The 144,179-nt window shown below is 41.2% G+C and overlaps 1 protein-coding gene, 1 long non-coding RNA gene and 1 other non-coding gene across 3 annotated transcripts; 2 read left to right on the forward strand and 1 right to left on the reverse strand.

The window, feature by feature from the left end:
• Window positions 1-42,000: 42,000 nt before the first annotated feature.
• acaa2 (acetyl-CoA acyltransferase 2) lies at window positions 42,001-102,103 on the reverse strand. The gene is made up of 10 exons (XM_069923883.1): window positions 101,998-102,103; window positions 89,110-89,276; window positions 84,985-85,113; window positions 71,910-72,026; window positions 60,841-60,988; window positions 57,346-57,521; window positions 54,197-54,326; window positions 49,718-49,788; window positions 48,776-48,930; window positions 42,001-44,064 (listed from the first exon to the last, which is right to left on the reverse strand). The coding sequence occupies exons 1-10, from the start codon at window positions 102,011-102,013 to the stop codon at window positions 43,980-43,982; spliced, it is 1,194 nt and encodes a 397-aa protein (XP_069779984.1). The 5' UTR covers window positions 102,014-102,103; the 3' UTR covers window positions 42,001-43,979.
• Window positions 96,495-102,217, forward strand: LOC138757105 (uncharacterized). The gene is made up of 3 exons (XR_011353347.1): window positions 96,495-96,615; window positions 98,388-98,454; window positions 101,508-102,217. It is a non-coding gene; the product is annotated as an uncharacterized lncRNA (long non-coding RNA).
• A 954-nt stretch (window positions 102,218-103,171) lies between these two features.
• Window positions 103,172-103,260, forward strand: LOC138759730 (small Cajal body-specific RNA 18). The gene has a single exon (XR_011355058.1). It is a non-coding gene; the product is annotated as a small Cajal body-specific RNA 18 (non-coding RNA).
• Window positions 103,261-144,179: the final 40,919 nt, after the last annotated feature.

Genomic DNA, 144,179 nt, shown 5'->3' on the forward strand with positions numbered 1-144,179 from the left:
GTGAAGGGTTTAAATAGAGTGGAATTTGTTAGGAATGTTCAAAAAGGGACCTGACACAATATGTAGATGTGCAAACTAGAGGAGAGGCTATACTTGACCTGGTTCTAGGAAATGAACAGGATCAGGTGTCAGATGTCCCAATGGGCGAACAGTTCAGAGAAAGTGATAACAACCCTCTCTACCATTACACTGGAGGAGGGCAGTAATAGACCATTTGAGATATCAGTTTATTGGGCAAAATATGATGCTATTAGGCAGGAGGTTGGGAGCACAAATTGGAAGCAGATGTACTCAGGGAGAAGTATGGCAGAAATGTGGCAAATGTTCAGAGAACATTTGCATAGGAGTCCATTGTTCCATTGTATGTTCCACTGAGGCAGGGAAAGGATAGTAAATTGAAAGAACCATGCTGCTCAAGTGATGTGAAAAATCTAGTTCAGAAGAAAAGAAACATTTACAAAAGATTTAAGAAGATGGGAACTGATAGAGCTCTAGAAAATTACAAGATTTGATGGAAAAAAACTTTAAAAAGGACTTAGGAAGGGTAGATGGGGCCATAAGGCCTTGAAGAGAAGAATTAAGAAAAACCCCAAGGCATTCTACAAGTACGTGCAGAACAAGAAGATGAGGCATGTGAGGGGTGAAAAGAGGAAATGAGTACATGGAATCAGAGAAGGTAACTGAGGTCCTAAATTAATACTTTGTTTCAGTATTCACCAGAAAAAAGGACGTTGGCAATTGTGATGATGACTTGGGGTGAACTGATGTGCAAGAGCATGTCAGAGCTTTTGAAATACTTATTTAACTTCAAGTCGCCAGGTCCAGAAGAGATTTACCCAAGGCTTATGTGGGGGGAGATGGCTGAGCCACTGGCGATAATCTTTGAATTGTCACTGGGGACAGGGGAAGGATTGGAGGGGTTCAAATGTTGCTCCCCTGTTCAAGAAAGGGAGTAGTGATAACCCAAGAAATTATAGTCCAGTGTTGAGCAAGCTGTTGGAGAAGATCCTGAGAGGATTTACAAGCATTTAGAGAGGCATAATCTGATTAGGGATAATCACCATGGTGTCATTAGGGGAATGTGGTATCTCATGAGCCTGATAGAATTCTTTGAGGATGTTACAAAGAAAACTGATGAAGGTAGAGCCGTGGATGTTGAGTATATGGATTTCATCAAGATGTTTCCTGGATCTTATGAGGATGGGCTAAGTGAACTAGGTCCTTTCTCCTTGGAATGACAGAGTATGAGGGGTGCCCTGATAAAGGCGTACAAGATGGTGAGAGGCATTGGTAATGTGGACACCCAGAGGCTTTTTCCGAAGGCAGAAATGACTAACATCAGGGGATATAGTTTTAAGGTGTTTGGTGATAAGTACACGGGGGATGTAAGAGCTGTTTTGGCCACAGAGACTGATGGGTGGATAGAATATGCTGCCAGCAATGGTAAAGATTCTATTATTGTCACGTAATATTACATTTAGAATGTAACATATATGAAATTCTTTGACTTTTGTCTACTGTAAGGCAGACAGAGAATTGCCATTTTGTCCAGCGCCCCTCACAGAAATCTACAGCACCTGGTGTTCCTAAGTGGTCTCCCCTCCAATTCTGATCACCCATTATGGGTATCAATGGATCTGAATTCCCACCCCAAGATTTTTCTAATTCAGCACTTCTGGGCTCTTCAATTCTATTCTCAATTAAGTTAATAGATAATCTAATTATTAAATGTTCTACAAGGATTTGGACACAATTTAGAAAACATTTTGTATTTCATAATTTTTCTCTCTCAAATCCTATAGTATTCAATCACTTTTTTCAACCTTCTTTACTTGATATTTTTCAGAGATGGTATAGAGAGGGTATTCAAAGCTTTAAGGATCTGTTTATCTCAATTCTTTAGATATATGCAAGTCCAGCATTTTCTTGAATCACAAGTTTCTAATTTTCAAATTTTGTAGATGATTTTTTTTTAGTTTAATGCCTCTTGAGCACATGAATTAAATGTGACCTATTTCCGATGTGGATTGGGACACAATTCTTAAGTTTAATAGTTCTTCATTATGTGCTCGACATTGTCTACTACAATGCAAAGTAGTATATAGAGCCCATTTGTCTAAGGCTAAATTGTCTTGCTTTTATTCTGATATACCTCCCAGGTGTCACAGGTGTAAGAGTGAAGAAGCATCATTAATTCATATGGTCTGGACTTGTCCTAGTCTAAAAATAATACTGGAGAGAGGTTTTCCATACTCAAAAATTTTAAAAATAGATTTAACACCAAACCTTTTGGTGGCCCTCTTCGGTGCAATGGGAGGGTATAATAGGATATTTTAAGAGACTATTAGAGAGGTACAGAGAAAAGTGGATGTTTATACAGTAGGGAAATTCTAGGGGGTTTGCAGAGTCAGTTATGATGTCAGCACAACACTGTGGGTTGAAAGGCCTGTACTGTGTTGTAAATTTCTATAGTGTGTGTGTGTGTGTGTGTGTGTGTGTGTGTGTGTGTGTGTGTGTGTGTGTGTGTGTGTGTGTGTGTGTGTGTGTGTGTGTGTGTGATCTCATTAATGCAACCTCACCCAACCCACCTGCACTATGGCAGTTTACATTTCCATAAATCTTCACTCTTGGTATGTGCCATCGGCATGAATCACCAATTAACTGAACTTTGAATAACAGTTATCGACAGAAAAGCTAAATACGGAAATTATCTAGACACTTTGAGTCTAATTTATGATTGCACTTGGCTCCAGACTGACTGTGTTGCTCATTTCATTGCTAAGGCAAGATTTCACTCAGCTCTAACCAAGGATCAGCCTGCTTAACTTAGGCAGAAGCAATTTTTTTCATTGCAGTCACAGACAAGAAATTTCTGCATGTAATCAAACTGTCAAATTATGGATGAACTGTGTGTTGTTAAGGTAGGAGTGAGAGAATGTCTCAATACCTTGATGAGAAAAAGTCAACCCAGATTTCAGTGACTCTCTGGAGTGACCTTTTGGTTGAGATTTCTGTTCTCTCCATGGTGCAGTGCCCTCATTACTGTGGTCCACTTCAGTCTTCAAGCCGTCCGACATTTCTGCACTTGTGTGGTTTTCAGAAGTCTATTATCTTAATATATTATTGCAGGACTTCTCCAGACAGTGTCTGGCTCCTAATCAGGTTCAGCTGGTTCATCAATGGGGGTGCTCGTGGATGATGCACAATGTTCAGTTCCATATAACCATATAACCATATAACCACTTACAGCACAGAACAGGCCAGTTTAGCCCTACTAGTCCATGGCGTAACAAATCTCCACCCTCCTAGTCCCACTGACCAGCACCCGGTCAATACCCCTCCAGTCCTCTCCTCTCCATGTAACTATCCAGTCTTTCCTTAAATGTAACCAATGATCCCGCTTCAACCATGTCTTCTGGAAGCTCATTCCACATCCCCACCACCCTTTGCGTAAAGAAATTTCCCCTCATGTTCCCCTTATAATTCTCCCCCTTCAACCTTAAACCATGCCCTCTAGTTTGAATCTCCCCATTCATAATTGAAAAAGCCTATCCACATTTACTCTGTCTGTCCCTTTTAAAATCTTAAACACCTCTATCAAGTCCCCCCTCAATCTTCTACGCTCCAGAGAAAAAAGCCCTAGTCTGCACAACCTTTCCCTGTAACTCAAACCTTGAAATCCTGTCAACATTCTCGTGAACCTTCTCTGCACTCTCTCTCTATTTTGTTTATATCTTTCCTATAATTTGGTGACCAAAACTGTACACAGTACTCCAAAATTGGTCTCACCAATGCCTTGTACAATTTCATCATAGCCTCCCTACTCTTGAATTCAATACTCCGATTTATGAAGGCCAACATTCCAAATGCCTTCTTCACCACACCATCTACCTGAGTATCAGCCTTGAGGGTACTATTTACCATCACTCCTAAATCCCTTTGTTGTTCTGCACATCTCAATAGCCTACCAATTAATGCATATGACCTATTTAGATTTGCCTTTCCAAAATGTAACACCTCACATTTATCTGTATTAAATTCCATCAGCCAATTCTCAGCCCACACCTCCAGCCTTCCTAAATCACCTCTCTACAGTAATCTTCCTCACTGTCCACAACACCACCAATCTTTGTATCATCCGCAAACTTGCTTACACAACTCTCCACCCCTACCTCCAGATCGTTAATATATGTAACAAACAATAGTGGACCCAGGACCGATCTCTGAGGAACTCCACTAGTCACCGGCCTCCAATTGGACAATTTTCTACCACTACTCTCTGACACCTCCCATCCAACCATTTCTGAATCCATTTCACTACCTCCTTATTTATACCTTATGCCTCCACCTTTTTTCCTAACCTCTTGTGGGGAACTTTGTCAAAAGCTTTACTAAAGTCGAAATAGACAACATCTACAGCTTTCCCTTCATCAACCTTTTTTGTAACCCCCTTGAAAAATTCAATCAGATTTGTCAAGCATGATCTACCCCTGACAAAACCATGCTGATTACTCCCTATCAATCCCTGTACCTCCAAATATTTGTAAATACTATCCCTCAGAACACGTTCCATCAACTTGCCCACCACAGACGTCAGACTCACGGGCCTATAATTCCCAGGTTTACATTTGGACCCTTTCTTAAACAGCGGAACCACATGAGCCACCCTCCAATCCTTTGGCACTACCCCCGTGGCCATTGACATCCTAACTATCTCTGTTAATGGCCCCACTATCTGTCCACAAGCCTCCCTGAGTGTCCTTGGGAATATTTTGTCCGGTCCCGGAGATTTATCCACCTTTATCTTTTTCAACACAGCCATCACTACCTCCTCAGTTATCCTTATATGCTTCATGACCTCCCCACTATTTTTCTTTACTTCAACTGGTTCAATATTTTTTTCCCTACTGAATACCGAGGCAAAGAAATCATTCAAAATTTCCCCCATTTCCTCTGACTTCTCACTCAGCCTACCCTCGCTATCTACAAGGGGTCCAATTTTATCTCTCACTAATCTTTTACTTTTAATGTACCTATAGAAACCCTTTGGATTTATTTTTACTCTGTCTGCCAAAGCCTCTTCGTGCCTTTTTTTGGCCTTTCTAATTTCTTTCTTAAGATTGCTTCTACACTCCTTGTAGCCTCCTTCAACTTCTCAGCTCCCTGCTCTTTATACCTCTTGTACACCTCCCTTTTTCTCCTAACCAAATTCCGTTCACATTTCTTCAGCAAATGAACCAGAAAGACTAAGGAAACTTTAAGCATGGGCCTGTCAGTGAGAAGTAACATTTGCACCACAAAGGTGCTGGGCAGTGACTGTGGTGAATCTCTGCCAAGCTGCCTGTCTCCCCTCTGGCGAGCCTTGCTGATCTAACATTGGCTGTGCATTATCTCTACTGTTAAGGACACTCCTCTTGGATATAACTGTATATGCATCTATTGTCCTTCATTATTGTACCATGAGTTTCTGCTAAAAAAAGCCATGATTATTGTTTGACTTTGTCTACTTTGTCTTTGTCTACTTCATCAACTGGCACTTCAGTGACCTTCAACAACAGATAGTGTGACTATTTAACTTTGAAATGTGTTGCTATCACTGAGTCCCACATCATCAATATCCTCGGGCATCATATTGACCAGGAACTCAATTTGTCTAGTCATATAAATGCCATGGCTACATGAGCTGGTCAGAGACTGGATACCTTGATGTAAGTGATTCACCTTCTTACTCTTTAAATGTATACCACCATCTACAAGATGCAGCTCTGCATTTTTGGCTTCATGAGGATAGCACCAACAACACTTGACTGCCAACCTATCCCACCACACAAAACATACATTCCCTTTGCAACAATCAGACAGTGGCTGTTGGATGTGCCATCAACAACATGTATTGAGTGACATGACCAGTCTACTATGACAGCACCTTCCTAATATGTGACCTCTACTTGCAAGGAGAGGGGTACAGGCACGTGGAACAGCATCACCCACAAGTTCATGTTCAAGTTTCCCACTTTCATGTCCTGAAAATAAATCACCCCCAGGCTTCCAACATCACCAGATCTATAACCTAGAGCTCCTGACCCCACAGCATTGAAGAAGTAGTAACCCAATAGACACACAAGAGACTACAGATGCTGGAATCTGGAAGAACTGGTCGGATTGAGTAGCAAATGTGGGAGAGAAAGATAAGTCAATATTTTGGGATGGAAATTGTCCATAATTTGAAAGACTGAGAGTTCAGAGGAGAAATAGGGTGTCTAATGTAGACAGGGTCTCCACGCTGCACTAGTCCGCTCCCCTCTTTGTTTTCCTCATGCTCCTAGACCTGCTGATACTCTTCAGCAGATTTTTTCTTGCATTGTGAATGTACCTGAACAAGTAGGACTGCAGTGAGCAGCCCACCAACCTTTCAAAGGCAATTAGGGATGGTGTGATAGTACAGATCTATCACCAATGTATATAGTGTATATAGTTACAGTATCTAGACTGTGCTGACAGCGATTGGCTGAGAGCTAAGCCACGCCTACTGTCTGGGCTTTAAAGGGTTGTGTCCTAGCCAGGTCGGATCATTCCGGACTGGTCGGCCACCTGGCGATGAGCTCCTGTCTTTTGCTAATAAAAGCCTTGGTTTGGATCAACAAGTCTTTGATTCTTTTGACGAGCTCTACAATTTTATTAGTAAAAAGAATTTTTTTTGAAAGGGATGGAGCTTTTAACTCGGCCAGAAAAACTTGATATCGACCCACAGTCAGCTACAGCCTTCAAAGCCTTTAAGTTCTGGCTGCTGAACTTTGAAAACTTCCTGAGATTCATTGAAGTGGAGGAGGATAACCAGCTTCTAACAGCATTGCTGTCTATGGTGTCCTTGAGAGTCTACGAGAACATCCAGGATGAGACCACTTACACCACAACCATAAAGGTACTGAAAGAACTGTATGATCAACCGGTGAACAGAGTTCATGCCCGGCTCGTGCTTGCATCAAGGAAGCAACAGCCCGGCGAGTCCAGCAGGGCATATTTACAAGTATTAAAGGCATTGGGCAAGGACTGTAACTGTGTGGACAAAACTGCTGCCGGGATCACAAACGATCTCGTCCGGGATGCCTATGTGGCCGGACTCCGATCGAACGAAGTGAGGCTGCGCTTGCTCGAGCAAGGGGTAGAAAAACTAGAGGACGTGGCCCGGATTGCAATCACAATGGAGGATGCAGCCTTAAAGTCCAACGGGTTCTCTAGGGACTGGACCCCTCGTTCTGATGTGAGTAGAGTGCCCTTCTACCCTACCACCCCCCGAGATACTGACGGCCTGTCGGCTGCTGCTACACTGCCCCCTGCGAACCCAAAATGTTATTTCTGCGCGAGGGACAAGCACAGCAGGTCCCAGTGCCCAGCAAGAAAAGCCAGGTGCCAGAAGTGCCTTAAAAAAGGCCACTTTGCTGCAGTCTGTAGGTCTAAAATGGCCGCCGGCAAACACAGTGCCTCGTGTGAAGCCCAATCGCTACTATCCCATTCAAACTCTTCTTCCCCAGAGCTTTCGTCCAATGAGAGTGAGGGCTCCCCTGCACGGCAACGCCTGACGTCACTGAGACGCCGAACCTGGAAGGGGCAGCCCACCCTCGCAACCATGGTGTTGGCCCGCCTCTTGCCCCTGTGCGGAACACTCGACCCGGCCTCAGTCCCGACTGCCGCCGCCACAGCCAACCCCGGGGCCGACGCCACCGCTGCTGCTGACGCCACCACAGCCACCCCCGGGGCCGACACTACTGCTGCTGCCACCCGCTCCCCGTCTGCCGCTGCCTACACCGCCGCCGATGCGGCCACCATGACCGACTGGGGACCCGCCGCGGCCAACCAGGTACTCACCCTAGCATCCATCGCTGACGACCGCCAGGGCCCGACCGCCGTGACCGACGACCTACCCACCGCCAACCGTGAGCAACTACAAACCCCACTACTTACCTTTCATCCGCCGACGCCGCCACAACAGCACTTCCAGGAGGTCCTCCAACCTGCTCCTCCAGCGTTGACTACGTCTATTACGTCATCCCGTTGCGTGACGTCATCACGCGGAACTCCCCTGTCAACTGCTTCAATAACACTAAACCAGCAATGCTCTCATCCCCTCACCAGAGCAATGGAACTGATTAAAGTGTATGGACACTACACCAATTGCTTATTTGACTCTGGGTCAACTGACAGTTTTATCCAGCCAGATCTGGCCCTCCTTTGGGGACTTGACATTATCCCCACTACCCAGAGGATCTCATTAGCAACGAGGTCGCATTCGACCGGAATAAAAGGGTATTGCGTCGCCACGCTGGAAGTACAGGGCGTAACGGTCACCCACTTCAAATTATTCGTCCTTCCCCAATTGTGCGCCCCAGTGTTGCTGGGATTAGACTTTTAGTGTCAGTCACTTTGGGGGACCCCACGCCCCCCTCTCGGTCTGCCATCGCCCCACCCCTGAAGCACCCGAGCAACCCGCTCCCATGCCCCAGGGCCAATCCTGCGGCTTTTCCACACTCCGGATTGCCCCGCCAGCACTCTTCGCAAACCTCACCCTGGCTGGAAGCCTGTGCCCACCAAAAGTCGGCAATATAGTTACGAAAACAGGCAATTCATTAGGAGTGAGGTGCATAGATTGCTGGATGAGGGCATCATTGAACCCAGTTCAAGTCCCTGGAGAGCCCAGGTGGTGGTTGTCAAGAACGGGGAAAAACTACGAATGGTGGTCGACTATAGCCAGACCATTAACCGCTTCACGCTCCTGGATGCGTACCCCCTGCCACGCATCACAGATGTGGTGAACCAGATCAACCAATACCACATATTCTCCACCATTGACCTATGTTCGGCCTACCACCAGCTCCCGGTCCGCTGGGAGGACCGACCATTCACGGCCTTTGAAGCGAATGGGCGGCTATATCAATTTCTCAGGGTACCATTCGGGGTCACGAATGGTGTCGCTGTCTTCCAGCGGGAAATGGACCAGATGGTGGACCAGAACGTCCTAACCGCTACCTTCCCGTATCTGGACAATATCACCATCTGCGGCCACGACACGCAGGACCACGACACCAACCTAGACAAATTTCTTCAAACTGCCCGTCGGCTGAACCTGACTTACAATTTGGACAAGTGTGTCTTCCAGACCACACGACTCTCAATTCTAGGTTGCGTGGTGGAGAACGGTATACTCATGCCAGATCCTGACCGCATGCGTCCCCTAATGGACTTTCCCCACCCCCCCCATACCCAGAAAGTGCTCAAACGCTGCCTGGGCCTTTTCTCGTATTACGCCCAATGGGTTCCACACTACGCCGACAAGGTGCGTCCTCTTATCAACACCACCTGCTTTCCCCTCTCGACCGAAGCCAGAGCGGCTTTCGATCAAATCAAATCCGACATCGCCGCTGCGACGCTGCACGCGATCGATGTGTCTATCCCATTTCAAGTCGACAGCGATGCATCCAACTTCGCCCTGGCAGCCACCTTGAACCAGGCTGGTCGGCCTGTAGCCTTCTTCTCCAGAACCCTCCAGGGTCCAGAGAGTAGACACTCCTCGATCGAGAAGGAGGCCAAGGCCATAGTTGAAGCGGTGCGTCGTTGGAGACATTACCTCACTGGGAGGCGCTTTACACTGTTAACTGATCAATGCGCGGTCTCCTTCATGTTTAGCAACACCCAGCGTGGTAAGATAAAAAACAACAAAATCACCAGATGGAGAATCGAACTCTCCTCCTTTAACCATGACATCCTGTACCGGCCTGGTAAGCTCAACGACCCGCCTGACACGCTCTCCAGGGGGACGTGCGCCAGCATACAGATGGACAGACTACAGAAACTCCATGAGGCGCTCTGTCATCCAGGGGTCACTAGGTTTGCCCACTTTGTGAAGGCGCGCAACCTACCCTACACAGTTGAGGAGATCCGCTCCATGACCCGAGCCTGTTCGGTGTGCGCTGAATGCAAGCCCCACTTCTTCTGTCCGGATAACTCCCATGTTATCAAAGCCACCCGCCCCTTCGAGCGTCTTAGCGTAGACTTTAAGGGGCCCCTACCGTCGACCAACCGTAATAACTGCATCCTTACGGCCATCGACGAGTACTCCCACTTCCCGTTCGCTGTGCCCTGCCCAGACACCACTGCCACCTCAGTGATACAGGCCCTTCACAGTATTTTCGCCATTTTCGGGTACCCCAATTTCATCCACAGTGATAGGAGGTCCTCATTCATGAGCGCAGAGCTGCAACAGTACCTTCTAGAGTGTGGTATCGCTTCAAGCAGGACCATGAGCTATAACCCACGCGGTAATGGCCAGGTCGAGAGGGAGAATGCTACCATATGGAGAACGGTTACACTGGCTCTCCGGTCTAAAGGTCTCCCCACCTCTCACTGGCAGGAGGTTCTCACTAGTGCCTTACACTCCATCCGCTCCCTCCTATGTACCGCCACAAATGCCACTCCCCACGAAAGGATGTTCCTTTTCCCAAGGAAATCCGAATCAGGAACCACTGTACCGGCATGGCTCACCGTCCCTGGCCCCGTCCTTTTACGACGCCACGTCCGGCACTCAAAGAACGACCCCTTGGTCGACCGAGTGACTCTATTCCACGTGAACCCATATTACGCCTACGTTGAGTTCCCAGACGGGCGGGAGGACACTGTTTCGGTGCGGGACCTAGCTCAGGACGCGGTAGACCCAGCAAACCCCCCAACCCAACCTTCCCCAACTCTTTATTCCACAGGCCCCGTGCCGCAACAGAAGGACCAACAGCACCCCAATGACCCGGGCCACCCTGCCGACAACACGACTGGGGAATTGAGCGAAGGAGCGGTTGCACCTGTCGAGCCCACTGGCGACACCACCCCAGCGACCCCAATCCCGGCACCACGGCGGTCACGCCAGATGGTCAGGCCCCCTGACCGCTACAGTCCTTAACCTACCCCTTCCTTTCATTCTCTCCCTCATTTTTTTTTACAGGGTCAGTTCTCCAAGAAGGGGTGAATGTGATAGTACAGATCTATCACCAATGTATATAGTGTATATAGTTACAGTATCTAGACTGTGCTTACAGCGATTGGCTGAGAGCTAAGCCACGCCTACTGTCTGGACCTTAAAGGGTTGTGTCCCTAGCCAGGTCGGATCATTCCAGACTGGTCGGCCACCTGTGGAGAGCTCCTGTCTTTTGCTAATAAAAGCCTTGGTTTGGATCAACAAGTCTTTGATTCTTTCGACGAGCTCTACAGATGGGCAATAAATATTGGTTCTGTGAGGGATGGGCAGATACTGAAAAATAAATATATTTAGAATTTTAAAAATCATGGCAAGATGACAGGATGGGCACAAATGGACTGTATTAGAAAGCATAGGAAATATGGTAAAGCTGATGCAATGTTTAATATACACAAAGACATGTTCTTCAAGGCTAACAATATAGCATAGGTTATGGCTACAATGTTGATCCATACTATTGGTTAGGGAAGCCTCCAACATTCATGTGATACCAACACATTTACTAACTCTACAGAGAGCTATAGATGTTATAAATGTTGTTGCAGATGAAAGACTCATTCCAACTCAGCATTGATTGTAAACTACAAGTTTGGAACATAACCCAGTGCCAGAAGATGCAAACAGGGATAACATTGTCAGTCTGAAGGACTTAATAAGGCATGTTTGTGGGCAGAGTGCTGAAGAACAGATTAGTGTGCAGGTGAAATGAAAATACTTATCAAACTCTTTAAAATTTGAGACTCTTCTTTTAGAAAAGCCACTGAGATTCCAGAATTTGATTGAAATGGTACCATCAAAGATATTCTGATGGAGATTGGAGTTTATGGAGCAAAACGACAGAGGTAGTATTGACAACAGCAGCCGTGTCCTCTTTCCCGGATCATGTGGCCGTTAGAGGAAGTTTTGGCAGGAAACCAGCTAACCACAGAAACCCAAGAGATAGGGAAAGTGCAGATCACACAATTGTACAAAAGGGTAGGCCCTATAGGGAAATCATGCAGTGGTTTTCTACCCACTGTTGTAAATAGTGTAAAGTTGGACATCTGTTATAGGCTTCTGGAAGTGAACAGGAAAGTGCTGATGCAGAGAACTGTGCTCCACCCATTGATGAATTGCAAAGAAATGTGCCTATTGATGACATTCAGAGCTGCTCTGAAATGATGTTAACCATGATAGTGAGCAATGTTGGAAGCTTCAAATAGCATTAAAACGAGCAAAAGAAGTGCCTGAGTGGGTTCAAAATGTAACCAGAAAAGGGAGATATTTTTAAGGGAATTGAGGTACTGAGAAAAGTACTGCAGAGTCGTGTGAGGGCAGAGCAGATAACAGTAATGGGAGAACAGATTCCATTTAAATAGCACAAGGTCAACATCATTTTACTAATGTTTTGCTCAATATTCTGAATGCAGCAAGGAAGAATCTGTCCTTGAATCTTGTGGTGCATTTCAAACTCATATCACTTCTGACTAGTGGTGCACCTCAGGGATCAGGGTTGGGACATTGTTGTTTGTCATCTATATCAATGATCTAGATGATAATGTGGTAAAGTGGAGCAGCAAACTTGCAGATGACACTAAAAATGGAGGTGTTGTGGACAGCAAAGAATGTTTTTAGAGCTTGCAGAGGGATCTGGACCAGCTGGAAAAATGGGTTGAAAAATAGCAGGTGGAATTTAATGCAGACAAATGTGAAGTGTTGCATTTTGGAAGGACAAACCTAGAAAGAACATACACAATAAATGGTAGTCCATGGAGGAGTATGGTAGACCAGAGGGATCTGGGAATACCAATACATAATTCCCTGAAAGTGACATCACAGGTAATGAGAGCTTTTTGGCATATTTGCCTTCATAAATCAAAGTATTGAGTATAAGAGTTGGGATGTTATATTAAAGTTGTATTAGACATTGGTGAGGCCAAATTTGGAGTATTTTGTGCAATTTTGGTCACCTAATTACAGGAAGGATATCAATAAGATGGAACGAGTGCAGAGAGGATTTACTAGGATGTTGCCCGGACTTTTGGAACTTTGTTACAGGGAAAGGTTAAACAGATTAGGACTTTATTCCCTGAAGTGTAGAAGAATGAAGGGGGATTTGATAGATGTATTTAAAATTATGAAGGGGATAGACAAAGTTAACATAGGTGGGTTTTTTCCATTGGGTGTAGGTGAGGTACAAACCAGAAGACGTGAGTTAAGAGTGAAAGGGGAAAAATTTAGGGGGAACACGAGGAGGAACTTCTTCATACAGCGAGTATGGAATGAGCTGCCAGCTGAAATGGTGAATGCAGCCTCAATTTTAACATTTTAGAAGATTTTGGACAGGTATATGAATGGGAGAGGTATGGAGGGTTATGGAGTGGGTGAAGGTCAGTGAGATGAGGCAGAAAAATGGTTTGACAAACAGGCTGAAGGTGCCTGTTTCTGTGTTGTAATCTTCTATGGTTCTATGCCTGATAGAATGGGGGTGGGGGGAGGGGGGGCAGAGAGTGTGATTTAGGAGACGGGTCTTTAAATATGTTGGCTGTTTTCCTGAGGCAATGGAAAGTGCAGACACACTTGATTGAGGTGAGGTTCATTTGCATGATGATCTCAATTCCAGTCATAACTTTCAGCAATTTTTTGCAGTCTTGAACAGAGCATTTCCCATTTTAAACTGGACAGCTACTCTCTGTGGTGTATTGCTAAAAAATTGGTAAGAGCCATTGTGGAAATGTCAATTTTTCTTGTATCTAATGAAACAAAGGTGTTGCTATGCTTTCTTGGCTTTAGCTTCAATGTAGTTGGATCAGAACATATTATTGGTGATAATTACACCTAAAGACTTAAAGCTCCTTAGTACTGATGATACAGAGAGTACCAAGTGCTCCACTCTGTTTCTTGAAATCAATAAACAGCTCTTTTCATTTTGTTAATATTGAGGGAGAGGTTGTTATTCAGACACGATACCTCTAGACTCTCTATCTCCTTCCTCTATTCTGTCTCTTTGCTGTTTGAGACCCAGCCTATGATGGTGGATTCACTGCGCACTTACAGATGGAGAGAGGGCAGTGTTTGACTGCACAATCATGCAACCCTGTGGCATACCAGTGTTAAGTACTGTTGTGGAGGAAGTGTTGTCACCAATCAAGTCTGCAGGTAGGGAGGTGAGAACACATTGGTAGAGGGAGTTGCTGAGACCTAGGTCCAGGGGTTTGGAGACGAGTTTGATTGCAACTGTAGTGTTGAGGACAACGGTATGGTCAATAAATAGGAGTCTGACATAGATGTTCTTGTTATTCAGGTGTCCCAGGGTTGAGTGAAGGGCCAGGGAGATGGCATCTGCTGTGGACTTGTGGCAATAGTAAGCAAATTGATGAAGATTGAGGTTGTTTAGGAGGCTGGACTTAACATGAGCAATAAACAGCCTTCCTAAGTAGCTCAGTATATCAAAGCCGTGACAATGTTCAGAGATCTGAGAACTATCACCTGCGAAAAAGGACTGATGTCCTAGGAGTCCCAACCCAGATGGATAGGAAGCCAACACAGAGGAAAAACATCAGAAATAATTGGGAACAATATTCTGGGAGGTACAATCAGTATAATCAAGGCAACCAATGGGACCCAAGAGTAAGAGTGCAAACCATGCAATGTCCATTGGCTACTAAGGCAAAACCACTTCCCTATATGTACAGCCTTGTGAGATTTCTTGCAAAATATTTGCACTTTTGTTGCAGTTGAATCAAAGACCAACTGCCTATAATAAAAAATTGTGTTTGTTTGATGACCCACACATCTGATTAAATGAGAGACAGTAATATTTTGCTATAAAGACCAGTTTAGGAGGACTCACAATGCCCTACAGTATAAGTACAGGTCAGGCTTGCAATTTGATATCTTTATGACTTAGAACTGTGAACATTTAAGAGTCTGGAAGAAAGCTGTATAAATGTTTGCTCAGTGAAGTCAGCAATAAATTTAGATTGTGATGTCTTCTTCAGTGCAGAGCACCCAAACTGAGCTTCAATGAACTCAATAAATTTCCTGGGAAGCACTTGTTTTTAAAGTCTTGAAACTGTTGACTTTTAATCCATTAATGTCTGCAATACCAAGGATTAATTTATATTAAATAATTAGAGTGGTTTGAAAGTTTACCTTGTAAACTGCTGTGGAACAAAAGTTTGCAGTTTAATTTGGCAGTTTACAGTAATTTCCAAAACCAGAGAAGTATGGACACGTTAAAAACCTCTGAAATAACCCCAGAAGCAGCAGCAGTTGGCTGACACACAGGCTGGCTGTAAGGAGTTGAATGAAGTGTCATGTGGCTGTGTCAGTGGTCTCATTGCATTTAAAAAGTTGTGATTTTTGGAAGTGCATGTTCTGCACTGGAAATTGGTTGTCATGTCTGACGATGTGTCAAGAGAAGACCGTCGAGAACAGAACTCTACAGCTATCACAGCTGCACACCTTAGACTGCAGAGTTTACAACAGCCTCTTGAGGAATCTGAACAAAATGCCAAATCAATCTTTAGATCATCAAAGAGAAATATTTTCATTTATGTAGCACCTTAGGTGGCCTTAAGTTTATAGCTAACTACGTATTTTTAAGGCACAGACACAGCAGTGTATTTCAACACAGTCTGTAATAATGACCAGGCAGTGTGCTTTGCAATGTTAGTTGAGGGAGTGACATGGTCAAAGCTCCTCAGGAGAACTTCCCTGCTCTCTACTACAAAATAGCACTATGGAATTTTCAACACTTTTCCTCAGAGACTTTATGAGGCATTGGTTTAAATATCTTGTCTGAAAGGCTGCTGCATTCCTTCTAGATTTATTGTAATCAGCCAAGTATTTTGCTCAAATCCATACAATTTGATTTCTCAGTTATCCTTGGATTCACAGACCACTGAGCATTGCCCAAACCAAGAAAAAAAATGTGGATAAAGCAAATAGAGACTATTAGGTAACCCTAACCTTGGAAAATAAATATGAAAATGCAGATGAAGAATAGAATTCTCCTTGCCCTCGATTTCTCCTCACCATATTTAAGAATTATCACTACCTATATTAAGATTCCAACACCGAACACATCTTCCCCTCTTCTTTCAGTATTCTGAAGGAACCTATCTATTTGTATCTCCCTGATTTGTTCATCCATCTCCATCAACTACTCCACCTCTCATGGCACTTCTCCATGCAGCCACAGGATCTGCAACATATCCTTATACAGTAAAACTTCATTAGAACGCGGTAGTTAGGGTCCAAGATTTCATACCGCGTTACAGCGGAGTCGCGGAACAGATGCATATATGTCAGGATTCAGGAAGCAGGACTGTGACTCAAACCCTATAATAACACCTTTAATACCTTTAAACTCCACATATTAACATACACATCTTGTAAATGAGTCATAAAAGTCCATTTTTGAATTTGTGGCTGTTAGCCACTGATAACCTGGCATCAATGTTTAGGGTCCACAGACACCCGCGCTATAAGCGATTCCGCGGATTAATGAATCGCATTCTAATGAGGTTTCACTGTACTTCAGCGCTTCCTGCAATCCACTGATGCAAACACAGTCTTTCAAATTAGTGCATTGCATCCAAACCTCAAGTTGTGGTTTTCTCTACATTGCAGAAACCAAAAGTGCATTGGGTGACTCCTTTCGGAACAGAACTGTTCAGTTAGCAAGTGTGGTGTAGAGATTTCAGACACCTATCAATTTCTTCATTACACTTCACTGACCTCACTGTCTTTAGCCTCCTACCTATAAGTCCAAGGAATAGCATCAGTTCTATTCATACATATTGCTGCACTCTATATTGACTTTAACTATTTCAGAAATCCAGCCATTCCTCTCCTGAACAAGTATGATTATAGCTCTGTAACATCAGTTTTTCTCTCTCAATGAATGCTGTCTTATCTGCAGGGGATGTCCCACATTCTCTTGTACTTCATTATTCTAGCATATCCAGAGTTCTACATCTCATACCGTTCCAGTACTCTTTTTTTTTAATCTCTCCGCCTGCTTTTATTCATCTGTCTCGATTTACACCCCTTCATCTTCCTTCTTCCTCTCTGGAACTTAAAATGGTTGATTTTTTTTTCCAGTTTTTGCATTGTGACAAGAGTATTTCGAGGTGCCTTGGGAGGAATTGCTGGAGCGGCAAGCTGGACAGGACAGTTTTGCTCTCAGAGAGGGAGGATGTGAAAACAGAGAGAAAGGAGACAGAGATCAGTTCCAGAAGGACAAAGCTGGCAAACTTTGGATGGCTGCCTGGTCAAAGGAGAAGATTGGCAGTCTAAAAGGTGACCTGAAAGAAAGAGGATCATCTGGAGAACCCTGAAGGGGGCCAGTTTTGTCAGCAAGATTGATTGAGAAAGAATCAGTTGTGGCTGTCCTGGAAAAGGAATCTCTCTCTGAAAACCATCAAGAACCCTCCTGAGTGGTAACCATGTGCCTGTTCAACACCAAAGCCTGGTGAACTTTGTCAATGCTAACTTCTGTGCACAGTACAAGAATTGCCTGCAAACAGTGAGATTGGACTGTGATCTAAAGAACTTTTCTAATCTTAAATATACATTACACAAACCTGTGCTTAGTATTAGAGGGGGGATTAAGTAGGTTAGGTAGGTTAAGTAAGTAGGTTAAGTAATAAGTTAAAGTTTAATTTTGTTTTCTTGTTCAAATATAATTAAAAACTACTTTTATTTAAATAACCCTGTGTTGTGGTGCATATCTATTGCTGTTGGTTTTGGGGGTCCTCTGGACTCCGTAACAGCATTAACACTATTTTTCTCTCTACCAATGTTGGCCGGCCTGTTAATTCAATTTGCATAATCAAAGGGTCTCCCTCTGATCCACGACAGAAGGAAGTCACTGGCTTTCAGGTTTTGGAGGCTGGATGGAACAGAATCGGCATGAGTGGAGCATCTCCTGCAGTCACAAGACTAGGTGTCAAGGGGTCGATAGGTGGGAAGGGAGGAGTAGATGTTGAGGGAGTCACGGAAGGAGCGGTTCCTGTGCAAGGCAGCAAGATGAGGAGAGGGGAATATATGACTGGTGGAGGTATCATGTAGTAGGTGATGGAAATGGCAGAGGAGGATATGTTGGACATGGAGGCTGGTGGCATGGTGGGTGAGTGCAAGGGGAATCCTGTGCTTGTTGAGAGCGGGGACGGAGGGAACTGGGGCAGATATCTGGGTAATGGAGGATATATGGGTGAAGGCCGAGTTGATGGTGGTAGAGGGAAAGCCATGTTGTTTGAAAAAGGAAGACATCTTTGATGATCTAGCATGGAAGTCCTCATCTTGGGAATTGATGCAATGAAAATGGAGAAATTGAGAGAATGAATGGAATCCTTATAAGATGAGAAGATGTAGTCAATTCCCCATCCCATTTCTTGCTGGGATGGTCTCATGCACTGAGACCACCAGAGGACCAACAGCTCACCTTCCATCTGGGCACCCTCCAACCAAATGGCATTAACATTAACTTCTTGGTTTCTGTTACTGCCCCCCCCCCCCATCTTCATCCCCCTTTCTCCAACCTTTCCTCTAATTCTCTCTCTCTCTCTCTCTCTCTCTCTCTCTCTCTCTCTCTCTCTCTCTCTCTCTTTCTCTCTCTCTCTCTCTCTCTCTCTCTCACTTTCTCTCTCTCTCTCTCTCTCTCTCTCTCTATCTCTCTCTCTCTGTCTCCTTTCACAGAACCAAAATCAATTCTCACCTTATCATATCCAGTTAACATCTTTTGTCTGTTGGTCTGGACTTCTCCCCCTTTCTCTCTCCAGTCTTGATTCAGACACCTGCCTTCTTTTTGCTTATGCCTTGAAGAAGGGGACAGGCTCAAAACTTCACTAATATATCTTTACCTCCTATGGACGCTGCAAGACTGGCTGAGTTCCTCCAACATTTACTGTGTGTTTTTACATGAATATGAAGGGGTTGGAAAGATATCTATCAAATACAAGCAGCAGAGTTTTAGTTTGATTTGGCATCATGTTTGGCATAGACATTGTGGGTTGAAGGGTCTGCTTCTGTGCTGGACTGTTCGATGTCCTATGTTAGTAAGTTCTCAATGCAGAGCTTCTGACCTGCTCTTGTAATTACAGTATTTATGAAGCTGGTCTGAGTTTCAAGTCTGTTGTGACTCCTCAGTGTTGACGGTGGGTTATTTGGCAATGGTAATGCCATTGAAGGGAAAGGCTCACTCTCTTGGAGTTCATTGTAGCACGGGGCCTTTGTGGTGCCACTCACTAATTAGCCTGAAACTTGTTAGAGTTTGCTAAAGACCGGAGTGGACTGCTTTATTTGCTGAGGAGGTGCAGAATAGATTTGAAGATTGTACAATCAGCAGTGAATTGACTAGGATGGAAGAAAACTCATTGAAAAAGCAACTAGGATGGTTGGGCTTAGGACAATTCCCCGAGGAAGTTATTAATTGATTTCAGGTTTCAGATACATATGTGACATCACATACAACCCTGAGATTCTTTTTTCCTGTAGGCAAGCAAGAATTATGACTAATTAGTAGTGCAAAAAAATACTATTCAAATCATAAACATGTTAACAAAGAACTGCAAACAGACAATGAATACAAACAAACTGACTGTGCAGCACCGAGAGAATAAAAAATGTCAATAACGAGCTCAAGTCAGAATCCTTAAATGAGTCTCTGATTGAGTTTGTCATTGGATGGTGGAGGGGTAGCAGCTGTTCCTGAACCTGGTGGTGCGACTCTTCTGGTATCTGTACCCCTTTCTCGGTGGCAGCAGTGAGAACAGAGCATGTGCTAGGTGGTGTGGTCTTTGATGATTGGTCACCGACTTAACGAAGTAGGATGGGTAACAGGCTCCTGCTTGTGGAAATGGTGCTGAAGAGGAGATGGTGGATAGCTTTATATTTTTAGGCATAAATATCACCAACAACCTGTCTTTCCCAATTGTGCCCAAGGAATGCACCAAAACCTTTATTTCCTCAGAAGAGTATGGAAATACTGACTTTTATAGATGCACCTTAGAACATATTCTGTCTGGATACAAAGCAACTTGATATGGGAACTGTTCATCCCAAAAACGCAAGAAATTGCCAAGAGTTGTGAATGCAGCTTTGGCCATCAGGTAAACCAGCTTCCTCTCAATTAACTCCATCTTCACCTCCTGCTACCTTGGAAAAGCAGCCAACACTTTAAACCATGCACCACATCAAGTTCAAGTTTATTATTATCTGACTGTACATAGGCAACCAATCAAAACAGCTTTACTCCAGGCTACGGTGCACACTCATATGCACCCAATGCACAGCACAAAATAATACATGCAAATATAATTTTAAATAAATATATGTAAATATTTGGAATTATTTACTCAATCACACTCTCTTCTCCCTACTCCTGTCAAAAGAAATATGCACCTGAGACCATGCACCACCAGATTCAAGGACACTTTCTTTCCTGCTGTATCAAACCTCTCATTAATAAAGATGCGTGGTACTGTTTGTCCATGCTTTTCTCTTTACCATAAAGCCTTGTGCTTTTGTTTTATTTTAACATTATTCCATGTTCTTTGTTTCTGTTCTACTTGTATTATGTTTAGGTTGATGGCCTGGACAGCTCACATGACAAAGTGCAGTAGGATCCCTATTATCTGGAATGCAATCAAATGGAAATTCAAACAACTGACACAAAGGAAAAATTGAGGAAAGAAATAAATAAATGCATTTCAAATAAATAAGACTGAGTGGATGGACCCCACGGTGGAGCACTGAGACTTTGTTCGACATGCACAGGTGTGCCCCGCTAAACTATCAATCCCTCTCTAAAGTTAGTAAGGCAGGTTCAGTCACTAGGGATTAATAGAGAAATAGTAAGATGGGTCCAGAGGTGGCTGGAGGAGAGACAGCAGAGGGTCATGGTGGACAACTGTCTGTCAGGATGGAAGCCTGTGATGAGCGGAGTACCTCAAGTATTGGTGCTAGGTCCCCTGTTGTTCATAATTTATATTAATGATTTGGATGATGGGGTGGTAACAGGGTAAGTAAATACGCAGAAGATACGAAAATAGGGGGAGTGGTGGATAGCGAGGAAGGTTTTCAGGGATTACAGAGGGATTTGGTTTGTATGGAGAGTTGGGCTGAAAGATGGCAGATGGAATTTAATGTAGAGAAGTGTGAGGTGCTTCATTTCAGTAAAAATAATCGAAATAGGACATATGTAGTAAAGGAGAGGACATTGGGGAATGCACAAGTACAAAGAGATCTTGGAGTTATGGTGCAGGGTTCCTTGAAGGTGGATTCTCATGCTGACAGAATAGTTAAGAAGGCATTTGGTATGCTGGCCTTCATAAATCATGGCATAGAGAATAGGAGCTGGGAAGTGATGCTGCGATTGTTTAAGGTGTTGGTGAGGCCAGGTTTGGAGCATTATGTTCAGTTCTGGTCTCCAAATTATAGGAAGGATATAGATAAGGTGGAGAGGGTACAGAGAAGATTTACAAGGATGTTGCCTGGCTTAAAATACCTAGAGTACAGAGAAAGATTGAAGAGGTTAGGACTTTATTCCTTGGAACATAGACAGTTGAGAGGGGATTTGATAGAGGTGTTTAAAATTATGAAGGGAATAGATAGACTAGATGCAAGTAGACTCTTCCCCCTGAGAGCAGGGGAGGTTGAAACAAGAGGACACAAGTTGAGGGTAAGGGGGAAAAATCTTAGGAGAAACATTAGAGGATGCTTCTTCACTCAGAGAGTGGTGGCTGAATGGAATAATCTTCCGGAGGTAATAGTGGAGGCAGAGTCAATTCTTTCATTTAAGAGGAGGCTGGATATATACATGGATAAGAGGGAGTTAGTGGGTTATGGGTGGAGAATAGGCGGGGGGAGCTAGCAGAATTGTATGAGTAAACTGGCATGGACTTGTAGGGCCAAGATGGCCTGTTTCCATGCCATAAACTGTTATATAGTTACATGGTTAATGCATGCACATTCTTTTCGCTGTCACCGCTGCAAGGAGCTGAGTCAGGTTGTCAGCGCGAGGAAGGTTCGCCGAGGGCCTGACCAAGACATTTGTGTAGGAACCGGCTTGATGGAGATAGGTTATGGAGGGGGAGGGGAATATGGCAGCTGGATTGAGACTTTGCTATCAAAGTTCATATTTTAGACGGTATATAAGATGACCCTTGATTTTGAGGCAACATTTTTAAGTTTTGAGGATTGTCCTATACACAGGCATGTATGGTAGGTAAAATATATGCAAGTTTAAAATGGGCACACCTCGCTGTTAGTTCACAAATCCACCACTCGCACACCAAAGAAAGGGGTTCATATTTAATTTCTGTAAGTTACAGGAATTACCTGATTAAAGTGAACTTTACATAATTAAAGACTACAATACTATTATTTTTCAAATTACTTTACAATTTGCACTGTCTTTTGTTTTTTAAACAATGTAATTGTATTTAGTTAGCCATTGGAAGAGTGAGTTTCAGTCAACTAGAAAATTTGCATATCCAGTGATCTCCATAGGTGACAGATAAATCACAAAATTCCGGAGACACCGTCATTGAAGTAAAAACACAAAATGCTGGAGAAGAGTCCTTCATGTAACAAAGGCAAAGATACATAACTAGTGTTTCGGGCTTGAGCCCTTCATCAAAGTATCAGTTGGATACTTCATTTGGGCTGTTTGTTTTTTGTCTTCCAGCAAGAACAGTAATGAAGGCTCAGTTATTGTCCTGCAAGACATTTGTAGAAGGAAAAATCGTTTTTGGCAGCTGACAGACTTGCATGTTCCAAAAGACATTTAGAGCTCAAAATTATTTCATTACGGTGATGTCAATCTCTTGTTTTGAGTATTTTTTTAATTGTAGTTTCAGAGACAGGAAATGTTGTAAAAGGTGAGTTAAGATAACATTATTGCTTTTCCCCAGTTTTGTAGCTAAGTCGTGCTGCAGTTTTCCCCATTCGTCGAGATGATTGCCCCTGAATGAATGTTTCAGCATAAAAACTTCCTCCAGTGATACCAACTGCAAATCAAGCAAAATCTACTCACTGCTTACTGAACCCAGCATGAATTTCTTCAAGGGAGAAATATGTTTGCAAGTTAAACAAGAAAGTTTGCAGATGCTGGGCCGAGTGCAGTACATAAATGTGCTAGAGAAATTCAGCAGGTCACATAGCATCTGTAGGAAGTAAAGGGTAATCAATGATTCAGGCCTGGGAGGTAAAGGACAACATATTTGTTACTCATGACTACGTCTGCAAGAGGTGTACCCAGCTACAGCTCCTGATAAACCGAGCTAGGGAACTGGAGCTGCAGCTGGATGAACTTTGGATCATTCGGGAGGCAGAGGTAGTGATAGAGAGGAGTTTTATGGAGGCAGTCACCCCTAAGAGTTAGGAAGCAGGCAGCTGGGTACCTGTCAGGGGAGGCAAGGGGAAGAGGCAGAAGGAACAGAGTATCCCTGTGGCTGTTCCCATCAATAATAGGTCTACCATTTTGGATTCTGTTGGTGGGGACAATCTACCAGGGACAAGTTGTAGTGGTCAAGTCTCTGGCACTGGGACTGGACCCTCTGCTTAGAAGGGAAGGAGAGAGAAGAGGAGTGCAGTAGTGATATGGGGATTTGATAGTTGGGGTAGAGATAGGAAGTTCTGTGGGAGAGATCGAGTATCTCATATGGTCTTTTACCTCCTTGGTGCCAGGGTCCGAGATATTTTGGATCGAATTCTCCTGATTCTAAGGAGGGACAGTGAGCAGCTGGATGTCGTGGTCCATGTAGGGACCAATGACATGGGTTGAAAGGGTGAGGAGGTCCTGCTAGGGGAGTTTAGGGAGTTAGGTGCAAAGCTGAAGCACAGGACTTCCAGGGTGGTAATCTTAGAGTTATGGGATGGGAGCAGGTTATTGGGACTAGCTGAACAATGGTTGGCACAGGCTAGAAGGGCCAAATGGCCTGTTTTCTGTGCTGTAGCATTCTATAGTTCTATCAAAGTTTAAGCAAAAAAATAGCAGGCACTGAATAAAAAGGTGGGAGGTGGCAGGAAGGGGTAGCGAGGAGAAACATAGACTATAAGAGGTCATAGGTGTTTGGAAGTTGCTTTGGTGAGAGGGGCTGTGCAGGAATTATGTATTTATATGTTGCAGTCTGGTCTAGAACCAGGTGAAAGGGTGGCTTGCTTTTGCCTGTTGAGATGAAGGTAGCCACTGTTTTGAGTTCACTTTCTCTATTAAGGAGAGTGAAGGGGTGGGCATCAGCAGGAGCCCAAATTTGAAATCTACAAAAGCAGCCAGTCTGGAGTCCAAAGTTATATCAGAAAATGGCAGATGTGTGGAATTCATCTGCCACTTTATTGATCCTGGTGCTAAGAAGACACAGATATCAGACTTTGTTCAAATGGCACTTTATCAACATTCTATGAAACATACATAGGCATTCAACTTTCACAGCCACTGAATGCCATATGTAAATAAAAAGGGAGTCTCTTTTGTTATCTGGTAGCATGCACTTTGCACATATGAGTGCCAAATTCTGTGAGAGCTCATATAAAGCATATGTAGCTGATATGACCTCCAAAATGTTTCGATAAACATGAAGAGGGTTTGTGGCAATAACATAGCCCATATTTATATGGATCTGATGCTCATAAATATATAACGTAACATAAATATATAACATCACAATAGTTTCCACACTGTCTCTGTTGAAGGGCACAAACATCATCACAGAGTTCTGGGTTCAAATCCAGCACTGCCTGTAGGGAGTTTGTACCTTCTCCCCATGTCTATCTGGGGTTTCCCTGGGTGCTCTGGTTTCCTCTCACCCCTTCAAAATGTAGGAGGGTTGTAAGTTGATGGGAGTACTTGGGCACGAGCTTGTGCACCTGAAGGGCCTGTTACTGCGCTGCATGTCCAAATTAAAAAATAGAAGGAGAATGATATCTTTCCATTCCTGATCAGTGCATTGAACTTCTGGCAATGATCTACAATCCATTTTCAAAATTACAAATTAAATTTAAATTTAGACACACCATGACTAAATTTCCTTCCGTGAAAATTCAGATTTCTTCCTTTCTTTTGTTCATTCTCTAGAAATAACTTGTTGAGTTCAGCATCACGAAATTATGAGTCTTCTCTTCTCCCTTCTTACATTGAGCTTGACTCTTTTGCCAACTCACTCCAGTGTTGGCTTAGTGAGTTCTTGGAGTCTATTATGTAAATTAGGCATGGAAGCTGATGGCTTGTCACACTGCCCAGCTATCAGAATTTTGGAACCAAAGTGTCTCTTATTTAATTCTTCAGAAAAATTTGCCTTGGAACAAATTTGCAAAAAAAATGTAAACTTACTAATTGCTAACAAATGGCAGCTGCAGCAAGAGTGCATAATTTACATGGCATCTTCTTTCAATTACTTTGTACTTCAAATAACAACATATTGTATTTTAATGTATAAATTAATAATACATAAGGAAAAATGGTGGAACTGTTGGGGCTGCTATAACAGCAGTGATGCCAGAGGTGTGGACTCAGGAGAGTGGGGTGCAGAGACACAATGCACCTCTACAGGCTCTGTTGGTGATGCCAAAAAGTCTTTGCAGGCTGTAAATGGTCTGTTAAAGGAGCTGATGGTGTTTTTTTAAAAATCCTGCAACCATGGAGGTCTGTACCCAAGTGCACCATGAGGAGTTGAGACTCTGGGGGTAGCAGACCGCGGCAGGGCACCAGAAATGGGGAGAACAATCCCCCCCCCAACCCCCCCCCCCATGTCGAGGAAGGGAAGAATGGGAAACAAACCTACAGGAAAGGTGACCATGGCAGTGGACAAGTGAGGGGCTGACTTAAGGTCAAAGAACGCGCGCAGGCTGCTGGCAGTTGCCAACTTTTAGTGGAAGGACTCACACAGGCTGCGGGCTGCTGGAGATTGTCTCATGGGAACAAAATATCAAAACCAGGATGCAAGAGGGTGTTAAGTACAAGAAGAGCTCCCGAAAGGCCTCAGGGCTGAAGGATCCCTGAGTGTTTCTGAGGTTTGGACCTGGAGCTCAAGCTGCCAATGGACTGAACAGGAGTCTGTGCGCCTACATAAGCTTCCATTCTTTTATTGTTTGCCTATAATCAGGCAAGGTTGAAGTATATCATGCGTATTATACTTATTGCTACGTGACAATAAAAGGATCCTTGAACTTGATTGAACCTTGAAAGAGCATGGAACAGAGGCACAAGAGTCAATATTCAGGAACTAATTCCCTTAGAAAGCTACAAAACCAGCAATGCTAAATCTCTTTCCTGTCACAGAGATTACTGTAATGCATGACTTAACCTTCCCTTCAAGGCTGAAAAATACTAGGAATCATGTAGTAAGCCAAATCTCACATACAAACTGCAAATCCAAAGTTCATCTTCTACAGCCTATAAATCTGGATTTCTCCTCCAGAGTAATGGAAGATAAAAGAAGCCATAAATTTTGTCAACCCACAGTAGCTTCACTTTAATTCTGTTAACCTTCAAGACTCCTACTGAATAATATAATTAGGACATGCAATATGCACTTGGCTCATATATTAATGAAAACAATTCAGCGAAGTACGAGGTTATTAATTGATTCCTAATGAGCCGTTTTATGATTTAGGATTGCTGTTTAGCCGTAATTTCAGCATTTCCATTAAAATAAATCCTGAAGGTGCATATCCTCAACATGGGTCACGTCTCCAGAATGGAGGACCATCGCCTTACCAAGATTGTGTTATATGGCGAGCTCTCCACTGGCCACCGTGACAGAGGTGCACCAAAGAAGAGGTACAAGGACTGCTTAAAGAAATCTCTTGGTGCCTGCCACATTGACCACCGCCAGTGGGCTGATATCGCCTCAAACCATGCATCTTGGCGCCTCACAGTTCGGCGGGCAGCAACCTCCTTTGAAGAAGACCGCAGAGCCCACCTCACTGACAAAAGACAAAGGAGGAAAAACCCAACACCCAACCCCAACCAACTAATTTTCCCCTGCAACCGCTGCAACCGTGTCTGCCTGTCCCGCATCGGACTTGTCAGCCCGCAACGAGCCTGCAGCTGATGTCGATTTTGTGAGGATCTTTGAAGAACTGTTCTGATTCTATTGTTACCAACCACCTCTAGTGTTGGATAACAACACAAAATGTATTGGCATTGTACATAGGAAAGCATAGGGTGAAAATTGCTGAACTGCATGCTGTTGTCACTCATGGTTTGTGGATTGTGGAGGGTCATGTGATTTCTCTATTTGGAACCTGGTGGAAGTGTGGGTCATGGAGAGTCATGTGACCTCTCCACCTGGAATGGATGGGAATGGGGAAGGTCATGTGACCTCTCTGTCTGGAACTTAGTCAGAAGTGCAATCACCTGCCTATCAAAGTTGGACTCTGCCCACCCATTAGTGTATGCCTGACCATTGGCCCCTAGGATTGGACCCTCCATCTTATTGTACAGCCATGCATCGATTTGCATCCGGGCTTTGTTCTGGAAGTGAGGACACAAATTGATTGGGTATAAGTCGATCATTATAAGTGAAATATACTGTACAACATAAATATTTACCTAAACTTCTATATTGTACATACACATGCCTAAATACCATAGTTAATAACATATAAACACTGTTTCTTTGGCTTGGCTTCGCGGACGAAGATTTATGGAGGGGGTAAAAGTCCACGTCAGCTGCAGGCTCGTTTGTGGCTGACAAGTCCGATGCGGGACAGGCAGACACGGTTGCAGCGGCTGCAGGGGAAAATTGGTTGGTTGGGGTTGGGTTTTTCCTCCTTTGCCTTTTGTCAGTGAGGTGGGCTCTGCGGTCTTCTTCAAAGGAGGTTGCTGCCCGCCGAACTGTGAGGCGCCAAGATGCACGGTTTGAGGCGATATCAGCCCACTGGCGGTGGTCAATGTGGCAGGCACCAAGAGATTTCTTTAGGCAGTCCTTGTACCTTTTCTTTGGTGCACCTCTGTCTCGGTGGCCAGTGGAGAGCTCACCATAGAACACGATCTTGGGAACACTGTACAGCACCTATAAAATTATACATACCCAGGTAATAAATAGTAATAAGACTGTATGTGTACTGCACTTACCATGACTGATGCTGAAGTGTTGCATGAAGTGAAGAATGTAGGGACTGTACACTGCTCTTCTAATGTACAGTACTGGGTACAGTAATAGCTTCAATAAAACCATTAAAAACGGAAGACTTCACTGAATACTTGCTTTCAATTTTATAGGCTACCTTTTCTTTTGTTTACTTTTCAACTGTACTCCCATTCTCATCATCAAATACCAGTGTCCCTTTACCTAAAGGTCCTGGCTGAGACTCTTCTGTGGGAGGAGATGGTTTATTTAGTTTGCCTCTTTTGTTCATCATAAATTTGCCTATAGCAAGCAATTGATTCACTTATTTTCTTGTCGACTAAAAGATAATATTCTGCATTGGGATTCATGTCTTCTGCCTGTTTCAGTGGCACTGTTAAAGGTCAAAAACATTTCTGTTGACTTTTCACAGTGAATCTCGCAATTTGCTCATTCTATTGTTAATTTCATCGTGCAGCTCCGTGAACAACTTGGGTAATTTTCGGTCGATTCTTCAAGATTGTGGTTACGGTTGAGGGAGACCATCACAAGTCGCACGCTGTAACATTTACAGTTTTACCACTTTTGTATTGCTTTATTACCTTTAGCTTCTCTTACAAATTGATGGCACACCTTTTCTTCTTTGATTCTGCCAGAGACTTGCTCTGGGGGCACGAGCAGCCATGATGTGCTGTATATTTTCAGATAAAATTTAGCCAATGAGAAAGCACACAAACAAGAGACCGAACAGAACATGTTTTGATGCCAGATGCTGGTGTCCCGTATGCTATCGAAACTAGAAAAATGTTATGCAATACAGTGTACTTTTATCGTAGTAAATACATTAACATAATAACACAATAGCAATAAAAAGTACATACATACTGTATATTATAGATTTTAATTACATATATGTACTGTACTATGTGTAAGGTGTATAGTGTGTACCATTATACAGCTGGCACGGCAATCGCTTTATTTTGGCTTTTGAGCTCACATATTGAATGCGTGATACATGGCTTAACGTCTGCTAATGCCCGCTAATGTTGGTTCCAATGTAAATTTTTAAATTGTTATTAAGCCCTTATGTGGACCTCGGACGTATCTGCAATCAGACGTCACTCGATCAGGCGTAAGTCGAGGTTTGGCTGTACTATAAAGTACACCACGTGGAGTAGTTCTTTCTCTTTTGCTCTTCAGTCCTAAGCTGAACCCTGCTCCACTCCAAGTCGCTAACTGTGGATAATGCTGGAGAAGTATTTGAAAAGGAGTGCACTACACAGGGTTTGGGGGTGTTAGACAGCATTGGAGCCATGCCCATGTTAGACGAGGAATGGTGGGTAGCGTATTGTAATCTTTGGTTGTTATAAGTCTGTACTCAGTGGCTAGTATTGGTTGTGTTAAGTCTGAAATGACTGGGTTGTACTGTGCTTACAAGTCTGTACACAGTTGCTAGTATTGGTAATGTTAAGTCTGATGTGACTGATTATACAGTTTTGTTTAAAAGTATGAGTGTGTGTTAGCCCTCTAGCAATCCCCTTACATAGGTTTAAATAAAGATCCTTATATGTTCAGCCTATGTCCAGACTTGTTGCTCTTTGAACCCACTGAACATTTTCCCTTCCCACATAACAACAGGAATACAATATTGCAGCATAAGAACAAGGTCTTTGACCTGTCTTTTCTGTTTCAACCATGATTCCAATTAAGGTCAAATTCAATCTAGTTCAAATTTTATTATCATCTGACAATATACAACCAGACAAAACAATGATTTTCTGGACCATGGAGCACACACATACACAGACAATACATAGCACATAATGTACATGGTTAGTGAAATAGTTCGAGCCACACCTTTACAGGTCCAGCAATCAGAACTGGGGTTTGAATCTCATGCCGTCTGTAAAGAGTTTGTACGTTCTCCCCGTGTTTGCGTGAGTTTTCCATGGGGGATCCAGTGTCCCCCAACCTTCCAAAATATACTGGGAGTTGTAGGTTAATTGGGTATGGTGGGCGGCACAGGCTCGTGGGGCGAAAGGGCCTGTTAATGTGCTGAACGTATAAATTTAAATTTAATATAAAATGTAAATTTTTTTTTAAATATATCATTTTAAATAAATATATTTTATTTCAGGACACTACTCAGTTTCAGGATACTGTTCAGCAATATCACAGCCTGTGGGAAGAAACTATATCCAAGCCTGGCAGTCATGATGTTAATGCACCTGTACCTCCTGCTTGATGGTCGTGGGTCAAAGATGCTGTGTGCTGGAAGAAAAGGGCCTTCCACAATTATTTGAACTCTGTTTAAGCAATGCTCCCAGTAAATGTCAACAGAGGAAAGGTGATCTCGGTAATTTTGATGATCCTCTATATTGACCTGATCCGATGCCTTGCAACTCCCACATCACACAATGAGGCAACCAGACAGGACATTCTCAGTTGTGCTTCTGTAAAAGGTTTTCAAGATGGGAGCCAGTAGCCTTTCTCTCCTTAATATCCTTAAGAAGTATAGGCACTTCTTGACTAATGAGGTGCTCTGGGTCCAGGATAGATCGTCCATTATAAGCACACCAAAAAACATAGCGCTCTCCTCTGTCTCCATGACAGAACCACTGATATGCAGTGGAGAATGGTTGACCTTCATTCTGAATTCCACTAATAATTTCCTTTGCCGTGTTCACGTTGAGACTTATTTTGTTCTTGCATTATTTTATGAGCTGCCCAACCTTCTCGCTGGAAGCCAACTAATCATTTTTGCATCTGAGGCCAACTGGAGCCAAAGAATCATAGGAGGCCCTTTTGGCCCTTCTAGTGTGTGCCTGTTAAGTCTCTGAGTTATGTGGGAAGCTTCTTAAATAACTTAGAGAGCCAAGATTCAAATAACAAAAGAGATTTTGCTTACTGATGTCTTCCACCATCACAGGAAACTGTTCACACACACACACACACACACACACACTATATACATATGCCCCATAGTGGTGTACTACAGTTACTACAGTATTCTTACATGGTTACCAAATAGTTAATGTTATCCTGACTATACAACAGTGCCAAACCATTTTTTTTGCCTAGTCCCATTGACATGCACAAGTCCATAGCCCACCATACTTCTCCCATCCATGTATCTGTCCAAGTTCTTCTTAAATGTTAAAACTGAGCCCACATTCACCACTTCAGCTGGCAGCTCATTCCATACTCCCACCACACTCTGTGTGAAGAAGTTCCCCTTCATGTATCCCCTAAACATTTCCACTTTTACCCTTAACCTATATCCTCTGGCTTGTATCTCACCTACACTCAGAGGAAACATCCTATCTACATTTATTCTGTCTATCCCTCTCATAATTTTAAATACCTCTATCAAATCTCCCCTCATTCTTCTACGTTCCAGGAAATAAAGTCCTAATTTGTTTAATCTTTCCCTGTAACTCAGTTCCTGAAGTTTATGCAGTGTCCTAGTAAATCTTCTCTGCACTCGTTCTATCTTATTGATATCTTTCCTGTAGTTAGATGATTAAAACTGCACCCAATACTCCAAATTTGGCCTCACCAATGTCTTATACAACTTTACCATAACATCCCAATTTCTGTGCTCAATACTTTAATTTATGAATGCCAATATGCCAAAAGCTGTCTTTGTGATGCCACTTTCAGGGAATTATATATTTGAATTGTCAGATCCATCTGTTATACCACTCTCCTCAGTGCCCTACCATTTATCATGAATGTTATTTCTTGGTTTGTCCTTCCAAAATGCAACACCTCACATTTGTCTATATTAAATTCCATCTGCTATTTTTCAGCCCATTTTTCCAGCTGGTCCAGATCCCTCTGCAAGCTTTGAAACCCTTCTTCACTGTCCACAATGCCACGAATTTTAGCATCATCTGCAAGTTTGCTGATCCACTTTTCCACATTATCATCTAGATCATTGATCTAGTTGACAAACAATGGTCCCAGCACCAATCCCCGAGGCACACCACTAGTCACAAGCCCCCAGTCTTACTTCACCATGAATACCTAGCATCTGTACCTTCCTGACTAGCCTCCCATGCGGGTCCTCGTCAAAGGCTTTATTAAAGTCCATGTATACAACATCCACATCCTTTCTTTCATAAACCTCCTTGTAAAACTCTATAAGATTGGTTAAACATGACCTACCATGCATAAAGCTATGTTGACTATCCATAATCAAATCCTGGCTATCAAAATACTTGTATATCCTATCTATTAGAATACCTTCCAGTGATTTATCGACTCCTAATGTCAGGCTCACTGGTCAATAATTTCCAGGGTTACTTTTGGAGCCATTTTTAAACAACGGAACAATTTGAGCTACCCTTTAATCATCCGAGAGCTCCTACAATTTATACACCAACCTCCCTCAAGGTCCAAGCAAATATCTTTGGTGAGAGTGATCACAACTCCCTTAGCTTCAGCATTTTCATAGAAAAGGATAAATTCAGACAAGAGTGCTTAATTGGAGAAGGGCTAATTACAAAGGAATGAGGCAGGAACTAGCAAAAGTGAAATGGAAACAGATGTTCAAGGGAGAAAGTACAGAAGAAATTTAGGGACCACTTATGTTGGGTTTCCCATTGGGACAAGGACACACATGTCCTGTGTACAAAGTGAAGGGATGGAAGTTTAGGGGGGGGAATCAGGGGTAAATATTTTTTATACAGTGAGTTGTGGGTGCCTGGAATGCCTTGCCAGGGATGGTGGTGGAGGCTGAAACATTAGGAGCATGTAGGATTAAGGAGAACCCTAAGGCATGTGAAGAACAGAAAGATGACCAGAATGAAGGTGGGTTTGCTAAAGGATAAAGGAGGCAACGTGCCTGGAGGTGGAGGAGGTTGGGGAGGTCTTAAATGAATACTTTGCTTCAGTATTCACAAGAAAAAAGGGCCTTGATCACAGTGAGGTCAGAATAGAACAGGCTTTTGTGCTGGTCAATGTGGAGATTAAGGGAGAAGAAGTATTGGATTTTCTTAAACACATCAAGATTGATGTCCCTGGGCACAGATGCCATATACCCCAGGTGGCTGTGGGAAATGAGAGAAGAGATAGCTGGGGCAGTAGTTATGATCTTTGAGTCCTCTTTGGCTACAGGGGAGGTGCCAGAGGATTGAAAAATGGCAAATGTAGTCATTTTGTTTAAGAAAGGTAATAGGAAGAATTCTGGGAATTATAGACCAATGAGTTTTACATCAGGGGTGTTCAAACTATTGGAGAGGATTCTTAAGGATAGGATCTATGAATATTTAGAGAAGTCCAGTCTACTTTGTCCCTCACAAGTCTAATTGAAAAATTTCAGGAGGAAACAAACAAAATTGATGAGGGTAGGGTGGTAAATGTGGTTGATATGGATTTTAGTAAGACATTTGACAAAGTCTCATCAAGAAAGTCATGAGACATGGAAACCCTGGAACCTTGGTTGTGTGGATAAAAAATGGCTTGCAGGAAGAAGGCAGAGAATACTAGTGGAAGGAAAGTATTCTGCCTGGAGGTCAGTGACTAGTGGAGTCCCACAAGGATTGGTTCTCAGACCCCTGCTCTTCATGATATTTATAAATGACCTAGTTGAAGAGGAGTAAGGATGGGTCAGTAAGTTTGTGGATGAAATGAAGGAGTTGCGGATGGAGCTGAAGGTTGTTGAAGGTTACAAGAGGATATAGGCAGGATGCAGAGTTGGGTGGAAAAGTGGCAGATGGAGTTCAATCCAGGTAAGTGTAAGACGATGCAGTTTTGAAAGACAAACCAGAATGCTGAGTACAGGGTTAATGGTCAATTACGAAGGAGTGTGGATGATCAGAGGTTCCTTGGAATTCAAATCCATACATTCCTCAAGGTCACTGCACAGGTTGATAGGATAGTAAGAAGGCCTATGGGATTCAGGGCTTCATTAATAAAGTGATTGAGTTCAGGAGTGGAGAGGTCATGTTGCAACTCTACAAATCTCTGGTAGGACCACACTTGGAATATTGTGTTCAGTTCTGGTCATCTCATTATAGGAAGGATGTGGAAGCTATGGAGAGGGTACAGAGGAGATTTACCAGGATGTTACCTGGATTGGAAAACAAGTCTTATGAGGCAAGGCTAGTGAAGCTGGGACTTTTCACTTTGGTGCGATGAAGGATAAGAGGAGACTTAATAGAGGTTTACAAGATTATGAGAGGCATAGATAGGGTGGACAGCCAGCATCTGTTTCCCAGGGCAGGAATAGCAAACACCAGAGGACATGTGTACAAAGTGAAGGGAGGGAAGTTTAGGGGAGACATCAGGGGAAAATATTTTTTATGCAGCGAGTTGTGGGTGCCTGGAATGCCTTGCCAGGGATGGTGGTGGTGGCTGAAACATTAGGAGCATTTAAGAGACTCTTAGACAGGCACATGGATGGAGGAAGCGTAGAGGGTTATGGGGTGGGGAGGGTTTGGTGTTTTTTTAAAGAAATATATGGGTCGGTGCAACATCGAGGGCTGAAGGGCCTGTACAGTGCTGTATTTTTTTCTATGTTCTATCTTGTCAGGCCCTGGGGATTTACCACCCTTATTTGCTGTAAGACAGCAAGCACTTCCTTCTCTTTAATCTGCATTGGTTTCATGGCCTCACCGCTTGTTTTCCCACTTCCCACAGCTCTGTGCCTGTTTCCTGAGTGAATACTGATGAAAGAAAATACATTTAAGATCTCCCCCAGCAATTTTGGTTCCACTCTGATCTCCAAGGGGACCAATTTTGTCCCTTACTATCCTTTTGCTCTTAATATACCTGTAGAAGTTCTTAGGATTTTCCTTCACATTGTCTGCCAAAGCCTCCTCACATCTTCTTTTACCTTTCTGTTTTCTTTCTTGAGGTTTTTCTTGCATTTTTACACTCCTCAAGTACCTAATTTGCTCCATATTACCTATACCTGCTATACATCTTCCAAATCTGATCCCCTGTATCCCATGAGAACCAAGGTTCCCTCTGCCTTCTAACCTTTTCTTTAATCCTGACAGGAATATACAAACTCTGTACTCTCAAAATTACATCCTTGAAGGTCTTTAAAATTCCTGGAGGAACTCAGTAGGTCTTGCAGCATCAATAGGAGGTAATGATATTATTGACATTTTGGGCCTCACCCACAAGGTAGATGATTCTGTTTGAACCAAATCTGGCAGAATAGACATGAGTCAACAGTGTGACCAGTAACTGGCTGAGCACACAGCCCTGCCCTGATGTGTGGCAGTACTCAGTATGATGGGATTTGAGGATTTGCCATCAATCCAGATTGACTGTAGTCTTTTGGTCAAGAAGGCCAGAATATAGTTGCAGAGAGTGGTGTTGAGCCTCAGTGAGGGCAGCTTATCCAGCAGCCTCTGAGGTATAATGATGTGAAAAACCAAGATGAAGACATACAAGGTGGGTCAGATGGAGGGTCAAGGCTATAGCATCATCTATGGATTGGTTTAGATGTCACTGGAAGGTGTGATTTGACTCATTCAAAGCACTTTAGGATCATAAAGTTCAGTGCCATAGGCCAGAGGTCATTTAGTCCAGTTACCGTCATTCTTGGATGATGCTGACTGCCTTGAATCCTGAGGGGCCAGTGTACTTCTGCACTGAGATGTGGAAGATATCTGTTGGGACCTGTCAGATGGACTGCACAGTCCTTCTGCAACTGATATTGTGTTGTTCTTCTGGTTTGTAAGGGCTCACCCTGGATAGGATCCTCCTCACCTCAGCCATGGCTATGCAGGGTACCTGTACTTCAGGGACAGATGAGGCTTTTTTTTGGTGTGACATTGTATTTCTCATCAAAACGGATGTAGGAGGTAGTCAGCCTTTCAGGAAGGGAGGCTGATCAGTCATTGGCATGCATGGTTGACTTATAGTCAATTATGGTTTGCATGCCCTGCCATGTGTGCCTCATGTCGTACAGGTGTCTGTGGATTCTCTATGCAGACCCACGCCTTGCCTTTTTGATACTTCAGGAAAGTTGTGCCCTTGCCGGGTCTTAATGCCGTCGGTCCTGAAGGCAGCAACAGGAGCTCTAAGCAATGCATGGACTTCTGTATCTAGCCATGGTTTCTGATTTGCCCTGTAACATTTGGTCACCAGAACATCCTCACTGCAGCTGCCTGTGTAGCTAGTCACTGAGTTTGTATACTCATCAGTTTGTAGGTGGCCATCTCCCTGAATCTGTTCCAGTCTGTGATTTTAAAGCAGTCCTACAGTGGTGCAGTGGCTTCCCCTGGCCATATTCTGACCTCCCTGTGAACTGATTTTGACTCATTTTATTAGTGGTCTGTAAACAGGGATTAACAGAATGAATAAGTGGACTGAGTATCCATTGTGGGGCAGGAGGCAGCCTGGTAGGCTCCAGGAGTATTTGTGAGGACCAGATCCAAGATTCTGGTTGCAAAGTTGACATGTTGATGGAACTTTGCCAGGCCTCTTTTTAAGTTAATGTGATTGAAGTCACCAGCAACAATGATACAACCATCAGGGTGAGTTGCCAGGGCAGCACAGATGCCCCCTTAACACCCTCTCAGTGCTTCTCCAGCATTTGCAGAAGGAGGAACATAAACTACTGTAATCAGAGTGGCTGTGAATTCCCTGGGAAAATAGAAGGGCCTGCACTGCACCATTAAAAACTCTTTCTCTGGTGAGCAGTGGCCTTCACTAGACAATTATGCCCCAGTCGTAATCCCATCTGCCTGCACGAGTCTATATCCCTTTATTTCCTGACTGCCACGTGTCAATCGAAATGCCTCTTAAATATTGCTATTATATTTACATTTTTAAATTAGACATACACCACTGTAACCGGCCAATTCAGCCCTACGAGCCTGTGCTGTCTAAATTACACCCCATTACCCAATACGTTTTTGAAGGGTGGGAGGAAACTGGAGCCCCCAGAGAAAACCTAAGCAGACATAGGGAGAATGTACAAACTCCTTACAAATGGCACAGGACTCCAACCCAGATTCGGTCCTGATCGTTGGCGCTGCGTTAACTGCTACACAAACTGTGCTGCCCTACTTCTATCACGTCTCCAGAAGCATTCTAGGCACCAATTGCTTTCCACCTCTCACCTTAGATCTGTAATGACACTGATTTACCACAAACAAATAAAGAATACACTCACTTGTTTCAGAGAATTCAAAGGATTCAGCATGCTGTCTAGGGAATAATCAAATTCAAGACTAAAAAAGGACAGCATCATAGGGCAGCTCGTGCAGCTGCTTCCACACAGTTCCAACGTCCCAGGCTTCATTCTGACCTCTGCATTGTGCAATGTGCACGTACTCCTTGTGACTGCATGACTTTCCTCTATGTGCTCCACCTTTGCCTCGACTTGAAGCATTATCTGTTTCTCTATCCAGATATGCTGTGACCTGCTGAGTATCTCCAGCATTTTGTGTGTTTGAACGTAGTGGATCAAAAGGCCTCCTCCCATTCTATAAGCCTCGAGGTTATAACAGCAAATAAGACTTACAAACAAGGACATGAAAAGGAGAGTGAATATGCTGAAGTGTTGCCTGTAAACATTTACATTATGCTCAAGATATTAAAACATCATGCAGTTAAACAGGAAAGCTTGCAGACATTAGGATTGTAGTGCAATACGCAAGAGTGCTGGAGAATTCAGCAGGTCACACAGTGACCAACGTTTTGGTCCTGAGTGCCTCATTGAAGTATGGGTGTTGTAGGTTAATTGTTACTGCCCTGTATGTCTAAATTTAAAAAAAAATAATTTAAATTTTGTCACATTGTAAAATAACAGGCATAAGTTTTAACTGTTTAAACTAGTTAAAATGAACGAGTTAATGCATTTTCAAATTGCAAAGTTAAACCTAATGAATGAGTTAACTAATTGTAATGCAATACCATAGAATTACATTATCAATGGGGTGAGTCCCTTGTATAATTGATGAGAAGAATTTAATAAATCAAATAAACTTTACATTCTTTGCATTCTTATATTGTTGGTAAGCTACAGGTTTAATTGCAATGGCAGGTAAGACAGAAAAAACTTTGTGATATGTCATATGCTCAATTTGTATTTACATTAAAATAAGTGGCAAAGTGGAATTAAACATCAATTTGTTCAGATAAATATCCCCGTCATTTTATATTTGTTTTGGGCTGCTTTCTCAAATGATAATTCCTAGGTTGTGGATGTTCCTGGCAAATTGACAAAGCTGATTGCACTTGAGAAAGGAATGAGCCACCTTCTTCAACTCAGCTTCAGCTGTCAAGCTTGGTAAGGATCTGAGACCGAGGAACTCTTCCTGCTGCCCACTGACCCCTGCTGGTAATTTCTGGTTACAAAAATTGAATGTTGGGTGAAATGTACACTGCAGCCTCAAAGATTTCTAACCATGGGTGATTTTTCATAATTATAGACAAGATAACAGGAGCATCAAAATCAGGACCGCCGGGCTGAGAAATAGCCCCTTGCTGCAGGTTGCATGATTGATGAACAGTATCCTGTAACCGAGGAAATCATCCCAAAATATTTATATATTTATTTTACATGCTAACTTTTTGTATACATGTTGTGAGAGATGAGTAAAACTAATATGAAAATATGAAAGATGAAGAAAACTAGTATGGATATATGTATAATGAATACAGCCAGTATGAATAGGATAAGGATAGGTATTAGAATGTAGGAAGTAAAGTTAGTCTGAATAACATAAGGGTCTTCTAGCCTTTTAGACAGAATTAGCAAGTTCTCCATATAAGTTAGTAAGCCCTGAGAGTCAGGAAGGTGTGAATAAGGACAACGACATGATGGGACACCGACAGGATACCCCCTGGTCCTCCAAGTTCACAGAAACAGCACGTAGGCAGACAGGATTGCCTAATGCCAAACTCATCCAGGAGGCAGAAGAATGTAGGGGGAGGGTACTTCTATACTGAAATAAACTGTATAAAAGTTGGGTGAGCCCCAGTGTATGTGTGTATTCTCAGGGTAAGGGGAAAGCACCCAACTTTGCATTGTTGTATAATAAATGTTCTTTGTTCTCAATTTTTGTCTTGAGCAATTTAACCCTTCTCCATTAATAATGGCGTGAAGCAAGGCTGCGTTCTCGCACCAACCCTCTTTTCAATCTTCTTCAGCATGATGCTGAACCAAGCCATGAAAGACCTCAACAATGAAGACGCTGTTTACATCTGGTACCGCACGGATGGCAGTCTCTTCAATCTGAGGCGCCTGCAAGCTCACACCAAGACACAAGAGCAACTTGTCCGTGAACTACTCTTTGCAGACGATGCCGCTTTAGTTGCCCATTCAGAGCCAGCTCTTCAGCGCTTGACGTCCTGTTTTGCAGAAACTGCCAAAATGTTTGGCCTGGAAGTCAGCCTGAAGAAAACTGAGGTCCTCCATCAGCCAGCTCCCCACCATGAGTACCAGCCCCCCCCCCCCCCCCACATCTCCATCAGGCACACAAAACTCAAAACGGTCAACCAGTTTACCTATCTCAGCTGCACCATTTCATCGGATGCAAGGATCGACAACGAGATAGACAACAGACTCGCCAAGGCAAATAGTGCCTTTGGAAGACTACACAAGAGAGTCTGGAAAAACAACCAACTGAAAAACCTCACAAAGATTAGCGTATACAGAGCCGTTGTCATACCCACACTCCTGTTTGGCTCCGAATCATGGGTCCTCTACCGGCATCTCCTACGGCTCCTAGAACGCTTCCACCAGCGTTGCCTCCGCTCCATCCTTAACATTCATTGGAGCGACTTCATCCCTAACATCGAAGTACTCGAGATGGCAGAGGCCAACAGCATCGAATCCACGCTGATGAAGATCCAACTGCGCTGGGTAGGTCACATCTCCAGAATGGAGGACCATCGCCTTCCCAAGATCGTGTTCTATGGCGAGCTCTCCACTGGCCACCGTGACAGAGGTGCACCAAAGAAGAGGTACAAGGACTGCCTAAAGAAATCTCTTGGTGCCTGCCACATTGACTACCGCCAGTGGGCTGATATTGCCTCAAACCGTGCATCTTGGCACCTCACAGTTCGGCGGGCAGCAACCTCCTTTGAAGAAGACCACAGAGCCCACCTCACTGACAAAGGACAAAGGAGGAAAAACCCAACACCCAACCCCAACCAACCAATTTTCCCCTGCAACCGCTGCAACCGTGTCTGCCTGTCCCGCATCAGACTTGTCAGCCACAAACGAGCATGCAGCTGACGTGGACATTTACCCCTCCATAAATCTTTGTCTGCGAAGCCAAGCCAAAGAGAGAAAAGAGAAAGAGATTATTATATACTGTGTATTATGCCAAGTTTATTGTTATCTGATTGAACAAGTACCAAGGAGATCACTGCTGGAGGTACTCAGTGGATCAGGCAGCATCAATGAGAAATCTCCATCCAGGGCCACAAATAGACCTTCCAGGTGAGGCACAGCTTTACATGCACATCGTCCAACCTAATCTACTGCATTCAATGTGGCCTCCGCTACCTCAGTGAAACCAAATGTACTGATATTCCACGCTCAGTTCATTGTACTAAACCTGAGCTTCCTGTAGCCATTTTAACTCCTCGAAACCGTTCCTACAAATATCTATTTGTTCTCAGGCTCATCCATTGTCAGCATAAGGTCAAACGTAAATATGATTATATTCTTCCTGAACAGCCTTAAATCTAATGGCGTGAACAATGATTTTTCAAATTTTAGGTAATGCTCACATGGCTTCACTGTTCCCATCCCTTCTTACCTTCTGTTTCCTCTCTTCAGCTGTTCCACCACCCCCCCCCCCCCCACCAACCTTTCTTGTGCTTTTCCTCTCCAACTCTCTCACACCTTCTGTCCTGCACCCTTTCATCTCAGGGCCACTCCCCTAGCTCCCTGCCTCCTTTCTATATGTATTTCACCTTTATCTTAATCATCCTAGTATTCGTAAAGGATGCTGACCTGAAAAGCTGACCATTTCTACCCATGGATACTGCCTGACCTGCTGAGTTCCTCCAGTAATTCTTAGTTTGCTCAAGATTCCAGCATCTGCAGGTGCTTTTGTTTCTCGATTAGTGGAGAGTTGCTGAACTTAGATGCTGGGTGAACTCCCCGGCTCTCCTTTCATACAGGAACTTTTACCTTTATCTCTGCTGAGGTATTGGGCTTGACACCTTACCTGCAAGATAGTACTTCAACTTGGAATTGAAGTAACAGCACAGATGTTTTCAGTATCGGATAATTGCTATAAAGTTTTGCTATAAAGTTTTATTACTCATCCCTGAGTAGACAATGAACTGGACTGGAATTGTCTTGGTTTTCATGAACAGGACATACCTAGGTAACTTTCAATATTGTCAGGTAATGGCACTGTTGGTGAACACATGACCTCCCAGGTCAGAGAGGCAAGTTTTTTTTTAACCATGGACTCCATGGAGCAAAAAAAAAAACAGCTTGTTGTAAGCCATGAAGCAGGCTAGGCAGATTGAAATACACAAATGTGCTGGTAAAAATAAGCAGGTCACCACCATCCAAAGAAAGTGAAAGTAATCAACGTTTCAGGCCTGGGCCCTTTGCCAGGTATAAGATTACCCCCTGAAGGAGGAGTCAGGCCCAAAACGCTGGTCTTATATCTTTATTTCCTCTGGATCTTGCGAGACCTGCTGAGTTTCTCCAGCATTCTCGTGTTTGTACTACAATCAAAACTTTTGTGTTTCATTTCATCTGGGACAGAAGGTGATTGTATCCACGTTTGGCCAAAACCAAACTTTTAAAATTGATCAAGGTGTTAGGAAGTATTACCCCCTCAAAAGAAAATCTAACCTTACACATAGCAGCTGCTGAACATCAGTGGCAGGATTCAAAGAATAGATCACCTCTTTGCTGGTAAAGTACACTGTAAGGAGCAAAACATCCAAAAAATTGCAGGACAGAGGATAAAACAATAAAAGTAGCAGTGACATTTTATTCTAATCACGATGCAAGACAAAATCAAAACACAATCACAAGGCAAAAGTGCAACAAAACCTTTAGTAACTTATTTTCTGTTGCAGCTTCTTGAAGAGATCAACTTTTATTAGGCACGGTTCATTTTTGCTTTTAGTAGAAGTCATTCTGATAAATCCTAATATAATTAAAGATTGCATGTAGTTATATTCGCAAGTCTCAGGTGCAAGTAATACATCTCTGATACACAATTTCTGGCACAAAAGAAGCAATGATGTAATTTTTCTTGTGTCTATTAGTTAATATTTTGCTATCAGATGCCCCTGCCCTATTTTGTCTCGAATAGGCCATTTTAAAAGAAAATTCCTCCAATAAACATTAATAGAGTTCAGTAGAACTACCTTCAGTAGGTAGAGATAATTTTAGACAGGATGAAAATACTGTAATTCAGGAGAGATGTAACAAGACTTTTTTTTGGAGATAAATGTAGAGAACAGCATTAATTGTTGTATCTCAATTAGTACAGTAACATGTTAGTTTACATAAAAATTGTGGGATCGATTTAATCATTCACAATTCTAATCCATGGTTTTCTTGCACATCAAAGAACACAGATTGCTCCTCTATATCCATAACTGATATTTTAGAATTAATGGTGCTGTATCATGAACATGCTCCATGTATTTCGAGTATAATGCAATCTCAAATGTTTTAGCCCTTTTGTCTCTCTTTGGATGAAAATTTGTATTTCTTGCCTGAACTGGCATTTGGAAATGATGTGATATCATATGCAAGTGCTTTCTAGGAAACAACTTTGATAAAAACACACAGAAATATAATTAATAAAAGAAAATGTGATTAATTACTGGAGATTTCCATGACCAACTTGCCATAACCCAAATTTGCAATTCTCTTTTGATACTTGTGCTTTCAAAAAGTCTCTCTCAAGACTTAAAGAAAGAGGTGTCACAAGAAATTCTGGGCCTCTGAAAAGAAAATACCACCCTCAAAATAACTGTTTAAAGATATATTTAAGCACGACCTACCCAAAAAACATTTTCTCTGTCTCCCTTACAGTATACAAAAGTTAAAAAATTTCATGTATGTTATATTCTACATGGCAATAATGGACCTTTATCTGATGTGATCATTTTGGGAAAGTTAGAAAAGAAAAAAATATTTTCAATACTAAATAAAATGCTCTATGGATGAGAAGTGAGATATTAATCCAGTTATTATTATTATTAGCAGCTTTCACACCATTTATTGTGCTTTGAAAGAAAACTATGGAGGTTTAGTTATCACAATGTTGGCATCCCTTAGTGGATGATCATGCATTTTAGTTTCAGTGTCAACCTTAGCCAATTCTTGTTGGAAAAGCTGAAACAGCATCCGGTTACAGAGAAGGAACAAGAAGCGAAAGTACTGAACATACAAACACATTCAGTTTTATAATTGTGTATAAAATGTTACCATTTCTTTATTCCAACTGCAGTTAACCTCAAGCATATTTTGCAATCTTTCTCTGAACATGAAATTATATTTATTTCTTAAATTCTTTAAAGATTTAACATCAACATTTCCTGGTAACCTCTGTCTCATGCCTCATCAAATTCTCCCCTTGCTCGTTCCTTTTTTTATTTTTAAGTCTGAGTCCCAGTCTTTTGAATACTTTGGCAAAGTGAAGGATTTCTCTCAATCATCTTAAAATCTTGGCTTTTGCTATCCAACATTCTGTGATCTGGAACCCTATACACATGGCAGATGGAGAAGATATACTTTTCAACATCAAGGGATAAGGGAAATGTTGATTTTAGATCATTGAAAAAACAAAAACATATTTTGCCATGGATATAAGTATGATTAGCAGCTTTTGGTATTCTTGAATCGTGATAGGGTATTGCTCCAAAACAAAGGGGGCCAATGACCACCCAATAAAGTGGTTTTGATCTTGTAGTGGAACATTCTTTGTGCCATTTTACTTCATATTCTCAATCACAAGAGCAATCCCTTGGCCACCTCCGATGCAAGCCGAACCCACTGCATATTTACCTCCCCGCCGTCTGAAAGAACAAAAATAGAATGACACATTCAAAAAAAATCTCATCAACAACTTTTTTCATACTGCACCACTTTTGCCCCTTCAGTCATCCAATTAGATCATGACTTACTTGTAGATTCTCTCTATCTCTACCACCATTGTTTTTAAAAGCCTTTTCCAACAAAACTCATCATCTTCAGTATGGAACTTTTCAACTGACTTATTCTCAACATCTTCACTATCCTTCATATGAAGAAATGCTTTCCGACCAAATATAAAATGGAGAACATAACATTAGAATTACGACAAGGACGAGACCACCTCGTCCTGCATATCTGCTCACCATTCATTAAGATCATGTTAGATCTTTCACCAGCTCCATTATTTTTGCATTATTAACATTTTCCCAAAATCCAGGAATTTTGAATAATTCAAAATGGATGACCTCTCTGTTAGAGAATTTCAAAGTTATATCATCCATGAAAAAATTTCTCTAATTTTGATCAGTATAAATTTTAGTCATAAATTGTGCCCCCTGATCCTGGACACCTCAGTTAGGAACCATCGTTCCTGCATCTGCCTATTGGCCCCTGTAAGAACTTTAAAAGTTTTAATAAAATGGCCTTTCACTCTTTTAAGTTCTACTGTATACTGGTCAATTCTTCTTAACCTCACTTTCGTGAGCAAACCCTATGAATCAGTCTAATAATTTTTCTTGAACTCCCTCGAAAGCAACGATATCTTTTGTGAGAGACCAAAACTGAACTTCAGGAGTGGCCATATCAAGGCATTATAAAAATTCAGTATGAAATATTTATGCTAAACTCATAATAAAGGCATGCATACTATTTACATTTCTAATTGCATCACCTGGAAGGTTGTCTATGTTTTTTTTTCTCAATCTATTACCATTAAAAAAAATTGGCTCTTTTGTTTATTCTTCTTTGGCTTGGCTTCGCGGACGAAGATTTATGGAGGGGGTAAAAAGTCCACGTCAGCTGCAGGCTCGTTTGTGGCTGACAAGTCCGATGCGGGACAGGCAGACACGATTGCAGCGGTTGCAGGGGAAAATTGGTGGGTTGGGGTTGGGTGTTGGGTTTTTCCTCCTTTGCCTTTTGTCAGTGAGGTAGGCTCTGCGGTCTTCTTCAAAGGAGGTTGCTGCCCGCCAAACTGTGAGGCGCCAAGATGCACGGTTTGAGGCGATATCAGCCCACTGGCGGTGGTCAATGTGGCAGGCACCAAGAGATTTCTTTAGGCAGTCCTTGTACTGAATAACCTCATATTTCTTTATATTTTATTCTATCTGCCATGCTCTTAAATGTCATATTTTGACCTGGTAAAAAAAATCCAAATCCTGGCCCACTGCATCCATTAGGTGCTGAAAAGTCTGTACTATGTGTTTTTTTTAAGCCCAAAAAGGCATCCAAAGAAACTCAAATAGGCCAAAGCAGTTTTCTGGATGTCCTCTGACTGCACCGGGGTTTGATGGTGGCTACGTACCAGGTCAACTTTTAAGAAGATGCAGGCTCCATGTAGGTTGGCTGCAAAGTCTTGAATGTGTAATGGGGGTAGCGATCTGACATGGTGGCTTCATTTAGCTGTCTATAGACCCCACATGGCCGCCAACCCCCGGCTGTCTTTGGCAGCATGTGTAGTGGTGAGGCCCAGAGGCTGATGGACCTGCAGACGATCCTGAGCTCTTCCATGAGCCTGAACTCCTCTTTGGCCGGGAGGAGTTTGCCTGGGGGTAGTCTTCTAGCCGTTATACTGGGCAGAATAACAATCAATCTGCATTACACCCTCTTTAAAGATTCCCCATTCCTAACTTCCTCTTCTCCTTTAAAATTCACCAATAAATCATTATTTTGACTATATTTTGTCACTTTCCCCCCATACAGACTTTTGGGGTGCCTTGAGATCTTCTTTTCTGTATTCAAAATTCTGTATACACATGAGCATTTATGTTATAATCACACAATGAGTGTGTACAATTTTAGGGCCCTGGACAGCAATACGATTAGTTTAGTTCAAGAACAAAAGAATTGGAAAAATCATTGTTTACTCTCTTAAAAACATATACAAATGATATATGGGTAACATGATACCGAATCAACATTAAGAACAATATTTTCAGGCAAAATTTTTCATCAGACTAGCATACCCAGACTATGTTTCCAAAATGCATTAATATTCACTCCTTAAATACCCAGACTAAACCTGTAAATTATCTTAATGACTGGTGTCAGGTGCCCCTTTCAATTTTAGAATGTAACTATCCTCAAAATAGTCTTTGAATTTTAAATATTTTCAAAAAATTATATATATTTTCAAAAAAGGGAGTTCTTAACCCGAATTTGGAATTGTGTTCAAGGGATCATTTGCAGAGAAAGTGGTTTACACTGTGATTTGCCTGCTAGCTGAAAGGATCCTCATTCCACTAGGCCAACTTTTTCCATTAAATTTGCTGCCAATCTCATATAATGTGAAAATTTGGGAATAGAAAAGCAGAGAAAATACCTGATAACACTGTTTGTTGTAATTTATGAAAATTAGTTATACTTGAACTACATTGTTTTCCTGAGAGTGTCATAGCTTATAGAGCCTGCACAATCTTGTTCTGAATTATGAATAATTATTTCTTGTAGAACATAGAACCATAGAACATTACAATACAGAAACAGGCCCCTTTTTTTTGCCTAGCCCCACTGACCTGCACCCAATTCACAGACCTCCATACATCTTCCATCCATGTACCTGTCCAAATTCTTCTTAAATGTTAAATTGAGCCCTCATTCACCACTTTAGCTGGACAGCTCATCCCACCACTCTCTGTGTGAAGAAGCTCCCCTTCATGCTCCCCCTAAACTTTTCCCCTTTCACTCTTATCCTATGTCCTCTGGTTTGTATCTCACCTACCCTCAGTGGAAAAAGCCCATCTACATTCACCCTGTCTATCCCCCTCACAATTTTAAATACCTCTATCAAATCTCCCCTCATTCTTCTAAACTCCAGGGAAAAAAAACTCCTAACCTGTTTAACCTTTCCCTATAACTCAGTTCCTGAAGTCCTGGCAACATCCTAGTAAATCTTCTCTGCACTCTTTTCTATCTTATGAACATCTTTCCTGCAGTTAGGTGACCAAAACTGCACACAATGCTCCAAATTTGGCCTCACCAATGTCTTGTACAACTTTACCATAACATCCCAAATCCTGTACTCAATATTTTGATTTATGAAGGCCAATATGCCAAAAGCTCCCTTTACAACCCTATCCACCTGTGATGCCACGTTCAGGGAATTATTCCAAGATCCCTCTGTTCTATCACACTCCTCAGAGCCCTACCAATGACTGTGTATGTCCTGTCTTGTCTGCATTAAATTCCATCTGCCATTTTTCAGCCCATTTTTCCAGCTGGTCCAGATTCCTCTGCAAGCATTGAAAACCCTCTTTTCTCTCCACAATGCCTTCAATCTTAGTGTCTTCTGCAAACTTGCTGATCACCACTTCAGCTGGCAGCTCGTTTCACACTTCCACCACTCTCTGTGTGAAGAAGTTCCCCTTCATGTTCCCTCTAAACTTTTTCCCTTTCACTCTTAACCCATGTACCCTCAGAGGAAAAAGCCCATCTACATTTACCATAAATATTTGAGTACAATGCAAAAAATTTTGAACCGAAATTTGAGCCCAAAGTAAGGGGGGGGGGGGTCACATTATACAAGAAGTTATAATTTAAAAAATTTTTCCTTCCAGGTTTAATGATAAGTAAGATTATCAGCAGCTGCCTACATCGACGGTAGCGTGACTTGGGGGTGAGGGGGGAGAGACGGAAACGTGACTTGGGCGGGCGGGGAGAGAGACAGCAGTGCGACTCAGGCAGGTGGGCAGGTGGGGAGAGAGACAACAGCGTGAATCGGGTGGGTGAGGGGGGGGAAGAGATGGCAGCGCGAATCAGGCGGGCGAGGGGAGGAGAGAGACACCAGCACGAATCGGGAGGGCGAGGGGGGAGAGAGTCACCAGCCACCGTCGGTTGGGCGAGGTGGGAGAGACGCCAGCTGGACTCAGGCAGGTGAGGGGAAAGAGATGCCAGCGCAACTCGGGAGGGCAAGGGGAGGGGAGGTCATATTATTCACAGGGGTAAAATTTCCCCCCCTTTTTCCCCTCAAAAATGGGGAAGGGGTCAGATTATACACAAAATGCATTATACACGCATATTTACGGTACCCTGTCAATACCCCTCATATCATTCAGATCATTGATATAAATAACAAACAACAATGGTTCCAGCAACCATCCGTCAGGCCCACCACTCGTCACAAGCTTCCAGTCTGAGAAGCAATCATCCACCACTACTCTCTGGCTTCTATTGTCCAGCCATTGTCGAATCCAGTTCACTATTTCACCATGAATACCTAGCGTCTGAACCTTCCTGGGTAACCTCTCATGCAGGACTTTGTCAAAGATCTTACTAAAGTTCATGCAGACAATATCCACAGGCTTTCCTTCGTCAACTTTCCTGGTTACCAACTCAAAATAGCACATTTTTTTAATTTCTGAAAATGCACCCCTATGTAGAAGTATCAGAATCCCTCCTTATCACATATCCTGGTCATTGTTCAATGCATTAAAACTTCAATAACTTGTCAGCTAATTTTGAATGTTCATAAATAAAAAAATCATACCTTTAGTTGATTTAGCCAGCAGACAGACAGACACATAGATATGTTTAACATACCTTAGCTCATGAACTAGATGTGCTGTTATCCTGGTTCCTGATGCCCCTAGTGGGTGGCCTAATGCTATAGCACCTCCATTTACATTGGTATTTGCAGGATCCAATTTTAGAACCTTCTGTACAGACAAATACTGAGGAGCAAATGCTTCATTTACCTTTTTGAGAAAAGATACACCATAATCAATGACAACATCAAGTTTATTTATTTTTTGTTAAATTTTATTAACAGCCCAGTAGAAGCCAATTTTGGCCATTTAAACCCATGCTGCCCAATTACACCTCAATTAATCTATAACCCTGTTTGTCTTTTGATGATGGAAGGAAACAGGAGCACCTGGGGGAAACCCACAAAACATTGGGAGAGCATACAAATTCCTTACAACCAGCATTGGATTCGAACCCTGGTCATGGGGCAGTAATAGCATCCCACTAACCGCTATGTTAACCTTAGACCGAAATAAAAGGTCTTGAATAAAGTAAAATGTTATCATTCGCTGTTCATTTATTAAGGCAGTGAATTGCTGTGCCTTGGCCTAAAATTCCCAACCTAGCTCTAACCCCTGATAGAGTCGGAATTACATAATAACAGCAGGACAGAATAACTATAATTTGTCTCAGTCCTCCTTAGTTAAGACAAGGGCAAGTCGATTAGGAAATTTGCGAATGATTCAGTAACTTTTCTTGAAAAGTGGGTTTGTGAATGCTCTGGGACAATAGGACCAATACTCACTGTCGAACACTCCATTCACATTCACTGTTATGGCTTGTGAAGTAGAGTAAAGCAAACCCAAGAAGAAGTTACCACCAACAGGAATGCAAGTAGTCAAAAATAAAGATTTAAAAAAGCAATCAGTGACACGACTAGGTTGTTTCACCCTCAAACCTACTCCAACATTCAGCTAGTTTGTGGGTGATCAAAAAATGCATAATATTTTTACAGACCTCAACCAGATCCATGTCCTTCAAGGATAATCCTGCTTTCTTCAGGACCCCACTGATAGCTGGCACAGGGCCTGTCAGAGATAGATAATAGAGCTAATTAATAAAGGGGGAAGTTTTGGAAGGTCTTGCCTTTTGCCACTAAATTGCCCATTCTTTTTTCAATGACCAATGTAACACTACAGGAAAGAATATTAGACTATCAACCTGTTTTGCCACAGGCTGGAAAAAAAAATTCACATTCACAGATCTCCATATGTAGTTCTCAGTTTTATCTATTCTGCTCACAGAAAGTCATGGTCAAACATGGAAATTTCATAAGAGAATGAAATAAAACTATTTTATCAATGCAATTATACTGTGATAAAAACAATTACTATTTTACATTTGAAATTGACATCTCTTTGTATTTACCATATTCATTATCTTCACTGAGCAATGTGTATCTGTGGAATCAAGCCAAACCACATTCAGTGTTTTACCGTTCCAGGTTTCACAAGAGGCATTCCCCTAGCTATATTCACCATAGCTGAATAGGGGGTTAACACAAAAGGTCCCAAAGATGAAGACAGGCTATACACAGTTCTTGGCCTGACAAAAAATTGCTGGAGGAACTCACAGGTCAGACAGCATCCATGGTTAGAAGTTGTCAGTTATCATTTGAGGTCTGAACCCTTTATCAAGAGGGAAGGGGGTGATATTACATACATAAAAGGGGAAAGAATCTGGGGAGGGGTCCATAGGTAAAAAGGAATAGGACAGAAAGTGAGAGAGGTGAAAAGATGGTGGTGGTAGAAATCATGAAGATGGCAGGGGAGGGGGGGGAGGAGTTAGAGAGAGGGAAAGAAAAAAAATAAGTACAGGAGTAAGTAAAGAGATGGTAACATTGGAAATAGATGGAGTTATAGGTTACCTAAAATTAGAAAAATCAATATTCATCCTGTTAAGTTTAAAGCTATCCAGGAGGAATAGGATGTATTATTCCTCAAGTTTACATTTGATCTCACCAGGACATTGGATGAAGTTGAGGACAGACATGTCATTGTGTGAATGGTTGGGTACAGAAAACTCAAGTTTTGACCCATAAACAGAGCATAGATGTTTGGCAAAGCAATTACCCAATGTGTGTTTAGTCTCACTGATGTAGAGGAACCCACATCAGGTACACTGAATGCAGTACGTTGAATGTTGTGCATGTTAAGCTCTGTCTCACCTGGAAGATCTTTTTGTAGTTCTGGATGGAAGTGAGGGACAAAATGTAGGAGTAAGTTTTGCAATTTCTGCAGTTAAAGCAGGAGGTGCCTCAAGAGGTGGAAAGAAAGAGAAAAGATGAAAAAGATGGATAGAGGTGGAGAGGGAAAGATGTGGCAGGAGCAAAATTGCACTGAAGTTAGTGTAAGTGCCAGATGTTAATGTATCAGATGTGGAGGCTGGTGGAATGGAAAGTAAGGTCGAGTGACTCCTTCCTTGCTTTATTTCGGGGGGGGGGGGAGGGGGCGGGAATCTGAGGTAAGGGCAGATGTATGAGAACTAGAGGAGCTAACAGGAAAGGGCTTTATCAATGACAGAAAGGGAGAATCATTTCTATCCATGGAACTGAAACTTAAGACTGACCATTTTTATCCATGGATGCAGCCCAACCTGCTGAGTTCTTCCAGCATTTATTTTTCTGCTCTACATTCCAGTACCTGCAGCTTTTATGTTTTTCGATAGTCTTTGGCCTGTTCTGAATATAATGCGAAACTCAAACTCATTGAGGGTTTTTACTTTCATCGGTATACCATACCATCCCTTATGAATTTTTTCAAATTCATTTTCAGGATTTGAGTCACTGGCAAGACCGGTGCTTATTGCCCATCCCTGCTGTACCTTTGAGAAGGCAATGGTGACTTGCCTTCTTGAAACACACCAGTTCTTTTGGTGAAGACACACCCGCAGTCTATTGGTAGGGTGTTCCAGAATTTAAACCCAGTGTCAATGAGATTCAAAGCCAACATGATGTGCAAAATGGAGGGAAATATGGTGTTCCCATGTACCAATGGGTCTTTTCTCATGGTACAAGTAGTGGGTTTAGGAGGTGCCATTAGAATAGACTAGGCCAGTAGTTATCAACATTTTTCTTTCCACTCACATACCACATTAAGTGATCCCTTTAGCATTGGTGCTCTGTAAGGGATTGCTTAAGGTGGTATGTGAGTGGAAAATGAAGGCTGAGAATAACTGCTCTAGACCCAATTGTTACTGAAATATTTTGCTTGAGAAAAATTGTCATTGGCCTTTTTCCTTTGGAGTTATGAAACTGTGTACATAACGAGTCAATTAGATATGATTAAAACAGTGGTTTTCAAACTTTTTCTTTCCACCCACATACCACCTTAAGCAATCCCTTACTAATCACAGAGCACCTATGGCATAGGGAATACTTAAGGTGGTACGTGAGTGGAAAGAAAAAGGTTGAGAACCACTGTGATAGACCCATGAAACGTAGAGACGATTTGAAATGTACAGATTGGGCTTCTTAGTATTTATTATTTCAATCAATTTGAAAGATAATTTAGAGGTAGGGTCAGTTCTAGGCAAGCTTCATTTTATAATTTTCTTCCTCTGTATCTTCTCACATCAAATCACAGATCTCCTGGGCAAATGCTTATTATTGACAAGCCGAAGGAATGAATATTTATAGTCCGGTAGTTAATATAGGTAGACTACTCTTTGGCTTGGCTTCGCGGACGAAGATTTATGGAGGGGTATGTCCACGTCTGCTGCAGGCTCGTTGGTGACTGACAAGTCCGATGCGGGACAGGCAGGCACGGTTGCAGTGGTTGCAAGGGAAAATTGGTTGGTTGGGGTTGGGTATTGGGTTTTTCTTCCTTTGTCTTTTGTTAGTGAGGTGGGCTCTGCGTTCTTCTTCAAAGGAGGTTGCTGCCCACCGAACTGTGAGGCGCCAAGATGCACGGTTGGAGGCGATATCAGCCCACTGGCGGTGGTCAATGTGGCAGGCACCAAGAGATTTCTTTAGGCAGTCCTTGTACCTCTTCTTTGGTGCACCTCTGTCTTGGTGGCCAGTGGAGAGCTCACCATATAACACGATCTTGGGAAGGCGATGGTCCTCCATTCTGGAGACGTGACCTACCCAGCGCAGTTGGATCTTCAGCAGCGTGGATTCGATGCTTGCGGACTCTGCCAGCTCGAGTACTTCGATGTTGGTGATGAAGTCATTCCAATGAATGTTGAGGATGGAGCGGAGACAGCGCTGATGGAAGCGTTCTAGGAGCCGTAGGTGATGCCGGTAGAGGACCCATGATTCGGAGCCAAACAGGAGCGTGGGTATGACAATGGCTCTGTACACGCTGATCTTTGTGTGTTTCTTCAGGTGATTGTTTTTCTAGACTCTTTTGCATAGTCTTCCAAAGGCGCTATTTGCCTTGGCGAGTCTGTTGTCTATCTCGTTGTCGATCCTTGCATCAGATGAAATGGTGCAGCCGAGGAGGGTAAACTGGTTGACTGTTTTGAGTTCTGTGTGCCCGATGGAGATGTAGGGTGGCTGGTAGTCATGGTGGGGAACTGGCTGATGGAGGACCTCAGATTTCTTCAGGCCGACTTCCAGGCCAAACATTTTGGCAGTTTCCGCAAAACAGGACGTCATGCGCTGGAGAGCTGGCTCTGAATGGGCAACTAAAGCGGCATCGTCTGCAAAGAGTAGTTCACGGACAAGTTGCTCTTGTGTCTTGGTGTGAGCTTGCAGGCGCCTCAGATTGAAGAGACTGCCATCCGTGCGGTACCAGATGTAAACAGCGTCTTCATTGTTGAGGTCTTTCATGGCTTGTTTCAGCATCATGCTGAAGAAAATAGTAAAGAGGGTTGGTGCGAGGACGCAGCCTTGCTTCACGCCGTTGTCAATGGAGAAGGGTTCGGAGAGCTCATTTCTATATCTGACCCGACCTTGTTGGTTTTCGTGCAGTTGGATATAAAATCACAATCAATAATTCTGAGAATCCATTCACATTTACCCATTCATCCACAACTGACAAGATCAGCTTTTATTGCTGGGCTTTTGAGACAGCATTTAAGAATCAATGACATTTCTTTGGGTCTGGAACTACAGAATATATCAGAACACTACAGGACCTGAGTGAACTACATGGGAATTAGTGTCAATTCCATAGATTCCTGAGCTTCATTACTGAGGCATCACTTTGTTAAAGTAATGATGTGGTGACACAAGTTCAAATCCCATCAATGCAAATGGGGAATTTACATTCAATTAATTAAATTGAAATATTATAATCAACACTCCTAATTGAGTGGAGCAAATAATGCTTGTATTCACATTTTAAGCTTAATATTAAATTAACAGTGTAATATTTAAATCACAAATTGTATTCCTCCTCTACTTAGCAGTCTGGGATACACTTCTTGAAAACTAGTTACCGTAGCAATAGCTAGTTCTTGAAAACTAGTTACCAATGCAATAAGACTCACCAATTCCCATAATGCGTGGGTCACATCCACATGCATGATGAGCCACTATTCTGGCCAATGGTTTCAACTTATGTTTCTGGACTGCCTCTTCACTGGCAATTATCACCGCAGCAGCGCCGTCACATACTCCCTGATGAACACACATCAAAAACATTTGTAGCAATTGCAAATTTAGGTCAAATCTTGTTAGAGCCACTCAATTTTTCTAGTTAACTACTCTTGGTCTGTCTATACCTCTGAGCTTTCACGCTGTTACTTGACTCATATATGCAAAAGAAATCTATGAGTAATGCCCAAAGATTTAATAAATGTATCATCTTGAAGTGGTCATCTGGACTTGAAGCATTTTATTTTGATCCTTGATCACTAGCATATTAACATTTCAACCAGCTTCAGTTTCCCTGGTGAGAGGAGGATATTGTGACAGAGTATTTAGAGGTGGCTTGTGAGGAATTGCTAGACCAGGTGGCACACACACATTTCAAAACACAGAATTTTTGCAGAGTGCTTTTTGCAGAAAGAGCAACCAAGGTGCAGAATACAACTGGCCTGGGAAAGCATGTGATCTTTGCAGGCAAGGGGCAGAACAATTTTGTTCTCAGAGAGGGAGGGTGTGAAACAGAGAGCGAAGGAGTCACAGAAATCAGTTCCAGAAGGACAAGCTGGCAAACTTTGGAAGGCTGCCTGGTCAAAGGAGAAGACTGCCGGTCTGCAAGGTGACCTGAAAGAAAGAGGATCATCTGGAGAACCCTGAAGGGCGTGCGGGGGGGCAGGTTTCGTCAGCAAGACTGCTTGAGAAGGAATCAGTTGCGGATGTCCTGGAAAAGGAATCTCTCTCTGAAAACCAGCAAGAACCCTCCTGAGTGGTAACCATTTGCCTGTTAAACACCAAAGCCTGGTGAATTTTGTTAAGGCTAATTTTTGTGCACAGTACAAGAATTGCCTGCAACCAGTGAGATTTGACTGTGATCCAAAAAACTTTTCTAATCTTAAAAATACATTACACACATCTGCGCTTAGTATTAGAGGGGGGATTAAGTAGGTTAGGTAGGTTAAGTAATAAATTAAAGTATAATTCTGTTCTCTTGTTCAAATATAATTAAAAACTACTTTTGTTTAAGTAACCCTGTATTGTGGTGCATATCTAGTACTGCTGGTTTTGGGGTCCTTTGGGCCCGTAACAATATAAAAAATGTGGGCATGAGAAAAAATACATTCTCAAGCTCATTGAAATGGTTCTGAGGTTGAATAGCCTCATTTAGGGCATTTACAATAAGGAGAAGCAATAGATGAGACAGATTAAACTGAATAAATGGGAAGAACTTCTCCTCAAGTTCAAAAAGAAAGCGAAGATTTCTCATTCACAAAGTAAAAATACAACTGACCAATTTTCAGTAGGTGCATTACTTTGTTTCTTTGACATAGCAAAAATGTCTGAAAGGGCAAGACATAAAGTGACAAAAACAAATAGCCATGCAAGGTCATATTTTAAAATAGACTTAGGACTGAGGCCACTGTTGATTGTCATCCATACTAACAACTTGCATGTCAAGATAGTTTGGTTTATATGTTTGTGGCTGACACCAAAATTGGTGGTATAGTGGAGACTGAAGAAATTATCTCAGCTTATAATCAGTAAAGTGGGTCAAGAAATGCCAGATGGAAAGTCATTTAAACTAAACCAGGATTTGCACAGTAAATGATTGGGGCCTGGAGAGTGTTGTAAAAGAGAGAGACTAAGGGGTACATGTGTATATAGTTCCATGCAAGTGCAATGTTGGTAGACAGAATGACGCAAGAACAAAAAACCCATTGTCGTGCTTGCCTTCATTAAGTGCAGGAGTTGAGATGCCATATTAAATCTGTACAAAACATTGTATGGAGTTCTAGTCACCCAGCCCTAGGAAAGATGGCATTATGTTGAAAAGAGTGCAGAAAAGGTTCATAAGGATGACATTGGACTAGAAGGCTCATGTTCTAAAGAGTGGCGAACAGGTTGAGATCTTTCTCCATGGATTGTTGGAGATTGAGGAGTGATCCTAAGACATATATGAAATTAGAAGGTAAATTGTCAATCTTTTTCTTAGTGTGAAGGAGTCGAAAACTAGAGGGCATTGATTGAAGATAAGAGGAAAAAGATTGAAAAGAGACCTGAAGACAACTTTTTTTTCCCCCCCAATGGATATGTGGAATGAGTTTCCAGAGGAAGATGCAGAGGAAGGTACAGTTACAATTAAAAGACATTTAGACTGGTACATGAATAGGAAAGGTTGAGATAGACATGGGCTTAGGTGGTCACAGATTGAAGGTCACTGGAGATGTAAGACAGCTGAAGTTATTGTCAACCTTGTTCTTAAAAAAAGAGGAAGCAGATCAAGAGGACATTTTCAGAACTGTGGAATCTAGCCATTGAAGGCGCTACTTGGAGCAGCCATTTTCAATGGGGGACAAAGCATATTTAAGGGGTGGGGAGAAACAGGGGAGATAGACTGAAATCATAAAATATTTATGTTTTTTATGTAGTTGACAGGAGAGAAGTATGGAAGAAACCAACTAAATGACTCTTCACAGGGAAGGGGCCACTAAACATTGAGCAGAGTCCTAAGTGGGCCATACATAAAAAGGGTTGAGAATGGCTGGCCTGGAGCAATTCAGATTGGGGAAGCACAAGAGATTACAATTAAGGGAGAAAAGGTGGATAGACAAAATTACACAAGGAAACAGCAAGCCATAATGATATATCAAAGGCTGACAACATTTGTGACTGATGAACAAGGAGGCAACACTGGTTGTTAAGCAACAGTGTGACTAGTGAAAAAGACAGAATAAAATATAATCTGGACTATGGGATTTTAAATAAGATCTAATTCAAGGTGTTTGAAAAGGGGGAAAATCAGCCAGAAGAGAGGAATGTAACAGACAAAAGTTACAAATATAAGGAAGTGAATTCTTCTCAGATGGCAAGATTGGGTTACCCTTGGTAAATGGCCAGGGAGATGGATAGAGTTACTAAATGAGAATATGGGCCTTGGTCAGTGCAATGAATAATAATTACTTAACCTGGAGAAATAAAACTGTCTAAATGTCAAGTACGTCAGCAGACAACCAGCTATATATTATAAATAAGGAAAGTTTTTTGTGGAACATACTGAAGCATTTGCTGCTGTGATAGTGCCTTTTTCCTTGAATACAGTTGGTAGTTTGGCCAACTGTTCTGCAGTGGTCTGTGGTCTAGGATGTTCATCCTCTGCAAAAGATTCTTTTCCTTTCTTGGTTTTCAGATCAATGGGAGCCATCTCTTCTTTGAAGTAACCGGCATCATGAGCTGGATCACACCAACAGCAACAAGAATGGATTACAAAATATTTTCTTTTTCATTATTTTTATTAATTTAATTTAGCAAATGTAACATAGGTAAATAATCATGAATAGAACAATAACAAAACTTGTATAATACTAGTGACATTAATGACAAAACCTATATTGTGGCGGCCAACCCCCGCGAGATTGAGCCGGCACATCGTGTGGTGAGCGCGGTAGTAAACAGCAGCATAACGTACTGTAACATGTCCCTTTATACAGCGAACTGACGCATCTGAAAGCTGGAGCAGTACAAGACCAGCAGCCCTAAAATGGCGCTGGCCAAGCTGCCCAGTTAACAGATCAATAACAGGCTGGGGAAGAAGGGTATTCACATGCAAGAATGCCCAGCCCGCTATTGTTATTCATGCGGCTGATGTCAGCCAATCAAACAAACGGCGGGAACTCCAACTGTATAAAAGGAGCCTTTCCAGCCTCAATAAATCTCAGAGCTTAACCTCCCACACTGCGAGTGTGTGTTTCTTTGTAGCAGTCGGCTACAACTGGTGACCCCAACGGTTTAGGCGGCATCTAAACCCAGCGATGGATAGCAAAGAAGCGATCAGCACAATTGGCCTCAAGCTCCCGACCTTCTGGACAGTTCGAACCAGCGTGCGGTTCGTCCAGGCTGAGGCTCAGTTCGATTCGGGGCATCACATCTGAGTCCACACGGTACTATCACGTGGTCAGTGCCAGAGACTGCAGAGTGGCCAACTTCATCCACAGGCCACCATCGAAAGGCACTTACAGTGCCTTCAAAGAGCTATTAACCGAGACCTTTGGGCTCTCGGGCGAAAGAGAGGGGCACGGCTGCTTCACCTGGATGGACTAGGGGACAGATCCCCGTCAGCACTCATGAATGAGATGCCTTGAAAAAATTTGGTTGAATGAGGATTGTAGAAGCTGCTGCTGCTGGAGAGGTTACGCTCAAAGAAGAGACACATATTGTGCTGGCGGTTCTGCTTTTAAAGGGCTCAGAAGCACATCTCTGATGGTGGCATTATGATCCGCTTCCTGGGATTGGTTGTTTGGAGCTATCTGGGGAGCAGCCAATCAGTGAGCCCCTCTCTTCCCTAGCTTCACCCAATTGGCTGCTGCTGGCCAGCTAATCGGAATGGAGCGCTGCAGCCACATGCTGCTGAATCAGGCCCTGACTTCGAAGAGCGTAGCCTGTCTTGGCCGGCTGTGTAGGCCGCGGGCTCCCAGTGCTGGGTCGTCGCTTTGGGCATGGCGCGTTCAGCGGCCCACTACACGACCCCCCCTAGAATCGGCGCTAGATGAGGCCTTCTGCTTGGGAAGACTGCCCCTTCAGCATGGGAAAGGGACATGGATCAAGTGGTCAGAGTCAAAGAATGCCGGCTTGAGCAAGTCCAGGGTGTCATTTCTCCCCCCCAGTATCCAAAAGAAATGTTGACCCATTGTGCCATATAACTTTGTATGGGCCTTTGTAAGGTCTCTGTAGTGGGGAGGTCTGTGTGCCCAGCGTCTGACAAAAACATATTTACAAGTCTCAAGTTCTTTTAGTATGAATGTTGTCCGGCTTTGGCTGTGTCTGGGCGAGTGTGCCCAAGCAGTCCCACAGGCAGGACAAGGCAGCCGCAGGGAAATCGTGCCCAGTGTCTTTGATGGCCAGGAATTCCTTAACAACCAGTCTAGAATATGGGGGACAGGATATCTGTCCTGCATGGTGGCTTCATTTAGTTGGCAGTAGTTCTCGCATGGTCTCCAACCCCCTGATGCCTTAGGGACTATGTGGAGGGGGGAGGCCCAGGGGCTGTTGGAGCGGCAAACAATGCCGAGTTCCTCCATTTTAAAAAAACTCCTCCTTGGTGAGGTTAAGTTTATCTGGCAGGAGGCAGTGCACTCTGACATGAAGTGAGGATGTAAAGCTCAGTGGAGTAAAAGTGTGGCATCGCGATGGAGGGGGACTTGGCTAGAACCTTGGCAAACTCATTGCTTGGATTTGCCACCGAGTGTAGGTGGGGAGCAGTCAGTTTGGTGCCTTCAGTGCAAGGGTCTGAAAGGTCTTTGCGTGTACTAGCCAGCAACCCCTGACATCGACTAGGAAGGTGTTGGCCTTCAGGAAGTCTGCCCCGAGGGGAGGCTGGTGGACATCTGCTAAGACATATTGCCAAGTTAAGCGGTGGTTGCTGAAATGGAGGGGGATAGAACAGGTGCCATAAGTCTGTATTGAAGAGTTATTAGCAGCCCATAACCTGCACTTTGCCTTCCGGTGGTGTGCGTTGGAGGTGGGGGGGCGGGGGAGGACACTGACCTCAGCCCTGGTGTCGACCAGGAAGTGTTGGCCTGACGCTTTATCCCAGGCATGGAGATGACTGTTGTGTAGGCCAGCCACAGCAGCCACCAACAACAGCTGGCAGTGGCGTTTCCCGGGAACCTGTAGAGTGATTGGCATTGGCGGGCCTCAGCACCCATTGCTGATGGTAGAAGCAATAAGGCTCACTGGAGTTTGCAGGCTTGGAGGAAGACTTGCTAGGCGGTCTGTTGAGCAGCCTCCTGGTAGGCCAATGTTGATGAGATGAGGCCACGTGATCTAATGAAATGCAAACGTCCCTTTTTGCGCCCAGAACAGGTCAGCTCTGGTGGCTACCTTTCTGGGATCCACAAAGTCCTCTTCAGCTATGAGTAGCCTGATGTCCTTGGGTAACCTCTCCAGGAAAATTTGCTCAAATAGAGCACAAGGGATATGGCCATCATTCAAGTCTTCCCTTGTTGTCTGTTGTTGTTTAAATACTGTTACAAGTGATTTGCTGTTGCTTTTTGTCTGTTTTAATAAATGATCGGTTATTCAAAATAGGCCCGGTCCCAACCATTTTGGATAATCGGAGTAGTATTGTATCTTTATCTCATAAAGAAATTTGTGTGACTTGCTGAGTTTCTCCAACATCTTCGCTTAAATTTTTAAAGCTTCCAATTTACATGCTTAATTATTAAAAGAAAAATATAAATATGTATCGAGAACTAGATGAACAGACTCCATGTAATCTACAGATGCTTTTAGATCTTTGTATGCACTCAAGACACTAATGATCAAGTGTTTTATTTAGATTTCACTCATTAGTTTTCACTTTACAAAGCCTGCTGAAAGATGCATTTAACATGGTGGCAAAGACTCTAAAGTATTTTGCGTCAAACTCAATGGTATTTTCAGAGAATTTCTGGTTTAGTTGCAATTTTTAAAAAATTGCATAATCTAACACTTTTTCCTTCCATTGTCTTCAAGGCATGTTCCAAAGTGTACATTCTGAATACTAAATGCTTACCAGCTTTCCATCTCTGCTGCGACTTCAATGCATATGCGTCACATTCATCCCTGGTTATTTCATACTGTTCAGCGAGATTTTCTGCTGTAAGACCCATGGGAGTTTTAATGTGGAAGTCAGTCAGTCCAGCCCATAATGTGTCCTCCATCTGCAGTGAAATTAGTTTAAATTCATTTCATGAAACAGTTCGATTTAAAGCATATCTATGGAGGGAAATAGGTGAACACAATTTTCTGTCCTATAGTCTTTGGAACTTATTGTTGATCACCAGAAAGTTAGTTGTAGGATTAAACACTGAATATCTATCTCAACCATGCCTAAAGATTTTGGAATACTGCTTTCTCCTTCTGAATCAAGACCTTGGATGAAATTTTCCAATCTGATAGCAGTACTGCATTTTTGACCATCTACGAGGCCCAAGCAAGGATATGGTGAAATATTTTCCACAACTTAGTCTGATGAGGCTTGATCGTTACTGGAATAAAACAGCCTGGGGCGTGGCAAGATGGCATACTGGAAAGACGTGTGGTTCCACTTTCCCCCAGTTAGATTTCTAAATACCCGAATAAAAAATTTGTAAAAGTAGTTTAAAATATTATTTACAGACTTTGGAATATTGGAGGATTGCAATGGCTGCAAACATGAAAAAATCAAAAGCTCAATTGCAAAAGAAATTACCTTGCAAAAGTGTTGAAGAACTGAGGCCTACTTACCAAATTGAAGCCACGGATTCGTTGACTGGAGTCCCCAAACCTCAGAGGACTCAGGCTCAGTTGAGTATTACGCCGGCGCCGATCGCGCAATTGCAAGATGGCGCCGGCTCAGTGACGGGCTCGGCCAAGCCTGACTCGCGCCCCCGTGAGTCCAGGGTCGCTGGCAGCTTGGCCTAGCAAAGACAGACCTGCGAGCCCGCAATACTGCCTAGTGGTCGGTGACTTTGCCGGGCATGCGTGGAGCGTTGTGGGTCCGGGAATTACTGGACAGGGTGTGGGCTGTGGTGGAGCCCGAACAGCGGCGGGCTGATGAGGTTGGCAAGCTGTCTACGGGCGTCCAGACCAGCAGCCACACTGGAAGAGACCTATGATGTTAGAGGAGGAAGAAAGATCAACATTACAGGAACTTACGCAGGAAGAAATGGGGACTGAGACCAGAGAAGGTAGGCCTCAAAGGGAGGTGACGGAACCTGGACTGGATTCTGTGTTCACAATTTTGGAAGGGATTGCTCATCAAATGGAAAAATACGTCAATAGATGTCTACTCAGATGACTCAAGGATTTATGGAAGTGAAAACGAAAATGACTACTATATGTGAAGAAATGACTTGTATGAAGCAAGACATTAATGTTGTTAAAAGTGATGTTAGTAGATGTATAAAATCAGTTGCCACTGTACAAGATAATTTTAAAAAGATTGAAGAAGCTCTTTTTGAATGTAAGAACCAAGTGGCGTGTAATAGAGAAAAAATGGAAAAAGTGGAGGATTCGTTCGTGGATTGGGGGATCCAGAAGGAATTATTTTTTAGGAATCGGATTCCTGAGGTGTTGGGCAAGGAATTTTTTTCCAGATGGTCTGGAGTTAGATTGAGCACATAGAGCACTAAGGAAGAAACTGTTTCCAGGCCAACCACCACGAGCAGTTTTGATTCGCTGTTTGAAATACCAGGACAGAGAAATGATACTATGAACGGTGGTGCAGAAAGCACAACAGAATCAGGCTCCAATGATGGTCCAGAATAATAGGGGTTTTTTAATGCAAATTTGAGTCAAGAAATTATTAGAAGGTGCGAGAATTTAATTCAGCTAAAGAAGTATTGTGGCGAAAGGGATATAAATTTGCCTTTCGTTATCCGGCCATGTTGAAAGTTTTTTTTTTAATGGGAACTTTCAATCTCAATTCTTTGAAAATGTTCATGATGATTCATTGCCAGATTTACGAGGAAATGGACGATCGTCATCAATGTCACCTAAGAGGAGGGTAAATGGCAATGAAAATGGGAAGAATGGAAAAAATGGAAAGAATGAAAGCTGAATTGACACAAAGTCTTCTTGATATTGAAGATCCGGAACAATCATTGGGACTGGAAACATTGGGTTGATTATTTTTGTTTCAGTACTTTGTGAAAGCCTGACTGGAGGGGTGGATGACACTGACACCTTCAGTCATCTGCCTCTAGTGGGGTTTACCACACTCAGATTTTTAGGGAGCTACTACTTTTTAGTAGTTTGTTTTGGCGATTGTTAGTTTTTTTCCCCCTTTTTTTGAATATTTACATAAGAGGGGGTTAGAATATTAAGGGAATTAGAGGGGAGCATTATTTTATAGTATTAGATTAAGGTATGTCTAATTTGAATTTTGCAACTTTTAATATTCAGGGTTTGAATAACCCAATTAAGCATAAATGAGATTTGGCTTATATAAGAAAAATGAAAGTTGATATTACTTTTTTGCAAGAAACACATTTGACTGAAAAAGAACATTTGAAATTGAAATTTGACTGAAAAAGAACATTTGAAATTGAAGAGAGAGTGGGTTGGTCATGTATTTTCTTCTTCTTTTAATTCTAAAGCAAAGGGTGTAGTGGTTTTAATTCATAAGAAATTACCATTTGAATTGGAATCATTTGAAGGAAATGCTGGGAGGGTTCTGATGGTTAATTGTAAATTTTTTGCTGAATTGTGGACTTTGTTAAATATTTATGCACCTAATGTAAATGATGAACAGTTTATGTTGGAGGTCTTTTTATTGCTTAATCAGGCCAATAATAATATTTTGGTTGGGGGAGATTTTAATTGTGTTTTGGATCCTTTATTGGATAGATCTCTGAAAAGCATAAGGAAATCAAAGGCGACAACACAAATAGGAGTTTTGATGAAGGATTTGAATCTGGTTGATGTTTGGAGGAGAGTAAACCCTACAGAGAAAGACTTTTCCTTTTATTCCTCTAGACATGATTCCTTTTCTCGCATAGATTTTCTTTTGGTTTCAGCACATCTACAAAGTAGAGTATTACAGGTTGAGTATAAAAGTTGGGTTATATCGGATCATTCTATGTTATTTTTTTCCTGTGTAGGTTCAGAAATAGTACAATCGTCTTACAGATGGAGGTTTAATACCATGCTATTGAAGAAACCAGAGTTTATTACTTTTGTTAAGGAGAAGATTACTTTGTTTTTGGCTGAAAATGTCAATTCAATACATAGTAATTTTGTATTGTGGGATGCTTTGAAAGCATATTTACGAGGGCAAATTATTAGTTATACTACGAAAGTTAAAAAGCAATATGCAGCAGAAAGCTTAATGTTAGAGAAACAAATTGGTGAATTGGAAAAGGAATTTCAGAAAGATGTTACAGAAGATTAAAAAAACTGCTTTAATGAAGTTGAAATTACGTTATACTTTACAAACTTATCAGTATGAGCATCTACTTTATCAATCTAAGCAATGTTATTACGAACTGGGTGAGCGAGCTCATAAGGTATTAGCATGGCAATTAAAAACAGGACAGACATCACAAATTATTAATGCTGTGAAATAGAATTCAATAGTTACCTATAAACCTCAGGAAATTAATGATCAGTTTTATTCATTTTATCAAAAATTATTTACTTCTGAGGGAAAGCAGGACACTGGTTTTTATCGAATCCTATTTATCTAAATTAAATTTACCTGTTTTAGGGGAAGATGAGGTTAAAGAATTGGATGCTCCATTTATGGATTTTGAGATTAAAGAGGCGATACAAGAGATGCCAAATGGAAAGTCGCCAGGAGATGATGGATTTTCTGTTGAATTGTATAAAGTATTTTATGAAGATTTATCCTCTATATTTGGAGATGTGTTGCAGCAAGTAACAGAGGAGCAGTTGTTACCGGAATCTTGTTCAAGTGCTATAATTACTGTGATTCCTAAGAAAGATAGGGACCCATTGAAAGTATCTTTGTATAGACCTATTTCTTTATTAAATGTAGATTATAACATTATAGCGAAGGTGTTAGCGAATAGACTTGCCAAATATTTACCTCAGTTGATACATATAGATCAAACAGGTTTTATTAAAAATAGAAATGCGTCGGATAATATTCTTAGATTGATAACATTAGTCAATGCATTTAGACACACAATGGTGGTTGCGCTGAATGCAGAAAAAGCCTTTGATAAGGTCAAGTGGAACTTTTTGTTTAAAGTGTTAGAGAATTTTAATTTTGGCCCTTATTTTATAGGCTGGATTAAGGCCTTATATACAAATCCAACTGCAAGGGTGGTGACAAATGGTCAAATTTCCTTATCATTTAACTTAACGCGTTCGACTCGACAAGGTTGTCCATTGTCACCAGCCTTATTTGCATTGGCTATTGAACTGTTAGCTCAGACAGAATGATAAGATTAAAGGAATGAAAATTGGGGATGATGAATATAAGATTAATCTATTTGCGGACGATGTGCTGGTATATTTGACAGAACCGGAACAGTCTTTGAAATATTTACAAGATTGTTTGTTAAAATTTGGAGAGCTATCTGGATATAAAGTAAATTGGAATAAGAATGAAATATTACCAGTTGGGGATGGAGATTATTCAGAATATAAAAGTATTATAAAATCGAAGTGGTCAGATAGAATTAAATATTTGGGAGCAGACTACCAGTCTTTATATAAATTGAATTATGTCCCTTTATTAAAAAGGATTAAAATGGATTTGATTAAATGGAAAGATTTGCCGTTAACATTAATTGGTTGAGTGAATTGTGTTAAAATGAATATTTTTCCTCGAATTCAATATTTGTTTCAGTTTATTCCATGTTTACTTTCAAAGGGTTTTTTTTAGGACCTGAATAGGGCAGTGCGGGAGTTTATATGGAAAGGAAAATTAGCCCAAGCAGTTTTACATAAACTTACATGGAAATATGCTTTAGGGGGAATTGCAGTTACCTTACTTTCAAAATTATGATGATGCAGCTCAGTTGAAATTTGTTAATAGATTGATGGATGTGGACAAAGGTGGAAATGGCTTGTATATCTGAAGTTGAGATACATCAGTTTATACTTAAATGGAATGTGGATTTATTGTGGGAATGTAATATGCCGGTATTAAAACATTTGTTAAGGATATGGGTTAAAAGAAACAGGGTTTTAGGATCAAAGGGTAAATTACCAATTCAAACCCCATTATATCATAACCAGCTTATTCCTTTTTCAATGTTTAATAATCATTTAAAGAGATGAAATTCTCAGGGTATAAAGATAATTCAGGACTGTTTTGAAGAAGGCCAATTTCTTTCTTTTATTCAATTGAGGGAGAAATTTGATATATCTGTAAATTCTCTGTTTATGTATTATCAACTGAGCTTTGATAAAAGATAATTATGGTAAAGAGATGAATTTACCCATATTGATGAAATTTGAGTCTTTGATTTCTTCTGTATCTAAGGTTATATTTCAGATATGTACCAATTATTACAGGATAGTCTGGATAAACCGGAATGGGAAAAATCTAGGCTTAAATGGGAAAGTGATTTAACCTATATTTTTTCAGAAGATAATTGGGAGGTTATGTGTTCTGATAGTGAAACTAAAGTGACGAATGTACGTTATGGAATGGTTAATTATAATTTTTTTACATCAGTTATATTTGACTCCAGAGAAATTGAAAAAATATGGACTTAGTAATTCCGATTCTTGTTTTAGATGTGGACTATGTAGTGGAACTTTTTAAACATGCTGTTTGATCTTGTTTTAAAGTACAACCATTTTGGGATGGAATTAGGTTGGTTTTAGAAAGATTATTTACGATTAGATTACCATTAGACCCACAATCTTTTTGTTGGAATATATGGTTTCTTTGAAAGGACTAGGGTTGGATAAATTTTAAATTGAATTTGTATGTCTAGTGTTATCTGTAGCACAAAAATGTGTAGCTTGTACTTGGAAGGATAATGTGGAGGTCAATATAACACGCTGGCATAATGAGTTCAGAAATTGTATTATTATGGAAACAATTACATGTAATCTGCACAATAATTATTTGGTTTTTTTTGTTAAAATGTGGTCTTATTTGGAGTAGATGAACTTAGAAATACTTTGACATTTTCTTTATAATCAAATATTATCTTTATATTTGGCTCCCCTTAAAGGAGGCTGGCTGAAGGGGTAGGAGAGTGGGTGGTTTTTTTTTAATATATACAATTTTTTTTTTCTGTTATGTTTGATTGTAAATTGTCTAAATTATTTTAAATAAAGTTTTTAAAAAAAAGCCCATTTGATATCAAACCCAGTTATTCATCTTCCATGCTATCCACAAAATACCTCAGTTTACTTTGACAATAGGGCAATTAAAATGCCAACCATCAAAGATAACAGCAACAAGACCTCAGGACAACATCTGCTCAAGATTATGTGTCATATTGACTTTGAAATTTCTCATTGCTTCTTGTTGATTAATGGTCAAAATCTTGAAGTTCCTACTTAACACTAAAGTTGGGGCACTAATTACTTTAAAGAGAAGATCCACCAGCTTATAGTCTGGTCTTACAGCACAGAAACAGGTCCAGGTTGTCCATGCCGAATAGTGTGCCCTCTTACTTTACTTTCACTTGCCCATATTAGGCCCATATCTCTCCAAGCCCCTCCCCCTATAAAGTTATCCTTGCATTTTAAAAGGAACCTACAGAATGGACCTGCCTCTACCTCTATCGTAGCTTGTTCCATATACCCACCACACACTTAAAAAAATAAGTATCACCTCTCAAACTCCTACACTCAAAGAAAAACAGGCTCAGTTTTTCCAGTATCTCATGATAACACAACATTCCTGATCCTGGTAACAACTACATAAACCTCTTCTGTACCCTTTCCAACTTATATTCTCCTATAGTTGGATGATCAAAACTACACACAATATTCCATCTTATGCACCATTTCTGATTTCTTAATTTCTGATCATCTCCCTCCCACAGCCTTGAATTTCATTGTTTCCCAACCCTGCCTACCCAGTTTTATCTCCCCCATTGTTTCCTGATGATCCTGCCCCATCAAACTAGTATCATTTTACCATGATTTCATTTTGTCCCCCATGGTCCAGTCACATTTCACAAGTCCTGCATTACTTTACAACTTCCCTGAACTTAACAGCCTCATTTTTTCCATGAACAACCAATTTCTATACACCTCCATCCCCTATACTGAAGGTCTCAAAGCTGTTTCGCCCCTCAGTCATCTCACCGCGCTTTGTCCAAGTCAAAAGGGTGGCCATGGGTAGCAAACAGCATTTTTGTTGGCTATGTGGAGCAGTCCATGCAAGGCAAGGCTCTTCAATTTTTCTACTACATTGATGCTACCTCATGCACCCACGATGAGGTTGTCAACTTCATCCACTTTGCACCCAACTTTCATTCCAACCTGAAATTCACTTGGTCCATCTCTGGCAACTCTCTTTACTTTCTCAATCTCTCTGTCTCCATCTTGGGAGACACTTTCTGCAAACATTTCTACAAACCCACAATACCTCTTCTCATCCTGCCCTCTGTAAGGATTCTATTCCTTTCTCTCTATTCCTCTGCCTCCATTCTCTTTAAAGATTATGGCTTACCCTCTACTTTCATCAACTCAGCCCTTCCCTCATCTCTTTTATTTCCCACAGGGCTTTGGCCCCCTCAACCCTGAGATGCAACAAGATCAGGATGCTTCTTGTCCTCTTCTACCACCCCATCAGCCTCTGCCTCCAACTATCATCCTCCACAATTTCCACCACCTACAACATGATCCCACCACCAGACTACCTTCCACAGGGACCACTTCCTCGTCAACTCAACTGTTCCCTCTAAATGCCCCCTCGGAGCCTACCCTTGTACAGGAAATTCTACATTTGCCTCACACCTCCTCCATCACCTCCATTCCTTCATCTTCCCAGCCTATTTCCTCTCCATGCAGAGAGCTACCCCCTCCCCAGTTTCTCTTCTAAACTCCCACCCATATACACCTCTGACCTCTAGCCTGTGCACTTCCCCCTGCCTATTCCTCTCCATACCTTTTTATTCAGGCACCTGCATGCTTTTTTTCATACCATGATGAAGGCTCAGTCCGAAACATTGGTTATATCCCTTTGCTTCCGATAGGCGCTGTGTGACCTGCTGAGAGTCACCAGCACTTTTCTGTGTTGGACACGATATTCCTAGTGTGGCCTCATGAACATCTTATAACTTCAACATGACTTTCCAAATGCTCTCTTAACTACTCCTTCTACCTGTGCTGTCATCTTTAAAAAGCAATGTACCTGTGCCCCCATGTCCCTCTGCTCCATAACTCTAAAGGTCACTGGCCATTAACAGAATGTCCTAACACTCCTCAGAGTTGAAATATATCTGCCATTCCTTAGCCAGTCCCCCTTTTGATCTGGATCCCATTGCAAATCCAGGTAACCTTCTTCACTGTTCACTGTAGCACACATTTTCACCTTGTAACAACCATCCAAATCCACATCATTTGTACATATTACAATAAGCAAAAGTCCTAGCACCATATTCTGAGGCACTCCTCTAGTCGCAGTTTTCTAGTCTGAAAAACTGCTCTCTACAAACACACTCTGATTCTCATCACCTCCCCAATTGGTTAGCCAGTTGGCCTCTCAACCCATGTGCCCAACCTATCATTGCAACCTACCAAATGCTTTATTAAAATCCATATAAATAACATCAACTCCCTTGTCCTCATCTACCTTCCTTGTCACCCCATTAAAAAATTCCATTAAGTTCATGAGACAAGGTTTCCAATACACAGATGTATGCTAATCTAACATCTCTTCATTAGTGAAGCAGACCTGACCTTGGTTGCTTTTAGTTATCTCCCTCACATCCCACTCCTGCTTATCCTGCACCACAGTGAACATATTCACAAAATATTCATTTAAGATCCTCCTCATCTCCTCTGGGGATTCACATAGTCACCTATCCTGACCCCAAGTGGTCCTATTCTTTCTGTGTGAGGATTTTGTTCTTAATATACACTAAATATTTTTGGATTCTCCCTTGCACTGTCTCCCAAAGCCATCTCAATACCTTTTCTAGCCCTCTTTATTTTTCTCTTCACTATGCTCCTACACTCCTCAAGGAATTGCCTTGAACCTCTCTGCCTATATTTGATATATGCATTCTTCTTCTTTCTGATCTGTACCTCTACATCTCTTGTTAACCTGTGTTTCTTAACCTTGCTGTTCCTGCCTTTTACCCACTGGGAACCTATTCATCCTGGACCTTTCCCTATCACACTTAAATGCTTCTCATTTGGCAATTCTGCTCTTCCTCTCTAAAATTTGCATCTAGTCAAATACTGCCAACTCCTGTCTAACCGTGTCAAAATCAACCTTGCTCCAATTTAGGATTCCAACTAAAACCCTAAATTCTAAGACCAGCGCTATCCTTTCCCATAATTAACTTAAAGCTAAAGTCACTGGTTCCAAAGTGTTCCTCTACAGATACATCAGTTACCTAAACAGCTTCATTCCTTAGTACAAACTCTTTTAGGTTTTTCCAGATCTTACTGCAGATGGTTCTCCTCCATATATTAAACAAAGTTCACCCCACCCATTCCCTAAAATATTGACATCCCCTGTTAATGCTGCCCAAGTTGTAATTACCTGCAACAACAACTCTGGTCTTTTGTCTATAGACATCAGTAATCTCTACATATTTGATCCCCGAGCTCCCAGGGACTGTTTTGCATCCCATAGTATATACCCATCAAAGTAACTATTTATTTTTAATTCCTGATTTCCATCCACATTGCCTCACATGATAATTCTCTGGCTCAATTCTCTCTAAAGATTACTGTGATATCCTTTTTGACTAATATTGCAATCCTCTGCACCTCTCTTCCCTCAGTTCCTATCACATCTGTAAAGACGGTACCCTGGAATATTGAGCTGCCAGTCCTCCTTCAAACATGTCTCAGTTCTGGCTACATTATTCAATTGTTCTTCCCAATCCACACCCTAAACTTTTCTGCCTTTTCTATCATGATTCTTGCATTAAAATAAACAAAATAAAGTTTATTCCTCTTACTATAATGCTTGTCCACCACTATCCTGCTCTGGTAATGCATATCCTTTGCCATCGTCACTATCTTTAGCTTTTTCCAGTCACTCTCTCTCCGGTCTTGGACCCTAGCCCCCGACCAGTCTAGTTTAATGACCCCAGGTAAATCTAGCAAATCTCCTCACCAGAATATTGGTTCCCCTCCAGTTCAGATATAACTCATTTCTCTTGTACAGGTCATCTCTGCCACACAAGAGTTACAAATCTGAAACCCTCCTTTCTGCACCAACTGTTCAGCCACATGTTCATGTGCTCTATCCTCCTATTTCTACCCTCACTGGCACCCGGCCCTGGTAGTAATCAAGAGGTAATCACCCTGGTGGTCCTACTTTTTAAACCTACATCCTAATTCCCCATATTTGTTTTGCAAGATCTCATCTCATTTCTTATCTATGTAATTGGTATCAAAGTGCAACTTCTGGCTGCTTGCCCTCCCCTTTAAGAATGCTGTGGACTTGATCTAAGATGATCTAAGTCCCATGCCCTTCAGAGCATCAAAGTTCGACTGTGCCAGAAGCAGTACGTCATCTCCACTGATACTCAACTAAACTATATACTTGTTACTGAGGACAATGGCCACAGGAGTCCTGACCTATCAGTCTACACCCTTGACCTTTTCCTTCTCCCAGGCATCAAGGATAGATTTGTTATAATAAACATCCTCAAACACAAATAAGAAAAGGGTAAATGTACCTGTAAATATGCTTTGGATTATAAAATAGCCTTTTGGTGATAAAATACATGCACCAAATGATGAGTTTCTATTATTACAACTTTTATGCTTATTGAGAGACTTTTAAGATATCAGATTTCATTTAGACACATTAATTTTGAATTTAAATCCTCCTGTTCCGGAACCTACAGCATTAGGTAAGAAGATTTTAATGATACCAATAATTGTGGAACAACATTTTATTTTTACCCATGCAATAAAGAATAGTTAATCATCAGTTCAACTACCATTAATGATAATTAAAGTACATTTTACCTTGATATCAATTCCGAGCTTTGTGCCAAATCTAATATTTCGGACTGCATAGGGAGCTTGGCTCATATTTTCTGATCCTCCGCAAAGTACAATCTCAGATTCTCTGAGGCAAATTTCCTGCAGCATAATGTTTTATGTTAAACACATACCATTCAGAATTTGAATTAATTTATACAAAAATTATACACAGAGAATTGTTACCATCAAAAATAAAAGTGAATTTGTTAAAAATATCATTTTATTTTATTCTATTACTTAGAGACCTACATCAGGAAAAGGCAGAGATGTAGAGGCTCCACATGGGATGTAATTGGGGAAAAGGGTTTTGAGGTTTTCTACTCTCCACTTCCATAACCCCACAGAACTTCTTTGCATGAAAATAAATCATAAGAATGTGCTATTTGCCATCAGTGCTTCAAAATGCTATCTTAAAATAGTCACTTAAAATAATCTTTGGCATATTTAAGAATGCTAATGTAATCACAAAAAAAAAACACTAGAGTTATCAGATTCTATAAAAACAATAAAATGCCCTGAAACAGTACTTTAGGATTAAGAGACCAGTAGTAAGTCAAATAAGGGGATATTTATGTTGTGAGCAGATTAGACCCAGGATGGTAAATATAAAACATACCTTAAAAAATTAAATTGTAAGTTGCACAGAATTTATAACATGCTAAGTTATTTAATAGTATGATGTCTGTAAAAGGAAGAAAGATAATCAGATGAAGGATCATGAGTTGATGTTGAGCATAGCTCCAGCTAAAAGTTGTTGGGGGTGAAAGGATTGTTTTTATTTTGTATTACGCCACACATTCTCCAATTTGTTTTCACTTCCACTATTTTTTGAACCTGGGAATTTATGATCCCATCTAATTGATTTACAGTACAAGTAATTGCCTGATGACTATTATCAGGTCAGTTTGCTAATGTCAAGGAAACAGTCTTCAGATCAAAGAGATCCTGGGTATGTATATGTATATATCTTACAACTACCCAGCACAGTTTGTTCAATTGTCTTGATTCCAAGTTGATTATTTTATTTTGAAATGAAAAACAATAACTCAGATTCAGCCTGACATTCCACATGGTTCTGTCTATGTGGATGATTCCCCCTGGCATTTCGCTTTCCTTCATATGCCATAAATGTGTGGATTGGTAGATTAAATGGACTCAGTAAATTATTTCTAATATAGTAAAACCCATGCTATACAGCACCTATGGTGATTGGTAGATACCGGATAAGTTAATTTTTCAGTTGCTTGAGATTGTGAGTTGCATGATTGGCGAACTGACCACCGGCGGGGGGAGGAGGGATGTCCATTTTAAACTTGTCTATTTTTTAATCTATTTATATTCCATGATTTTTTTTCCAAACTTCTTGAGGCTCCTGGTTGCTTGAATCCTGGAAAGCAAGGATTTTACTCGGGGTGCTCACCGGAGCACATTCCAACACCTCATGGGTTTGTGATCTCTGAACTCCTTCACATTAAATCCAACTGGAGGATTACGGTATGTTTTTTCAAACTACCTTCTCCCTCATGGTAAACTTGACAAGGACTAGAGTTTTATTGATTATAATTAGCTTTCTTTTTAAACTTAGTTTTCAGTAAACTGTGAAGGTTTTGATTCCACCACTTTTCAGCAAACTCATTACCATGATACTTCTCAATTATGTAGATGAGAGTGGTGTAATTTGATCTGATCTCATTAATAGTGACAGTGGTATATAAAAAAGGTTGTGCAGGATTTCTTTCAAGTTACTTCTGGAAAAATTGACTTCTGAAACAAGGAACCAATGAGTCTCAGGAGTGTGACATTTCTCAAAAAGTGAAACAACTGATGGCAAAAGCACTCCAACACTGTACCCTCGAGCTGGTTCCATGTCGCCCCCGCACTACTTGTAATCATTCCAAATGCTAATTAGGAAACTGCAGCCAATTGCTGGGAGGGCAAATAGTTGTTAATGTGACCGCCCCATAATGTGCTGACAGATGCCACAAGATTGGAGCAAGGAGTTTAGGGAGGTTCGTTGTGGCTTCACCATTCATGATTAGACAGGTAGGGACATTTTATTTGTAATTCTGTAGATTATTTCATGGTACTCAAGTATTTGCAAAGTAGTTAAAGCAATCTCCTTTGAATGAAACTCATGTAGGCGTGTGTTGTGTTGTGTGAGAGCCAAGTTTCTTAGCCCTCACCACACACAGATGAAGTTTTGTTCAATTGATTCTAACTTTTAAGAACCTTGGGACATTTATGGAAATGGCATCATAAGCCCAGTCAATTCTTCCTTGGTGGTTCCTGACAAAGCATCAGGATTGTGGCAGAAGCTGTGATCTCCCAGACCTTTGTTCAAGTACTTCCCGACAAAACTGGGGACTGTACCCCAGAGCAGGCACTTACAGCTAGACTTAGTGGAGTCAAATGGACTCCATGAGGTGGCCCGGTTTGCAGGCAGCTGCCAGGCAAATTAGGGGGTACCAATGCACCATACTCCAGTGCTGGAATGGAAACCAGAACCACGGCGACGACGAAGCTGCCCATAGTCCTCATGGCGAGCACTATGGCATGCACATAGCCATAGTTATGGTGCCTTTTTTTATGCGCTCTCGCTCCCCCCCAACATTAAAACCTGGCTACAACCCTGGGGCTGCTCCAGCACCTCATCGCTCCAGGCGGGCCACCCCTTGCCCACGCTCCCCCCCCTCCCCCACCTGCTTAGCACTATTCTGGTCATACAAGGTATCTGTTTCTTCCATGACTGGTCGCCCACCTTTTGCGTACTACCGTTCGCTCTCAATAAAATATGGCGGCCACCAAGGACAGGTTTCGTGAGACCTCCTTGTCACCATTTTTGTTGAGCTCTGGCACCTAATAATTAGCACTGCACCACTGATTCTACTGCATGTAGGTATGTCATAGAATTTGGGGAATGTTGATGGGAATTTGAGGAGAATAAAGTGGGATTAGCGTAGTTATAGAATAAGTGGTAACTTGATAGCCAACACAGACTTGGTGAACTGAAGGATATGTTTTAGTGCTGTCTTCTTCTTCTTCTTCTTCTTTAGCTTGGTTTCGCGGACGAAGATTTATGGAGGGGTATGTCCACGTCTGCTGCAGGCTCGTTGGTGACTGACAAGTCCGATGCGGGACAGGCAGGCACGGTTGCAGCGGTTGCAAGGGAAAATTGGTTGGTTGGGGTTGGGTGTTGGGTTTTTCCTCCTTTGTCTTTTGTCAGTGAGGTGGGCTCTGCAGTCTTCTTCAAAGGAGGTTGCTGCCCGCCAAACTGTGAGGCGCCAAGATGCACGGTTTGAGGCGATATCAGCCCACTGGCGGTGGTCAATGTGGCAGGTACCAAGAGATTTCTTTAGGCAGTCCTTGTACCTCTTCTTTGGTGCACCTCTGTCACGGTGGCCAGTGGAGAGCTCGCCATAGAACACGATCTTGGGAAGGCGATGGTCCTCCATTCTGGAGACGTGTCCCACCCAGCGCAGTTGGATCTTCATCAGCGTGGATTCGATGCTTGCAGACTCTGCCAGCTCGAGTACTTCGATGTTGGTGATGAAGTCATTCCAATGAATGTTGAGGATGGAGCGGAGACAGCGCTGATGAAAGCGTTCTAGGAGCCGTAGGTGATGCCAGTAGAGGACCCATGATTCGGAGCTGAACAGGAGCGTGGGTATGACAACGGCTCTGTACACGCTGATCTTTGTGTGTTTCTTCAGGTTGTTTTTCCAGACTCTTTTGTGTAGTCTTCCAAAGGTGCTATTTGCCTTGGCGAGTCTGTTGTCTATCTCTTTGTCGATCCTTGCATCAGATAAAATGGTGCAGCCGAGGTAGGTAAATTGGTTGACCATTTTGAGTTCAGTGTGCCCGATGGAGATGTGGGGGTGGGGGGGGGGGCCCGGTGGTCATGGTGGGGAGCTGGCTGATGGAGGACCTCAGTTTTCTTCAGGCTGACTTCCAGGCCAAACATTTTGTTTGTAATGGTGCTATATTACTCTAACAAAAGGCTGAGAGATTTTATAATCTTAAGAGAGATTGTTCCCAGGTTCACCACTTGTGGCACAAAATCATTTTGCAGTCTCTTGTCTAAAGATACATGCATGGCCAACATATTGTATCTGATGACAAAGAAGTTTGACAAGGGCAGGGTGGGACACGGTCTATATGGACTATAGCAAAGCCTTAAGAGTCCATCTATAACTTCTGTTGTCTTGAAAAAGGAGGAAACATGTTACAATATATATCCTATCCCATTCTGTTCATCTCCCATGTACTATCAGATTCAAAGACAGTTTCTTTCCCACCATTATCAGACTCCTAAATGAGCACCAAGATATTAAAATGATGCTGCCTTTGCTCCAAATGATCTCTCCCTCTCTCTCTTTAATTATGCTCTTTTGTAGTGTGTTCTACTACTTATGAACTGTCTACTAGCCTACTTGCAAAACAACTTCCATCAGTATTCCTGGGCATTCGAATTTCCAAACCAAGGCTGTGATGCAACAAGTTAGTAAATTGTCCACATAGAAGTATGTGGACTTCCGGAAACTTGAAAGTATAACCCTCTCCATCAGTTCTGACAGGTGTGTGATCCCTTAGCCTCTCCTTCCAAAATCCAACAATAATCTCTTTGATTTTGCTGATGTTGACAGCAAAATTGTTGTTTGAGCACCACCCAACCAGATTCTGGATCTCCATTCTGTATTCTGATGATGAAGTTAACATCCAAAGAGTTATTTTATATGACAAAATGGAAGTAGTTGTGAATTATTGAGTTTGGATAAGCTGATATGAGTCTGTGCTTGGCTAAAGTAGCTGTAAAATGCTTATAAGAGAATGATGTAATTAAATAGCTGTTTGAAAATGGGAAAGATAACTCCTTTTAAGGGAAACAGCTAGAACCTGGCTTGCACACTTAAGATAAGGGTTGAATTCTGTAAATTCCTTATTGTAACATCTGATAACACTGCTTGGAAAACCATTACCTGCTTGAAGAATGCTGTCTCAGCAACTGAAATACAATTACAATTACACACAGTGAACGGGCATTCAGAGCAAAGCAATATCAAGTAGAATTCTGCTGGGTTCTGCCTTTCCCGTCCTGGACAAAAGTAATAAATGCAGTTCTCTTTAACTAACTTGTTAATTGCATTTTGTTACAAGGAAACAAACTTTAACATTGGTGTAGTCAGCAGGTATCTCGTTGAGACCATCACAGAGGACTGAACAAGTGGCTACAACACTACCGGGACCAGAAGGGGAGAATTCTGAGCTACAAGTCAAACCCCTTGTGACAAACCTCCCATGGAAGATCCCAGGAACATTGTGGTCCCTCAACAGAGATTGATCTAGTTCCCTACTGAGATCCCTTGTATCATTTTGGCCATGGGGTTCGAGTCCCCATTGAGGTAACAAAAGAGGGTTCGAGTCCCTCTTGGTGATTGAATATTAATTAAAAGTAGGAACTTTAATTGGACAGAGAACTGCACAATTTAGTTCTAAAAGGTAAAAGAGGTTGAGAGTCCCCTTTCATTTGTGGTCTGGGTTAGAGTCCCCTTTCATTTGTGGTCTGGGTTAGAGTCCCCTTTCATTTGTGGTCTGGGTTAGAGTCCCCTTTCATTTGTGGTCTGGGTTAGAGTCCCCTTTCAATTGTGGTCTGGGTTAGAGTCCCCTTTCATTTGTGGTCTGGGTTAGAGTCCCCTTTCATTTGTGGTCTGGGTTAGAGTCCCCTTTCATTTGTGGTCTGGGTTAGAGTCCCCTTTCATTTGTGGTCTGGGTTAGAGTCCCCTTTCATTTGTGGTCTGGGTTAGAGTCCCCTTTCATTTGTGGTCTGGGTTAGAGTCCCCTTTCATTTGTGGTCTGGGTTAGAGTCCCCTTTCATTTGTGGTCTGGGTTAGAGTCCCCTTTCATTTGTGGTCTGGGTTAGAGTCCCCCTTCATTTGTGGTCTGGGTTAGAGTCCCCTTTCATTTGTGGTCTGGGTTAGAGTCCCCTTTCATTTGTGGTCTGGGTTAGAGACCCCTTTCATTTGTGGTCTGGGTTAGAGTCCCCTTTCATTTGTGGTCTGGGTTAGAGTCCCCTTTCATTTGTGGTCTGGGTTAGAGTCCCCTTTCATTTGTGGTCTGGGTTAGAGTCCCCTTTCATTTGTGGTCTGGGTTAGAGTCCCCTTTCATTTGTGGTCTGGGTTAGAGTCCCCTTTCATTTGTGGTCTGGGTTAGAGTCCCCTTTCATTTGTGGTCTGGGTTAGAGTCCCCTTTCATTTGTGGTCTGGGTTAGAGTTCCCTTTCATTTGTGGTCTGGGTTAGAGTCCCCTTTCGTAATAGACAGGGTTGGAGTCCCTGTCGGTTCCGTAATAGAGGGGCCAGAGTAAGAGTGGGATTTGAGTCCCTGAAGTAAGAGGTTTGATTGACTAAAAATAGCAGAAACAGAGTAATTCGTGTTGGGGAAAAAACTGCAGCTAAAAAAGTGATAAATTAATAAGAGAAAAAGAAATGAAGAAAATGTGCACAAAAAAGGCAAAAATCTAAAGCAATAAACTGGAGGGAAAAAAAATGCAAGTCATAGAAGGATAGAGACTGTAATCTGCAGTAATTTCAAACCTAAGGAATAGAGGGAGGGCAATGCAATCACTGCAAGATTCATTCTGTTGTATGAAGAACCAGTGCAAATAGTTACCTTGAATATAAGCCCTCCCAAAAGACACTGTAAAGGAATTTTGGAGATTATGTACTGCAGATCAGACATTTAACACTAGACTGTAGTGCTGGACACAGTCGTTAATGACTTTTTTTAATTCAGTATGCACCCCTTTAAGGGCAGCATGAGCTCAGCCACCTCGTGCATTGTGACATCATAATCACGCGCTGGACAGGAGACTTGAGGCAGGGAGAAAACCCTGACAACGCCATCTTCCCATGGCTGCCCCGCCACGTGGCGTTACACCCGGGGCCAGTTCGCCATGAGAGAGTGCGCTGCCACGCAATTCTCCCCCAGAACTGGCTACTTGTCCCGGTGCTTGGGTGGGCGGCCCTGGTGTTTGGGCATGGCCATGATAGGTCTAAGTGCGCCACCTTCAAACAGTCCACGGTGAAAGGTTCGTCTTTAACCCCGATGTCCAAAGTGAAAGTCATGCCGGACCGCTGGAGGACCTTGTATGGACCTTTGTACAGGCGTTGTAAAGGTGCCATATGCAGGACACGCCGAACAAATATGAATTCCGAGTCCAGCTCTTTGAGACGATGCGTCGGCCAGATGCCATGATGCGAGGGAGGCGGGGAGGCTAGTGAGGATAGTTTCTAACGGAGATCTGACAAAAGGTTCACGTGCTCAGACATGACGTTGGGCCATAGAATTCACCAGGCAGCGAGAACAGCGCGCCATAGACCAGTTCCGCAGAAGACCCCTGTAGGTCCTCCTTGGGTGCTGTCCTGATGCCGAGGAGGACCCAGGGCAGTTTGTCTACTCAGCCTTGGCCAATGAGGCGAGCCATGAAGGTAGATTTCATATGACGATGAAACCTCTCCACCAAACCATTTGCTTGCAGGTGGTAGGCTGTGGTGTGGAGGAATTTAACCCGCAGGAGGATCGCCAGCTAAGCCCAGAGTGCAGAGGTGAACTGGGCGCCCCTGTCACTGGTGATATGCGCTGGGACTTCGAACCTAGCGATCCAATGACTGACTAGGTTCTTGGCGCATATCTCTGTGGAAACCTCTTTGAGGTGAATGGCCTCCGGCCCTCTCGTGGTCCAATCATCTATTGTGAGAAGGAAGCGCGCTTCTCTGGACACTGGCAGGGAACCTAAGACGTCAACATGGATATGCTGAAATCTCCACACCGCCAGGTCGAATTGCCGGATTGGGGCCTGCGTATGCTGATGGATCTTGGAGGCCTGGTACCTGGTGCAGTTCCTCGTCATCTCGGCCATTTCCTTTTTGAGCCCGTGTCACACAAACTGCTCTGCCACCATTTCCACCGAAGTCTTCACCAAGGAGTGGGGCGAGGTCATGGACTAAGCTGAAAACCCTCGACCTCCACTGTGGTGGGACTACCAGGCACGGCGAGCCGGTGGAGACGTCGCAGAGCAGCATGTCCGGGCTGTTGGGCAATTGAATGTCCTGAAGCTTGAGGCCAGAGATAGCGGTACAGAGAGCCTGCATCACTGTGTCCAGCTTCTGGGCTTGTGCCAACTGCATGTAGTCAAGGCCAGGGGCGAAAGCGTTGATCGCCAGATGAGAGAGCGCATCCGCCACAATGTTGTCTTTGCCTGCCCTGAACCAGATGTCGATGGTGAACTCCAACATGTAGGAGAGGTGGCGTTGCTGGTGAGCCGACCATGGATCTTTGGCCATCGCAAGTGCCTGTGTGAAGGGCTTGTGGTCCGTGAACACCATGAAGAGCCTGCCCTCCAGAAAGTATTAAAAGTGCCAGATGGCCAGGTACAGTGCCAGGAGCTCCCAGTCAAAAACGCTGTACTTGAGCTCCAGCAGGTGCAGCTGTTTGCTAAAGAAGGACAGCAGGCACCACTGTCCATTGAGCCATTGCTCGAGTACGCCCCCTACCACTGTGGCTGAGGTGTCCACCGAGAGCACCATGTGTGCCTCCGGGCATGGGTGCATCAATAGACTTGCGTTGGCGAGGGCCTCCTTTGTTGTAGCAAAAGCCGTCTCTAACTCCTCCGACCAGGTCAGGACTTTCTCCTTAGTGGCGATCAACGTGAACAGCTGTCGCATGGTGCGGGTGGCGCCGGGGATGAACCGATGATAAAAATTCACCATCCCCACGAACTCCTGCAGGTCCTTGAGGGTGGTTGGCTTGGGGAACCGCTGGACGGCCACGACATTCTCTGGCGCCGGGGCAGCACCTGCTGCCAAGATGATGTGCCCTAGGAACTGCACCGTCTGCTTGCTGAACTGGCACTTGGCCACGTTGATCGCCAAACTTCACCAGTCGGGCAAACAGGGTACGGAAGTGGGCCTTGTGCCCTTCGCGGTTGCGGCTGGTGATAAGGATATCATCCAGGTAGATAAACACAAAGTTCAAGTCCCTACCCACTGCTTCCATGAGGAGCTGAAAGTCTGGGCTGCGCTCTTGAGACTGAAAGGCATACACGGGAATTCAAAGAGGCCAAAGGGGGTGATGATCGCCGTCTTGCCAATGTCCTCGGGGTGGACCGGAATCTGATGATACCCCCGCACCAGATCGACCTTGGAGAAGACTTGTGCGATGTGGAGATTGGCCAAGAAGTCTTGAATGTGTGGAATGGGGTACCTGTCCGGTGTGGTCACGTCATTCAAATGCCGGTAACTGCCATGGGGTCTCCAGCCCATGGAGGATTTGGGAACCATGTGGAGAGGGGATGCCCAGGCACTGTCCAAGCGACAGACGATCCCCAACTCCTGCAGCCGGGAAAACTCCTCTTTTGCCAGCTGCAGCTTCTCAGGTGGAAGTCATTTGGGCTTGTGGGCTTGGCGTGCACTGGGGGGCCCTGCGTGGAGATGTGGTGGTATACCCGTGCTGGGGTAAGGTGGCGCTGAATCGTGGTTGAAGGATGGCGGGGAACTTATGGAATATGTTCGAATATTCATCCCTGGAAGTGGCGATGGCGGCGATCTTGGGCCTGCAGGCATTCATGGCGTTGAAGGTACGAGAGTTGACCAGCCTCTTGCCCTTCATGTCGACCAACAGTCTGTTTTCCCTCAGGAAGTCGGCCCCTAATGCAGTACCCACTGAGGCTAACACGAACTTCCAGCAAAATTTCTCTTTCCTGATCTGGATCTGCGCCCTGCGGGTAGCGAAGGTCTTGATAGCGGAACCGTTAGCTGCCGCAGGGTGGGACCACGAGATCGGATGCGTGTTTCAAGGGCAGTGGAGGGCAGGATGCTCAGCTCCACTCCTGTGTCCACCAGGAAACGTCGGCCAGTGGTCATGTTGGCAACGTGAAGGAGGCTGGCCACGTGGTCAGCCGTCGCAGCCATCAACGGTGGCTGGCCGGGTTGTTTCCCCTGGTAGTCACATGGTTGTGTGCACTTACGAGCTTACACTCCCCAGCATGGATGGTAAAAGCACCAGGTGGAATGGTGCTCCTCCGGCTTGTGCTAAGGGGAGTGTTGCGGCTGGATGGCTCTTGGTCACGCAACCTGACTAAGGGCTGCTTCATTCTTCCTTTTGGTGTGCCAGAAGGTGTCCGCTCGGGCTGCGACAATGCATGGTTTCATGAAGTCCTCATCCGCCAGGAGTAGTTGGATGTCCCCGAGCATCTATTTGAGGAAGATCTGACGAAATAGGAAACAAGGTTTGTGATCCTCCGCCAGCGCTAGCATCTCGTCCATGAGGGCCGATGGTGTGCAGTCCCCAAGCCCGTCGAGGTGCAGGAGCCTGGAGACACACTGCTGATGGGAGAGCCCGAAAGTACCAAATAGCAGGTGGGTTGTGTATTAGATCGTCCACCCTGGCTGCCGTTTCTTCGTCCAGCATGCTCACGACGTGGTAGAACATCGTGGCATCTGCTGAAATGTTCCTCAGTTGAAACCACGCCTCCGCCTGCCCGAACCACGTATGTGGGCGATGGGTCCAGAAGGGGGGCAATTTGATGGCAACAGCATTGATCTCTGATCTTGAGACCAGAGAGGCGTGTGGTTTCAACAGGGTCACCAAGGTAGTACTGGACACAGCCAAGAAAGACTCAGCCACCACATTGAAAGTCGTTAATGACTGTTTTTATTCTAATTCAGCGCACGCCCTTTTAAGGGCAGCGGGAGCTCAGTCACTTCGTGCTTTATGACATCATAATCGCTGCCCCAGGTGCGCGCTGGGCAGGAAACGAGGCAGGGAGAAAACCTTGACAGCGCCATCTTCCCATGGCTGCCCCGCCATGTGGCATTACATGTGTGGTTGGTTCAGCATGAGAGAGTGCGTCACCACAAGCCCTCAGATTAATTTAAAGCAATCTTTATGCAATCCTTACCAGAAAAAGAAATTGCATTATTGTTTTAAGACAAATTTAAACTGGTCAAACAATATCAAAGAACAAATAATGTGGAAATAAAAAGATGCATCAAATAAATGGAAAAACAAAAATTAGAAATTAGAGAGAGAGAGAGAGAGAGAGAGAGAGAGAGAGAGAGAGAGAGAGAGAGAGAGAGAGAGCCACGGGAGAGGAACCTTTGGGATCCCAATTGCATGTCTGGCATATCGACCCTGACCTAACTTAGTAAAGTTGTTAATGATTGACGGCTCCTGCCCTGTCTGTGCAGTATATTTTTTTTTTAAAAAGATTGACTGAAACTAAACTTTTTCTCGGAGTTGCAGTTATTTGGATGAGCAGCAGGGAAAATTTAAAAAGTTCTGTAGAGTTCACTTTACACTCTCTTGCCCACACCTCCACCTTAGAGAGAGAGAGAGATTTTTTCCTCTGCTATTCCTTCGTGACTGAATTAAGCCTTTGTTTTGCTCATCTTAAGTGCTTCCATCTTTTTAAAATAGCACTGAGCCCATGTTAAATGTTCTACTTGAAACTCTTTAAAGATTAATCATGTTATAGATCAAAACAAGCCAGTAATTAGAAGCTCTTTAAATACAATGCAGAAAATGTTTCAGATGTTATAAAATGAATTGATTTATCAAGTGCTCATTTTTTTCTCTCATTTCTGAAACTTTCACATAAGCAGTGTAACCCAGACAGATGCTTGCACCTTTGTTAAAGAGTTGAAAAGTTTCAGGTTATTCACTTCAGGAGGAAAATTAGTTCTCTATATGGTCGTTTCCACCTACACTGCCCCAAATAAGAAAACTAAGAAGTGGAGCCATACACGAGTGGCAAAACAGTGATGAGAAAACGCCTGCTGCAGTGTAGATTTTTACTGCTACTTTTTCTTAAACTCAGATTATTCATTTTTAAACCACCCTTGTTTTTGTTAAACACTCCAATTCTTTTTAAGATGAGGAAATAAATTAACTGCTTTACAATTAGTCAACAGACTGGATTTACCAGACACCTCTACTGCTGAGAATCAACAATAGGAATAACAAGGTAGTGGCCCCACATCCCCATACTCAGTTATGGATTATGCTGTCCAGCCAAACATGTGTACAGTACATATCTTTATTACTTGATTATGTGCACAGTGGCAAGGAAGGGTTGATAAATATTACTGGAAAAAAATCTCTCTGCAGGCCTGGTGGCCTCCAGATTGAAGTGAAGCAGACGATAAAAAGAACAAAGAAATGCTTCGTGCCAATAACGCAATGTGGGTAAGGAGACACCATGCCAGCAGTAACTTGCCTCTTGCCATGAAGCCATCTTTTTTGTTTACAATCAGATTTCATTGAATTATTCCAAGTGCATCGCTGTAAATATCGCCTGATGATCGTACATGTTTTAGTCAGTGGATTAAAACTAACCCAACCACCAATGAAATTGCTTTAACTATAAAGACTTTGTCTTCTGACAATACTGCTTTGATTGTTGGTTAAGATTTTGAATTACTACCTTGACTATTAGTTTAAAATTTTGTTAAGGGAATTATTCCCTTCTATGGACTGCCTGAGGCATAAAATGCAGATAATGGTATTTGAGATAAATGATGAATTATACAAGGATTTGGGGATTGTGCAGTGTTTCCACTATTCTAATCAAAACTAGACAGCAGGAATAGTGGAATGTGAAAAAAAACTAAGCTGGCACAATTGACTGAGGTAACGGGGCTAAAATTGGCTAACAAATGTGACCCCGAGCATAGTTTAAAATGTGGGTGACACTGCAGGTTAATTCGGGGCTATCTGCTGCAGAGATAGTCCACGGACAGCCAATAGGGACACCTTAAGCAAAAGCCTGCACTACCATTAGGGATGGATTCATTATCATTTGACGATGACATGAGCAAATATTTGGGTAATCGGACTAGGACTTTTTTTGAGTGGTGTATTCACAGGTACATCAAGCCCACCTAAAGGAGGACGATCCAACGAATCAAAGGGGTGAATACCCTAGTATCAAATCTGAAAATATATATACAGTACTATTGATTAAGTGTAAAATGCAATATACAGTATTGTATAACTTTTCAATACCTGTGCTCCAGTAATGATTGATTGGAAGCCAGATCCACAGAGTCTGTTTACAGTTAAGGCCGGTACTGGAATTGGAATTCCAGCTTGTAGTCCAACATGTCTCGCAATGTAAGCAGCATCTGGAGAACTCTTTCAAAAACAAAGAAAGATGTTAATATTACTCGATCAAATTCCACTAATTTTAGTTGGCCATAAAACAAGCAGAATTTATGATAGAGACCATGCTTGGTTCTTGGACCTCCAAAATATTCCATAAGGAATTTAAACTGGAGGTGAGGGAGGGTGTGCTTAAGAAGGTTTTTGAAGAAGAACTGTCCAGAAGAAACTAAGAAATTAAAATTAACTATTTTAATGGTGGTGAATTGGATTAGTAAATATGCAGACGATACTAAGATAGGTGGAATAGTGGATAATGAAGAAGGTTTTCAAGCATTGCAGAGGGATTTGGGCTGCTTAGAAAAGTGGGCTGAAAAATGGCAGATGGAATTTAATGCTGATAAGTGTGAGGTGCTTCATTTTGGTAAGAAGAATCAGAATAGGACATACGTGGTAAATGGGAGAGCATTGAGAAATACAGAAGAGCAGAAAGATTTAGGAGTGACGGTACATCGTTCCCTGAAGGTAGAAATTCACGTGAATAGGGTGGTGAAGAAGGCTTTTAGTATGCTGGCCTTTATCAATCATTGCATGGAATATAGGAGTTGGGAGGTGATGTTGAGATTGTATAAGACGTTGGTGCGGCCTAATTTGGAGTTCTGTGTGCAGTTCTGGTCGCCTAATTATAGGAAGGATATAAACAGAGTGGAGAGAGTGCAGAGAAGGTTTACCAGAATGTTACCTGGGTTTAAGCATCTAGAGTATAGGGAGAGATTGGACAGATTAGGTCTTTATTCTTTGGAGCGTAGAAGGTTGAGAGGGGATTTGATAGAAGTATTTAAGATTATGAAAGGGATAGACAGAGTGGATGTGGATAGACTATTTCCGTTAAGAGGAGGAAAGATTAAAACAAGAGGACATGAGTTAAGAATTAAGGGGCAGAGGTTTAGAGGTAACATGAGGGGGAACTTCTTTACTCAGAGAGTGGTAGCCGTGTGGAATGATCTTCCGGGAGAAATAGTGGCGGCGGAGTCAATTGTATTATTTAAGAAAAGGTTGGACAGGTATATGGATGAGAAGAAGATGGAGGGTTATGGGCATTGTGCAGGGAGGTGGGACTAGAAAGGGGTGTTTGGTTCGGTGCGGACTAGAAGGGCCTAATGGCCTGTTTCCGTGCTGTAATTGTTATGTTATGTTATGTTTCTACTGTTGTTTTAAATAAAGATTTACAACTTGGTTGGAGGGGGAAGCATGATTGTGGATGAGAACTATCCTTCTTCCATTCAGGTAACAACACACATCTTTCATAGACAAAAGAGGAAAATCTACATAGTGCACATCTGTTAAGAGTAAACCCTTTTTGCTTTTCTGATGCTGAGTGCTCAGTATCTACTCTGAAGGAAGTTTCGAACCTCCCAAGATACGGAACAATCTGCTAATCAAAATTTTGGTTTAAGCATTCAGGAATGCAAAAGCCATGATAAAATCAATTTCAATTAAAAATAATAAACACTGATCACTATATTTTTCTCTCATCGTATTGAGGGTCTGGCAAAGCAAGTTGTATGCTTTATTGCTGATCTAAAATCAGTTTGAAGAGAATAATCAGAAGAAACATGATGAAACAAAGCACCAGGTTTAATATTTTCTAAGCAACTGTTAGATTGGGCATGAGATGAAGTTGGTAAATTTAGGGAAGCTTGGTTAATGAAGGATTAATGAAGAAAGGTTGATCAAGGAATAGAAGTACCATCAGATACAGGACATTATTATCTCATATGTTATTCCCCATAAAGCTCAAGAAATAAATTAGAGGGGGGGGGGGGGTGAAGAGCCATTAATTCATGGATTAAGAGGAAGCCTAAAACCTTTAATGGATATTAGAAGGACTAGGCCCCCTCAGAGGGTCAGAGGAGTAATCTATGTCTGGAGCTAGGGAACATAAAGCAAGTTTCTAAATTAATGCTTCTCATCAGTATTCCCTAAAGAGAATGACATGGAGACTAGGCAGTTAAGAAATAACTGATATTCTGGAGCACATCTGGAAGCAAGTGCGAGAAATATTGGAGCATATTACAGTGATAAATCCCCAGGGTTGTATGGGATCCATCCCAGGATGTGATGGTAAGCAAGGGAGGAAATTGCCGAGGGTGAGATGGAAATTTATGCATCTTTCTTAGCCATGTGAGGTACCAAAAGACTGAAGGATAACTAATGATATCCTCTTGTTCAAAAAGGGCAGTAGAGATAAACCTAGAAATGACTGGTAGGTGGCCCTTACAACAGTGATATGGAAGTTATTGGAGGAGATTCTAAAAGATGGGATTTATGCTTTACACTGTGACTAATAATTGAAAGTACAGGAGAAATCCTAAAATTCAGACTGCTCAGGGATCAGGTCAGTCTGGATTTTCGGATTTTACACATTCTTGGACAGTACTTTTAAAATTCAAATTTAAGGAGAAATAAAGAAGAAATGACAGGCAATTTTTGATAATTTATTCATTAGCAAATACAGCGTGCTTCATTTATCAAAACAGTTTTAAAAAAATGTACACAAATGATTTTCACCACAAAATAAGCATATAAAAATGAAACTGTATTTAAAAATGAACATTGTAAGAGAAAAATACGGTATACAAACTAATTTTTTTGTGATAAGATTACCTGTATTAGGTGTGGTTGCTTGCTGCCACTGTGCATTTGTAGTGCTAAATTTGAACGGTTTGAGTGTTTTCAAAAAGTCTGGATTCTCAGGTGGTCCTGATTTCTGACCTCCAGATATTTGGACCTCTACTGTAACACTTTCAACTCGTTAGCAAGCCTCATTAATGAAAATTTGGCAATTAGTCTTTTGGGCCTGGGCCCTTCATCAGATACAAGAAAAACAGACAGCCACCTTAATATAAAGGTAGGGGTAGGGGGTAGGAGGAGAGAGGAAGGGGCAGGGGCGGTGCACAGGCTAAAGGTAAGAGCTCATAAGTGCATACAGGTGGGAAGGGAGATGAGCTGAGAAGTGACCAGGGAAAAGAGTTGAAGGTAGAAAACTCTGATAGGAGAAGAGAAGGGATTGGGGAGCTGAAGAAAAGGAGACTAGGGGAAAGGGAAATAGAGAGACTCAGTAGAGGGGCTTAACAGGAATTAGAGAAGTCAATGTTAACGCTGACTTGTTGGAGATTGCCAAGACAGAATGTAAGGTATTGTTCTTCCAATTTGCATGTGGCTTTGGTTTGGCAGTGCACGAGGACATGGACTGACATGTCAGGGTGGAGAATTCAAATGGTTCGGCATTGGGAGGTCCCTCCTATTGCACCTCTTCCACCCACCCATTATATAACCCATTCTATGACCTCTTAAGTGTTAGCCTGTGCTCCTTCCTCTCCATCATTTTATTCAGGCACTTGCCTGTTTTTGCTTACACCTGATGAAAGGCCCAGGGACAAAATGTTGGTTACTTTTTACTTCCTTTGGATGCTGTGTAGGCTGCTAAGTTTCTCTAGCCCATTTGTGTATTGCACTTTACCCCAGCATCTGCAGACTTTCAGATTTATTGTCAGAGTACATACATGACATCAGATACAACCCTGAAATTCCCTTTTCCTTTGGGAGTACCAGTTTTATTTTATTTTATAGTGCAAAAAATAAACTGTACACAGCGCAAACAAATAAAAGAACTGTAAAGAGATAATGAATGTAAACAAACTGACTAATATAGAGAGATCAAAGAAAATCAATAAAGTGCACATGTAATTAGTCTCTGATTGACTTTGCCGTTGACAATTCTGATGGTAGAGGGGTAGCAGGTATTCCTGAACCTGGTGAAGTGAGTTTTGTGGCACTTATACCTCTTTCCTGATGGCAGCAGCGAGAACACAGCGTGGGTTCTTGCTTAATTACTGTACATGAGATCTCTGAGAGTGTGTTAATGGTTGCAGGACCCCTACACTGGTACAGAATGGTTTGAAACACTGGCTTAGAAGACAACAGCAACTACACATTTAATGGAATCAAATTCTATCACATACTAACCTGCATTACATTGCCAATAATAATGCTGTTCACCAGTTCATGGCTGACCTGTCCAGCAGCTAATGCAGCCTTTGCAGCATGCGCAGCTAAATATGTGGCACTATAGTCCTTTAGCTTTCCTCCATAGGTACCAAAAGGAGTCCGTTTGGCAGCAACTATAAATATACCTTTAAAAATGCAAAGAAATGTGTTCCACTTTACTAATGAACTCAATAAATGCATTAAAAATCTTGCAGTAATAATGTAACAATTTTTTTAAAAAGCATTCATAAATAATTATATTTTGATGAGAATTTCAAAAAAGCTTTTTGATGTATTATATCCTGACAAATAGCTCATAATAAGTTTGGAAATGCAAAAATGCATCTTTTATTTATAAAATGATGGTTTTGCACCAACAAACCAGTCACAACAGGTCAATATTTCTGATAATAACATTTAACAGTGAATCAATTAACTGAATTTAAATTAACATCAAAAGCTGTAGGGTGCAATTTAGCTGCTCACATCTCCACCATTCATCTCTGGCTTTAGCTCCTTTCACCCCACCACCCTCTAAAATCTAAAAGCACAGCCATCTGAGGAAGAGAATTCCAAAGATTCATTTCCCTGTAGGTGAGAATTCTTCTCATTTTAATGCTAACCAGCCAATCGTTTTTTATGATATGGTGATTCTTAGTTCAAAAGCTGATTGCCAGGAAAGATAGAATTCCTTCATCTATTCTGTCCAGTTTCACCTAATTTTTACAATTCAATGAGATCGCCTCATATTCTTTCAATTTCAAGATATAGGACGAATCAATTTAATCTCTTCTCACGTGCCAATAACACCCTTTTACCCTCTTCGAAACAATCAAACTAGTTAAATCTAGAAATTAAATTCCCTGCAGCCTGGACAGATTTGAATTCATCAGATAATATCTCAGAATTGTTAATCCAGTAACAAAGCCATTATCCCATTATATCCAATGCCAACAGCACTGATCAATGTTTAATCTATAAAAGGAACACTCATAAAGACAGCTGCTGAAGTGTGCACTGGAGGGTCAGTTAATAAAGGAATATAACTTTGTTTTGAGTTTCTTGTTTACAGCCGATAAATGAGTTCCATCAGTTATTAGTCTATTTATGATTATGTAGTAATACCATCAAATGTTCACTGACCTCTTTGGCTCATAATGCTTTGGCAGCACAATTTCAAACTGCTCATCTGTCAAATCCTTCCATGACCTTGTCCTACAAACCCCCTTGATTTCTGCACTCATTTTGATCTTGCCTCTAGCTTTCTTGACAAAGGCTTAGTTTAGTGACTTAAAATTTCACATTGATTAGTATTAAGTTTGTTTAAGAACTGCTCTCGTGGAGCACCTTGAAACATTTGACTGTAATAAAGTACTGTATTAATGCAAGTTGGAGAACATTCACATTTCAAAACACAGCTGTCAGCTGTTTAACCAATAGAAGTTTGTGAGTGTTCTGCAATAGGTGATACGTGTGCATCAGTTTCACACAGAGTTAACTGCCTGCATATGACCTCATGCTGCCAACATAATTTTAACAATTTTAATACCATTTCAGTTGATGCCTTGTTGATATTAGCTATTTCAATTCTTATCCCAATTACAGAACTTAAGGCTACATCACAGTGTGGTACAGTTGCTGCAGAGAAATGGATCAGAGGACAATCTGAAGGACCTTACAAGTGGTAGAGAGGATCACTGGAGTCTTCCCCCCATCCCATTGAAGCAGGAATGCAAAATCAATAAGGATCCCTTCCAACCTGCACACAGCATCTTTCAGCTGTTCCCGTCAGGGAAGAGACACACAAGTATCAGAGCCGACATGACCAGGCTAAGGTACAGCTTCTTCCCATGGCCAGTGATAATGAAGAACAACCAAAGGAACTGTTCACACAAACCATCCGAGACTCTCATATTCATGAAACAATATTTATTTATTTGTATAGATGAATACTTATCTGCATATGCATTGTTTGTCTATATATGTCTGGTTTTGCGTCTACGTGTTTTTGCACTGAGGACTGGAGAACGCTGTTTTGTCAGGTTGAATAGTGTTAGGTCTGCTTTGTTCGAGAATGAGTGAGTCAGACACCAGACTGAGTCGAAATCAAGGTTCTTTATTACCGGATTGTAACACTTGCAACTAACAGTGTTAGTTGGAGAAGGCGCATTCTCCCGATATCAGCAAGTGGTGTTTTTTTTATACCTCAGGACACACACTTAGTAAATTATTATACCATTACATTGTCCAATCAGGGGACGGGTCCGTGAGGCGGGTTGCAACGTCGAGCTTTGCTTTGAGGTTTGCCTGGAAGTTTCCTCTCGCTTCGTCTGACTGCAGTTTTCCAACATTGAACCTCTTTCTGGGGGCTTTATTGTTCCTGGGCTTTGGCTTGAAGTGAAGGTTGAGCTTGCAGCGAACCAGCCGGTGGTCAGTGTGGCATTCCGCGCTAGGCATGACCCTGGTGTGGAGCACATCTTGTTTGTCACTTTCTCGCACCAGGATGTAGTCCAGGAGGTGCCAGTGTTTGGATCGGGGATGCATCCAGGTGGTCTTAAGGCTGTCCCTCTGCTGAAAAAGGGTGTTTGTAATGACAAGCCGCTGTTCTGCGCAGAGCTCCAACAGGAGGCGCCCATTGTCGTTGCACTTGCCGACGCCATGCTTGCCCAGGATTCCTGGCCAGGTTTCTGAGTCTTTGCCGACACGAGCGTTGAAGTCGCCCAGGATGACAACCTTGTCGGCTGTAGGGGTACGTTGGATGAGGTTGCGCAGGTCGGTGTAGAACTTGTTCTTTTCTGCTGGTTCCGCCTGGAGGGTTGGAGCATAGACACTGATGAGGGTGATGTGACGCTTGTTTTGAAGTGGGAGTCGCATGGACATGATTCGGTCCGAGAGGCCTGTCGGAAGGTTTTCGAGTTTGGAGGCAATGAAGCTCTTGACCATGAAGCCTACACCAGATAGGCGTCGTTCATCCGAAGGCTTGCCAGACCAGTAGAGTGTGTAGCCCGCGCCGCGTTCTTGGAGGCTGCCTACATCTGCCAGGCGGACTTCACTGAGAGCGGCTATGTCGATGTCAAGTCTGAGGAGTTCATGTGCAATGAGGGCAGACCGACGTTCAGGTCGGTGGCTGTCAGTCTTGTCTAGCATGGTTCTGATGTTCCAGCATGCTAGCTTGAGTTTGTGAGCATCTTTTGAGGGGGAGGACGTGGAGGGGGAGGACGTGGAGGGGGAGGACGTGGAGGGGGAGGACGTGGAGGGGGAGGACGTGGAGGGGGAGGACGTGGAGGGGGAGGACGTGGACCTGCAGTCTCTTCAATCTGAGGCGCCTGCAAGCTCACACCAAGACACAAGAGAAACTTGTCCGTGAACTACTCTTTGCAGATGATGCCGCTTTAGTTGCCCATTCAGAGCCAGCTCTTCAGCGCTTGACGTCCTGCTTTGCGGAAACTGCCAAAATGTTTGGCCTGGAAGTCAGCCTGAAGAAAACTGAGGTCCTCCATCAGCCAGCTCCCCACCATGACTACCAGCCCCCCCACATCTCCATTGGGCACACAAAACTCAAAACGGTCAACCAGTTTACCTATCTCGGCTGCACCATTTCATCAGATGCAAGGATCGACAATGAGATAGACAACAGACTCGCCAAGGCAAATAGCGCCTTTGGAAGACTACACAAAAGAGTCTGGAAAAACAACCAACTGAAAAACCTCACAAAGATAAGCGTATACAGAGCCGTTGTCATACCCACACTCCTGTTCGGCTCCGAATCATGGGTCCTCTACCGGCACCACCTACGGCTCCTAGAACGCTTCCACCAGCGTTGTCTCCGCTCCATCCTCAACATCCATTGGAGCGCTCACACCCCTAACGTCGAGGTACTCGAGATGGCAGAGGTCGACTGCATCGAGTCCACGCTGCTGAAGATCCAGCTGCGCTGGATGGGTCACGTCTCCAGAATGGAGGACCATCGCCTTCCCAAGATCGTATTATATGGCGAGCTCTCCACTGGCCACCGTGACAGAGGTGCACCAAAGAAAAGGTACAAGGACTGCCTAAAGAAATCTCTTGGTGCCTGCCACATTGACCACCGCCAGTGGGCTGATAACGCCTCAAACCGTGCATCTTGGCGCCTCACAGTTTGGCGGGCAGCAGCCTCCTTTGAAGAAGACCGCAGAGCCCACCTCACTGACAAAAGGCAAAGGAGGAAAAACCCAACACCCAACCCCAACCAACCAATTTTCCCTTGCAACCGCTGCAATCGTGTCTGCCTGTCCCGCATCGGACTGGTCAGCCACAAACGAGCCTGCAGCTGACGTGGACTTTTTACCCCCTCCATAAATCTTCGTCCGCGAAGCCAAGCCAAAGAAAAGAAAACATTGTCCAATGAATAAGCTGTTGCTACCCTTCTCTGTTAGTCTGCTGCTCATCAGCTTGTTATTGCCAAACTTATCTTGAGCGTACAAGGTCACACCTGCATTCCTGTTACTCCTTAGTACTGGGTGACTCCTTCTCCGGTCCCAACTCATGATGTTTTTACCTTACAATAGGTACAATCAAATAATAATAAACTTGACTTGAACAATTTTAACATTTTTATTCTAATAGAGAATACTGCACTGAAGAACTGTAGCTCAACTGTTACACAAGTTGCTGGTTTTATTGTATTACTAATTATTTTTAAGGCAGCTACAGACAGAAACAAATTTTTTTAAATGTCAAATATCAGAACAAACATTTTGCTCCATGCCAATTGTTTGTAAAAGGGTGAGAAAACTGAGATGAAAAGGACCAAGAATTCATTGGCACATGCACAAGCTTTTAAGTTGGCCAATAAATATTTTGCTTAATTGCACATCGGGCCCAAGAATAAGCATTCAGGTGTATTTTGTAGAAGAACAGGCCAACTGTTGATGATGGAGACAGGTGTAACTCAAGGCTTCAATGGGGGCCAGAGTGGCTATAATTGTCTGCTACTGGATAGTAGGTAGGGGGAGTATGGATTCAGTTTGCCTGACACAAAGCTGTCTCCAGCTAAACCAAGGACCCATTTGAATGAACGTGCCAGGACCAGATTCCATTGTCTGGGTCCTGTTCAGGTAGGCTACCTGAATGAGGAAACAAATTATTGTGTTATGAAGGTCTGCTTCTGCAGGAGTGCCCATGCTCTGCTACTAAATTTAATTTCAAGTTTATTGTCACCATGTATCAAAATTGCAGTGAGAGAGGTTGTTTTGTGAGTAGACCAGTGGTCATCTCATACATAATATAACAAAAAATGCAAAGTTACAAAGAGATCATTTGGTACAGAGTAATAATTTCACTATTTTGGGATTCATTCAGGAGACTGAAGACAGCGGAAAGAAACCAGTCCTTTAATCCAGTGGTGCGGGATCTCACACTTATGAATCTTCTTCCTGACAGGAGATGGGTGAAAAGATTGTGGTCGGGGTGGCAAGAATCTTTTAATGTGTTGGCTGTTTTACCAAGGAAGTGCGAGTTGTAGATGGAATCGATGGTGGGGAGGGGAATATGTATGATGTTCTAAACCTCATTCACAACCACTGCAGTTTTTTTGTATTCTTGGGTGAAGCAGTTCCTATACCATGCAGTAATTCACCCTGATAAAATTTTTTCAATGGTGCACCTGTAGAAGCTATAAAGCGATGTTAGATATGTGACAAATTTCCTCAGGCTTCTGAAGAAGTAGAGACACTGGTGCACTTTCTTGCCCATTGCATCAACAGAAGATGTTTACCCCTACAGTGGTCCTCAATCTTTTTCTTTTCACTCTCATACCACCTTAAGTAATCCCTATGCCATCGGTAAGGGATTGCTTAAGGTGGTATGTGAGTGGAAGGAAAGGTTGAGAATCACTGCTCTAGATCCAATTGTTACTGAAATATTCTGCTTGAGAAAAATTGTCCTTGGTCCATTTCCTTTGGAGTTAAGAAACGGTGCACATAACGAGTCAATTAGGTACAATTAAAACAGTGGTTTTCAAACTTTTTCTTTCCGCCCACATACCATCTTAAGCAATCCCTTACTAATCACAGAACAACTATGGCAAAGGGAATACTTAAAGTGGTACGTGAGTGGAAAGAAAAAGGTTGAGAACCACTGCCCTAGAAACATAAAACTGTCTACTTTCTCCACCTCAACACTGTTGATGTGGACTGGGGAATGCATTCCATCCCTCCTCCAGAAGCCTAATAACCAGCTCTTGAATGAACATCTATGCTTTATCTGCCAGATGCCCAAAGGATTTGGAAGGAAAAAAAAACGTTGCAATCCCTGTGTTATCCTTTACAATTTTTTAATCCATACAAGTTGTGTCATGTAATGCACACAAACATTGCAATACACAATCCATGAAGGTTGGTGGTGTGGATAGTATAGAAGACTGACATAAATTACTACAGGATGGGGGGGGGGTTGTGGCAAGATGGCATAGAGTCTAGATGTGTAATCTCGACCTCTCTGGCCAGACTTTTAAGTACCCGTTTTTTTAACCCTTTGTTTTCAAGTTTAAACTTTTTAAATTTTAGTTTAAAGTATTAAGGAACTATTATGGCCATTAATGGTAAAAAGATTAAACCTCAAGTGCAGAAGAAGTTACATTTTTGAAGTGCTGAGGATTTGGGGCCTCTAATGAATGAGATGGTTCAAATGATAAGTTCAGAATTGAATATAGTTAAAGCACGTGTGGATGCATTTTATGAAGAATTTAAAAAATTTCAGACTGCTTTTTTGGATTGTAAACAACAAGTGCCTTCTAACACAGAAAAAGTATTGAAGGTTGAAAAATCAGTCACAGAATTGGGAGAACGCGAGAAGGAGTTAGAGAGGAAAATAGACTACTTGGAGAATCAAAGAAGAAGGAATGTGAAAATCGTTGGTTTGCCAGAAGGTATAGAAGGACAAGATCCTCTTTGTTTTTTTTTAAAGACTGGCTCCCATAAGTATTAGGGCAAGAATTTTTTTCTGGAGGCTTGGTACTGGAAAGAGCCCATAGAGCTCGAAGAAAAACACCCTCAGCTGGTCAACCACCGAGACTGGTAACAATTTGATGTTTGAATTATTTGGAGAGAGAAGCAATGCTTCGACTAGCAGTGCAAAATGCGAGACAACGACAAACTCCGTTATTGATTCAGAATAGCAAAGTTTTTTTAAAATCCTGATTTGAGTCAAGAGGTCATTCAACGTCAACATCAATTTAATCCAGTTAAAGAAGTTTTGTGGCGTAAAGGTTATAAGTCCACTTTTCGCTACCCAGCAGTGTTGAAGGTATTTTATGGAGACTATCAATTTCGTTTTTTTGTGAATGATCGTGAAACAATGATTTTTGCTGATTCATTGCCAGATATAAGAGGACAAAGATGTAGTCCACCATTGTCTCCTAAAGAAAAATCTGGTTGTTCTGGAAACGGAAGAAATGGCAGAAATGGGAAAAAACGGAATGGAAAGAGTCCAACCTCTTCTGAAATGGTATCTCCGAGATTGGAATCTCTTGGATGAAAAGAAGAATTTTCTTTTTCTTACTCTATTTTTTTTGTTATTATGATATTTTGATGTTATTCATTCTTTGGCTGGGGAGGGAGAGATTTGCTCTAAGTTCTTTACTAGTCATCAGCCACTGGTGGGTGACCCACACCCAATTTTTTTTTAGGAATTACTACCTTTTGGTAGTTTTTTTTGGGGGGGATTTTCTTTTTTTAATTTTAGTTAGCTTTAAATTTGTGATTTTTTTTCCTATTGGAGGGCCTAAATACGTTGATTTGAGTTTTCATATAAAGATATTATTGGTATTTAGTAATAATAGTAGATAAGTGAAAGTTGAGGTTTGCTACTTTTAATGTTCGAGGATTAAGCGTAAGTGAGTCTTGGCGTATATTAAGAAAATGAAAATTGATATTGCCTTTTTACAACAAACACATTTGAATGTGAAGGAAAGTATGAAATTAAAGAGGGACTGGGTTGGGCATGTATATTCTTCTTCATTTAATTCTAGGGCTAAAGGCGTAGCAATCTTGATACATAAAAATTTATCTTTTGAATTACAATCAATGGAGGAAAAGGCACGATGTATTCTTAAATTGAATTGTAAGATTTTTAGTGAATTTTGACTTTATTTAATTTTCTTTGGCTTGGCTTCGCGGACAAAGATTTATGGAGGGATAATGTCCACATCAGCTGCAGGCATGTTTGTGGCTGACAAGTCCGATGCGGGACAGGCAAACACGGTTGCAGCGGTTGCAAGGGAAAATTGGTTGGTTGGGGTTGGGTGTTGGGTTTTTCCTCCTTTGTCTTTTGTCAGTGCGGTGGGCTCTGCGGTCTTCTTCAAAGGAGGTTGCTGCCTGCCGAACTGTGAGGCGCCAAGATGCACGGTTTGAGGCGATATCAGCCCACTGGCGGTGGTCAATGTGGCAGGCACCAAGAGATTTCTTTAGGCAGTCCTTGTACCTCTTCTTTGGTGCACCTCTGTCTCGGTGGCCAGTGGAGAGCTCGCCATATAACACGATCTTGGAAAGGCGATGGTCCTCCATTCTGGAGACGTGACCTACCCAGCGCAGTTGGATCTTCAGCAGCGTGGATTCGATGCTGTCGGCCTCCGCCATCTTGAGTACTTCGATGTTGGAGATGAAGTCGCTCCAATGAATGTTGAGGATGGAGCGGAGACAACGCTGGTGGAAGCGTTCTAGGAGCCGTAGGTGATGCCGGTAGAGGACCCCTGATGAAGAAAACTGAGTTCCTCCATCAGCCAGCTCTCCACCATGACTACCAGCCCCCCCACATCTCCATCGGGCACACAAAACTCAAAACGGTCAACCAGTTTACCTATCTCGGCTGCACCATTTCACCGGATGCAAGGATCGACAACGAGAGAGACAACAGACTCGCCAAGGCAAATAGCGCCTTTGGAAGACTGCACAAAAGAGTCTGGAAAAACAACCAACTGAAAAACCTCACAAAGATTAACGTATACAGAGCCATTGTCATACTTTACTTAATATTTATGCCCCAAATGTAGATGATGAAATATTTATTTCAGATGCATGTTTGGGTCAGGCTAATGATAATATTTTAGTTGGTGGTGATTTTAATTGTGTTTTGGAACTTTTATTAGATAAATCTCTGAAGAAAGTTAAGAAATCTAAGATGGCAGTTCAGGTTCAAACGTTGATGAAAGATCTTAATTTAGTAGATATTTGGAGACGTCTTAATCTGACAGAGAAAAATTTCTCTTTTTATTCATCTAGACATGAATCGTTTTCAAGGATTGACTTCTTTTTAGTATCGGGAAAATACAACAAGCGGAATATAAAAGTAGGGTGATTTCAGATCATTCTTTGTTATATTTTACATATGCAACTTCTGAGAAAATTCAAGTGGCCTATCGTTGGAGGTTTAATACAATGTTGTTAAAAAATATGGAATTTATTGATTTTTTGAAAAAACAAATTAATTTTTTTTAAAGAAAATTCTAATTCTGTTCAAAGTAAGTTTGTATTATGGGATGCTATGAAAGCTTATTTGAGGACAAATAATTAGTTATACTTCTAAAATAAAAAAAGAATCGATTAAATCAGAGTCTTGAATTAGAGAAACGGATTGATGAGTTAGAAAAGAAATTCCAGAAAGATGCTACAGAAGATCAGAAAATAGAATTATCTAGGATGAAATTGGAATATAATACTTTGCAATCTTATCAATTTGAATCTGTGATTAATAGGACTAAACAACAGTATTATGAATGGAGAGAGAAAGCACGTAAGGTATTGGCGTGGCAATTAAAGAAAGAACAGATTTCGAGGACTATTAATGCTGTTAGATGGAATTCGCTTATTACTTATAAACCTTGTGAGATTAATGATGAATTTTGTTCATTTTATAAAAAGTTATATACATCTGAAGGAAAACAAGGAATTGGATCGATTGATCTTTTTTTAAAATCACAGTTGAATTTACCGATATTAGAGGATGCAGATATACAGGAGTTAGAAAAACCATTTACTGATTTGGAAATTAAAATGGCTATGATGGAAATGCCGAATGGTAAATCGCCTGGTGATGATGGATTTTCGGTTGAATTTTATAAATTTTTTTATGATGATTTATCTACAGTGTTTGGGGATATATTACGTCAAGTTGGAGAACATTATGAATTACCTGAGTCTTGTTCTAGTGCTTTAATTACAGTAATTCCAAAAAAAGAGAGATCCTTTGAAAGTATCTTCATATAGACCAATTTCGTTGTTAAATGTAGATTATAAAATATTAGTGAATAGATTGGCTAAATTTTTACCTAAGTTGATTCATATGGATCAAACAAGTTTTATAAAGAATAGATATGTTTCAGATAATATTTTGCGTGTGATTAGTTTGATTAATTGATTTTGACAATCTTCAGATCACCCGATGGTGATATCTTTAGATGCAGAAAAAGCATTTGACGGAGTTGAATGGAATTTTTTGTTTAAAGTTTTGGAGAAATTTAAGTTTGGTTCTTTTTTTTATTGGTTGGATTAGGGCTCTATATAGTAAACCAGTAGCTAGAGTATTGATGAATGGTTTAATTTTGGAATCTTTTAAGTTAACTCGATCAACTTGTCAAGGTTGTCCTTTATCACCACCTTTGTTTGTGTTAGTGATTGAACCTTTAGCACAGTTGATAAGACAAAATACACAGATACAAGGTATGAAAGTTTTAGATGAGGAGTATAAAATTAATTTATTTGCTGATGATGTATTGGTGTATTTAACAAACCCAGCTCAGTCACTTTTGCACTTGAAGGAGTGTTTAATACGATATGGATGTCTTTCTGGATATAAAGTTAATTGGGAAAAAAGTGAAATCTTACCAGTAAGTGAAGGAGAATATTCAGTTTATAAGAATATTATTAATTAGAAATGGACTGATAGAATTAAATATCTGGGTATAATTTTGGATGTCAATTATCAATCTTTATATAAATTAAATTATGTTCCGTTAATTTAAAAAATTAAAACTGATTTGATTAAATGGAAAGATTTACCTATTAATTTATTGGGTAGAATAAATATAATTAAGATGAATATTTTTTCATGTATACAATATTTGTTTCAATCTATTCCGTATTTACTTGATAATATTTTTTTTCGAGACTTGAATAAAATGGTTCGGGAGTTTTTATGGAGAGGTAAATTTTCGAGAGTAGCTTTGAATAAATTAACTTGGAAATATGAGTTAGGGGGATTACGTTTACCACATTTTCAAAATTATTATGAAGCAGCCCAACTTAAATTTATTAGTTCATTGATGGATTTGGTACAGCCTCCTAGTTGGGCCAAAATTGAGATGGTAAATATTTCTGAATTTGAAGTACATCAATTTTTGTTTAGATGGAATATAAATTTGTTACAACAATATAATGTGCCTATACTAAAACATTTAATGAAGTTATGGATAAAGAAAAATAAAACGATAGGCTCTAGGGGTAAATTATTGGCTTTGACTCTGTTGTATAATAATCAACTTATTTATTTTTCAATACATAATTGAAGTTTATTGCATTGGAGATTTAAAAGTGTGAAAAATTTGGGAGATTGTTTTATAGAGGGTAAATTTTTATCTTTTAATCAGATGAGGGACAGTTTTGGTATTGATAAGAACTCTTTGTTTCTCTATTATCAAATTCGATCTTTGGTAAAAAGTATGTTTGGTAGAGATATGATTTTATCTGAAATGACTAAATTTGAGACTTTTCTTATGAAGGTACCAGAGAAGGGTTATATTTCATCTATGTATCAAATATTACAAGATGGTATGGATAAAAAGGGTTGGGGTAGATCTAAAAGTAAATGGGAAGCGGATACTGGTTTTATTTTTTCCGAGGATGATCGGTTATGATAATATAACTAGATTGATAAATGCATGTTACGCAATGATTAACTATAATTTTCTACATCAATTATACTTAACACCTGAAAAATTAAAAAAGTATGGTTTTCATGAATCAGATTTGTGTTTTAGATGTGGTAATACAGTTAGAACTTTTTTTCATGCTGTTTGGTTATGTATACATATACAATCATTTTGGAAGAAAATTCAATTGTTTTTAGAATACCTGTACAAGATTAAAATACTTTTAGATCCGACAGTATTTTTATTGGGTAGTTTGCAACCTCTGAAAGGCTTGGGATTAGATAAGTTTCAACTTGCTTTTGTATATTTAGCTTTATCTGTAGTGAAAAAATGTATTGCTAGTACATGGAAAGATACAAGTATGATTGAAATGAGATATTGTTTAATAATGGAAAAAATTACATATGTTTCGCGTGATAATTATCATTTTTTTTATTAATAAGTGGTTGTTATATTCAGAATATTCCTTTTATAGAGAATGCAGAAGTCATTTACCAAGAGATTTCAGAGAAGATGGACTTTTGTTATGTGAAAAGAATTAAGGCACATTTCGTCCATCTCTTAATGAAGGATTGAAGCCTGAAACATTGGTTAGGTTTCCTTATCTTCGTTGTTTGACTTGCTGAGTTTCTGCAGCATTGTAGCTTTACGATATACAGCCCAATGACTGGATCACACTGTCCACCACACTATTTTAAACATGGCTCCCAATATCCCATGTCTACCAAACTGACAATGGCATCCTAACTTTTTCAAACTTTAACTCTTCATCCACCGCAAAAGTTTGAATGTAGCCCAGCCCGGCAGAGTTCAAAGTACAAGGCTCACACCCAGCGCTAACTCTTGTCAACTTCTGTTTGCCCCAATCGACAACTTATTTTTAAACAACAATGTAGAGTGAGGTTTAATTTTGCATGTTTATCACCGAACAAGTCTATAAAGGTTAAAGAGAACGGCAGACAAACCTCTAAGTAAAGACATTGTAGAATCACTCCTACAGATGTTACCGCGGCGTTCAATTAGGACCTCGGGCTCCAGCACCACTTCAAACTCTCCATTCTGGGCACCACATTCAATTCATCCCCCACTGACAATTTCAACCCTTTCTTTGCAGTGAAAAAAATATAGAATATTACTAAAAAAAATAAACGTTGTTTTATGGGTTGTAAACAATTCAATTAATTTTCTGTGAAACGAAATAAAGATTTTGACGAAAGTTCTGATTCAGATGGCAAATAATGATCTGCTAAGCATGCTTGACCCTGATTGGTCCCACCTTTAACCAATCAATAGAGGCCTGAAGGGCGGGTCTATCGTTCTCTGCGGCTGCGCATGATGCTGTTGTGTGGGACGAGCGGCAGGGGAGAGGGGTTTGGTCCGTGATCTTTTCCATGCAGGTGGTGACCTGAGAGAAGCCGAGTCAATGTTTCTCAATGAGGAAATGGATTCATACTGAAACGGGTCAGTTCTGATCCTTAGAGTTGATTGAACGAAGTTCGAATCCTCACCCAAGTGAACGTGAACATTTTCCTTATATGATCGGGCCCTGTGTTGGGAGCCTGAGATGATTCAAGTCATTTTTGGCGATGGGACAAATGTGTTCACTCTCTGCAGCTCTTTAACTCGCATCCTTTCCTTATCTTTGTAGAAATGTAACAGTAGTTTAGCGAAGAAAGTAGAGAGTTAGTTTCTGGGTTTAAGCTCCTTGTTTCCTGTGAGTTCCTCTAGGATTTGTGTGTTTTTACAACAATCTCAGCGCCTGCAAGTCTTTCGTGTTTCACTTCTGTGCGAAGGAACCTGCAGTCAGTGACTAAGTTGCAAGTTGTCTGGACCCTAAGGATTTCCTGTCTGCTTCAGTTTCCTTCCACATCTTAGGTGTGCCAGTGGGTGAATTGGTTTCTGCAAATTACTTCTTGTACATGGAGTTAAGAGTCAGGTAGAGTTAATGGACATGCGAGAGAGAAAAGTTTACAGGGAAATAAGGGGTGAAGGAGATTGATCAGACAGCTAGTATATATTAGACGGGCCACCAGCTTTTTTTAAAAATTAAAGGTCTAGATTTTGAACCAGGCGTCTATTGTGTGTATGTGCACTTCGGGTATTTTACATTTAGCAAGGTAGGTGTCTTAACATTGAAAATGGTCAATGATGATTAGCCCACTGCGCAATCTGAGTTCCATTATGAACTAAACTGATGGAATTAGTGCTTGGAAAAATATCTGAGGCCATTCAATTAAATATATGGGACTGAAAAATGAAAACATGATGTTGGAGATATGACAAATACAGAAAATGCTGACGACTCCGCGGTCCTGATGAGATTGAGAGCAGTTTGAAGAAATTGGGGAAGTTAGAAATCGCAATACACAAAAGTGCTGGAGAAACTCAGCAGGTCATGCAGCATCCATCCATAGGAAGCAAAGATATATAAGCAACATTTCAGGTCTGAGCCCTTCAAGCTATGACAGAAATCGGGCAGATGCTTGTTTAAAAAAGGTTGGGGGAGGATAGTAGAGGAGGGAAGAATGGGCGGGGAGGAGCACAGGCCAACAGGCAAGAAATCATGGGAGGAGGGCATGAGAAAAAAAATGAGAGATGGTAGGGGAGGAGGTAGTTCTTTGGATGGAAAAGGAGGGGGTAGGGAGCTGGAGGAAGGAGACAGAAGAGAGACAGAGGAGGGTCCTAATGAGAACTGGAGAAGTAGAGTTAATGCTATCTGGTTGGAGAGTACCCAGATTGAATATTAGGTATTCCTCCAATTTCTGGATGGCCTCATTTTGGCAGTGAGAGAAGCCATGGACAGACGTGGCCTGGGAATGGGGTTTGGAATTGAAATGGTTGGCCATTCAGAGGTCCCCATTATTGCACCAGACAGGGCAAAGGTGCTCAATGAAATAATCTCCCAGTCTACGTCAAGTCTCTCCAATGTAGAGGACGCCAAAGCAGGAGCACAAGATGCAGCATAAAAACAAATGACCTCTGAGGAAGAGCATTAGCAACTGGTAAACAACCAGAGTGATTCCTATATTCCAACTCTCTGCTACCATTGAATTCATTTTTGAAATGTCTTTGGAAGCTGATTCCACCACCTTGAACTTAAGATTCTAAACTTCTGTAAGAATACATGTTGTAATTTTTCTTCTGGCTGTTATTCTAAATATATAACCCTTAGTTACTGATCCACTTTTCAGCTTAAAAAATAACTTAAATCTACTTGCAAAATCAAACCTTCATAATTTTGCAAACATTTCATGGTCTTGAAATTCACTATTAGGTCTCAGAATCAGAATTTATTGTCATGAACAAGTCATGAAATTTGGTGTTTTGTGACAACATCATAACCGCTTATACAACAATTTTTAAAAATTGTGCATGAAAAGAAAGGCAGTGTATTTGGCTCATTGATTGTTCAGGAATCTGATGTCAGTGGGGGCGAAACTGTCCCTGTGCCGCTGAGTGCTCATCTTTAGGCTCCTGTACCTTTTTACCGATGGTAGCAGAGTGAAGGGGGTGTGGTCTGGGTGGTGGGGGTCTTTGAGAATAGAGGCTGCTTTATTAGGACATTGCCTCTTGTGGATTTCCTCAATGGAGTGAAGTTTGGTGCCTGTGATGTCACAGGCAGAGTTAACAGCCCTCTGGAGTTGTTGCCTCCATACCAGGCAGTGATGCAACCAGCCAGAATGCTCTCCACAGTACACCTGTAGAGGTTATTGAGAGTATTCGGTGACATAGTGAACCACCTCAGACACCTCACAAAGTATAGCCACTGGTGAGCCTTCTTTGTGATTGCATCAACATGAAGGCTCCAGGATCTTTGCTTTGGGAATAATTCCTGATTCACAGTCTTTCCATTACTTTTTCCTTTTCACTGATATTACCCTGAAACACAGATAATCTTATTATGACGTACTTCTTGATGTGTCATGCCCAGAATTGTAATTTAATATGCTGTTATGAGCCCAAAGTTATTCACCACGACAAGTAGTTACTTAAACAAAAGTTGTTTCTAATTATCTTTAAACATGAAAACAGAATCAAACTTTAACTTATCATTATTAACTTAACCCCCTTCTAATTCTAAGTGCATGTGTATGTAATGTGTATTTAAATTTAAGAAAGTTCTTTTGTTTACAGTTCATTCTCACCTCTCATTCTTCCAAGTTCTCTGCTTGCAGGCAATTTTGGTGCTCGAAAGGTAAATGGTTACTGCTCAGGAAGGTTCTTGTAGGTTTGCAGAGAGATATCTGTTGTTCCAGGATTTCCACAACTGAGGTACCACCATTAGTCACCTCAAAGTCTTGCCAATGAAACTTACCTCATCAGGGTTCTCCAGATGATAACCTCTTTCAGGCTACCACCACAGAGTTCCATTCTGTTTCCCTTATTCCAAGAGAAACATCAGACAGATAGCATTTCCAGCCATCTGCCACTCTGGAGCTTCTGTTTCAGTTCCAACAAGCTTCTCCTGGCTTGTTACAGCTTTCTGTGTCACACACAATCAAAGACTCCCTTCTGTCTCTCTATCTGAGTTTCAAACTCCCAGCAGCATGTCCTTCTCTCTCTCACTTCCAAAACCCCTGATTTTCTCCAGCAAACAATAGGAGTTAGTCTTCTGTTCCCATCTGTTTTAGTAAACAATAACCTCTCGATGACCTCTGAGTGAGCACTTTGCAGAGACAATAGCCCATTCATTTCATGACATCATTTCAATTAGCACCTATTTGTGAAATATGCATAGCAATCTCCATAGTTTCTGTAAAGTCACTGAATATTAATTTTTCAGTATTTCAAATAAGATCTGTTTTAAAGTGTGTGTATGTAACCTCTAATTTTACCAATTTATCTCCCAAAAACATTCCCAAATATTCCATCACAATGCCAACTAACTAATTTTATTGTAGGGACTTCCTTTCCTTTTTTTTGTTAACTGGTCATTTTTATAAAGCAAGATGCTTATTATACTTTCTAACAACCTTCTGAATTTCCCTATACCTTCTGTAAGTGCACCCAAGGCATCAGTACTTAAATCCCCTCTGAAAGTAGTCTTTGGTCTACTTTGTCTTTCACTAATTTGCATCTGCCATGCCTTCCCATTTCAACATTTCTATTTCAGTGGTTCTCAATCCATGCACCACTTGTGGGACACTGATTTGGATTTATTTGAGCAATTAATGTACTTATGTTAATTTAAAATATGTTTGGTAGTGTTTTGGAGTCCCAGAGGACTCCAAAACCCAGCAGCAATAGATGTTCACCAAGACAAATGGCTACTTAAACAAAAGTTGCTTTTAATTATCTTTAAACATGAAAACAGGATCAAACTTTATCTTATTGTTATTAACTAAGCTAACTTACCCCCCTTCTAATTCTAAGTGGATGTGTATGTAATGTGTGTGCAAGTTTAGAAAAGTTCTTTGATTCACAGTCCAATCTCACTTCTCATTCCTCCAAGTTTACTGGTTGCAGGCAATTCTTATACTGAGCACAGAATTTAATATTTATGAAGTTCACCAGGCTTTGATGCTTGAAAGATAAATGGTTATCGCTCAAGAAGTTTCTTGTCAGTTTTCACAGAGAGATTTGTTGTTCCAGGACACAAACTGATTCCTTTTAATCAGCCACATCAGCATCTTGCTGAAGAAACTTGCGCCATCAGGGTTTTCCAGATGATAACCTCTTTCTTTCAGGTCACCATAGAGTGCCTTATTGTTTCTCTTATTTCAAATGAAACATCAGACTTAACTAAGCACTCACAACCTGTCATCCAAATAGGGTTTTTCCACAAGCTTTCCAGCTTGTCCTATTCCAATCTCAGCTACTACTGACTGTAAAACTGCAAACCTGAATTCTCCCTCCCTCCCTCTCTCTCTCTCTCTCTCTCTCTCAGAGAAAAAGCCTGTTTGACTCTCTGCTTCAAAACCACATGACTGTCTTAGAACAGCAAGTTCCACTCCATGCAGCCTGTGGCACTGATGAGTTCTTTCATCTGTTGCCTTTTTGTAAACAACAATCCATTAGTGAAGTCTCTTGGGCAATGTCCAAAGCTTCTGCAAAGGCTCTTGGTGCCGGTCTGTCTAGCATGAGCAGAGCTCTGGTAATTTAAATAAGATCTGTTTTAAACTGTTTGTATGTGACCTACACTAAAAAAAAGCCTGCCCCAATTTATCTCCCAAAAACATATCTCTAATCTGTCACAGTATACATTTGACAGTGTAGCAATGTATCCCATAAAAGATAAACTTGTTTTGCATTCCTGTCTGATAGCACATGCAAACCATTTTTTTTAAAAATGAACACACAGGCAGTTGATGCATCTAATTGAAAGGTGAAAGTGTATGTATGGAACATAGTTTGATCTTGCTTTTTATTGGGTTGGCATTTGCACGATCGTTTGATCTGGGTAATTTAGCACTACAGTGGAGAAACAGGCTATTTGGCACATCTAGTCTATGCCTAGTCTCAATGACCTGCCATCTATACCCCTCCCATCCATGTAGCCCCACCCATCATGTACCTATCCAAATTTTTCTTGAAATGTCAAAATTGACCCCGCATTCACCACTTCAGCTGGCAGCTTATTCCACCCTCTCACCACTCTCTGCATGAAGTTTCCCCTAATGTACCCTTTAAACATTTCCCCTTTCACCCTTAACCCATATTCTCTAATTTTTGTCTCACCTAACCTCAGTGGATAAAAGGCTGCTTACATTTACTCTATCTATGACCCTAATAATTTTGTATACTGTACCTCTATCAAATTACTTTTCATTCTTTGACACTGAAGGGACTAAAGTCGTAACTTGCTTAACCTTTCCCTGTCACTGAAAGGTGGTGGTGAGGAAGTGGAAATGAGATGTAAACAGAGTATGAGATGTCCATGTTGAACTATATGACTATAAATATTAACAATACATAACCAAATCAAAAGGAAGAGGCTATTAAATTTACTGAAAAAAGAAAAAAATTGATTAGCATTCATCCAGGAAATGCATCTAACTGAAGTGGAACACAATAAATTAAGGAGAAACTGGGTAGGAAACGTAATGGCAGCATCATATAATTCAAAAGCCAGAGGTGTAGCTATATTAATTAATAAAAATGTACCAATCAAAGTAGAGGAGGAAATAATAGATCCAGCAGGGAGATATGTAATGATAAAGTGTCAGATATATTCAGAACTCTGGAATTTGGTCAATATTTATGCACCTAATGAAGAGGATCAAAAGTTTATGCCAGATATTCTTTTGAAGATTGTAGATACGCTGGTGAATATATTGATAGGAGGGGACTTTAACCTTAATTTGGATTCAAAGATGGATAAAACTGGACAAAAGACTAGCAAAAAGAACAAAGTAGCCAAAGTTATGGTTAAATCAATGCAGGAAATGCAACTTTTGGATATATGGAGAAGGCAGCACCCAAAGGAAAAGGAATACTCATATTATTCGAGTAGACTCAAGGATTGACCTGTTCCTGTTGTCAGCTCATATCCAAGGGAGAGTTAATAAAACGGAATATAAAGCTAGATTGTTATCTGATCACTCACCCCTGTTATTAGCAATAGAACTGGAGGACATCCCATCAACAACATATAGATGGAGATTAAACTCCATGCTACTTAAAAGACAGGAATTAAAATGTACTTTGAAATAAATATGGAATCAGTGAAAGACAAATTTATATTATGGGATGCAATGAAAGCCTTCATCAGAGGGCAGATATTAAGTTATGTAACTAAGATGAAAAAGGACTACAATTGGGAAATAGAACAGCTGGAAAGGGAAATAGTAAGTACAAAAAAAGAACTAGCAACAAGGGAAGATACAACAAAAAGAAGAGAATTGGCAGACAAAAAAATAAAATACGAAATTCTACAAATGTATAAGGTGGAGAAGAACATAATGAAAATAAAGCAGAAGTATTATGAGCTAGGAGAAAAAATACACAAAATACTAGACTGGCAGCTTAAAACAGAACAAGCTAAAAGAATGGTATTGGCATCAAGGAAAAAGGACAAACAAATTACATATAACCCAACGGAGATCAATGAAAACTTCAAGGAATTCTACGAACAACTAGGTTGAACTGAGAATAAAGGGAAAGAAGACAAAATAGATGAGTTTCTAGCTAAAATCGAACTACCGAAATTGCAAGAAGAGGAGCAAAATAAATTAATAAAATCATTTGAAATAGAGGAAATACAAGATATATTAAAAAAAACTACCAAACAATAAAACGCCGGGAGAAGATGGACTCCCAATAGAATTCTATAAAACATTTAAAGACTTATTAATTCCTCCTCTCCTGGAAGTAATGAACCAGATTGAAGAAACACAAAACATGCCAGATTCATGCAAAACAGCAATAATTACAGTAATACCAAAGACAGGGAAAGATCCACTAACACCAGCATCGTGACACAGATTATAAGATAATAGCTAAACTATTAGCAAACAGATTGGCCAACTGTGTACCAAAAATAGTAAAACTAGATCAAACTGGATTTATTAAGAAAAGACGAACAACGGCAATATCTGTCAGTTCATTAACTTAATCCATGCAGTACAAGGAAACAAGACGCCAACAGTGGCAGTTGCCTTAGATGCAGAGAAAGCCTTTGACAGAGTAGAATGGAATTATTTATTCCAAATACTACAGAGGTTCAACCTACCAGAGAAATATATTAATTGGATTAAAGCATTACATAAGGGACCAATGGCGAAGGTGACAGTAAATGGATATATATCGAACCAATTTAAGTTAAGCAGGCCAACTAGGCTTGGATGTCCACTATCTCCCTCACTGTTTGCTTTAGCAATAGAACCATTGGCAGAACTGATAAGAACAGAAAATAAAATAAAAGGGATAAAAATAAAAGAGAAGCAATATAAAATCAGTTTATTTGCAGATGACATCATAGTATACTTAACAGAACCAGAATTGTCAATAAAAGAATTACATAAGAAATTGAAGGAATATGGAGAAATATCGGGGTACAAGATCAATGCAAATAAAAGTGAAGTGATGCCAATGAATAATGCAGATTACACAGAGTTTAGAAAAGAATCACCATTTAAATGGCAAACACAAGCAATCCGATACCTAGGTATTAGATTAGATAATTTAAGCCATTTACACAAATTAAATTATCAGCTATTAATGAAAAAATTACAAGATGACTTAGAACATTGGAAAGATTTACCACTAACACTGATAGGAAGGGTAAATTGCATTAAAATGAATATCTTCCCAAGGATACAATATCCATTTCAATCGTTACCAATTCCTTTAACAGAGATATTCTTCAATGAACTAAAGAAAATAATAAGGAAATTCTTATGTAAAGGTGGAAAACCGAGGATAGCACTAGAGTACAAACAAGGTGGTTTGCAGCTACCAAACTTTAAAAATTATTATAGAGCAGCACAATTAAGATATCTATCAGATTTTTATCAAACAAGGGAAAAACCAGATTGGGCCAAGCTAGAGCTAGATAAAATAGGGGAGAAGGTACCAGAACATATACTATATAAGTGGGATGAAAAACTGGTGCAATATAGAAGTTCACCAGTACTGCACCACTTACTCAACATTTGGAAGAAGATTCACGTAGAAAGGAAAAAAAACAAATTACCAACTACCAATATTATTATTGATGCAAAATCAACTAATCCCTTTCACAATAGATAACCTTTCCTTTAGGGAATGGGAGAGAAAAGGAATTAAAAGAATAGAAAATTGTTTTTTGGGAAATAATTTATTATCATTTGAACAAATGAACTATAAATATGCAATAACTCATGGTACAATGTTTGAATACCACCAAGTGAAAACCTACCAAAAGGAAGCAGCTTTGAATATGTGATTACAGACACAATAATAATTAAAAGATTTATAACAAACATGTACATCAAGCTGCAAGAGAAAGAAAATGATGAAATAAGCTATAAACCCAAACAAAAGTGGGAAAAAGATCTAAACATAAAGATAAAAAATGAAAAATGGGAAAAGTTATGCTCCGGAACTATGAGAAATACAATAAATACGAGGTTACGCATGATACAATATAATTGGTTACACAGGCTATACATCATGCCCCAAAAGTTAAATAAATGGGACCCAACAGTATCAGATAGATGTTTTTGAAGGAAATGGGAACAACAGTACATGCAATTTGGGCATGTGAGAAAGTGAAAAAATTTTGGGAAGATCTAAATCAGATATTAAATAAAATCACAAAAAGCAACATACCAAAAAATCCAGAGCTCTTTCTTCTAAGTAATATAGAAGTAATGAATTAGGCCTTAAACTGGATGAAATGCAAAAAAGATTTATTATGATAGCCTTAGCTGTAGCAAAAAAATGTATAATGTCAACTTGGAAATCAGAAGAGAGCCTGAAAGTACAGCAATGGTACATGGAAATGAATAAATGTATTCCATTGGAAAAAATAACATATAATTTAAAAAATAAAGTCACATTATTTGAACAAATTTAGGAACCGTACATGGAACACAACATGGGCCTACTGCGGACCTCCACCCCCTAAAATGATAGAATGAGAAGAAGACGAAATGAACTGACCCAGTGTGTAAATGTAGATGACACAATTTTCTTGTTTATTTTCATGGTGTGATCACATTGTTTAATGTATTGTATATGTTGAACGTTTAATGTGTTCAGAGGGTGGTGGGAAGGAGGGAAGGAAGGGAGGGGGGGAAAAAAGGGGAGAAAATAACACTGTATATTCAAGAAGGAAATGTTTGTGTGTATTTTGATTAATATAGTTCAAAGTGTGAAAAATAAAAAATTTAAAAAATAAAAAAAACCTTTCCCTGTCACTCAGTTCCTCTGGTCCTAGCAACATCCTTGTTAATCTTAGAGATAAATTTCCTGTAGTTAGGTGACCAACATTCATGTATATTTATATACATTCATTTGAAACAACTATCTTAACACAGAACCAGAGTGGCCTCACAGTTTTCAGTCACAATTCTCATTTGAAACTTGAAATTATAGTTTATAGTGAACACAGAAAAATGTGAAAAAGCCTATTTTTCTAATTAGATCATACATTCCTGTTTTCTTCCTCCCTCCTTTTTTAATGAATAATAGGGTTATATTTGCTACTTTCCAATTCTCAAAGATTATTCCAAAATGTAGAAAATCCAGAAATATCGAAATCTGTGCAAACATACTAACATTTTGATTCACAGAAAATACTGTAGGGCAGAATGGTTAGTACAACGCTAATGTTATAGTGCCAGTGATCGGGACTGTCTGTAAGGAGTTTGTACATTCTCCCTGTTTCTGCACGGGTTTCCTCTGGATGCTCTGATTTCATTCAACGCTTCAAAACGTATGGGGGGTTGGGGTGGTGGAGGATTGTAGGTCACTTGGGTGTAAGTGGGCCAAAGTGGCCTGTTACTATGATCTAAATTTAAAAATGTAAACATTTTAATTTTAAATTTAAAAATGTTAAATGTAGGCCCTCAGGTCCAGGGACGCTTGAAATTTGCAATCTCCTTCATTAACCTAGATGATTCCGCGGAGAAGCACATGGAACTTTATTAAAAGATAAGATTTTTCCAAAAGGCACAAATGAGAGAATTGATGCAAAATTCTCGAGCAGTCTTGCTGTAATTTCCTAACCTACCAGGGGTGTCACTGTAAAGACAGATATTGAAGAAGCAATTTTTTTAGCAACAAATCTTTTAAGTTCAGACAAGAAAACAGTAAAAAAGGTAAAAGTGAATTTTTTTGTCATCATATTAATGGCATGTGGAAATAAAAGGGTACGATCTGTTAGCCATGACAGAGTTGCAGACCAAAGTTGAGTATTAAATATTTCAATATAGTTAATGTTTAAAACAGGTGGGCAAAATAGAAAAGCAGTCCCGATTTTAATGAATGCAATAAAGGTGGAATAAAGTGAAAGGATGGTAGTTTGGAAAATTAAGTTGCATAATCATTTGGGACCTAAGGTAAAAAGCAGAAAATATCAGTGATGTTTTCAGTACCATAAGTCAGTATCTTGGAGGACCTTTCCTTTTTTTTAAAACTTTATTTATTTTTCAAAAAACAAATTAAACATGAACATGAATGCTTTTTTTATATATATTAAAAAAAAGAAAAGAACCCCCCCCCCCCTTCAGCCAACTCTCCTAAGGAGAGCCATAAAAAAAAGAAAGAATATTAAAGAAAAAGAAAAAATATACATATTAAAATCTAATCAATATAAATTGAAATGTAAATATTCCAAGTATAACAGCCACTTATTAATAAAACAATTATAATTATCATGCAAAACATATGTAATGTTTTCCATTATTAAACAATATTTCATCTCATTATGCCATCTATTAATATCAATCATATTTGTATCTTTCCATGTACTAGCAATACATTTTTTTGCTACGGAAAAAGAAAACTGGAATTTATCTAATCCCAAGCCTTTCAGAGGTTGCAAACTACCCAATAAAAATACTGTTGGATCTAAAACTATTTTAAGCTTATACAGATATTCTAAAAACAATTGAATTTTCTTCCAAAAAGATTGTATATGTATACATGACCAAACAGCATGAAAAAAAAAGTTCCAACCGTATCACCACATCTAAAACACAAATCTGATTCATTAAAACCATATTTTTAAAATTTTTCAGGTGTCAAATATAATTGATGTAAAAATTGTAATTAATAATTGCATAACGTGCATTTATCAATCTAGTTACACTATCATAACAGATATCTAACCAATCCTCTTCAGAAAACGTAAAACCAATATCCGCTTCCCATTTAAATTTAGATCTCTCCCAACCCTTTTTATTCATTCCATTCTGTAATATTTGATACATAAATGAAATATAACCCTTCTCTGGTACCTTCATAAGAGAAGTCTCAAATTTAGTCATTTTAGGTAAAATCATATCTCTACCAAACATACATTTTTACTAAAGATTGAATTTGATAATAAAGAAATAAAGAATTCTTATCAATACCAAAATCTTCCCTCATCTGATTAAAAGATAAAAATTTACCCTCTATAAAACAATCTCCCAAATTTTTCACACCTTTAAATCTCTAATGCAATAAATTTTGATTATGTATTGAAAGAAATAAGTTGATTATTATACAACGGAGTCAAAGCCAATAATTTACCCCTAGAGCCTATCATTTTATTTTTCTTTATCCATAACTTCATTAAATGTTTTAGTATAGGCACATTATATTGTTGTAACAAATTTATATTCCACCTAAACAAAAATTGATGTATTTCAAATTCAGAAATACTTGCCATCTCACTTTTATCCCAACTAGGAGGCCGTACCAAATCCATCAATGAACTAATAAATTTAAGTTGGGCTGCCTGGAGGTCCTTTCCTTGACCCAACATACTGATGTTATCGTGAAGAAAGCGTGCCAGTGCCTCTACTTCCTCAGGAGTTTGTGAAGGTTAGATAAGAAATCGGAAACCTTACCAGACTTCTACAGATGGAAAGTGTGCTGACAGGCTGCATCACAATTTGGTATATGAACACCAATATCCATGAGCATAAAGCCCTCCAAAAGGTAGTGGACACAACTCAGGACATCACAGGCAAAACTCTCCCCACTATTGAATACATCTAGCCCCAATCATCAAAGACCCCACACCACCCAGCACACATTCTGTTCTCGCTGCTGCCATCAGGAAAGAGGTATAGGTGCTACAAGAATCGCACTAACAGGTTCAAGAACAGCTGCTACCCCTCTACCATTAGACTCCTCAACAACAAACTCAATCAGGGACTCACTTAAGGACTCTTACTTGTGCACTTTATTGATTTTCTTTGCTCTCTTTGTATTACATAGTCTGTTTACATTTGGTATCTGTTTACAGTTCTTTTGATTGTTTACATATTCAGTTTGTGTACAGTTTATTTTTTGCACTACCAATTAATGGTAATTCTGCCGTGTCCTCGGGAAAAAGGAATCTCAGTTGTATGTGAATGTCATGTACGTATTCTGATGATAAATCTGAAAATCTGAAAAGATGCATATTCCCAAAGAGATGTGGGTAGTGGAACTGATACTCCCAAGCTTTGTGTGAGGGATTTGAAAATGCGGGTCCTTCTTATCACTAGTCAAGCAAGATTTTGTTTAACTTTGATAACTTGTGTAGTGGGATTAACGACCATTCACAGATATGAAGTAAGTAGTCAAAGGCTTTATTAATCAGAAGACCCAAACATGCCTCTACATGCTGCTGGCTCACGTCCAAGGCAGGAATGAGGGAGGAGACTAGGGCTCTTGGCCTTTATTAGGGGATCTTATGGAGAGGGGCTACAAGTACAGAAGGCGGGCCAGCCTGCCCAGCCCAGTGAGGACATTGCCGCAGTACCATTTTCCACCACATTCACCCCTCCTTTTTTGAACGAAGTCCGGTGGGTGATGCGGGGCAATGTCCATTAGCACAGGTCTTGCAGTCTATACATTCAAAGGTTCAGCTGCTCCAGCATTTTTATTTGTCTCTGAGATCTTTGAAGTACTGCTGGCTATAGTGTGGCTTGTTTGCTCGGCTGGGTGTTGGAGGGTTGAACAGTGTCTGTGTGTACCAGGCCTGTAGGGGGTGGGGAATTTGTTTGTAACAGTGGGGGGTGGGGGGAAACACTCCAGCGGAGTAGAAACACTCAGGGGGCCTACCCTGGGTTCAGTCAGGCACAGTCGGGCCAACTCTCACAAGTGTCCCAGGTAAGACTCAGCCGTCTTCCTGGGTTGCTGGGCTCAGGTATTGAGGAGGTACATTGCACAGACTGCATTCATGGGTAGGGCTTGTACAAGTTCTCGAGAGTGTCCATTGCGCTCTTGCACGTGGAGCAGCCTTTGGTTGCCTGGGAGGCATGGGGACCCAGCTTTGACCAGAATAGGACCAACCTCTTCCGATCTGAGTCCAGAATGCCGCCTTCGTGTGCCTCAATGATTGCCTCGACCGTGCGCTGCCAGATCTCGAAGCGTGTCTGGGCTTCCAGGTGGCATGGGTCCACTTCGAGGCTCCCTGTGCTCAGGAGTTTTTTCATGGCAGCCGTGGGAAAATTTTGTGGATTAAATTGTGGTGCGCTGTTAGCCAGAATCAGACACATACAAGGTAAAGACTGTACAACAGGCTTTAATCCACTAAGACTTCCACAGAGCCAGGCTGGCTGTAGCTGTAGCAACTCTGAGTGAGGCCTCGGGAGGCAGGCGCAGGCTTAAATCCCGGAAGGTGATTGACACCCGACTAGTTGGGGCTTGATCCATTCAGGCTGACTGATTGACAGCCAGCCAGGTGTTGTCCTGTCCCCTTACACTCCTGCAGGTACAGTGGTTTCCCCCTGCAGTAGGCCGGTGGTGTACCACCACAATCACTATCGGCTGTGATTTTGTGGCACCTTAGGTAAGCCTTCAAACAGTGTTGTCACATATCAGCCTCTGGTTCCTTTGGATCGATCTTCACCTTCTCCATTTGGATTACCTTGTCCATAGCACTTTAAAATTCTGATTAATCAGTTGTAGCACAATCAATGACCACTTGCAGTCATGAAGCAAGAAGTCAAAGGCTTTATTAATCAGAAACCCAGGCATGCCTCTACATGCTGCTGGCACACGAGCAAGGTAAGTATGAGGGAGGAGACCAGGGCTCTCAGCCTTTATTAGGGGATCTTATGGGGAGGGGCTACAAGTACAGAAGGTGGGCCTGCCTGCCCAGCCCAGTGAGGGCATGCCCAGACATGGCCGCAGAACCAAGTTCCACCACAACCTGTTTGGGGAACCATGTGACAGGATCCACCTTCTCTTTTTCCTGCAGGATTTGGTGGATATTCCATGAGACCACAGCCTGACTGACTCGTCAAATCTAATTTTCAGCACAAACTTTTCTTCAAGAGGGAAAATGCAGCCAGACCCATTCTTTATGTCAATGCAGATAGATAATACTCAACAGATGTGATACTCATTTGTCCATTGATTAATGCATCCACAATCAAAGGTTGTCAACAAGATGAAATGTCCTGATGATATGTGTACAGTTCATCTTTTCTCTCTGGAGTTTGCATATATTGTCTCTGTGTATATGATGGGTGATTGATGCAATATTTGAGGCGAGTGTGTACCATGTCTGTTGACTCAAGCAACAACAGCTTGAGTCCCTTGCACTCTGACCAGGTTCGTCCAACAATCAAGATTGCTTTATGAAATTTTTATTTAGATCCAGAGTAGTGATCAACACTGAAAATCCAGCATTGGTTTTAGCTGCCTCTTTCAAATCATTGAGTTTTGATGGCTTTCGATGTCCCTTTTTCTGTCAGCCTTCCTTGAAGAAGGGCCCCAGCCTGAAACCTCATTTAGATATATCTTTACCTTCTGTGGATGCTGCAAGATCTGCTGAGTTGCTTCAGCATCTTTGTGTTTTTATACTTGCAGTGAACTGGAATTCACTGTCTATGTATTGTTCTGATGGCTAGCTCCTCCCTTGGCTCCACCTTCAACTAGCCCAACATAAACCTTGGTTTTCTCTCCTTCCTTCAGATTCACCTGAGGACTATTGTATCTACTGGCCATTGATTGTAAGCTATTAAATGTGTGTTTGTACTCCTCTCAAGTCTCTAAGTGCAATCAATCGTGTTACAATTTTAATAGCTTGCTTTGAAGCAGGATGGAAGCCCTATTCAAGCCAGGCATGCTCCAGGTCAACCCTCTGTCCCCAGAGGCCCCAGAGGAATTAGCCTTCTGGCTGGAGTACGTCCAGTCTTACCTGACAGCCACGCAAGCCGTCTTCAACTTTGATAGTCTTTGGAGATCTGCACTTCTCTCTCAAGTTGGCCCAAGGGGTTTGCTGTCATCAGGGACTGTGCTACTTACGAGTCTGGAATCGTGTCGCGCCTTGTGGTGAGACCCACCAGTGGAAGTGAAGCATCGCAGGAAGCAACAGCAGCCATCTTGCTGTGTCTCATGGTTGACACCACTTAATCCTCCCTCGGATCAAGACGGAGGCCGGCCATATTGCCGCGCCTCATGGTTGACGCCTACTTGTCTGCCCACGGGCCAAGAGGAGAGAGTCTACATCAAAATGGGAAGCAATGTGATTTATGGAGCACTGGCCTTTGTCGTCCTGGATCAGCCAAGACCTCATCAATTTAATAACTTGATGATGGAGGTGAAGGTAAATGGACACTTGACTGATTGCTTGGTAGACTCTGGCTCCACTGAGAGCTTTATAAACTCTGCAAATGCTCTGCAGTACAACTTAAAGGTGTATCCAATGGACTATCGTATTACCTAGCATCGCATTTGCCTCTGTGACGATCCAGGGGTATTGTATAGTACATCTAACTGTAAAAGGGGGGGGAATTTTTGAAAGTTCCGATTGTATGTACTGAAAGATTTGTGTGCTTCTGTGTGGCTGGGCCTGGACTTCATGTGTCACCTTAAAAGCGTGATCATGGAGTACTCTGGCCCACTTCTTCCAATCACAGTGCGGAACAGAGAGTCTCAAAAGCCGGATACCGCATGCAGTCTCACCACCCTAACTATTGATTTCCAACCCCAACTATTGTTTCCGAACCTGACTCCTGATTGAAAACCAATAGCCACAAAGAGCAGGCGATACAGTGCGGGGGATCAGGTATTTATTAGAGCTGAGATGCAGCGGCTGCTTAAATAAAATAACATTGAGCCTAGCAACAGCCCATGGAGAGCCTAGGTGGTAGTCGTGAAAGGGGGAGAAAAGTCCAGGCTAGTGATTGACTACAGCCAAACAATTAATTGCTTCACATTCCTGGACGCTTACCTCCTTCCTCGAAATTGCACAGTATCAGGTCTATTAGACCATTGACCTGAAAGCTGCATACCATCAGTTACCAATCCATTCCGAGGACCGCCCCTCCACAGCATTCGAAGATTTATCAGTTCTAGAGGGTCCTTTTTGGTATCACTGATGGGGTCTCGGTCTTCTAGAGACATATGGACAAAATAGTCAATAAATACAGGTTAAAGGCCACCTTCCCTTATCTCAACAATGTTTCCATTTGTAGACACTCTCTGGAAGACCACGGTGCCAATCTCCAGAAGTTTCTCCACACAGCCAAATCCCTGAAACTCACGTACAATTCCAGTAAGTGCGTGTTCCGTGCTAAATGTATGGCCATACTCCATCCTGTGGTGCAGGATGGCATCATTGGTCCTGTACCCCCTGTTAGACCTCCCAATCCAGAAGACTATGAAAGTTTTAAGGAGGTGCCTGGGCTTCTTCTCCTACTAGCCCAGTGGGTCCCTCACTACACGGATAAGGTCCGTCCCCTCTTAAAGTACACCTCTTTCCCATTGTTGGCCAAAGCCCAGGTGGCTTTCGATTACGTTTGGAACTACATCACAAAGGCCACCATGCATGTGGTGGATAACCCTTCCAGTTGGAAAGCGATGGCTCTGATGTAGCTCTGGCTGTTACCCTTAACCAGGTGGGCAGGCCAGTTGCCTTTTTTCATGCACCCTACAAGGCCACGAGCTTCAGAACCGATCAGTGGAGAAAGAGGCCCAAGCCATTATAGAGGCCATCAGGCACTGGAGGCATTACCTGGCTGGCAGAAAATTTACACAGCTCACCAACCAGCGATCAGTGGCAATCATGTTTAATAAAGCAAAAAGAAGTAAAATAAAGAATGACAAGATTGCGAGGTGGAGGATTGAACTCTCCTCCTATAATTACGATATAGTATATGGGCCAGGTATTCTCAATGATCTTCCTGATGCCCTGTCAAGAGGAAGCTGTGCCTTTGCACACACCGGTCAGTTGCAGTCACTGCACAATGAGCTTTGGCAACCGGGCATCACTCTCATGGCTCATTTCGTCAAGGCATGTAACTTGCCCTACACCATTGAGGATATCAGGGACATGCCAGGTCTGTGCTGAGTGTAAACTGCACTTCTACCGCCCCAACAAAGCGCACCTGATACCCTTCAAACAATTCAGTGTCGATTTCAAGGATCCCCTCCCTTCCACCAACAGAAACATGTACTTTCTTAATGTCATCGATGAATATTCACATTTTCTGTTCACCATCCCCTGCCCAGGCATGACCACCACCATGGTCATCAGGGCCTTGCACTCTATTTTTACCCTGTTCAGGTATCCCAGTTATATCCATAGTGACTGGGGCTCATCGTTTATGAGCGAAGAGCTACGCAAGTATTTGCTCCTAAGAAGAATTGCCTCAAGCACGGACAAGTTGAAAAGGAAAATGTGACGGTATGGAAGGCTGTGAAATTGGCTTTCTGGTCCAAAGGCCTTCCAGACTCACGCTGACAAGAAGTCTTACCGATGGCGCTTCACTCCATCAGGTCGCTTCTCTGCATTGCGACCAATGCAACTCCTCACGAGCTAATGTTCACTTTCCAGAGGAAATCCACATCTGGGAATACCCTCCTGGCTTGGCTAATGGCAGCAGGGCCAGTCCTGCTGAGAGAGCACATGAGGAGGAACAAGGCAGACCCCTTGATTGAGAAAGCACGCATACCCATGTGGTACACTCTAATGGCAGAGAGGACATCATCTTGGTCAGAGACCTAGCACCCACTGGAACTGAGGATCCAATGCCTCAAACAAGCCAGGAACCACCAAGTATCCCACCCAGGGTTCCAGACAACACTGCTCGGGAAGTGGGTCAATCACCTCCGCGTCCAGAGCTGGAGCCCTCGAGACCCAGTAACTCTGCACCACAGATGGTCCAGGAAGTTCAGGAAGCCCAAAGTCCTCCAGTACTGCAGTGCTCAACCAGAATAACTAGACCCCCTGACAGACTTAACTTGTAAATATTGGTAATATATTAGTTTTTTTTTAATGTATGGACTCTGTTTTTCACCCGCAGGTTCTCTTCTGAAGGAAGGGGCAAATGCAGTGAACTGGAATTCACTGTCTGTGTGTTGTTCAGAAGGCTGGCTCCTCCCTTGGCTCCACCCTCACCTACCCCAATATAAACCCTGGTCCTCCCATCTTACCTCAGATTCACCTGAGGACTATTGTATCTACTGGCCATTGATTGTAAGCTATTAAAAACATGTTGGTGCTCCTCTCAAGTCTCTGAGTGCAATCAGTGGCGTTATAATACTACAATCACAGCATCTGCAGACTTTCATGTTTCACCCTATTACATAATCTACCATTTAATTTTTATGCATATTAAAGGTTTTTCTGCAACATCTTCCTCCCTGTCAAGAAGACTTTTTAATCTCTCTTGTAAAGCTTGACATATATGCAATTAGCTTGACATTTATGCAATTACATTTAAGTTTCTTGAAAAGGGATTTTACAGTTCCCTTTGTTTCAACTTCCTTATAATTAAAGTGTTCAGTAAATAACAAGAGCATTTCTTATGTCTACCATGGCATGACTGTATAAGTAAGCACTTAATATCTTTTATTACATCTTCAAATGGGCAAGCTGTGGCTTGTAATGAAACTAAAAGTTTGGATCTGATGGAGTGTCTCCTTTCTCCTGTTTCTGTTTAGTTGACCATCCTTAGAAATTGAACCAGCAAGCTTGGGCATTTCCTGCCTTATTCCCAGATGCAGTTAAATGCTAATTACTTTTCATGTTTTCCACATTAATGAAAGCAGATCTCTTTATGAGCCATGCAAAATTATTAATCGAAAAGGACTTCCATTGCCTAATGAATCTATCATTCCAGTAAGACTATTTTCTTAATCATGTAGAATGATGTTTAGAGAGAGAAAAGTCAATTTGCTGCTGTCAGGCTAGCTTCCACCCATCAGCCAAGTACAATTTCCAACCAAGGGACTGCTCCGTTTATTCATTTTTGTTCTTATATCTTTATGAAGCGAATAACAAGGAGCAACATATTGAAATTAATTTCAGGATGTGAAGTTCAGTATTCCCATCTTTGCATCTTACCTGGTCGCTTTTCTACCAGACGGCTTTTGTTAACTCCCCGTCCCCCGCACTTCTTCCCCCATCTCCATCTCTCCGTTCCTTGTCTCTTTTCGCACAAACATTATCGATTCTTACCTCTTCCCTTACCATATCCAATTAACACCATTTGTTGGCCTGGAGTTTTCCCCCAGCCGACACTCTCTGAATTCTGAGATTTCCTGCTTCTGGCTCATTCTGTTTATTCCTTGAAGAAGGACTCAGGCCTGAAACATTGGCAATATATCTTCGCTTTTTATTGACAATGAAAAGACTGGTTGAGTTCCCCAGCATTTCTGTGTGTTTTACTTGTCTCTGGAGGCTCCTTGCATGCTATGACTTGAAAGTCTTAATAATACTGTGGGCTCATGCCCTGACTTCTGGACTCAATATTAACTTGTACAGCTTCAGGTAACTTGATTTCTTGGTTTGAATTTGTCATCCATCTGCGATATTGGCTCAGCTTGTTCCTTTTTTATACTTTGATTTCTCTAGGAATGGAGGGCATCCCAATCTGATCTTTCAAACATGTGCTTCTATTCTCCATTCTGCAACATTATGTTCTTTTATATATGTTGAGGCTCCATTCTCTCATTGACCAGATGAAACTGTTTGCAGCTTAAACCTATGATCGCCCTGGTTTTACCCCAGTAAAGACCTTCCCCATTCCTCCCTGAGGCAGCACAGTTATTACAGTGCCAGTGACCACGGTTTGAATCTAGTTTAAATGTCCCTCCCCATATCTGCGTGGGTAACCTCCAGGTTCTCCGGTTTCCTCCCACCTTTCAAAATGTACAGGGTTATAGGTCAATTGGGTGTAATTGGGTAGCATGGGGTCATGGGCTGAAAGAGCCTGTTACTGTGCTGTATGTCTAAATTTAAATATAAAATTTAAGCAGGCTTCTTTTGCTTCCATCCATGTGCTGACGAAGGCTCTTCAACCTGAAACATGGACTTTGTGCTCTTTACACAGATATAACCTGAACTGATGAGTATTTCTGGCGTTAACTGTTTTCTATTTTAGACTTACAGCAGTTTGTTTGATTTTCAAAGTTCGATGATGTTTAATTTGATGTTGTTGCCCTCTTTCCTCGCTGGAATTCCTTGGAGGGAGAGCTTCTTTTGCAGGATGAAGGGTTCCAACCCAAAGCATCAACCATTCTTTTTCTCCAAACCTACCGTGGACATCTACCACCTAAAATGACAGAAGGAGAAGATAATGAAAAGAACTGACTCAGTGGAATTTCTTGTTTATTTTTATTGAGTGACAACATTGTTTAACGGGTTTAATGTATCTTATATTCTGAACTTTAAATAAATGGGAGGGGAGGTGAGGGAGGGAGGGAGGGGAGGAGGGAAGGGGGGGAGAAAATGACATTGTATATATTTAAGAAGGAAAATGTATGTATCTTGATCAATATGGTTTATAGTGTGAAAAATAAAAAAATTTAAAAAAAACATTCTTTTTCTCCCACTGATGCTGTTTGACCCATTGAGTTCCTCTAGCAGATTGTTCATTGTCCCAGATTCCAGCATCTATAGACTCGCACGTGTACTCACGTAAAAATATGTGGTCCAGATTTTTCTTAATGCTGGCAAAATCAGAGAGTGAGACATGTTTGATCTGGAGGCCCAGTTCTGAATCTATATCAACTTGTAAGGGCTTTCAACAGGGATTTGGGTATTTTTTTCTGCGGCTCCTTGGAAGCATCTGATGGCTGTGCCAAAGAGACAGTTATTTCTACAGTCTGATCTTTCCTCTTTATTTTTAGATGCTGTCATTATCTTTGATTCTTTTATATCTTGGTCGATATGTTTTCCTGCAAGCTGGCACAGAGAAGCATTTCAATGTCACTTGCTAACTTCCTCCACCCTATATTGAGAAGGTTCCGATCCCCAGATTTCACCTCTTTTTTTAAAGATTTTTGATAACTCTTTGGTCTTACTCCTATATTCCAGAGAGCAAGAAAGTGGTGGCTAAGGAATTATTACAATTATTGGCATCCTTCGACTAGAGTTCTTTGTTAGATGACATTGGTGAATTATGTCCTCTAGTCCTGTCTTCAGTGGGAAGACTCTTGACAATTGAGAACTTGTCACTGTAAATTTGTAAGGATAAAACTTAGATTAGGGAGTATCAAGTCCATAGTTTGCGGGACGTTTGTGGGGGGTTGGGGGGGGGGTTACATGATGCAGTAGAGACAGGAAGCAGGAACCCAACCCTCCTGGAAAATTGATTAATAAGAGTTACTTAAACTAAGTTTATAAGGTTCACAGTGAAGAAAAACAATAATTAAACATTTCAAGAATGTCTCCTAAGATATAAAAAAAAGTTACAGGAACCTCTGGAGACCAGCAAACAAAAGAAGAAAAATGGGAACAGAGGCCTGGGCTGGAGTTTGATTCCCCCACCCCACCCCCCCCCCCCACCCCTCCATGTGAGTGGATTGGCTGTTGGGCAGCTAGAGGCGCTGGAGTTGAAAAAGATGATTTGTGCCTGCGCAGACGAACCCTCACAGCAGCCGACACTGGTAGCGCCTTTGTTAGTTAGTCCTGGGTAATATCAACAAGATTCGGAAGAGGAGGAAGAACAAGACACAACAGAGACAGAAAGTGATGAAGCTGAAAAAGAAGAAATGGCTGCTAAAGGTAAAAAAGAGATATGCACAATGGAAGAATTGAAGAGCACAAATAAAAGAATGAAAAGATATTATGATGTAAAAAATTTGCAAAGTAACGATGGGAAACTTGGATGAAAGAGTTAAGATTGCGGAAGAAGAAATAGAAGATGTAAAAGAAAGAGTGGGAAAAGTGGAGACTGATATGGAAGCATGGGCTGTTGAGAAGGACAAAATGTTGGAAAAGATGGATGTACTGGAAAATTTCAGCAGAAGAATTAATATTAAATTTGTTGAACTTAAAGAAGTAATTGAAGGTCAAAATCCTATTAATTTTTTCCAAGAATGGATACCTAAAGTTTTGGGAGAAGACAAAGTTGGGCAGAATATTGAAATTGAAAGGCCACATAGAGCCTTCATACCACAGCCAACATCAGATCAAAAGCCATGTTCTACATTGATGGTTCCTAAAAGACTGAAAAAAGATATTGATAGCAGTGGCAGAAGGAGCAAAAGCTAGAGGTGCCCCGATTGAGAGTGAAGGAAAGAGAATATTGTTTTATCTGGATAGAAGAGCAGCATTATTGAAACAAAGATGAGAATTTAATCCGGTTAAAAGCTCCTTTTGGTAGAAAGAGTACAGATTTGTGTTGCATCATCCAGCAACTTTAATGATTAATATGTTAAATGATGACAGAAGATTTTTTTCGGACTATAAGCGTGCTGACTAATTCGTGGAAACATAAAGGCGCAGGAATAATTAATTAAAGATAATGTTTACTTTCTTATTTTTATATTCAGATAAAACTCTTACATATAAAGAACGATTAATGATTATATGGTGAATATTCTGGGGGGGGGAGGGTTTTGGATAATAGGGGTTTGTTTTCTATCGTACCATGTGTACTTTTGTGGCGACTGCCACAACCCGTAGAATGGAGGGGAGGGGGTTAGTAATATATATTATATAAACAATGTTAAGAGGTCGGAAGGGGGGTTTGTTAATTTTGATGTATGTTACGAAATATATGTTTTAACTATATTCTGTTTCTTTCTTTTCTACCTGGCCTGCTGGAAGGTATCTGCCACATCACGGAGGATAAAAATTGAGCAATTTATTGAAGGAGATGTGGGAAGAGAGGTTAAGGGGGAACATGTAGATGTTGTGAAATACTTTTGTTGAGATGAATAATCCAGTAAAATACTTGTTTAAATGTTAATGAGTGACGAGAGAGAGTATTGTCCTATATTAAAAAAATGGAAGTGGACTTGGCCTTTCTACAAGAAACTCATTTAACTGAAAAAGAACATTAAAAATTAAAAATATGTTGGGTGGGGCAGGTCTTTGCTTCTTCATACAATTCAAAAGCAAGAGGAGTGGCAATTTTGATGCACAAGAAATTTCCAGTTAGAGTACAAGATGTCGTGATAGACCCTACAGGTAGATATGTTATAGGGCACTGACACATATACTCAGAATCCTGAACCCTTATGAGTGTATATGCACCAAATACTCTTCTAATTATAACTCTCAAACAGGTGGTTCATAAGTCCAGACAAAGATGGGAATCAGACTTAAATGTAAGAATTGATGAGCAAACCTAGTCTGAACTATGTCGGGATAGTATGACTATCCTTTTCTTGCCCTGTTTGGAACGAGTAAGCCAACTGACTTGAATTTGTCTGGGCTACAATGCCATGTAGTTGCCTTTGCTCTCATTATTGCTAGAAGAGTTATATTAATGAGGTGGAAAGATGCTGTCCCTCCTACTCATATTCAATGGGTAACAGATGTGATGCCATACCTGACTTTGGAAAAATATTAGATGTTCTACTACTGAAATGAATTATAACTTTGTAGGTGTATGGGGTCCTTTTCTTAATGATTTTCATAATTTATAAGATTATTTAGATCCCGTTTTGTGATTTGGTTATTTTCCCTTTTACAGTAGTGAAACACATATGTTCAACCAATAACTTCACAAGGGAGGGGTTTCATTATTAGTGTAATTTTTACATGTTGTGTCTTTTTTTTTTGCCTTTTTCAATGTATCAATGTATATTTGTGCCCATATGTAATAGTATATCTACCTTGTTGGATACTTATTATTATTACTATCTATGTACGATTTACTTATAAAACTCAATTAAAAAATATTGAAAAGGAGAACATCTCCATCAGTATCAGATCACCACAGGGTTGTATTCTTAGCTCCCTGCTCTACTTACCACAATAACACCATCTCCAAAATTTTCCAACATGGGTTATATAAAGAAAGATGATGAGTCAGCATACAGGAGGGAAATTGAAAACTTGGCTAAGGGATGGAGCGACAACAACCTTGCACTCAATGTCACCAAAATCAGAAAGGGAAAACCAGAGATATACGATTCAGTGATCATTGGGGGATCAGAGGTGGAGAGGGTGTGCAAATTTAAGTTCTTGGGAGTCACTATCTTGGAAGATCTTTCCTCAATTCAACACACTAATTGCATCATGAAGAAAGCAAATCAGTGCCTCTACTCCCTCAGGAGTTTGCGGAGGTTTGGTATGACACCAGAAACCCTGGCAAATTTCTACAGCTGTATGGTGGAAAGTGTGCTGATTGGGTGCATCATGGTCTGGCCTGGGGACACCAAAATTTTGAGGGTAAAGCATCCTGTTACGAACTAACAAATTTTATTATGAACTAACATAGGAACAGCAATGGAAAAATCACCAGATAATGGTAAATTCAAAATAATAGTTTTATTAAACTATTAATATCATAACATTTCTTACTCAACTCTAAACTTAACTCTATCTTAAACCCCACTATGCGTAAATGTAAAACGTATGTGTGTGTGACCAAATCCCAAACTATTACAGTTTAGGCATAATTCTGAAAAGTCCATTTCAAATGTCAGCACCAAGCATCTTATGTTGAATTTTAAGATTTTTAATTATAGTTCAGAAGTAATTATGAAACATTTTGAAACATCATGTCTTCAGTCCTCTTTAAAACTCACAACTTTCTTTTGTAGAGCCATTTTCAGAGCAATGTTTCTTCATACGAGTGATTTCACAAACTCCCTAAGATAGTGACTCCCAAGAACTCTTGCCTAAGAGTTATGGAGTCTCTTTTCCACAATGATTTCTTTCTTAATCAAGAGTGACCTTTATTTCATGGACACAAGGTTGTCCTCTTTTCTTACAGGCAGTCGGATGGCTATTTCTTTTAATATAATACTTTTCATAGAACACAGATGGTCTTCCTTCATTTAAAGGAATTAGTGGCTCCATTTTCAACAGATGCGTTGGAATTTCTCCAGCCAGGGGGTAGTAAATCTGTGGAATTTGTTGCACGGGGGATTGTGGAGGCTAGGTCATTGGGTGTATTTAAGGCAGAGATTGATAGGTTCTTTATTAGCCAGGGGATCAAAGACCAGAATGTGGGGCTGATTTGGAAAATGGATAAGCTCATGATTAAATGGCAGGGCAAACTCAATAGGATGAATAGCCTATATCTTATGGTCTTATAAAATCCTTCTCTGATGGGAAAATGTCTAGGTTTTCCACAGCATTTTTTCATTTGACTTGTGTGACCAATTAAACCTTAACCACCTATTTATATTAGTCGAAGCTGAGTGGAGAAAATGGACCACACTTTGAGGTCCATGCAATCATTTCACAGAGCAATTCAGTTCGTCCCATTTTCCTGACTGCAATCCTTTCTCCTTTGAGTATTTATCTCTTTCCCATGTGAAATAACTTTTTACATTTCTTTCTATTCAAAATCCTAGCCACATACGGCTCCATACTTTATTCTTCTCTCATTGCCATCTGTGCACAAATTGGCTACCACACTTCATTCATGATCAGAGTTCAAGAATTCAAACTGCAAAGATTGTTAGTACATTGTGAAAGGAGTGTGCCAACTGTTATGAAAACTTATGTCAATGCAAGTGCAGCACATAAAAGTGTTGGAGAAACTCAGCAGGCCATGCTGTCAAAGTTGGCGCCCCCGAAACATTGACTTCCTGTACATATTGCATGGCCTGCTGAGTTTCTCCTACAGTTTTGTGTTTGACACTGGACCCCATCATCCACAGATTTTCTTGTATCTCTCCTTTGTCCATGCAAGCCTCTGACTTTTTAGTGAATCACTTTAAGTCTCATCTGTGTAGCCACTGGGAGAAAAAAAAGAATAATTATTTATTCTGTTCTACAGCTCACATACTCCTTCAGTTAATCTATGCAAGTGTTCCCATGTACAAGATATAGGAACAGAAGTAGGCCCGTCAAGTTTTCTCCGCCATTCCATCATGAGCTGATCCATTCTCCCATTCAGCCCCAATTCCTTGCCTTCTCCAAGGACCTTTTAAACCCTGACTATTCAGATTCCCAGCAATCTCTGCCTTAGATACACTCAGTGACCACAGCCATCCATGGTAACAAATTCCAGAGATTCTTCATTCTCTGGCTAAAGAAATTCCTCCACATTTCGGTTTTAAATGGGTGCCCTTCAAGTGTGCCCTCTTGCCTTTTTGACATTACTGTACTTACTAGCTTCTTTTCCTTTCTCATTACCTTCTGCAAGTTTTTAACAGTTTCCCAGTCCTTTATCTTCCCACTAATTTTTGATTCCTTGTCTGCTCTTTGTTTTGCTTTTACTTTGGCTTTGACTTCTCATGTCAGCCACAGTTGGGTAATTTTTCCATTCTAATATTTCTTCTTTTTGGAATATACCTTTCCTGCACCTTCCTTATTTCTCCAGAAACTCTAGCCATTGCTGCTCTGCCATCCTCCTTGCTAGTGTACCTTTCCAATCAACTTTGGCCAGTTTGTCTCTCATCCCACTGGTATACGGACACATTTGATTTTAGTTTCTTCATCTCAAACTGCATGGTGTATTCTATTATATTATGATGACTGTTTCCTACTTCTGGGGGCGACAATCTACCAGGGACAAGTCATAGTCATCCAATCTCTGCCACAGAGTTTGGCCCTTCAGCATAGAAGGGAAGGGGGGAATTAGAGAGTGATTGGGAATTTGATCATTAGGTTCTGTGGAGCTTATCTTTAGACATATGAGCTCTATTAACAACTTTAAACTGTATTAGTGAATGTTTTGCACATAGAGAAGAAGAGTTTACCAGTCGCAGAATTTTATTCCAATTTTCATTAGAAATATGAAGGTTGAGTTCTCTTTCCCAATCATTTTTAAACTTTTCAAAAGTCCCAGAATTTATTTTTGTAATTATATTATATAATTTAGATATCACACCTTTTGGAGGGAATTTTGAATATAGTATATCCTCTAAAACAGTCGTAGTCTCCTGATTGGGAAAAGAGGGTAAAGTCGAAACTAAGAAACTCCTAATCTGCAAATATCGAAAGAAATGAGATCGAGGTAAATCATATTTCGCTTTTATTCTCATATCGATCCTATATGTGATAAATGTCAATTGGAAATAGCTTCCCTTACACATATGTTTTGGTCCTGTCCCTCTTTACAGAATTATTGGAAGGAATTTTTTTCCATTATATCTACTGTTTTGAATATTGATTTACAACCACATCCCATTACTGCAATTTTTGGATTACCTATGATAGATTTGACTTATTTATCTCTTCCTGCGGATCGTATGATTGCTTTTCTTACACTTATGGCTAGAAGATCTATACTATTAAATTGGAAAGAGGTAAATCCTCCCACTGTTTTCCAATGGTTTACCCAAACTATACTATGTTTAAATTTAGAGAAAATTAGAAACTCTGTCTATGAATCCCCTTCTAAGTTTGAGTTAACCTGGCGACCATTTATTCAATATTTTCATTTGTGGTGAGTTGATCTGGCTCTGTTTTCTTTCTATGATTATGTATGATAACTGGGCTGTAAGATGAGATCGGAGTGATCGGCGTGGTTTAGCTATATCTGTAGGTTTTTTTTTAAAGTTTTTTTTAATTCAGATTTGTTTTTTTCTTCTTTTTTGGGGTTTTTTTCTCTTTTTTCATATATTGTTATTAATTATATCTTTTTTTAAGAGATAGTTCACACCCTAAACTGATCAAAAATTTTTTTTTATGATATATTTTTATTCTGTAATATTATTGTTTAATATCTCTGTATTAATTCATTACTTACTATGTATTTTTTTTATATCTCTTTGAACTGTATGTGTTTATAAATTATAATAATAATAAAAAGATTGAAAAAGAAAAGGTTCTGTGAACTCCCAGGTGTCAGGGTCAGAGAATTAATAGATTCAGATGGAGGAATGGAAAATTGCAAAGGGAGGGAAGCATCATAAAGGAAATTATAAACCTGTTAGTCTGGCATCTGTGGTTTGGGAAATTGTTGGAGTCAATTATCAAGAATGAAGTTACAGAGTTCCTGGAGATGCATGACAAGAGAGGCCAAAATCAGTGTGGTTTCCTTAAGTGAAGGTCTTGCCTGACAAACCTATTACAATTACCTATTACCTACAGCTCCCTTATCAACTCTGCTTCATTACTCAATACCTAACCCAGGGTTGCCAGTTCCCTGGTCAGTTCAGCCACAAGCTGTTCTAAGAAGTGTTAGGTCTGCTTTGTTCATGAATGAGTGAGTCAAACACCAGACTGAGTCGAAATCAAGGTTCTTTGTTCTTTATTGCCGGATTGTAACACTTGCAACTAACAGTGTTAGTTGGAGAAGGCGCATTCTGCCGTTATCAGCAAGTGGTGTTTTTTTTTATACCTCAGGATACGTACTTAGTAAATTATCATACCATGACATTGTCCAATGAATAAACTGTTGCTATCCTTCTCTGTTAGTCTGCTGCACATCATTCTTGTTAGTGCAAAGCTTATCTTGAGTGTACAAGGTCACATCTGCATTCTGTTACTCCTTAGTACTGGGTGACTCCTTCTCCGGTCCCATCTCATGATGTTTTTACCTTACAATCCCTCCTTTGTCCTCTTTAGATGACAATCTTGCCCTGACTATGCTACCACCACGTTACATTAGTTCGCCTAATATTGCCAAGCTCTATACGGGTTCTGTTTACGGGTTGTTCGGCTGGTGGGCGAGGGCTCCCCCCAACCCTCCTTTGCGTATACCCCCCATCCGTTTCCCCGATCCCATTGCCCATTTACAAGTTTCATTCCCATTTGCCCCCAAGCAAATAACTAGCTAACCCCCCAAATATTAGTAAGTACCCAAGTTAACATATGGTCTACAATCTATTTCATAATATTTGTTCTACAATCTATTTTATAATGTTTGTGTTACAATCAATGTTATAATATTTGTGTTACAATCTATTTCATAAATCCTCCTCCCCGTCACATTCTCCATCAGACTCCAGATCGATCTCAGCAACTTTTGACGCCTCCTGTGTTGTGAGATAGTCCCGCTCCGCAGCCTGCATAGCTTGATATTTCGGAGGCAGCTCATCGTGGTTGGCAAAGGCTCTCTCAATGGTCCTCGTGACCAGCGTTCGAATGCATGGAATACAACAACAGCCACAAGTGATAAAAATCGAGACAGAAATGAACAATCCTAGGAAAAGTTGTCCTAACATTGTGCCCCATCTCCCTAACACTCCATGTAACCAGGACAAAACAGGGTTAGAGACTCCAGATTGGGCTTTTAATTCCTTCGCCAATGCCTTAAGTTTTGTCAGCCCCTTAGTGAGTGACCCATCTGGCCCTGTGTTATTAGAGATAGAAGTGCAGCATAGATCGAACTGGAAGGTGCTATCCTTGTCTTTATCTATCTTCAGAATAACTTTGGCCCCGCATGGATCCGAACTACTCTGTTGGCTTGTTTGGCAACCCATCAACAGGAATGCCCATAGGGCCCTCTGCATTGTCCACATTTGTGGACTCAGATCAGAAAGATATTTGTCTGAGTCCCCGTGATCAATATTTTCTCCTTTTATGGGTCGGTCTCTTTCTACTTTCTCATTCACTACCCGGTCCCATGCTTCAATATTCAGTCTGATAAATTTCCCTCCCTCCGAGATGGAATATCCCAGGATTTCTGTCTGCCTGTATTCACACCCCATCGCTTCCTTCACCATCGGACCCAACTGTCGGGCGTGGTGATCTTTGGCAATTCCCAAGGTTACATGTGGCACACTTTCTACTCCTAAGCAGAACCACTCCATTTGTTCTTCTGTCATGACAACCATAGCAGCTATTCCCTCCTTACCCACAAAGATAAATGGACAATGTATCATTTCTGTCTTCCCTTCTTTTAGAGAGTCCCACCTCTCCTCATACTCCTGGTCCGGGTGGATGGTATAGTTTAATGTTACATGCATAGGATCCAGTGGATATTGGTAATCCCCATACTGAGGAATACTGGCCCTCCACTCAAAAAACTGTTTAATCAACCCCGGGCCTGGTTCATCATACAGTAGTCGACTCCAGATAATAATAACCTCCACAGAGTCTTCTGAAGCATTGGTTGGAGTCATTACTATAAACTGTCCTTCCCTTTCTGGTGTGTCCCCCGGGTATGTTAACTGAAGGCCCTTCTCAGAACATTGTATAGTTATTCCCAGTTTAGTAAGAATGTCCCTTGCCAATAAATTAATGGGGCAACTTGGCACAACCAGGACAGGTGCTCTAACCCTTTGTCGTCCAAATGTCATGTCGATGTTATCTGTATAGGGCTGTGTTTCCCTTATCCCGAAGAATCCTATTGTAGATAATGTTTTGCCCGAATATGTGCTCCCTGGGGGCTGTTTAATCACGGTCGTAACCGCTGCCCCTGTGTCAATCATAAATTCAATTTTTTCTCCATTTACCGTCCCCCAAATTTTCGGTGGCTCCCAGGGAGGCGTGATTTTTGATTCTCCAGGGCCCCGTCAATAATCAAATTCAGCACCTTCCCAAATATCGTCATCACACTGGGGTGCCTGGACTTGTTGATCACTCTGCCATCCCCCAATTTTCTGGGGCCGATCAAAGTGTCCACCCCTACCCCTTGCTTGTCCTCTTAAATTTCCTCCTCTTCCTCTATAGCCTCTAATAGAGGGTAATCCTTTTCCCCTTCCTCTCCCTGCCTCTGGACAGTCCTGCTGGTAGTGTCCAGGATTTTGGCAGTGCCAGCATATGGTATGTTTTCCTCTATACATGGTACTTAGGGGTCTTTCCCAACCATTCCTTACGTGGGGTCCCGGATTTATCACTGGCCCCATGGCCTGTGGGACTATCTGTTGGGCCGCTAATTTAATCCCTATTTGTTCTATGGCTCTCATCAATTTATCGGTTGTCTTGTCCACTCCCTTCTGGGATGCACTTTCTGACTTAGCCTGCTCTGATTGACGATGTCGTTTGAGTGCATGTGTCAGGTGTCTTTTCCACAAGTCCTCTGACATCGTCTCTAATCCCACAATGTCCCTTAATTTTGCTTGAACCGGACCAGGTAGTCCGTTTATTGCCCCATTATTCAATGGAGGAAGTTTTTTCATTAGACTCTCTAAGTCCATTCGTGACCAGGGTACATATTTTTGATTTCCCCGCCCCGTGATCAGCAATGGGCATTGATGTCTCAATTTTGGGGATTTCTGTTCCTTTTTTACTCTTGGAATACATCTATTTATTCCACCCTGTTCAGACACCTCTTCGTCACTACTGTCACTGTCCCCGTCAGGTCTTGATGTCTCAGAGTCGGAGGTATATCGTTCACGCTCGTCTCTAAGATAATTTTTTCGGTCATAGTCTAGTGGTTTCACGTCTTTCTCTTTCGTCCTAACTATGTCCAGGCGGGCATGTCTACTCTTCTCCTTCCCGAGTTCTCTTGTGCTACTTCCCTCCCATGGTGGGCCGTATCTCGTTTCCTCATCTGTACTACACTTTTCGTCCTTTGCTCCTATTACTAATCCTCCAGCTTTGAGTTCTGCTGACAGTGTTGTAGTTATCTTTTCCATTTCTTTCAATACATCTACCATTAATTCTTTTTGTTCCTTACTTATCTGCCCCAGCACATTCACATCTTTGTTTAAGTTTTCAATGTTATCCTGAACCTTTTTCATGTTCCTTTTCTGCATCTCTAAGTCTTTTTCTACTTTCTTGGATCCCATGGGGGTCTCGACATCTATTACTCCCCCTTCTATTTTTAGTAAAGAGGCCTGTACCTTGTCTGATGCGTCCCTATTCCCGATGTTCCTGTCATGTCCCAGTGTTTCAATATCTGGATATAAGGGACGTGACTCCTTGGTCCCGTCTGGGGTGTCAGGGGTATCTTGTGACTCCACATATGCATAGGGTGGGGGTCTACAAGCTATTTCTACAGGGATCATAATAGGTGGGTTATCAGGGAGACCAAATTCTTCGAATATAGCTAGGACATTGCGGTACTGCATCTCCTTATCTCTCATCTTTTTTTTGTGCAGACTCTCGATTAATGATTTTCCTTTCTATGTCCCGTTTGTATAATTGTATAAGACTCTCTTATAAATGATTTATTGTCAGAGTACATACATGACATCACATACATCCAGAGACTATGAGAGAGAGAGAGAGAGAGAGAGAGAGAGAGAGAGAGAGAGAGCATAGTGAGAGAAAGAGATACAGAGGCAGATACACAGAGCACGAGAGATAGAGAGAGAAAATGCCTTGCACTGGCCCCACTGGGAGAAAAGTATTCAGATTAACACTTTCGTTTCATGGTTACACCTTTAAAAGGTTCTCATCCTGTGATCACTGGTCTGGATCAGATTGGGTCTCCCACCACTGGGAACTATCACTCCTTCCTTCCCTCCCACCTCGAGTGAGCTACACGTCAGCCCACAATGTCTGCCCTGATCCCACAATGGTGGGGGTGCGGGAAAGAGGGAGGGAGAGAGGATAAAACAGGATCCCATTTGATGCGGAGCTGGAATTGTGGGCACAAAATTAAAACCAAATTGTATTTCTCTGCCCTGCCCAACCTGGGGATTTCAGGGCAGCACCGCCACAGATTGGGATTGGGAGGGGGAGTGGGTGAGAGAGGAGGGGGGGGAGAAGAGAGAGAGGGGGAGAGAAGAGAGAGGGGGGAGGGTGAAAGGAGGGAGGGAGAGAGCAAACCCGGACACTTCGTGGCTGGAAACTGGAAACTGGATTGAGTCCACAGCATTCTCAAGTGGGAGGGTAAGCAGCCAAACATCATTGTCCATGTTGATATGAATGACATAGATAGGATAAGGTCCTAAAGAAGATATCCCTTCTGTGATTTGTTTCTTCCAGCTTATCTAAGACCCTACGCTTTAGAATTTTGTTTCCCTCACCTGTCAGGAACATCTCAGCGCTCCCGGGTAACCACCCCATCTTCCTCCAGCGATCTACACATTTTCAGAGTATTTTTTGTTTCTCCAATGCCACATTACTGGTATTTCGCTTCCCTAACTCCTGATTAATTTCCCTAATAACTTGGTCAAAGGTCTTAGCAGACAATTGTGCAGCCATTGCTGCAGGGTCGCTTCCTAATGCCTCTTTTAATTTAGGTTCTTGTCCGTTTAGGGGATCTATGTTAATGAAAATCGCTTTTAAAAATGTCTCTTTGCAGGCCGGATGAAAAAAATTTTTTAGTGAAACAGTCTCCAAGTCTGGTCCTCCGGTGGACCTCAGACTGTCCTGTATACTCTGATTGCTCGTCTTCCACTCTCTGTTTTCCCAAAGAGGTCTGAAAGTTAAATTACAACTAGGAAACCAAATTTTTTGGGCTATATTTTTGTCCAGTTTCCCTGTACCAATCTATGAATTTACGTAACTTTATCTCCTTGGTGATGCTGGGAATACCCTCATTTAACTTATCAAAAATACTTCGAATAGACCAAATTCTCTTAAGATTCTGTCAACTTTTTCATTGATATCTCCTACCTGATCCAGACACAGCTTTTGCAGCCTTTCATCGTCGTCCTTGTACACCAGGCAGGCGTCCCTGAGTACTCTTTTTGTCGTCTCAAGGTCTCTAATGTCCGCTGTGGTATTCCACCACGGCGAATTGGGGAAATAAATTCTTAAATTTTCAAATGTACAAACATTATCATACCTACCGGACATTTATAAGTGAGTCTTTATATACAATTGAGACCAATAAGCCTGAACCTTCGTTTTCTTTCAAAGCCCAACCTTCACGTGGGAGATTTCTCCTCTTAATAACCAGTTTAGGGCAGAAAACTCAGGTCCCCAATTGTTCATAGACCACCTTCTCACTCTATTGGACTTTGCAACGACACAATAAAGACTTTTTAAACACTAGTAGTTTGTCGGCGAAGCACTTATCAAATGTCACTCAACCACCTTAAGGACTTTTCTTCTCTCTGTAACCACTTACGTGTTACAATCCCGGCAGGTGACGACCTTCAATTATAGTCGTCTAATTTGTCCGATCTCCAGTTCTTACTGACAATCATAAAGATTTTAAAAGAGAGAATTTTGTTAAAACAGGCTTCTCTGGACCTTTTTATCAGCCGGCTGAGATGATTGTCAAGAAAAACAGAAACCGTCGTCCAGTGTCCACTCACCCATCACGTCAGGGTCACCAAATTGTTAGGTCTGCTTTGTTCATGAATGAGTGAGTCAAACACCAGACTGAGTTGAAATCAAGGTTCTTTGTTCTTTATTGCCGGATTGTAACACTTGCAACTAACAGTGTTAGTTGGAGAAGGCGGATTCTGCCATTATCAGCAAGTGGTGTTTTTTTTATACCTCAGGATACGTACTTAGTAAATTATCATACCATGACATTGTCCAATGAATAAACTGTTGCTATCCTTCTCTGTTAGTCTGCTGCACATCATTCTTGTTAGTGCAAAGCTTATCTTGAGTGTACAAGGTCACATCTGCATTCTGTTACTCCTTAGTACTGGGTGACTCCTTCTCCGGTCCCACCTCATAATGTTTTTACCTTACAGAAGCCATCCTGAAGGTATTCAGCATCAACCTGGTTTTCCCAATCAACCTACATATTGAAATCCCCTAAGACTATTATAACTTTGGCCTTTTTGCATGCCTTCTCTATCTCTGCAAATTGCACGTCACATCCTGGCTACTGTTTGGAGGCTTGCAAAACAACAACTCCCATCATGGACTTTTTATCCTTGCTTTTTAGCCTCCTTTCTAACTCCCTGGATATCTTCTTTAGATATGTCATTCATATCAACATGGACAATGATGTTTGACTGCTTACCCTCCCACTTGAGAATGCTGTGGACTCAATCTGAAACATTCCTGATCCTGACACCTGGGAGTTCACAGAACCTCCTGTCTCTTGCCCTAATGATCAAATTCCCAAACACTATTGCTCTCCTCTAACTCCCCCCTTCCCTTCTGTGCTGAAGGGCCAAACTCTGTGGCAGAGACTTGATGACTGTGATTTGTCCCTGGTAGATTGTCGCCCCCCCCCCCCCAGAAGTATCCAAAATGGTATACTTATTGTTGAGGTGAATGGCACAGGGGTGGCTGTCTGCCTATTTCCCTTCCCTCTCCTAACAGTCACCCAGTTACCTGCTTCTAGACTCCAGGATGTGACACTCTCCTTATTGCTTCTATCACCCCATCTGCCTCCTGAATGATCCGGTGTTTCTCCAGCTCCAGTTCCCTAACACCGACTGTATAGAGCTGCAGTTGGGTACACTTCTTGCAATGCATCAGGGTCACTTGTTCTGTCCCAGGTTTATTATATCTATTAAATCCTTTTTGGCAACCTCACCAAAAAAATGGAACAGAAGATTCAAGATAGTTTCATATTGAATTGAATGTTATCAATATAATACAATTAATTTTTACATTCAAAATTCTTTCAAGAGGAAGTTTCAGATGCTGAAGTCATGGATGAATTAAAAGATCACCAACCTGTTGAAGATTAAGTCTGGTGTTCAGATCAGGTGATTCAGAGGAATGCAGGAAGACCAAATGTGACCTCTGGAAGGCCATTGCCAATGCAAAAAAGATGATTCCAGTCTGAGTTGGAGAGCTGGAGTCTCAGGTGGATGCTCAGCACTCGTGGCTAGGCTGGCATGCTGACGCATCCTACAAGGTGAGACAAGATAGTGTAATTCACATGTGAACTCGATGCCCTTTAAACACCCCAGGAAAGCAATGCTGTACCCTTTTGAGACCACAAGCCCCCAGCAACTCTGCACTCCCAGTTTCAGAGGCTGACGTGAAAAGAACATTCAGGAGGGTAAATCTTTGGAAAACATCTGGTCTAGGAGGTGTACCCAGATGCATCCTTAACCAAATGGCTGGAGCTTTGGCAGCAATTTTTCAACCTCTCACTGCTATCGTTCCAAGTCCCCACCTGGTTAAAAATGACATCCCTTAATCCAGTGCCCAAGGAGAACACGGTGATCTGCCTCAAATGACTATTCATGTCTGCTGTGATGAAATGCTTTGAGAGATTGATTATGGAGCAACGTTCTCAGGAATGACCTGGAACCACCTCAATCCTATCGTCACAACAGGTGAACAGCTGGCCCTTCCCTTTGCATTACATTACCTGTAACGCTGTTGTTCATTGACTACAACATGGCATTGAACACCATTATACAAAGAAATCATAATCAACCTCAGGGATCTGGGATTCTGTTCACTATGCTTGACTTCATCATTAATAGACCCCATTCAGTGCAGATTGGCAACATCACCTCCTCTCGCTGACCATGAACATGGGCACTTCAAGTCCCATGTCCTACTCCCTTTACATTCATTATGGTGTATATAAGTTTGGCCTCAATGCAGTCTACGAATTTGCTAACGTGCCACTGTTGTTAACCTGAATAATCGGAAGTGAATCAGAATCTGAATTTATTGTCATGAACACATGTCACGATATTCATTGTTTTGTCGGAGCATTAACGATGCAAAAATTGAAATAAATCACGTTAAAATAAATAAATAAAGGTGTGAAAAGTAAGAAAAAAAAGTGAGGTAGTACCTGCGGTTCATTGTCCATTCAGAAATCTGATGGCTGAGGGGAAGAAGCTGTATCTGTACATCTTCAGCCTCCTATACCGCCTTCCTGATGGTAGCAGTGAGAGGAGGGCATAGCCTGGGTGGTGAGGGTCCTTGATGACGGATGCTGCTTTCTTAAGACACCACCTCTTGTAGATGTCCTTAATGGATTGAAGACTAATGCCTATGATGGTGCTGGCTCCGTTCACAACTCTCTGTAGCCTCTTCCTGACCTGTGCATTGGCACCTCCATAGCAGACAGTGACGTGACCAATCAGAATGCTCTCCACAGTAAACCTGTGGAAGTTTGCAAGAGTCTTTGGTGACATATCAAATCTCCTCAAACTCCTAATGCTGGTGAGCCTTCTTCATCGCCGTGAAAGCCCCGGATAGAACTTAAGAGATGTTGACACCCAGGAGTTTGAAGTTCTTCACCATTTCTACTGCTGACACCTCCATGAGGACTGGTTTGAGTTCTCCTCATTTCCTCTTCCTGAAGTCCACAATCAGTTCCTTACTTTTGCAAACAATAAGTGCAAGATTGTTGTTGTGACTCCACTCAACTAGCTGATCTATCTCACTTCTAAACACTTCCTCATTATCATCTGTAATTCTGCCAATGTCTGTGGTATCATTGGAAAATTTATAGATGGCATTTGAATTGTGTCTAGCCACAGTCGTAGGGCAGTGTGTAAAGCCGACATCCTTCAGGTGCACCTGTATTGTCAGTGAGGAGGAGCATTATAACCGATTCACTCTGACTGTGATCTGATGAGGAAGTCAAAGATCCAGTTACAAAACATCTATCTGATACCGTTGGGTCCCATTTATTTAACTTTTGGGGTGTGGTGTATAGCCTGTGTAACCAATTATATTGTATCATGCGTAACCTCGTGTTTATTGTATTTCTCATAGTTCCGGAGCATAGCTTTTCCCATGTTTCATTTTTTATCTTTATGTTTAGATCTTGTTCCCACCTTTGTTTGTGTTTACAGCTTATTTTATCATTCTCTTTCTCTTGCAGCTTGTTGTACATGTTTGTTATAAATCTTTTAATTATCATTGTGTCTGTAATCTCATATTCAAAGCTGCTTTCTTCTGGTAACCTCAGCCTGCTTCCCAGTTTGTCCTTCAAGTAGGTTTTCAGTTGGTGGTATGCAAACATGAGTTATACCATATTTATACTTCATTTGTTCAAAAGATAATAAATTATTTCCCAAAAAACAATGTTCTATTCTTTTGATCCCTTTTCTCTCCCATTCTCTAAAGGAAAGGTTATCTATTGTGAAAGGGATTAGCTGATTTTGCGTCAATAATAATTTTGGTAGTTGGTAATTTGTTTTTTTCCTTTCTACGTGAATCTTCTTAGACACAAAGTCTTCTTGATGTTGAAGATCCGAGCAGTCGTTGGGTTTGGAATCATTGGGTTAAATATATGGACTACATTTGATTGTTTAATTAAATAATAAATGTGTATCTGGCTGGGGAGGTGGATGACACTGAAAACTTTGATAGTCATCTGCCGCTAGTGGGTTTACCACACCCAGAATTTTAGGGTGTTACTACCTTTGGGTGGTTTATTTTGGTTTTTGTATTTTTTTTATCTTTCCCTTTTTTTTTGGAAGAATTATAAGGGGGAGCATTATTTTATAGTGTGCAAATATATTAGTAGTTAAAAAGATGTCTAAATTGAATTTTGCAACTTTTAATGTTCAGGGATTAAATAATCCAATTAAGAGAAAGAGAATATTGGCTTCTATTAAAAAAAAATGAAAATTGACATTGCTTTTTTACAAGAAACACATTTGACTGAAAAAGAACATTTGAAATTGAAAAGAGATTGGGTTGGTCATGTTTTTTCTTCTTCTTTTAATTCTAAGGCAAGAGGAGTAGCGATTTTGATTCATAAAAAAATTACCATTTGAATTGGAATCTTCAGAGGGGCAGAGTATTAAGAGTGAATTGTAAAATTTTTGCTGAATCTTGATGCCCCTAATATAGACGATGAGCGGTTTATTTCAGAAGTGTTTTTACTGTTAACTCAAGCTAATGAAAATGTCTTAGTTGGTGGTGATATTAATTGTGTTCTTGGACAGAAATCCAAAAAGTATAAGGAAATCAAAGATGGCAACACAAATTAATGCATTAATGAAAGATTTAAATTTGGTGGATATAAGAGCATATCTCTTTATTTTTGACCAAGAATATTAATTCTGTGAATAGTTATTTTGTAATATGGGGTGCTTTAAAATCTTATTTGAGGAGCAGATTATTAGTTATTCTATGAAAGTTAAGAAACAATATATGGCAGAAAGTTTAGAGTTAGAAAATCAGATTGCTGAGTTAGAGAAAGATGTAACAGAAGATAAAATAGCTGCATTAGCGAGGTTGAAATTACATTATAATACTTTACAAACTTATCAGTTTGAGCATTTGATTAATCAAGCTAAACAACGCTATTATGAGTTTGGGAAAAGAGCTCATAAGGTACTTGCTTGGCAATTGAAAGCCGAACAGGCATCTCAGACTATTAATGCTGTTAAGAATTCAAAAGTTACTTATAAACCTCAGGAAATTAATGACCAGTTTTATTCATTTTATCTAAAATTATATACTTCTGAGAGGGAAACAGGATAATGTTTCTATTGACTCTTACTTATCTAAATTAAAGTTACTGGTATTAGATGGGAATGTTGTTCAGGAATTGGAATCTCCATTTATGGATTTTGAAATTAACGAAGCTATTCAGGAAATGCCTAATGGAAAGTCCCCAGGGGATGATGGATTCCCTGTGGAATTTTATAAACTTTTTTATGATGATTTCTCTAATGCATTTGGAGAAGTGTTGAATCAAGTTACTGAAGATCAGAAGTTACCAGAATTATGTTCAAGAGCTTTAATAACTGTTATTCCAAAAAAGATAGAGATCCATATAAAGTGTCTTCATATAGATCTATTTCTTTATTAAACGTAGATTATAAAATTATAACGAAAGTATTAGCTAATAGACTTGCTAAATATTTACCCAAATTGCTACATATTGATCAAACAGGTTTTATTAAGAATAGAAATGCATCAGACAATATATTTTGATTAGTTACTTTGGTCAACGCATACTGAAAGCAACCTAACCACCTTTGCATTAGATGCAGAAAAAGCTTTTAATTGGGTTGAGTGGGATTTTTTATTTAAAGTGATAGAGAAATTTAAATCCAGCCCTTTATTTATTGGTTGGGTTAAGGCTTAATATACAAACCCAATTGCTCGGGTGGTGACAAATGGACAGATTTTTTTTTTACCATTTAAATTGACTCGTTCAACTTGACAGGGCTGCCCATTGTCACCAACCTTATTTGCATTGGCTATTGAACTGTTAGCTCAGGCTATTAGACAAAATGAAGAAATTAGAGGGATGAGGGTTAAGAATGAAGAATATAAAATTAACTTATTTGCGGACGATGTGTCTTAACAGAACTGGAATGATCATTGAAACAATTGCAAAAGTGTTTGTTGCAATTTGAAGAATTATCGGGATATAAAGTTAATTGTGATAAAAGTGAAATTTACCAGTTGGAGTGGGAGATTATTCTGAATTTAAAACTATTACAAAATTAAGGTGGACAAGTAAAATTAAATATTTAGGTGTGTTTATGGATACTAATTATCAATCATTATATCAATTATGTGCCTATATTAAGACAGATTAAAGCAGATTTGATTGTGGAAATATCTTCCATTAACTTTGATTTGTAGGGTTAATTGTATTAAAATGAATATTTTTCCTCAAATTCAATATTTATTTCAGTCAATACCTTGTTTACTTCCAAAGGGTTTTTTTTTCAAGATTTGAATAAAGCAGTGTGAGAGTTTTTATGGAAAGGTAAATTAGCTCAAGTGGCGTTGCATAGACTTACATGGAAATATGCATTGGGTGGACTACAGTTACCACATTTTCAAAATTATTATGAAGCGGCCCAGATGAAGTTTGTTAGTAGATTGATGGATTTAGATCAACCTCCTAGCTGGGCTAAAGTGGAGATGGCGTGTATTTCTAGGGTTGAGGAACATGAATTTATATTTTGTTGAAATTTGATTTTATTAGAGCAAAATGATATGCTGATATTGAAACATTTGTTAAAAATTTGGATTAAAAAAACAGGATGTTACGGTCGAAAGATAAATGATCAATTCTAACTCCATTGTATAATAATCAGCTTCTTCCTTTTTCAATGTTTAATAATCATTTAAAGATTTGGGACTCTAAAGGTATAAAGACAATACAAGATTGTTTTGAAGAGGGGCAATTTCTTTCTTTTAATCAATTGAGAGAAAGATTTGATATACCTGTAAATTCTTTGTTTGTGTATTATCATCTTATAACTTTGATAAAAGATAATTATGGTAGGGAATTGACTTTACCTACTTTGTTTGAGATTTGAATCTTTGATTTCCTCTATACCGAAAAAGGGTTATATTTCAGTTATGTATAATTTCTTACAAGATAGTATGGATAAGTCAGATTGGGAGAAATCTAAATGGAAGAGTGATTTAGTATTTATTTTTCCTGAAGATCATTGGGTGAATATGTGTCAGGATAATGTAATTAAATTCACTAATGTAAGATATGGAATGGTTAATTATAAATTTTTTTACATCAATTATATTTGACCCCAGAAA

This window comes from Narcine bancroftii, chromosome 3 (genome assembly GCF_036971445.1).
Source record: "Narcine bancroftii isolate sNarBan1 chromosome 3, sNarBan1.hap1, whole genome shotgun sequence".
In the NCBI taxonomy this organism is placed as follows: Eukaryota; Metazoa; Chordata; class Chondrichthyes; order Torpediniformes; family Narcinidae; genus Narcine; species Narcine bancroftii.

Bases quoted from the DNA above. Each gene is read 5' to 3' on its own strand.
- acaa2 (XM_069923883.1), bottom strand. The intron at 60,989-71,909 runs GTAAAATGTACT...ATTTCACTGCAG, and splicing joins AGCTCGGAATTGATATCAAG to ATGGAGGACACATTATGGGC. The intron at 49,789-54,196 runs GTGAGTCTTATT...TATCTCTGACAG, and splicing joins CCCACGCATTATGGGAATTG to GCCCTGTGCCAGCTATCAGT.